The sequence below is a fragment of the Platichthys flesus genome, chromosome 9 (assembly GCF_949316205.1).
Source record: "Platichthys flesus chromosome 9, fPlaFle2.1, whole genome shotgun sequence".
NCBI classification, from domain to species: Eukaryota; Metazoa; Chordata; class Actinopteri; order Pleuronectiformes; family Pleuronectidae; genus Platichthys; species Platichthys flesus.
Genome location: NC_084953.1, coordinates 14,527,141 through 14,671,319, shown reverse-complemented (window position 1 = coordinate 14,671,319; position 144,179 = coordinate 14,527,141). Strand labels below are relative to the sequence as shown.

At 41.3% G+C, this 144,179-nt stretch overlaps 3 protein-coding genes across 5 annotated transcripts; 1 reads left to right on the top strand and 2 right to left on the bottom strand.

Moving 5' to 3' along the window:
• Nucleotides 1-30,574: 30,574 nt before the first annotated feature.
• On the bottom strand, nucleotides 30,575-71,142 carry tle5 (TLE family member 5, transcriptional modulator). Of its 2 annotated transcripts, none has more exons than XM_062395090.1 (7): nucleotides 70,277-71,142; nucleotides 53,400-53,488; nucleotides 50,766-50,829; nucleotides 46,081-46,125; nucleotides 37,498-37,560; nucleotides 36,650-36,724; nucleotides 30,575-35,162 (listed from the first exon to the last, which is right to left on the bottom strand). In XM_062395090.1, exons 1-7 carry the CDS (start codon nucleotides 70,301-70,303, stop codon nucleotides 34,935-34,937), a joined length of 591 nt encoding a protein of 196 aa, XP_062251074.1. In that variant the 5' UTR covers nucleotides 70,304-71,142; the 3' UTR covers nucleotides 30,575-34,934. The 2 variants fall into 2 exon arrangements, with proteins under 2 accessions (XP_062251074.1, XP_062251075.1); XM_062395091.1 differs by having other exon boundaries at nucleotides 30,575-35,159.
• A 1,722-nt stretch (nucleotides 71,143-72,864) lies between these two features.
• Nucleotides 72,865-104,517, bottom strand: LOC133960365 (guanine nucleotide-binding protein subunit alpha-11). Of its 2 annotated transcripts, none has more exons than XM_062394895.1 (7): nucleotides 103,277-104,517; nucleotides 85,613-85,797; nucleotides 84,837-84,991; nucleotides 84,339-84,467; nucleotides 80,463-80,592; nucleotides 78,425-78,578; nucleotides 72,865-77,406 (listed from the first exon to the last, which is right to left on the bottom strand). In XM_062394895.1, exons 1-7 carry the CDS (start codon nucleotides 103,410-103,412, stop codon nucleotides 77,216-77,218), a joined length of 1,080 nt encoding a protein of 359 aa, XP_062250879.1. In that variant the 5' UTR covers nucleotides 103,413-104,517; the 3' UTR covers nucleotides 72,865-77,215. The 2 variants fall into 2 exon arrangements, with proteins under 2 accessions (XP_062250879.1, XP_062250878.1); XM_062394894.1 differs by lacking the exon at nucleotides 84,339-84,467 and adding an exon at nucleotides 83,674-83,802.
• Nucleotides 104,518-109,950: 5,433 nt separating this feature from the next.
• Nucleotides 109,951-125,940, top strand: LOC133960914 (guanine nucleotide-binding protein subunit alpha-11-like). The gene is made up of 8 exons (XM_062395787.1): nucleotides 109,951-110,124; nucleotides 110,375-110,544; nucleotides 113,836-114,020; nucleotides 114,649-114,803; nucleotides 117,355-117,483; nucleotides 118,585-118,714; nucleotides 119,393-119,546; nucleotides 122,685-125,940. The coding sequence occupies exons 2-8, from the start codon at nucleotides 110,397-110,399 to the stop codon at nucleotides 122,888-122,890; spliced, it is 1,107 nt and encodes a 368-aa protein (XP_062251771.1). The 5' UTR covers nucleotides 109,951-110,124; nucleotides 110,375-110,396; the 3' UTR covers nucleotides 122,891-125,940.
• Nucleotides 125,941-144,179: the final 18,239 nt, after the last annotated feature.

Sequence of the window (144,179 nt, the reverse complement as noted above, 5' to 3'; positions counted from 1 at the left end):
ATACCCACACTGTGTTATCCAATGCAGTCTATTAGCGAACACTAGATCCTTTTTTGGGAAACCGTAATGCAGTCCTGTGTTAGCGTCCAGCAAAACTACTCTCTCACATGTGTGGAGGGGCAGATGAAGAATGGTTAATATTACATTTGTTCCTACACAATCTCATATACTCTGTAACTTAAAGATATCCCCCCCACACACACACACACACACAGCAAGGCTGGATTTCGAGCTAACGTGCTATGCTAGCAATCAATACAATGCTAAAGAGAAGTAGATGGGAAATAGAATCCACAACCAGATGAACTCACAACAGGTTGTCCAGCTGCTTTTGCCTCCTCTTTTGTGATTTAATTGGCTAGTTTGTACTGAACACGATTTGATTGGCTGCAACCACAATGTTGGAGTTGGAGCTGATAGATCTTGAAGAGCATTTCCTTTTTCTCAAGGAGCAGCAATGAAGATAGGAAAGACGTTGTCCGCTCTACAATCACTGCTCTTGCGATCTGCGTCGCCTCAACGCGTAGTAACATTTGTGGGGGGGTGTACGTCAGGGTGTAGGGCTCTTAGTACGTTGCACGTCTACGTGTAGGCTACGATGTTGCTTCGACGCCCAGACATGAGTTGGGCTTAAGACAAAAGCAAGATGTCAGTGGGTGTAAGTGGGTTTTTGGCCCAGGGTGAAACGGTCCCTTTAAAGAAAGCGTTGACATAAGATGTAGTCAATGAAATAAACTAAAAGATGAATAAATAAATAAATAAACAACCCACTGGCCGGTAACAGTAGCATTGGATAATGTTATTTCCATTTCACACTATGAATCCTCCGTAACTTGAGCTTTACAGCCTTTCCACTCTTAGAAATCAAGTACGGAGTCAGACGGTAACAGATGCCAAAAATTGTGCAAGAAAAAAACAGTTCCACCATCTGGCTCAAAATTTCCACTTGTAAACACTCAGCCATCCAAATCAGTCATATTCAAATCATCAGTTTACTCCAGCACAAACTGGTCGTGAGGCAGAACCAGCGCACTTTCACACCTAATATACCATGTCCATACCTGCTGATATAAGCACAAATGGACTCTCATTTTATTGTAGAACCAGATGCAGAGCAGCCCCTCATTATCCAGCTCTGACTCTCCCTGTCTCTGTCTCTGTCTCTGTCTCTGTCTCTGTCTCCTCTCTCTCTCTCTCTCTCTCTCTCTCTCTCTCTCTCTCTCTCTCTCTCTTTGCAGGCAGCAATGATGCACATGTTTATTTATATAACCTAGAGCAGGGAGGTGAGATGCATGTCGAGATTTTACTGTCAGGTGTGAACTGCTGTACTTAGCACAGTCCAGTTTTGATATGATAACATGTTACCAGGTATGACCAGGGCCTATGTTGCCGTTCCACATGCTGTGAGAAGACATCTTCACAGATGGGAAACAGAAAGGACTTCCACAGCACGACTCCTTTACTTTTTTTGACACTCATTGTTTGTCTTTCGCTCTCCTTCTCTGTCCTGCTCCTCTTCCCATCTGCCTTCACTCAGAAGCCCTCTTCCAGCCTTCTCTTTTCACACAGACACACACTGTCATTCAATGGTGCATGCCCCACCCCACCACCACCACATCCATCAGCACCATTCTCCACGTAGCCTGTTGCACTAATCAGCATTATCTAATTGTCTAGAATGGATTACACAGGTAATTATTCCCCAAACTCCTCACCCTGGATTTCAGACCGACAGATGGTCAGGCATACAAACACAGACAGGCATCAACCATAGACTGTATACAGGCACTGACATCAACACAGCACAGACATGAGGAAGGGTGACTGACAAGTTTGTGGCCCAAGGTAGAAGACAATGAGAGAGGGTTTCAGTGGAAAAGTTTTTTTATGCAGCTGTGTCAGAAAAAATGATACAAAAATGTACATTTTCCAGTATAACTTTATTTTATCTCCCAAGAGATGCTGAAAACTAGCAAACAGACTGCTAAAGTGCATTGAAAATGCAGTATTTATTTTCCAGACCTCTGGTAAAACATGAGAAGTCGGCTGAGGTGATCCACAGAGGAGCATCAGCACCTTCAGCATCTGAAACACAGAGAAACAGAATGAGCTCCCAGCACAGGTATAGCAAAGACATAATGATCCCAGCACACAAAGCTTTAAACTGCAATGTTAAACATTTTTTTTAAATAAAGTTACTGACAAAACCACAGGTGAGTGGTAGAGTCTTGTGGTGTAGTTGCATGTTGCATCGAACACTCCTCACCTCACCCTCCCCTTTCAAACCTGTGGTATCTGTGGTAGCCTTCAGTTGTGATAAAAGCTCAAAGGGTGTTTAGTTTGTCCAGTTCGGGCTAAAAATGGCGGCCTCCGTAGAGATGATTCCCTCCCCATGTTAATATAAAGTATTTAAATATAAAGGCCCCCTTCTAGGGTACAGAAATCCACAACACAGATTATTTTCTATTCCATTTCTGCCAATAGATCCCTTTCACCTAAACCTTTTCACATTAAACCTTCAACATCCTCTAGAGACCTGTCATCAGTTCAGACCGGTTCACCTCTCGTTCTGGTCTTGTGTGTTCGGTCTAACAGCAACAACGAGCTCCAACGTGGAACCAGACTCTGCCTTCATGCCTTTTCATAAACAGACTATGTTTCGTGCTCTCACGTCTCAATTTAGCCTGAACAAACACTCGACCTCAACTCGTCCGTTCCACCTTAAGAGCTCTTCCTCGTCTCGGGGCTCTCTCTGCGCGCAGATTGGACGACAGCGTTCTTCCGTCGTGCCAATCCGCATCGAGGAGCCCCACGTTGGGTCCCGATGTCACGAGGCGAGCCGACCAATCGCGAGTCGACCCGGTCGCTGAATGGGTGTGGGCGGAGGCGGGGGAGGGGGGGCGAGAGGCTGAGGAGTCTGTGGGGGATTGTGGGCATTGAAGTTCCAATTATTCTGCACACGCACATGCACACGCACGCACGCTGTCAGTCACGCTACATAAATGCTCAGTAAATTCCACCGTTAATGTCAGTCCCGCTGCGCGCGCGCTCACACTGGTGCAAACGCACACACACACACACACACCAGTAGGTAAACACTACATTTATGAGTTGACTGAAGTCCCCTTCGAAATTAAAAAACACTTTTTTGACCATGTTTCTTTATTTTATTTCAAACGCTGAAAAATAAATAGATTAAAATGCCTTTGGGTGCATGAATTAAAACAACGAGGAAGAACATAAGTCTTGACCTGGATACATGAAACCAGCTGTAACATATGTAACTTGCAGGATCTGGGTCTCGCACTTGGAAATATTGCAGCTTTCGTTCTTTTCTTTCTTTCATTTCTTCTTTCTTTCTTCCTCCATTCCTTCCTGCTGTATGGATGTCAAAATATGAATACAAATTGTACACATGTGTCGCATCAGACGACGTAAACAACCGGTTGATCTGTGTTACCAACTACCCACTCTGTCTTTTTTTCCACAGTAAATGAAAACACAAAACACACACAGAGACAGTGGATAAACACTTCTTTTATTGGTTGTGAGGAAAGACAGATTCAAAATTAGCCTCATATTATTTGACTATTTCTCTTTATTTTACTCTAAACACTGAAAATGTTAAATAAGTAAATTGGCCTTTGCATTCATAAATTTAAATAATGAAGAATATGGAACCACATTAGTCCCAATCTGAATACCTGAGCCCAGGTGTGATATATGTCTTTCAAACCATAACCTGCAGGATCTGTTCATTTGAAATACTGCAGCTTTCTTTCATTTCATTTTTACCGTTCATTCCTGTCTTCATTCATTCCTTCCTGCTATACAGCTTTAAATGTATAATTAAAACTTGTAGACTTCCAACACAACTGGTCGGTCTGATCGTGTAGTTGTACCTAATTTCCCTCTGTCTCTTGTTTTCTTTAACACACTCCATCTCGTGTGTTCTTGTTGCATGCGTCTCCTTTCAGAGTGATACTATGATATTTGCTGCGTCTGGACACACTCCTCCGTGATGGCTCCCTTCACCGAACACATTTTACAACGCGGCTGCAGCAGAGTGAAAATAAAAACCTGCTGACTCCCGGTTTGCTCACTCACTTGTCTTGTCTTCACTATAGCAGAAGGCTGACCCGAAGCTTTATGGACGGGGTACATAAATGTGTCTCTCGGAGGATACTGTCATATTTAAGAATGTTTGGCTGTGGAATGCAATACGCATTGGCTGAGAATGAAGTTGCTAACTGTATCTGCTTATTAAAGGAAACATCGTTGCTGGAGTGAGATCATTTCACGCTGTGGTGTTTCTGACCTGACATCACAAACAGGGCTGTGATACCTGCTTATGAGAGCTGCAGTTCTTGGAGAATGTGGCATCTTTGCTTCTTGTGCTGTGGAGTTTTTCTGTGATTGTTGACTCCACAACTGTGTCACTTAAATCTGACATTTACCTCCGTTGTTTTACATTATTGGAATCAATCAGGCTTTTAAACGCCTGCACACTCCGACTCTCCTGCTCCTTTGAAGACGACAGATATGACATGAACACAACAACAGGATACCTCTTCAGAAAACCTCAAACATGTGTCTGTTTGAGATATTTTATCAGGTTTGACTGTGCAAACTAACTAAAAATACATTTTATGTGAGGATTTTGTATTGTGTTTATCGTTTTTGATGTCATTGATTTGGACATCAAGATGTTCCTAGTTCAATTTATTTCTAATCTATTCCGTAATATCCAAATTTCCCCCATGGTGATCAATGAATGATTATCTTATCTTGTCTTACTGTCTGCTTATTTTCAATGGTAATATGTACAAATGACTGTACTAAAAGTGAAATTCAAATGTTAAAAATTAAATCTCTCCTTTGTCTTCAGCCTCACTCAAGTCAAATGTTTTTCCATCGCCCTAAGAAGAGATCATATGCAAAATCTAAAGCCCCTCTTCCACTGGTGTAATAACCCACTCACACCCACTGGCATGTGGTTTTTTGCCTACAATCAGCATTCACTTTCGGGTCTAATTACTTTTTTAATTTGACAATCTAGATGTTAACGCTGCACTTTTTAAAATATATTATGACGAGCAATGAACTTCAGGGTGTTGGCGCTAAATAGCCATGCATGTTTGTTTACTTGTTGTTTTTTTACATCTTGGGAACAACGATTTTTCTTGACTATCATGATGCAAAACTGGCAGCACAATGAGGTTTACGACATGTAGGTTACAGATTGCCAATGGTTCCCGGTACATGAAGGTAAAAGACAGAAAGCCTGCATATACGTGCTACATTTGGAATGAAGGAAGTATCATGGTTAAATCTACACTGACATCAGTCCTGCCTTGTTCTGTTGTGTTCTATTACAACTGCCTGTTTCAAATTTGTCTCTGATGTTGAAAATAGTTTGACAAATGAATGTATGTATCAAGGGACATCTACTGGCTTTTATTCTGGAGCTTTCAACCACAACATAGTTAAGAGAGGCACGAAGAAGAATATGAGATGTGTTGGAAAATAGTGGGAGAAGCCTTGTAAATTGTCCTTGACTGAAGACTTACTTGTCAAATATTGTATTCACGTCTGTTTCTGGCTTTTACTTTGTTCTGTTCTGTTATAAAATAATGTATACACACACACACACATACACACACTTACACTCACACACACATACACAGAACTCTAAATGATCTGCACTCAGTAATAGGAAGCGGCACAAGGAGAAACCCCATCTCCATGATGTGGGACTCTGGATAAACTCTGCGCCGGTTTGACTGGATAAATAGACGTCTATTCACACATCAGCAAACACAAGCACACACAAACGGAGAAACACAAACACACACTTTCAGGCAGGCACACTCACACACACACCAGGCCTATAAACTGCCATGTGTATGTACCTGCGGTGTGTTTCAGATCCCCAAGCGCCTGCAAACATGAGATCTCCTGACCTCGTAGTGCAAACATTTGGCTATACTGTGCATTTGTGTGTGTGTGTCTCTCTGTGTGTGTGTGCTTGTGCATGCATTGACATGACTGGGTGTGACTGTGTATGTTATTGCAGGATCAGTGTGACTTCCTGGCTGTGCGTCTAGCAGGTCCCTAAGAGTGGGACATGTGCAGTAACACTTTATTCCATAATTAGCTCCATCCAACTTATTTCCTGCTCTGGGCTTCAGGAAAGAACTGTGTCACTGTGTGTGTGTGTGTGTGTGTGTGTGTGTGTGTGTGTGTGTGTGTGTGTGTGTGTGTGAGTGTCCGTGTGTGAGTGTCCGTGTGTGTCTCTGTGTGTGTGTGTGTGTGTCTGCGTTGGCTCTCTATTCAGGCTACAGTTTGTACCTTTCTCTGACCAAACTTTATCCCACAATAACCTGAATAGGAGCTGCCATCTTGCACTCCTTCATTCGGAGCCAGAACCTGTGCTGTAGTAATCACAGAGTGGAGTGTTGGTTTCATGGTCGTGCCGACACACGTGCTTGACCAATCAATCAAAACGAGTCGTCAATCATGACAACTGAACCTGATTTCGTCCCACCAAATTACTAAAGAGAACTTGAACATACATCAGTTTGAGACGATCTTCCTAAAATGACAGAAACCATCTTTGAGAAGAACTATTTTTTTTACGTGTCCTTAAACTTATAGTTTGGTCCATGTCTCATCCGGTAACATGCTAGCCACCAGGGGGCGATCCAGAGGATTTCGGTCCACTTTTGCAGAGCTATTATTTCGCCCATCTTCACACGCTCTCTATGACTCAAACCTATTGGCAGACAGGAATGATGATGTTTGGCGCTCTTGCAAAAGATTATCTTCAACCACAGGTTCTTTTTACTCTCAGTCAGTCACGTCATGTGTAATACTTGAGGTGAGGGAGGTATTCAGGTCATGGGGGAAAACATGTGGTCAGGTTAGGCAACTCCAACTCTTTATTGGTGACAGGTTACCAATTGTCTGTCGAGGCAATGTGAGCACTTAGCAGATCTGTGATCAGACTTTGGTTTACTGCACAAAAGTCATGCTGCACACACCCATCCTCACCCTGCCCTCGCCAATTCCTATATGAAGCCTGAAAATTGAAGAAATGTCCCACATGGACATCATACTGAGGGATACAAGGCTTGTTCATGTGTCTCCCAGTGCATGTGCTCTATGAATCTATTTAGCCCAATGGCAATTCCATGTACTGTATGTATGTGTATGTACAATATATATTTGAGTTGCTTTCTATATGTGACACTTGAGCACAGACACTTCAATTCTTTCTTCAATAAAATATACATTCTTTGCCTGCAACAGTATGTTTCTTGAATAAATCTGTGTGTGAGTTTCTGTGAGTATGTGAAAGTACAAAAGATTGCATGCACAGCATCTATGTGTGTTTGCGAGTGTTTGTATTTTGATATGCATAATTTAGGTATATACTGTATGTGTGTGTGTGTGAGTATCACATAAGAGAAGGTGCCACATGAGGGGGGTCTGGACATGAATCTATTTCATTATTGGTGCGTGTATTGTGTTTTAATGTGTGTGTTCATGCAGTATATGTTTGCATAAGTCGTTTGCTGTGGGTGTGTGTGTTTTTTTTCTGTGAGTGTGTAAAAGTATGAAAGATTGCATGCACAGTATCCAAGTGTGTTTGTGAGTGAGTGTATTTTAATGTGCATCATTTAGGTGTGTGTGTGTTTGTGTGTGTGTGTGTGTGTGTGTGTGTGTGTGTACAGTCCCTGCAGGCTGTGGTAGACTGTGCAATCAGCCTGCCTGGCATAAGCCAATTGTGTGGCTAACTGGGATTGAGGCAGACTGCAGTGAATAAAATACCTCCTCCTCTTCCATCATCATCATCATCATCATCATCATCATCATCATCATCATTATCATCTCTCTGCTTGTCTCCTGGGATGCATAAAACTATATTTCCTTCTTGTCACACGCACAAGCTAAATTTTTATATTCATTATTTTTTCAACCGAACAAAGATGCACTCATTTTGGCTCAGTGATAAAAGGGTTTATCTAGGTCCCCAAAAAATGAAACAAGTATAAATAATTAAATACATAAATAAATGAAAATGAAACATTTTGTTATCAATTTTTTTTTTTCTTTATTTCTATATTTATTTCAACATTTCTTTATTTAGGTGTCAATATGTTAATTAGGTAGGCAGCCAACTGAAGACAGAAGAAGAAGATCACACCACTCTAACAGATCCGGCTTTTTTTCAACCCTAATCAACATGCGGACGGAAAAAAAATTACGTAAATAAGGAACTTTTATATATTCATTTATTTATCCATTATGTTGTTTTTGGGTCCTTTATAAGTGTTAGGGTTAGATTAGGTGTCCAAGTAAATCTGTGAGAAATCTGCCTATTTTCTTCATCCTTTCAAGTGACACTTGGCAGATAGATCCATGCAGCTCTTTACTTCTGAACTGTCATTCATCCAGCAGCAGCAGCAGCAGCAGCAGCAGCAGCAGCAGCAGCAAAGAGTCACTGGGTTGTGTCTCTCCTCTCTGCATGTTGCTCTATCCACAGAGTTTCCACTGATCTCAGGCTCTCGCTCCTCTAAGGTTTTTCTTTCAATTCAATAAACTTCACTGGACAGGAATTTTTTTTTTATTGATTTATCAATATCACTCATCAAACTGGAACATCAGTATCTCTGCCTCGGCCCCTCACTTTGTCTTCTCTCTTTTTTTCCCTTTTCCTTCCTCCTGTCTCCGCCTGTCGCTCTCTTTTTAAACACTTTGACAGTAGAATCATTATGTAAGTGTAAAACGTACTGGCAGGGGTTCCTGCGACCAGATGCAGAGTGTTCAAAAACACACAGAGAGGAAGAGAGAGAGGTGAGACGGACTGAAAGAGAGCAGATGCATTTGTGCGTGTGAGGAATGCTGGATTGGTGTGTGTGTGTGTGTGTGTGTGTGTCTGTCTGTGTTTGTGTGCGTGTGTGTGTGTGAACTGGCCAAGGTGCAGATGGCGGATGTCAGTGTTGAAATATTCATGATGCCATGTTTGGAGATTCCTGGGGGATATCTTGTGGTTCAACTGGCCTCAGAGCACAGGCAAGAACTGCAAACAGAACTCCACTGTGTGTGTCTGTGTTTGTGTGTGTGTGTGTCTGTATTCAAAGTTATGGAATCAAAGACAGAGTTAGATGTTCAAAGTTTAGAAGAAGGTTTGAAACATCTTTTTTGCTGTCTTACCTTTTGAACCGTCGTGTTTTCCTCAGCCTCTCTGAAATTTCATCTATCTAACAAAGTTACTAGATGACTGTCAAGTGGATATTTTGCATTTCTACAAGAAATAAATGGGGGTTATGTTATATAAATACTAACAACTATAAATACATACAGTACAATACAGACTTACTCAACAGGTGTCAGGATCTTCAATGGTTTTCCTCTGCCGGTAGATATCGAGTAACGACCTCTCTATGTATTGAGTTATTGAGTATTGAATGACGCGCACCTTTCAGGTCATGATGCACTGTCATGATCTGCTGCTATAAAGACTTATAACTTACTTTGTCGAAGGAGCCATTTCCTGGAGGCCTTACATACCAGTGTAAACTCGATTTGTATCAAACTCTCAAAAACACACATAGGAAAGAGACGTTTTGTGGTTATATTTCAACCAGTCCATAAAAGTGAGCGGTGATGTGTCCGAAGCCACCAGCTGTAGTGCACCACTGGAATAAAGAGAACTTCATTATATATATATATATGTATATATATAAGAATCAATAGTTTTAAGTCTTAATTATAATTTAACATGTAGTGTGCAATTGTTGCATTTTCAGAATCCTTAAGTGTGATGCACAATATCTTTTTATCAACAGCTCTTTATCTGCTCATTGGCACAGCAGTGGTTTGAGCTACATGCTAACATGCTCACAATGATGATGCTAACCCTGCCGATTGTTAGCCGGTGTAATATTAGTATGTTAACCAACATATGCTACCATGTTAACTTTATATCCAATATTGGCTAATTAGCACTCAACACCACATGCAGCTAAGCCTGATGGGAATTGTGCAGGTATTTGGTCAGAATCGCATAAGAGGACATGAATGTGCACAGCTCATTCCCTCAAAAAACAGATTTCATCCTCATATTGTTTCTCAAGCATCACCAAAGACATGGGGATTCATGGACCCCAGGAACTTCTATACAAAATCATGTAAATCCATCCAGTAGCCCAGTTGCTGAGATATTTTAGTCTAGTCAGACTGACTCTGCCATCCACAGAGTCGGGTCACTGGCATGGCTAAAAAACAGCAAAGAAACAAAGCAGAAAGGGGCACAGGAAGGGGCAGAAAAAGAAGTATGAAACAGGAAGTCAGAGATGCTTTCTTGAATTATGCAGAGGATCAGCGACCACAAGCAACTCCTCGTGACATTTCATTGTTTACAACGCAGACACCCTTTTTTCCCCTTATATATTATTTTTATATTTACATATACAGGAAAGACAGAGACACCAGTTAGAAAGAAGAGAGAAGGCGGAGGAAAAAGTGTCCATGCTTTCCATACCAAGTGATCTTAACTCAATAGTACACACATTAGTCCTCGGCTGCTCCCTCGACACAGATCTTGTTGAGAGTGGTGTACGACACATTAGCGTGCCAAGACCATTTGAGCAAGCAGAGCGCTCCAAGCCCAAGTGGAGCAGGTTCGGACTCTGCACGATGTAATGGAAACTGGCAGCGACCGGCATGACAAACGCACAGCAACACACAGAGCTGAATAAAACTGTGAGTTCTCATTACAGACCCAATTTCGACTTTATTTCTACCCTTTTCTAAATCAGCGATTGCAGCCATAGCTGTTTAGACAGAGTTGTTTGCGCCAACATGGTCAATGTCACAGTCAATGCAGTGTTATTTGCTTTGGATCTGTTTGTCTATATCTTGGTTAATCCCGGATCTCAGTGTACAGATCAAATTCAAAACACTGGCTTGAATTCTTGCTCCCTTGTTTGGTTCTGTTCAAAAATAAAGATTTTTTTTAAAGTCCAATTTTGATTGCCTTGTTTTCTTTTGTTTTCTTTGAAGTCAGATTATGAATGTAACTTAAAACAGTTCCACATAGTCCCGCATTCCCTTTCAGCTGACGTGCTGAGCATCAAATCCTTGCCAGGGTAAAGGCCAAATGTGTTCTTCATGACCATTGACTGTATATAAAGATGTATGATGCAGCTCCACTTCTATTTTATTTTTTCTATCTTTATTCAAAAGGTTGAGGGCAGGGCATTTTGATTTTTATAATGCTTTCACTCAAAACCCTTGCTCTCAAATAGCCCCTGGTTGTGCTCAAACTGTGCGCTTGCTCTCAGATATTTTGTTACTTGGACAGATTAACATGTTTCCTGCTTCAGCTCTTCTCCTAATGCTCTCATGCTTCCGAGATCTCAAGTTTATTTTGCGTTCTTGGTGTGTCCAAATTCTCCAACCAATAGATTGTCAGGTGTGTTGTTGACAAGTGAAACACACACTGACACACACACACGTCAGACTGGCACTTCGGGATATTAATCATCAAAAAATGTCCACTTTATTTCAACCTGGAGTATTTCCCATAAATGTGGACATAACCAACAGCTACTTTCAGCATCTGTTAGCTCTCATTTGTAATGACTTGTCTTAAAATCATTAACTTGGAAAAGCTGTCGGAGGGTTACACAGCTTGGCACGATATTATCCTAAAAATAATAAATAATGACTATTTCTACACTTCGATTTCCAGAGTCCCTTCAAAACAAAAATTAGATATGCATGACTAAAATAAACGTGAATATCTCCGTGGAGAGGCACGTTCATTCTCTAGCCGGTTCTGAGGCTCATGCACATGGGCGTCGTAACTTCCCTTTACATTTGCGCTACGTGCAGAAACGTTCATGGGTTCCTGCTGTGGCTCTGCTTTGAATTTGACAGGGGAAGAAAATAAAGACATCAGATATTGCTTCTCCATTGTGGCGCCTACCACTTCTCTATCCTGTCATGCATGTCTGAACACGTGCAGTAAATAATCTACACGTTTACACACAGACCTTTGCACATCTCTGCTCGTACAAATACATACAATATAGGTTTATATATATGTTGTAGAAGTAGCAGCACAAACATGTTCTCACACGCAGACAGGAACACGTACTGCATGTCTCTGTCACCGTAGGCAAATCTTCACACATATCATCACTTGTCTATGCACACCCAGATATGCACAACATTATGCTACACACATGAACACACAAACACACACAGAACTTGGCACATTGTCTGGGCCATGTCATGCCAATTAAGTTCAGAAACTAAAGGCTTTCCATCTGGGCTTTCCAGCCCGACCCTCAAGATTAACCCTTTCCTGATCTGAGACCAAACACACACACACACACACACACACACACACACACACACACACATACACACATTTGAATCCGCCCACACACACAACTCGGGCTCCAACATTTCTGTTCTCCGTGGCAACCGTATCTGTGACAGGGCAAAGTGAAAAGGAGGAAATTGTAAAATCTAGAGCTGACGGATATGAGGTGAAAAGAACATGAATGTGTGTGTGAGTGTGTGTGTGTGTGTGTGTGTGTGTGTGTGTGTGTGTGTGTGTGTGTGTGTGTGTGTGTGTGCGTGTGTGTGTGTTAGTTGAAGGTGAGGGGGAGGACAGGATGTGGAAAGGATGGAAAACTGTCTCAGAGAATAGAAAAGGGAGCACTGAATTTGGCGTTTGGACGGAGGGCGGGCCAATTCAAATCCATCAGTGGGCTGAACATTTCCTTTTTTCAGTTCCTAACTATTCGCAGTGAGCTCTGTGGATTATCCTCATCCTGTCTTAATAATAATGGTGACATTGTTTGTGCCTTTATTTTTTATTGAAATGTAGTTTTATCCAAGGTTTGCTAGCAATTGGGGTGAAGTGGCCCTTTAAATAACTTGTTATGACAGATACATTTTCAGATAAATGGAGCAGAGCAACCTTGTCTTGCTGATGACACCATCTGACAGGAAGCTGGGACATCATGGTCCGCCAAGGGTGTGGGTGGGTGCGTTTGAGCGTGCTATCTGCTCGTCTTCTTATGGGGACAAAAAGCAAGTCCCACGTGAGGTGAGGACATATTTTAAGGCTTTCGTCTCCAAAATATAAATTGTGTGGTAGAAGTGTGTGTGCCAGAGTGCATGTGAAGAGAAGAATTGTGAGTTAATGTGTTATGGTATTAATGACTTTTATGTGAAAACGGTTTTTTTTGTACGTGATATAGAAGCAGTTAAATTAGTTAAAAGGAAAATTAACATAAAGGGTGTAAACTTCCTCCTCAAAGTCCAGAAATTAAAAAATGGCCTCCTTATAATATACATTTATTGAGACAGAAACATATATTATTATATTGAAGCCATGTTCTACTACATTTAGTGCTCAGAACACTCTTTTATATGCATGAGATACTATTTGTTGCAACGTTTTCATTAATTCATGTGCATGAGATAAGTGTAAACATAGAGCAGCCTTACCCGACAAGCTGACATCCAAGGTTTAGCGACTTAATTATTTTATTCTTCTCACTTTGCAAAATCTTTATTGTACTGAAGCCCTACACATACTCGTCCATCTTTATACACAGTCTATGGTGTAATACCATTTCGAGCACTGAGGGGAGACAGCTGTGGTTTCCATATATATTTTGTTCTGGGTTCAAGGGTTCACGTTGCTGCAGGTTTTCATGTGAATACTACTTTGTAAAACTGTAAAAAGAAAAGAAAAAAATAATAAAAGAAAAAGTTTTTTTAAAACACTCTTTTTGTGACACATTGTCCTCAGTGACAGCTGCGATCCCTCAGTGAGTAATGTCAAAGTGACACTGAGTGAGGATCAAGCCAGTCCGCTGGCCTCTGTGTGCTTGTGCGTGTTGTGTACGTGTGCGTGTTGTGCGTGTGTGCGTGTGTGACCTTGCCTGAATGTCCCGTGGGACTGGAGTTGGCTGGCTTGACTCAGTCCACAAAACACTCACTATCGACACACTGAGCCACCGAGCCCCATCCGTCCATCCATCAAGTTCATAAAAACATTCAAAGAAACCTGACTAATTCATTTTGTTTACACTCCCTCAACTGAATTATAATACAAGACATTTTTCACATCTCACACTTGTTATGGACAGGACTAGATTTGTTTCAGCATATGCTCCAGCAGGAAGCATTTGGTCCTATTAAGGCCTCATTTCACTGGCAACGTTCACTGTGTGTTCAAACCACATTACTTTGTTACTGATCTCTCTGCTGCATCTGCTAAATGTTCTACTGTTGTACTTTGTCATGGAGCTGCAGAAGAAGAAGGGATATTATGCGCAACACACAACTCATATGCCTTGGCTGTTAAGCCTCTTTCAGCCTCCTGCTCTGCCTCCTGTTTTCGGGCACTAGCACTGTCAGCAGCTGCGACAGCCTCAGTGTGCTTCACATGAAATGCTGTCTGAAGGGCTCAGGGTGGCTGAAATGAACCCTTTTCTACAACGTGTCATCCAACCACGTCTGTAAGGGAAAAGGGCTCATAGCTGTTTCAAATGGCCAAACACAAAGGCAGAGATAAGAGTTGGTCGTCGTAGCCTCTTCATTGCTCCTCTTCACCCGGTCTCTGGTTATTGGGTATTTTTGATCACAACGTTTCCTTTGGTGATTCACCAGGGTCCTATCTCCAGACCTCTTCCTGAGGATAACAACAGGCAGTCGCCTCGGCTCCCAGTATAGAATGCAACATGGATAACCAATTAAAAGTGTTGCTGGCACCTGGTTTTCTGCTGAACAATTTTACAACTGCTTAAATGTGAAGGACACAAGCTATTATTCAAGCATGTGTACGTGAGCTGTCACGTCATATAAGTGTTTTCAGGCGTGTTATTTTGGATTCGTGTTTTCTTTTTAAATGACCACATAGTAGTATGGATGTATATCCTTTGGGTTCCTTCCTGCCTCGCCTTCCAATGAGGGCATTATGAACAACCACTAAACTAAACAACATGTTGTGCTTTGTTGCAGCCTTAGAGAAACCTAACACAATCCAACAACCACAGAATTAGTACCCAAACACCAAGGTCAAAGGGAACTTGTGTAAACTGTCTTTACTAAGTCGACAGGCAACAGTCACAACCAGGAGAAGAAACAGAACAAAACAAAGAGAATACCACTACAGCGGCAATCAATTTGTCAGAGACTGTGAATGTGCCCTCTTTAAATACCAGGGTGGGTTGCAGCGGAGGTGCAGCGGGGGAAGCGACTGACTGGGTCAAGTGATGAGCAGAAACATGAGGCTGTGGCAGGTAGTGGGCCGGACAGGGACAGATCAAAGCTGCTGTCACACCTCAATAGATGAGGGTACCACAGATATATATGAAAACCCTGACACAAAAATAATTTACAAAAGGGATTCAACGTAGATAAAACTTGATCTTGGATTTATACAAAAAAAAAATTAAAACAATCTGGACAGGAGCTGTAAAAGTGGGTCAATCTACAGAGTATTCTGCAACAAAGAATGACCATTGAACAAACACACATACATCTACACCATAGACTGAATATAAATACATCTCTACTTCCCCTTATTGTACTAAAATTTTGCCAAAATGTCTTAGGTGATCATGGAGTAGAGTTGCCAGATCACACAAGCTTGACCAATCATGTGTTAGTCTCATCTGTCAATCATGAAGTTTCAATAGATTCTTATGGCATCAAATAGTTGAATAAAATCAAACTTAACAGAAACATGAACACATTGGGCATACATCAATGTGAGGTCGGAAGCCCTGTTTGGAAAAAAACATATTTCATGTGTATTGGACCTTTAACATGGCCCATGTCCCATCCGCTAACATGGAGGAAGGTTTATGACCTATATGGCACCCAGCCACCAGGGGGGAATCAAGATGTTTTGGCCTCACATTTGGTTAGATATAACGTCGCCCATGCTGACTGTGAACGTTTACTACAGGTTCAGTACAGCCACCTACTGGAATGGAGTGTGGGATCGTGGGCTCGTGGGCGCATGAATGGAACGCCAGACCAACACGGATCCACATTTTACTATGAATGGAACTGTGGGCATGTAAATGTTACGAGTACACAACTTGTAACCATGGTTAACCCATTACATACGACCCACCACTTTTATGGCCCATGCAGGTGTTGTCTTTGGTATTTAAAACTCATGTGTGTTACTCTATCAGTTTGTGTGTAACTGGCCTATTAGCGTACACAAACTGCTGAGCATTGATATTTACCACTACCTCACTATATTCTTATATGTTGATAGTATCTGTTCTTCTTACTACACAGCGATTGATAAAGTGTACAGGAGGGAACAGGGGACACTTGGATTAATTTAGCGTCAGCAGCAATAGATGAACCATAAAACTAAAAAAAGGGGCTTATCACCCCCCCCCCCCCCCCCCCCCAAATAAAACAAAAAACTTTGTCTCTTCTTTATAAAAGTGTATTTTGGAATAAAATCCCAGGCCTCCCGTTCTCCTGGAGATTTGTGGCGGTGTTGTTAAAACTCGGCAGACAGCACTGTACAAATATAGCAGAGTAACTAGGCCTACTGCAAATAGAACAGAACTGAATTTAATCAAATCAACACAGCATGCTCTATGTTCCAACATTCCCCCTCCGGCAGCAGCCCTCCTCCTGCTCCCTCTTCCTCTCTGTCTGCTCTCTGTCTGACTCCTTTTCTCTCTCTCTCCTGCCTCATCAAACTCGTGAGCAAACACGCATTACTGCACTTTACCTCACCTTATACTCTCTTTCTTCCTTCCTCTCCTTTTCTTGCTGCTAACTAGCCGCTCCGCTAAGTGCAGATCTATGGTCTAATAGCTGCATGAAGCCACGAAGACCCTTTAAACACCCATGCAGAAACAGGCTGCCTGTCTGCTTCTCGCAAATACTGTAAATCACAGATACCATCGGCTGGACACACTAAGTACCATGAGTCATCGTGTTAATCACTTTCAGCTTTATCGCTGACCGGCTTTCTGCAGGTTGTAATTATGGGATGATGAATGGCGTTTTGTGGTATTGTCGGAGAATTTAGACAACAGGGAGTGTCAAGCTGGGAACAGAGCAGCACAAGACCCTGATGGCTGGTCTGTGTCTCCAGTGACACACAAGGATAGTTTATGACAGGCTTGCGTTGATGTTAGTCTGTGTGTGTATGTGTGTGTGTGTATGTGTGTGTGTGTGTGCGTGCATTTACGCAGCAGCCAGTCAGTCAAGCACTGGGCCAGACCAGCCAGGCAGACGGCCGGGTCCAGACGGGGTGAAGCAGCAGGCCTGTACACAGACTGAACCGCAGTGGCAGTGCAAACAGACCACGGCCCGACCACATCACAACCACACAGCACCCTGCCATTTACTGAGCTGCATATGGCCTGTCTGCAGCGAGGGAGAGAGGGAGGGAAGAGAAACAGAGGGGAGGCACAGATTGCAGGATGGAGGAGGAGGAGGAGGAAGACGATGGGTCAGAGGGTGGAGGAGAAGACTTGAGAGGGATGAAAAGCACAAGAGTAAATAGTCAGGGTAAAGGACAAGAGGAAGAAGGTTGGAATAGAGGGATGAAGTTCAGCTGAGGAGGTGAGAACGGACTGACGATGGAGGGAAAAAAAGACGGCACACAAGCAGAAATGCAGATTGGAAGGAAAAAGACATTTACACAGACCAGGAGCCCAAGTTAAGCATTTCCTAAATAATTTAGCTTTCCGTCTTCTCCCTGTCTGTCTGAAGCCGACTCGATTTACTAATGACATCTGAGTAATTCAGCTGGCAGCAGACTCACTGTGCAGCAACGATTCAATTCATATAGCCATCCCCATGTACTCCATGTTATACTGCTCAGGTGACCAACAATGCTACATATCCACGCACATGCTACCAGTGTAAGTCTCATGTTGAAACTACTGGGTTTGAAAAGGCTAAAAAACTACTTAATATGTGGTTTAGTTTTGGTTTATCACAGAGTTACAAATACATGGAGCTGCGTTACGTTTACACATTTTTTTCTTACTGCTCACTTCATCAAGATGTTAATAAAAAATCAAACATAATCAAAATCACTATGAGTAAAATGCAGTTTTCAGCTTTAATCTTAACTCAGCAGTGTGGTGAATAAGGTCATTGTCTCATGAATATGTTGAATTTTATCTTAAAATAAGGGATTTAAAATCATTTTGATGGTACACTAATTTGATGGTACACTAATTTGATGGTACACTAATTTTCATTGTCTTTGCCACAGTGCTTATTGAACGGCTGGAATTGCACCTTTTTTACGATCACCTTCCCACCCAGTGCATTACAGAATAAGAAAACGTTTCCTAGGTCAGTATGTTAATAATGACAGAGCCAGCGCCGACACCGAAGAGGACAGTGTAGTAAGAATCAAAGAAGACGAAAATAGAAACTGGAAAAGTGTTAACACTGACCTGATGGTGAGAGCTGCCAGTGATCTGGAGAATATCTCCATATAACTTTCAGAGCTCCTCTGTTCCAAATTTAAAGTCTAGTCAAATTTACCAATCTGGATTCTACCTAGAAAAAGTGAAGCCTGTTACTGTAAAACTTTTAGGGAGGTGCAGAGAGACACATATGGGATCCTCTGTGCTACAGGAAGTTGGTTGCTCTAGTTTGATCCCCATTTTGTCCACTTATCAACCTGGTCAGCAGATGCTCAGTGGGCGTGACACACCACTGATGGAGACACTCAACATAGGCCCCTTTGAAACCATCCGGACCTGACAGCAGCAGATGAATAAATGACCATGACCCTGCTCAGAGATCTTAAAAATACCCTCCTTTTATCTGTGGAAGTTTTGAGATATTTTTCTTTACATTTCTGAACTGCTGATGAGACATCAGGAGTCTACCAGAGTTATGAAATTCATCCTGAGGGCGACATGAACGTTGATCCTACATGTCATGGAAAAACCTAAAACGTCAGCCTTGTGTTGCTGCTAGGAGAGAACTCAGGGAATCATCAGAATCATTAGGGTTCATCCTCTGAGAACCATGAATGTTTGTAGTGAATCTCAATGAGGTATTTCAGTCTGTACAAATTGTTACATCAACCAGCCGCCCAACTGACACCTCAACGGCCTCTGTGCTAGTGTGGATAAGAACCAGCGTGGACAGACACAAATTGAAGGTTTGGGATGGCGACTGGAGAAGTTAACAGCGGGTAGCATATCGCAGATGACAGCTGAAAACACCTGTATCAACAAAGAATCAGCATTCCAGCAATTGAGCGAAGCTAACACTTTTCAGCCCGACAGCCATGTATTTATGAAGTCATACAAAAGTCTGAATCACAGAAGTGCTGCAGGAAAAAAAAGATCGTTCAAAAGACACTGAAAATTGGAGTAAAAAAAAAAGGTAAATCGCAGCAGTTCAGATTGAAAGTGTCACTTTCATTCATGAACAGGAGAAGAGTCGTATAATTAACAAAATGCAAAACAAAGAAGAAAAAAAACAATGTGCAAAGTTTCGGTTGGAAATTATTTGTGTAACCGACGATTTAACAATTAGCACGAATGTGTTTAGGAGGCTAACTACAAGAAGACCATTATCTTGTCATTGGCAACATGAGGACGGCTTTGAATGAAAGAAGTGGACAAAAGAAAGACGGAGGTAAAAGTTTAAATATGAGAGGCAGACGACTGAGATGTGGCTGAAGAGAAATCGAACAAGAGAGTCGAAGTGAGATAGGGGAGGAGGAGGTTTTTTTTTTGTAGGTATATAAGAGAAAAAGAAAATAAGCAGAGTGGATTTGATGGCGTGAGGAGGAAGCCAGGCCACTAATGTTGTAAGATAGCCCGAGGTGTTTTCATACTTGAGCTAGCGCTGATGGATGGAGGTCGCATGCCGATGAATTAGTGATGAGGATCCGGATGAAAGTGCTTTCCAGAAACAACAGTGCCAACTCGACAGAGCCGGGGCATATGGGGGATACAGGTAGGCCTGGGGAGCTGGGCTGGATTGACGAAGCAGATGGGCCCAGTCAACCAATGAACTGTTGACACATATCATACATGTCAACAATACCTTAAGCATGATCACATCTTCGCTGCACATAGAAGGTCATTCATGTGTATCTGTATCTTCCCAAACCAAAACAAACGTGAGCCCTATTTTCCAACATGCAGCGCTCTAGGTAAGGTGTTACCTGGAAGTGAACCTAAAGCGGCCCATCTGGTAAATGATAAATATGGCCAAACCATGAAAAAAAAACTAATTGTGCCACCTTTGGTTGACACACGGTTTTGCTAAGGCTTATTTAGCTCTCTTACTCTCTGGCAAATGGGACACAAATCATGTGCACATCATGTTCACAGATGAAGTCATCCAGTTTTATTCCTGTTATGCCAGAAAAGTTAATGAATAATTGTTATCCATAATGAAAAAAAAGCCATCTGTCTAACTGTCTAACTGTCTAACTGTCTAACTGGCTAACTGGTTAACTGGCTAACTGGCTGCCATTTGCCCTAGAGATCGAAGCAGAGAAGGTCAAAGCATAAAGCATGCTGTAGATATTAAATGGGAATTTTTCTGGGTTTGAACATTGTTGGAAACATTTTGAATAAGTCAACAAAAAAATATAACATAGGTCTTTCTATTTCTTTATTCATAACAGGGAAAAAAATGGAAAGTAAGACAGCAGCACTGCAAAACGCCAACAGTGAGATCTGACAGCATCAATGATTGACTTGTGGAAGTGATTAAAACATTGACATGGTTTTAGTCGACTTCAGCTCCACGATCAGGCCGTTACAAAGTCCAAATCGCACCAGTGATCCCTGGATTTTAATCTCCAGTTTGGGGCTGGGAACTGAGCTCTGCAGGGCCCCCAAGAAAATAAACACTTCCCCTTCACAGAGCCTGATCTGACCATCAATGACACAGCAGGAATACAGTTATGGCAAGAAAAACAGAGAGAGTGACAGGAAGAGGAGTGTGAAGAAAATATATAATGTAATACATACTGTATGTACTCTTTAACTATCATCTGGTACTTTATATAATATAACAATCTGCCCATGCTTTTTGGTTAAGAACTTGTCAGTTGACATTTGTTATGTTTCCAAGAATATCAACAGAAGATTAGTGTAACTTTTTCTGTTATTAAATTATATTATTGACTGATTATAAAGATGGAAGACATGACAGCTCCCCTAAAGTGAAGTCAAAGACCTCCATTACCACCTGGTGGCTGGCTGCAGTACATGTCATGTATATCAGGCCTCCTACATGTTGGTGGATGGGACATGGACAGTATCCAGTATTACAGTTTATGATAGCTAAGTATATTAGTAAGTTTATCAAGTAAGAACCTTTACTCAAAATGTACTGAATTGTGTTTGTTGTTACCAGGGCTGATGTCAGTGAAGTCCTCCTCCTCTGGGTTGGATTTTTCCTCATGTGATTATTGGATATTGGATTAGAATGATGGTCTTTTTCCGCTGAGGTCATTGATTATTAACATCTGGTAAAACAACTTGACTTGTTGTCTGTGACTTGATCAAAGCCAAGAAATATGTGAGATATCTGCAGTTTTACCCCAAAAGTCACATACATGTATTACATACCCTGCATGTCTCACCTGCATACATACATTCATATATACATGTATTACACATACATACATACTATTAAAGTTCTAATGTCAGTGGATAATAAATGTCTGTATATAATTTTTTCTATTCACTTTTCTTTACAGAGCCAAAGATGTCCATATGTCTTCAAGCTCATGTACCTGAAATCTCCACATTACCTTAAAGGGGAAAATACACCGGGTTTTTTATATATATATACAGCTCACAGGGTTGTCGCCTGTAAATAAATTTAGTGTTTAATCATAAACTGTTTCATATAATCAGAGAACGAGAGGGAGTTACAGATAAATGGGAAGGGAGGAGGAAGAAGATGAGTAGGAAAGGAAGGCAGCAGGAGACGAAGAGGAGGAGGAGGAGGAGGAGGAAGACGAGGGGAAGGCAGGCTACAAATAGAGCTGGGGAGAGGAAGAGAGACAGTGAGAGGGGGGAGAGAGAGAGAGGGAGAAAGAGAGAGAAAGAGAAGGGGGGGAGTCCTTGTTGAATGAATTTGGCTTTGAGCAATGGGAAGTCTACTCCACCGCTATGCCAGTAGTGTGTGTGTGTGTTTGTGTGTGTGTGTGTGTTTGTATGCATGTGTATACAGGCATATGTATACACGCCTGTATGTGTGCATGTATGACTGCCTGTATGTGTTCAAGTGTCACCAATAAGGTTGTGTCTTTGTACGTCTGTGTGTGTGTGTATAACTAATACACAAATGTTTTTACAAACGTGTGTGTCGGTGAAAATATTGAGTGAATGTTTGTACAAATCTGTTGGACAGGCGACTATATAATGTTCCTAATGGTGTGTAAAAGGCAATGTATGTGAGCGTATGTGAGCGTGTGTGAGCGTGTGTGTGTGTGTGTGTGTGTGTTTTAGGCGTGTTGTCACCAGGATTGGAAGTGACAGGCAGGAAGTATCAGAGGCAGCTGGGTAACAGCCCACTAACCACACAGGGGAGGGCACTACACTGAACGACATTACCAGTGTGGGACGAGAGAGACTATAGACATGCAGAGAGAGAGAGGGAGGGAGAGAAAAGAAGAGAGAGAGAGGAAAAAAAGAAACAAAAACATCACAGATGAATTGAATTGGAGGAAAAAATAGGCAATGTGGGCTGAAGAGGAAATCTGTTTAGTTGTTATTAAAGTGAGAGAAAGAACTTCTCAACATCCATCCTGAGCTGTCGGAGGTTAAAAGAGCAGTTCAACGTTTAGAGAAGTGAGATTATTTGTCTCCTTTCTCCAGGTGATGTCAAAAGTGCAAGACAGCAGCTGTAAACTACACATACCGGCTCAATTGTTGTACAACGAGAGAAAGTCGAGACATGTCGTCCATCTTAACTGCAGTCTGCCTCCTGATGGTTCTCCATCTTTGTGCCGAACTCAACAACGCTACACTCAACAAGTCCTGGTGTTAATCTGTCAAATTGTCTCAAACTCGTACTTCACATGTTTTACCCAAGGGTTCGGCAAAAGAAGGGAGAAGGTGCGAATAATTTCATCAGGTAATGTTGTCCTTGAAAGAAAGTAGGAGCGAAAGACAGGAAAATGAAAACGGTAAGGCATCTGTTGAAAGAATCAAAGTCAATGGAGGGTAGAAGGAGAGACTGGGGGACTGAACCAAGCGACGGAGGGAGACAGTGACTAATAGAGATTAGACGAGAGCGGTTATGAGTCAAACGTGAAGGCGGGATGGGAGATGAGAGACAAACCGAAAAAAAGAGGAGTGAGAGAAATGGGGTGAGCTGATGAAGAGAATAGAAAATGAGCAAAGAGAAGAGGAGAGAGGAGGAGAGAAGGGAACATAGAGAGCGTGAGAGAGTGAAATTACAAAAAGATTAAAATATCAGAGAGAGGAAAAGGGAGATGAGGAAGGTCAGTGAAGGAGGACGACAAGCAAGGGCTGTATCTCAGAAGACTCCATTAAAGCTTGAATAGGTCTCATCCCTCTCTCTGTTTACACACACACACACACACACACACACACACACACACACACAAATAAATATGTGCACACTTACACACACGCCCCGAAACGCACTGAGAATACTGTGTGTGTGTGTGTGTGTGTGTGTAACAGTACAGAGAGAAGACAAGATTAGAAAAGCGGGCAAAAAGACAGTTTCCCATGGTGCATCTCTGGGAGCATCTGTATCAGACGAAGCTGTGTCGGCTCAGACTGCTCCTCCAGCTGAGGCCTAGAGAGAGCGAGAGAGAGCGAGAGCGAGAGAGAGAGAGAGAGAGAGAGAGAGGGGGGGGGGGGTGGAGAGAGAGAGAGACAAATGGGGGGAGAGGAAGAGACTGTGACAGCCGGAATGGGAAATCAAATTTGTTTATTCACTTTTTTTCCTCATTTTTGTGCCTGACACACATGCAGGGAGCGACAGAATGCAGAGGAGGAGAAGAACAACAAGAGGGCGAATGGAGATAAATAGAGGAAGTCTTTGAAAGGAGAGATGGGCAGACATTTATATGCAAGAGTCTCAAAGTGACAGGAACGAGTGAAACTGAGAGAAAAAGAGGATGAAGGAGAGTGATGGATAAGGGATGTAGATGGATGGAGGGAGGGATGGATGAAGGGACATGCGGCGGGTGAGAGAGGATGGAGAGGCGGCAGACGGAGATTGACAGCCTCCTCTTTTCCCGGCGACGGATGAATAAACCGGCGCAGCGGGGGGCGGGGGTGGAGGAGCGGGATGGATGGAGAGAGAGAGAGAGAGGGAGAGAGAGAGAAAAGAAGAAGGAGGGATTTAGGAGGGGAGGTAATGAGAGATGGAGCACATCCCCGTAATCAAGCCATAAAGGAGAGGGGGAGCGAGGGAGCGAGGGAGAAAAGACGAGTGGGCTCTGAATGAGTCAATCATGATTAATCAAGACGCTTCTTGCTCTCTGTCGCTCGCTCCCTCTTTCTGTCTCTCTCAGACTCATCATAGTGTCTCTCTCTCACACACACACACACACACACACACACACACACACACAAACAAACACAGAAACAGAGCTGTGTACTCTGAACGTTCATCATGTGCTATTCACTCCAACACTTTCTTTAAATCTGTGGTTTCATCTTCAGTCGCCTCACGATCATCACGTTTCTTCAGAAAATGTCCAACGCTGAAAACTGAAGCTTTGAACTTCCCAGTGAGAGAGAACAGAGCTGGAGCCGGCGAGGCCACAGGAGCGATGGGGATGCTGGTGGAGGGGAAGCAGGAGCAATGGAGGAACATAGTGAGAGGTGTGGAGTGAACGGTAAATGCTGCTCTGAGAAATATATGAAATGTGAGTGTGGAGCTCCTGTTGTGACCTCATCACGGTGTTTATGGCCTTGGTGTGAAAATGAGATACGGCTTTTCTTTACCGATGTTTTTCTGTAGATTTTTAAAAAATAAAGTCTGGAATAAACCCTCTCGTTGTGTTTCTGGATTTCCTCAATAGTTAAGTGACCTGTCGGATTCTCCAGGAGAACCTCCGGAGCGTTGAGGTGAGGAGGTGCTGTCTGAGCAGAGCAGGAGGATGAACGTGAAGCTGAGATTCCAGCAGCAAGTCACGGTGTTGTTGTTTACAGCACATAAAAGCCTGGAGTGTGCCCTTATCAATAAAAAGCTCCCAAGTGGAGTCGTCTCTCCAAGCTGACATGTTCATCAGCCTCTCCTGTGTGTATGACTCCTCTCATTCCTCCCCAGTCAGTTGTGTTCTTCTAGTTTCACGTCTGAAACATCATCAACGCTCTGAAGTCTCTTGAGTTTCTCCTGGTGTGTTGTCACTTGGATATTTTGAACCAGGGTGCTGGCAGGAGAAGAAAAACGGACTCAGGCATTTGATTTCTCCCATCCAGCCCTCGGGAAGGGGTCTGGAGAGTTCAAGTACCCGATCATTACATCAGTCCATCAATCTCATTTTTGGACCACAAAGGATTCCCATGTCCCAGAATGAGCTGCGTTGTTATAATTATTATCAGTTCACCTGTTGAAAGTGAGAGACACGTAGAATCATCATCAGTGTTTTTCCTTTAAATGAAACCAGATTTGATGGTGGAACTTTATCTTCTTCCAGAGGCTCGAATGGGTTGAAAAAGAAGAAGAAGTGGATCAGAGAAAACCTACCTTTGCTGCTGCTGCTGCTGCTTGTGTGTCACTGCTCGTGAGGGGAGAGCGAATCCTCAGACAGAAAGAGAAGAAATAGGGCACTTTCATATTTATTTAAGTGTCAGATCCAGAGCTGTCTGTAGGGAGCGGGAGGAGAGGAGGAGGAGAGGAGGAGGAGAGGAGGAGGGCTGCAACCAAAGGAGCTCTGAGGTTTCGCAAGCTTTTCTCTTCTCTTTTCTATCGCCAAACACACACACACACACAAACACACGCACACACACACACACAAAGGGGAAACATGGAGAAAGCAGACAGACAGAGGAGGAAATTAAGAAGAAAAGCAAAGACCTGCTGTCACTCACACTCACACCGAAAAAAACAACTGCATAAGTGTGTGTGTGCGTGTGTGTGTGTGTGCAACAACAAACGTATGTCTCAGACCTAACACACAAATCAAGATTATAAACAGGTGCCAAACAAGCCGTGGCCAGTGTTGTGCATGAACGAACGCAAAATAACGCGTTCATTGAACACGTTCACTTTTATGAGAACGATTAACTGAACGCAACTCAATGACAAATAATGAATTTGAGCGGTGAACACGTTCATATTGTAGCGTCCTCGCGTATAGACAACAGGAAACTTCGCTCTTTGTGTTCAACTTTGTTAAAGTCCAGCGAACATGAAACACTTCTTGTTCGTAACTCTGACACTCCTATCATCCACCATTGTATTCTTTACTCCCCTTCCTCATTCACCCTTGATATGCCAACTCATCAGCCAATGAGAGCCTGCCATCCCACAAAACCCGAGAGCCATTGGCCTAGAATTGTCACGTGCCTCACTCCTACCTGTTCACTAACGCTTTGGACATCTCAATACTTTCTCCTCAGGAGAGACGCTGTCTAAATCGAATGCTTTCACCATGTCGTTGCTCAGTGCCCTTAAAATGTCCACGATGTAGCTTAACCTAAACCAACTAACTTGACTTCGCACTACATTACCCATCACTCATGGCACACATATGCAGACCAATCAAGCAACGTTTTCCAAGTGTTTTCTTCTCTGGCCAGTTCCCGGCTCCTAACCGTAGTTGGGAGCTCAGCTCACTGGTCAGGGCCAGCCCTGGTAATGTTGGCGCCCGAGGCGAGATTTAAAATTGGCGCCCCCCAACAAACACACGCAAACTGTCATGCATCCCCAAGAACTTTTGAACGGTAAACAGATGCACACACAGGCAGACAAATTTGTAAGCTATAAAAAACAATAAAAGTATACAATAAAATATATCAAAAGAGTCCTGTTCTGATAGCATATCATGTCATGTCGACACAAATAAACATTAATGATGTCCACAATCGGGGTGATTCTTACTTCTATATTGTTCTTTCTTCTCCTCCTCTACTTTGCGGTGCTTTCTGAATTGTGCACCTTGTTAATTTAATCTTTTGATTCATCTTTGACTCTAACCGCAGTCTATAATGTTCCTACTATGCTGCCAAAATGTATAGGTTTTTTATACATCTCTTTGTATGCAGCATGCTTCTATGAGGAACTGTTGTGAAATGAAACTCCTTTTTTTCTGTTCATGCTGAAAATAAAGTGGATTCACCTGTTCTGACGTTTTCGATCACATCTTTATAAAACACCTCACTAGCTTCACACTACAAATCCTATGGGGAAATGCTTTTTGAGAGATGATTCCAGATTCATTCACTAGACTGGCACTCAGTAGAGCTCAACAGAGCCGTATAGGTTCATCTCTGATCCATGCAGCTTCCTTCTAACAAGTTGTGTGGTTATTGGTCCAGTAGTTTATTACATAAACCTGTTGACTGACAAATCAGAGATGAAAACATAACCACCTTAGCAGAGGTAATAAAACCTCCACCCATTTGTCAAGGAAATGTCACCAACATTAATAATTATTAGAATCACAACAGGAAATTAAAAGTAGAATGAAATGTTTCGATAATATCTAAATAGTTGACGGGTAATTTTCTGTTGGTCGACTTATCAATTCATTTATTAAAAGCTAATTTTCCTCTGCTACTTAGTCTATAGGGTTTTTATATTGTGTTTTATTTACATTGTTTCTATTTGTTTATTTTTGTCGTGCACTGATTGGTGGTTGAATATCAAATTGCCCTTGAAGGATATTAAAGATTTTCTTTTATGGACAACTTTAGTTAATCACAAGCTGCACAAACCAAGCTAAGAGCAGCAGAGGAACCCAGCAGCCAGCAGGGGGCAGCCTCAGGACATCACAGCAGACTGTGATGTAAAAAATAAAAAAAAATAAAAATTCATAGTCAAGGTTGGAAAACGTACTGGGTTATTCTCTAACAATCATCCAGTATCTAAAAGGCAAAAATCTAAAAGTAACTTTTAAGTAAGGCTGTCAAATACATGTAGTAAAGTACAAAATATTTTCTCTGAAGTGTTTATCAAAAGCAGCATAACATGACACACCCACATGATAATATGGCCATCCACTTAAAGCGTTTAGTTCTTCATGGCAGTCATCAGGTGGTGTGGCGTAGTTGGTAGAGCGTCCATTCTCCAACAGATGGACCTGAGTTTGCATCCCACTCCTTCCTGTCTTTAAGCCAGAAATATATTGAACTTTAAAATTGGTGGGATATCACTTATTAATTGCAAAATATAAACATAGAAATAAATTTAACTAAATTAAATATAAAAAAAAAAATAAGAAAAGGGAAAAAAATGTAATTGAAAAAAATAAAAAACTGCGAATGGGCTTCTGTTGCGCAGAATGTGTGCAGTGGGCTACTGCGCAGATGTGCGCAGTAGGCTTCTGCGCAGCATGTGCGCAATGGGCTTCTGCAGCATGTGAGCAATGGGCTTCTGCGCAGATGTGCGCAGTAGACTTCTGCGCAGCATGTGCGCAATGGGCTACTGCGCAGGATGTGCGCGCAGCTTTTTTTTTTTATTTAATTTAATTTTTAATATAATTTTTTTATATATATTTTTTTTATATTTAATTTTTCATCATCATCATCATTTCTCCGCGCTGGTTCATGGGTAAATGATGCTGGTATTCACAGGAGATAATGTGTGTGTGTGCGGCCGCGGAGCCTCCCGGTTCTTCCCGGTGCGAACAGCCAAAGTATTTAACATGGGCGAGGAAAGGAAGCGGACCGCTTTTCGCAGCGCTTCTACCTCCGGTGCGTCCCCGGGGCAAGAGAATGATGGTGTGACTTCATGTATTGTTTTAAATTGCATGTTTCACGTCATGATAAATTAGTCTCCTATGTCGCCTGTACCAGGTGCCGCCCCTGTCACTGGTTATCTTAGCTCGCTGTCTGGCCGGTAACCAGCCGTCCACTCCGCTCCGTGAATAAGGAGGAGGAGATGTTTCTTTAGTTGGAATGCGGCCACACTAGTTCTCGGATATACAGCAGGAGCAACACTCGCATCACCTCTAGATGGTCCGTCACTTCTCGTTATACACACACTTTTAGCGTCTTTACCCACAATACACTGGTGCACTACGTCACACACTACAAACTTTCCTTAAAGGGGCAGGCCATACCGGCAACACAACAGCTCTCGCTCTCCTATACAGATGGCAAGATTTTTACACACTGTCTGATAAAGATTCCGACAGTAAAGGCAAGGGGTAGTGATGGATAAGGTTTTCTTTAACAAGTTAAGTCTTTCATTCTCACTTTCCACCTTAAAACTATGACATGAACTGAACTATGAACTAGTTCAGAATTTAAATGGTGAACTATGAACGTGAACTATTCATGTTTACTTGTATGAACTGAAATTTGAACTAGTTCATGAGAGGTGTAAACTTGCACAATACTGGCCGTGGCCCACAACATATGGGTGAACGTGCGTCAAACCTCCAACACACCACACCCACGCGCGCGCGCTCACGCACTGGAGCACATGTGGGGATATTTCATGGCCGTACCTGCTGTACTCACCTCACAGTGCAGGTGCTGCTAAACGTAAATCAACACTTCCTCCTGGTGGCTGAGCTGTGAACTGCAGGGGCCCTCCGGCGGCAGAAAGTCATCCTTCCTGTTGATTAATTGTCAATTAGACAAAATCATTAAACTAAAGGATCTGAAATCGTTTCTTGAGCAAACGTTTTGGTCGCCAAGTAAATCTTGTAAAAATCCGATTATCTGATGTGTGAATTCAGTTTTATCTCGAGACACCGTCTGAGAATTGTTTAATCCAGATCACGCAGGTTTCAGTCTGAATCTCTGCAGGGATGTTTGGATCTGTTATGCATTGCATGTTCTCTACAACAATTGTTGATTCCGAGATAATTGTTACAATTATTTAAAAGAATCTGCACACGTTTACCACCAAAACATACTTTGTTATAAGCAATGTGCTCTGTGAAACTTTCCATTCATTTTCATTAGGCAACAAGAAACACGTTTTGCGGTTGTGCAGCAAGTAAAAGTAGAAGTTAAAACAAAATGATTTTGTTTTCTTGCTTATGGAAGTTCAGCAGCCACAGGACGAGAGGTTTACATTAGACGAGGCAGGAAACTTTCTATGGGAACTATAACGGATAAATTGTGTTTTGATTGAATGGCTTTAAATCCTTTTACTGCACATCAGCTAGAAACAGAGAACTTATGTTATCACTTTTCAACTGTGACAGCTTAGAAAACTTACATCTAGAGTGATCCATCAATACTGTGACACCAATGATAAGAGAGAGTCAAGAATCTAAGATCTTATTTGGTCTGTTGTCAAAAAAAAAATCTGTATAAAGAGGTAAGACAAGTTAAATGCATCATAGAGTTAATATAAAATGAAATAGTGAAACGGGTAATATAATCTGATCATTCATTTACAGTACAAAATGTAACCAGAGTTCACTCAACAAAGATTTCAAACAGAGTAAAAGAAGAAGCAGAACAGGTTCTTATGATTTGATTGACTTTATTTGTAAGGCACAAGAAGTCCTTCTTTACTGCAGAACATTTCATATTATTTATAGTAAATGTTTGTTGTACTTTTTTTTTATAGTTTATTTTTGTTGTAGTTGTTGTTTATTTGTTTAAATGAAGCTATGGTTCCAGACACAAAAACATTTTTTTTTTCCGCCAAAGTACACACTTTCAGGTTTTACATTATACACAAAATAAGTATTTAAAAAAGACCTTTACAAAGCTCAAAACGCTTACAATGCTTCACGCTATGGGGCAAAAAGTTTGGGTTGGGGGGGGGGGGGTAATGTGGCGCGGGAGTAAAGGGGGATGAGGTGGGATGGGTGGGGTGGGGGGATCAGAGAGGGGGAAAGAGGTCAAAGGGCAAAAAAAGGTCAACGTACTGCAGTTGTTTCCCCCCTGGTGTCACATCAGGTTTGTAACACAATAGCACAAGAATCATCAAGGACAGACAAGAGAGGATGCAGCCATATACACATAAAGCTTTCTATGTATAACTGTATACAGAGGCCAGCGCCTCCCACTACTTAACAAATACATAGATTCTCATTTCTATGTTTATAACGTCAGCTTTGTAACTCTGGTTCTAGTTCATATCGAATATATAAAGGAAAAGAAAACTGATTTAAAAAACAAAACAAAAAAAAAAACAGAAAGAAGACACCAAGTGCATTGATCACAGAAAAACCTGGAACAAACATTCTTTTTAAAAAAAAATGTCTCCACTAGAAAGAAATCACTCAGTTCCCCCGCAGACATGCACTTATGTGTGGGTGTGTGTCACTTTGTCTACATGCGCTGCATATCACTACGACAAGTACAGTATGTAGCTGGATACATACAGCATGTGGCTAGATGGGACGACGATGTGCCGCAAGCTTAAATTCACGAGCATGTAAGCGTTTGTAAGAACAGCGATGCATTTCATTCCTGTGGTTTATCACTGACGGCCGAACCTGTACAACGGTTTAGACACACACACCTCGATCACGAGCGCACACAAAGCTGCAGGATCGTCCCACAGACACTTTCACACACACAAAGGGTTTCATTCTGAGATTCCTTTATATGGAGATGTTGGTTTTTTTGCTTCCTGAATTTCCACTGTGTCAAACTCGCACACGAATCAGCAGTTTTAAAGGTGACGTCAACAATAAAATGTGCTTCATCATTGTTTCCAGAGATTGTTTAAACATGTGTAAAGAGTTTGAGAATGAAACTCTTCATATCCATTCACTCACCCTTAAGCCATTAGAACAGAGGGGAGGCTGAGAAAGTGTATGTGTGTGTATGTGTAAAACATGTCAAATCAACAATCATACAAACACAAGTCGTCACTAAGTCCGACCACCTCTGTGGACCGAGAGTGTCACAAGATCGATACCACTAAGGATTCCTCTGCTGGAAATGTGTTGGTGAATTTCATCCTGTTTCAAACTTTTCAAACATGTGACTGCGCCATCTTGGCTCCTGGATAGCTTTTACACAGGTGCCCAAGCACACACGTGTTTCCACTCATGTTGCCTGATTAGACCTCCTCACGTGACTCTGTCTCTCAAGTCAGTGCACTCACATGTGGAACACGTATCGTTGTCCAACATGGCCGTCGTGCACTGACTGGACATGGCGATGGAAAGGTTGGTCTTTCGGCAGAGTATCACCTGTTGACTGCTTCGTGCATACGACTAAAGTATGAATGAATGCCCCGTTTCACATGATGTGGAGATTACGCTCCGTCACACCACCAGTAGTTTTGTTGCACATGTTTTGCTGCCGTCATGTTGTCAGAGTTAAAGTTTTAGACAGTGGGAAAGAGTCTTTTCCCTGAAAACTGATGTGTGTGACGTGTGTGACGTTTACCTTTAATACATCAGACTCATGCCTGAAAGCCAAATGCCTCGTGTCAACCAAAGCCCTTTTTAATTAAGCTGAAATGTAATGGAAAGAGTGGTATGTCGTCAATTCACAGTGTTTGTAACCTTCACAGAGAACACGCAACTCTTCAGTTCCTCTGTTGTTTACTGACAGCTTGACTTATAAACATGGGAATCAACAATCCGTTCCACTATCATGTGTAAATTCAACTTGCAATCATTTCAAAAGTACATAGACACTGTCTGAAATCACTCCCTCCTTCACATAGATCAGGTTGTTTTTCTAGAGTGGTTCTCAAACTGGGGAGGTGGAGTTACTACACCGTGTGTGATGATGACCAGTGGAAAATGGATTCAACCCAATTGAAAACGTTTTATTTACATGGCGACAATTACCCTCATTTCACTAAAAACTACTTTGGAACTTTTTTGTTTCGTTTACTTTTGGACGAATGTTTAAGAGCAACTTCTCTATAGTGAGCACTGAATTCTGAAGTTGTGGGATATTTATTTAGCACATTTAGGTCATTTTTGTTCTAAGTAAGACATTGAAGACACGACAGGAAGTGAGGGAAGAAGATGCTTCAAAGTTCACACGCCTTGTAAACCTACTGTACGGCCTGTGTTCGGACCACTGGGCCACTGAGGGCACTATAATGTTTACACTGGTGCAGCGGGTCCATGTAGACACGTTCAACTTCCCCCTGACGAGAGGTCTAATCAGACGGAGTAACATTATAAATGAAAACAGCAGGGTGGGTGAGCAGGGTGGTGAGACTGACGGAGCCGAAGCAGCTTTCCGGGCTGCATCTGTCTGATATGAATTGTTAGATCTTGGAGATTTCAGTGGCGTATTAAAATGTTAGATCACCTGTGCAATGTTGTGCTAGTCAAATACGTGGCAGACCTGTGTGTTCAAGTGAATCCAAACGCACTGAGTGAATCTCAATGTACAGCGGGACAATGTTTCCATCTTAATGGGAGGACACAGATGTTTCTTAAAATAGACCAAAGGCTACTCCTCAAGATCTGGTTCATGACAGAGACTGGGACGGACTGCATGCAGAGTTTCGACGTCTCCAGTCTCGTCTCTGTTTACTAAGTTTGTACACTCAGCGAGGGTCAATAAGCCGCCGCCCTCGTGACACTGCCTGCTCTCTGTCCTGTCCTTGTTTTTAGCTCAAGCCTGAGCCCGTGAAGGACGCTTCTTCAAAGACACACGCTGCCCTCTGCTGTCAAACACACAACATGCACGCTCTCTCCCTGCAAGTGTCTGCTCGAATATTAGTGCACGTTAAAGATGAAAGGGGTGGTGGGGGGGCGGTTGCATGAGTGGCATCTCGGTTATTTTTGTTGCCACCTCTGCTCTCTGTAATGTCTGATTAAAAAAAAGTTGCCTTGTATTTAAGGTGCTGGGCGGATTTATCTGACGTACCTCACAGGGTCAGGCGAGGAGGATCGTAAATAGGGGGGGGATTACTTACTACGGTGGGTTTGTTATCTGGACTGACAGGTCTCAGCACGAGGTTAGCTCTTACAAGGTGCTTTTCCTTTCTCCATATAAATTCAGGATTATACACAATCTCTATTTTTCTGGAGGGGTCTTATTAAAACAATTTAGGTCAGAATGTGACGGTAGCTGTAGGAAACAAAACAACAGGTCTATCGCTCCCTTTAGTTTGGGCATTAGGCAATTTTCAAACAATTCTCTGATCCATCAAATGTTAACTCAGGCCGATTTTATGTTTGAATAAATGCATGCAATGTGAGCTGCCACAAAAAAAAAAAATCAACACTATTAAGCTTTGTGAGACCATATCTTAGGAAAGTGAGTTTTGTAGGAATGATGGGATGTGCGCGACAGTTTTTACAACCCGCCAAAGAATCCCTCTGTTTAACATTTAGCTTGTTTTAACACCTACAGGACTGCGTGTTCATTCCCATAGATCAGTCCTGTGTGACAGTGCTGTCCAAGCCCCCTCAGAGCAGAGGCAAGAGGTGGGGGGGAGGACAGGAAGAGAAGGATGGTGAAAAAAAAAACTGAAACTAAACATGACAGAGCAACAGGACGGCAGGAAGCAACCGATATAGAAAGTCCTGATAAAAAAGAAAAAACATGGTAGTAACAAAGTTGTATTACATACAAAAAAAGAGAGAGATTAAAGAAAAGACACAGCATACAACAAAGAGACACTGATGTGATAGAGAGAAGGGAGGATAAAAAACATCCAGGTAAATGGTGAAGGGATTAAAGCCAATGATAGCTAAGGTCAGATAGAGGGAGACCAGGAGAGCGACTGTAGGCCAAGGGGGCTCAGATCTCTGGATTCAGGTCTCTGGATAGAAACAGAGCTGAACTGGAAACCATCTAATCAGACTTGTCTCCGTCCTCCTCGCGATGGCTGTCGACTCCTTCGCGTGACGCTTTCTCCTCCTTGGCCAGCTGGGCTTGGGAGGCCAGCAGGGAGGAGAGGGAGAAGAGACCGGAGGAGGTGGTGACAGCGGGGAGGGATGGCTGGCTCAGGCCCAGAGGCAGGGGGGTCATGGGTAGGGCCAGGCCCTGGAGCTGTGACAGCTGGTGAGCCTGGAGCTGCTGCTGCATGGAAGACAACCAGACACAACTTAGGCACAGCCGGGCAGACACAGCACACAAATCACCTCAAAACACTGATACTGTAGGAAATGCTAAGTCTGCAGTGCAAGGAGCTCATATACATCACAACTGGGGTTTAAATATATAATGCCTGAGGTAGAGCACTGAGAGTTCAAGCTGGGACAGATGGAATTCACGTCATAGTTAAAATACATACTCGGTAGAAAATGGAAAATCTGCAGGACTGTGCATTTATACTAAGCAAAAAAGAGTAAAATTAAAAATCTAAAAATTTAACATAGGCAATTACACAAAAGAAACTCACTCACACTCTTTTCCTTTTCATATACAGACAGCCACTGAATTTGAACCACTGTACTCACACTCTACCTGGTGACACATCAGTGGGTTGATGTTTAACACAATCCTGACTAACTGCCTGAGTCTCCTCAGTCGAAACCTACAACCTACAGATCAGCTTTACTTACAATGGAGCTCAAATGCTCTGTATGTTGCAGATATATGTGACATGTATATGGTGGTATTAGCAACTATTACAAGAAGGTAATGACAACAATTTGAAAATGGATATAACTGGATTCTCTCAGTTCTATGTGAACCTGTACCTTCTGTATCTAAAGCCACAGACGGGAACAAAATGGCGAGGCAACTGTGTGAATCATGAATCATAATGACAGAGAGGTCAGGCTAGCACACACTAGACCCATAGTGAAATGATGGAGTAGATAGCCTAGCTAAGGCTAAACCTCTAGTAAAATGATGGAGTAGCTAAGGCTAGCTAGCGTAAGGCAGATAATGGATTAAGTAAGTGTAGCTGGCTATTATTACAGCCACTATGATGAAGCATTGTAGCTATAGCTGTAGATTTGAAATGGTCTGATCCAGAATTTTGGAACTCAAAACTAAAGCTGCAACTCTTACCGGTTTAATAGATTTGTTTAGATTTGAAAATGCCAAATCATGCACAGTCCCAGTCTGTATTTTGTGAAGATGTAATGTATTTTAATCTCATGTAATGTAAATTCTGTATTTATAACATGTTTAATTGTTTTGTGATGACATTACTCTGGGCTTCATGAAATGATTGCGACGTTTTTGTTTATTTTCTGGTATTTTAGAGACAAAACTATTAAAAAATAATGGTTATAATTATTTCCACTCAGAAATAAATCCACTCAAAGTAAGATCTTATAATCAGGATCTTTCAGCCTGAGCTGTAGGCACTTTGAATCTTTGCCTTTTACTCCCATCAAAGTAAAGTTACAGTACTACGTCTTGTCAAAATTGATAACATATACATTAACCACAACATCAACGCTAACAGATTAAATTGCCCCACTCATTCAGCTAATAAACAATTATTCATTAAATGAACGTCATCAAAGCAAAAAAATGTGTTGATTCTAATCGCTAATAATTGTGCTTCTCTAGCCATCACAAGACCCTCTGGCAGGGCTGGAAAATCGTACCCTTATGATGGAGTTCATCTCTGGAGGGGTGACCTGCTTGGCCCTCTCTATGGCTGCCAGAACCTGCTGCTGGTGCTGGAGGCAGAAGAGTGGGTTGGGGGTGTTAAAGACGAGGAGGAAAGTGAGGGAGACAATAAACGTGAGGCAGAAACAAGGGGAGGAGGGTTTGTGGGGGAGAGAGGTGAAAAGGTTAGATCAATATCAATAGTTGCAACAGAGACCCGACAACCCTCGCTGGTGATGCAACCCCCCACCCCCAATGCCATTCATCTAGTCACTCACATGCACGCACACACGCACACACAAAGGCCTTGTGAGACACTGGTGAATGGATGGTCGGCTTGTGTGCTGTAATGGGTGGAGGTCAAACCCCGGTTGGGCAGATAAGAGCATGGCTTATCTGAATCACACAACCATTTATTTCACTGACACACACACGCATGTATAAAGGAAAAGAGGAGTGGGATGGAGGATCCTGCACAGGGAGGGAGGGTACTGAAGGAGAATGTCAAAAAGGAAGGGGGGAAGGGAGGACAGGGGGAAGGGAGGCAGATTGAATATGGCAAAAAGTCAAGGTGGGGGAGGGAGGAATAATAGTGAAAGCGGGGTGGAAAGGAACACAGGAAGTGCGTGATGATGAATGACGGGAGGGGAGAAGAGGAGGGGAGAGGAGGGGAAGGAGGGAAGCGGAGCGAGGGGTCACAGAGGTGGGAAGGTAATGAGGCGGGAATGAGGGTGATCTCATTCCACGATGTGAGAAATAGGGCCGAGGGTCAGGGGTCAGTGACGTCTTTGTGTGTGTGTGTGTGTGTGTGTGTGTGCGTGTGTGTCACAGTGTGTGAACTCACCTCCTGAGACAGGTAGGGGAGGACTTGTGCACAGATCCCATTCAATCTCTTCACTATCTCAGCCTGTGGAGAGAGACATAATTAGTTAAAGGATAATATTGGCACCATTCAAAATGTTTACTGTCAACATATAAAACCAATACTTTTGAAGTCTTCCTTTGGACCTAAGACCATTTATTCCTTCATTAAATATTAGTCACAAATGTGTAGTTTCTCTTCTAAGGCTACATTAATACGTTTTCATTATAAAACGATCGCTGTCCACCAAGCGTTTTAGCTCCATATCACTAACAGTATCCTGCCTATACGAACATACATCAACATACAAATCACGTGACCATTCATGTATAGACTGGGTCGAATGCCGGTGTAAACAGGAAGTGGATTGTCTATTGTGCAGATAGTTGCTTAGTTACAGAAAACAGGAAAGAAAAATGGTGAAGAATAAGAGCATGGATTTCGTTTCTTCAATCGACAACAAGGTGGAACTGTTACACATGTGACAGAAAGTGTTAACAACAGTTTGCCTTCACAGCGGGTGGTTGAGTTGTGACTTATGACAACCAATCAGGTGACTGCATCATGGTTACTAAAAGTCTCAGTTTGTGCTTGTCTGTAATACAACACAGACTTTGAGATTTTAAACTTAAAAAAGGGCAAGCAGCTTCTCAGTTTTTGGTGCTTGGAAACTCTGGAGTAGTGATATGACAGTGATGTGTTTTAAAAAACTAAAGCAAGGTAGGGTGGATCTAGCCTCAGAGGGACGTCATTTCCTAAGAAAGCTGAGCTGTAGTTTTTTGCAAGAGTTTATCAAGCATGAGTAAATCATGTGACTGTTGGTGACTATTTTAAGAAGCAAATGAATTGGACCACATTTTTTCCTATTAGTGTTTACAGCACCAGCATGGTGTATGAATTACTGAATCAAAATAAAAAAGAGTCCCCATGTTCCATGTTCCAGCCCATACAAACCTTAAATGGTGCTGTTGGACTGAAATCCACCTGGCAACATTTATAAAGTTTGGCCAACAGCAGAGGGGAGATGAAATAGTGCAGGCAGGCCTGTAAACATAAACTGCACAAGCTATCACCATCTCTCTGCAGCCAATTCACAACCAGAAGCACATGTGTCCCGCTCTGTTCTACACAGAAATTAATGGGAAGCAAATTTTTGTGTGATTGCGCCGTCCATCCACCTACACAGGACTTCTCACTTGAGTGGCCTCATTAGGTCTGGTTAAGACCGTGTGGGAAAGTACAAACTGTGACTGATTGACAGCTCCCTCGCTCTTCTTGTTCATTCGCTGCACATGTTAAGTCCAGGGGACTTGTGTCATTATTGCTGTGTATGCTTCATCTGGCTGTGTCGGGGAGCTGCTTGTGATTTGGGAGCATGAAAGGTAAAATTGCTTCAATGGAACGCAGGCGGCAAATGAGGTGCCAGATAAGAAGTGGGGAATCTTAATTTCATTTTTTTTTCAATGTATGTATTTTCAAAGACGTTTTTGGTTAATGTCATATTTTGATAGGTATAGCACAAAATTGTTGATATTCAGTATATACTGTAGGTGGCAGTTCATGTACCGAATGGAAACCACCTTTCTTGCCCTAACCAACAATGTTCCATGAGGCCTTTTATTTTTTTATTTGGCTGCTCCAGTTTCAGGGTCTTGGGTTTAGTAATTCAAGCGGAGCCTGTTGCTCATTGGTAAAAATCTGTGGATATGAGAACTGGAGTCTCCAGAAAACCACCACAACATGCACCTCTTCTTCTTGGGGTACATGCAGTCCAAGTCGACCTCCACCAAATACAGTTCCAAGGTTGTCACCTGGACTCAAACCTCAACAGGGAAACTCGTGTTGAACCGGCACTGAGGACAGCATCTAAACGTTTCCACTCTCTGAAGGTTTAAATCAGACAGAGCCTATCCTGTGAGGACTGTGTTTCCACCTTTACTGCTGTAAGGCCATTGTTGCAGTATGGCAGAGTGCAACAAAAGCCAGTAGGTGCAAAAAAGGTCCCTCAGGACATTTTCCAGTGGTCGCTCCACACCAGCACAACTCCCATCTCTCCAGAGCAGGAGTGAACATGCTGCTCCCACAGACAAGAGCAGATAATCCAAATCCACTACAACAGAGCCGCACAAATTTCACACACATCCAGTGCAGAACAAACAGGCTGAGAGCAGCAACTCTGCCTGCAGCTGTCAGACCGAACAACACAGCACTGAGAGGAACAAAAGATGGAGAGTCTGGAGTTTGTTTTTATGGCTTATATGTGTGATGAGTATAAATGTAAGGGTATGTGTTAAAGTAGACATGTATAGTTCATAACCATAAGACATTTTCAGAAACGACCTGCGGGTAAAATCCAGTGAATTGGCTACGGAGTTTACCCAGTTTGCCTTTCACACATGTGCAACACAGCAGGAGATTCTCTGCACAGACGCGTTCACAACATCTAATCCTCCGCAATATTCAGACGAGAAGATTGAGTTTTCTTTTCATTTTTGCGTCTGCCGTGTGTTAGAAGCGTCATCAACCACCCACTCGCTCGCTGTGAATCCAGCGGGGATTCCCTGCTGTGTTCACACATCGGATTCTCCTGGATTTCTCTCGACTTTATACTTGGAGGCCTCGTGAGAAAGTCAGCAGGAACTGCGGAGCGTCTCACTGGAACATTTAAGTTCACAAATGCACCTCATCCGGAGAGTATCTGCAGAGTTCAGTGCATGTCTGAAAGCAGCCATATAAAAGGTATATATTTCTTGTATGAATGTAAATTCGGTTTATATTCAGTTCATCATTTTGAGCATGAATGTTATAAACTCAACCTCCTGTCATGGGTCTGCCATCTAAGTCAAACCAAATCAATTTTGTTTGTGTAGCGCAAAATCATAATAGAAGTTACAGGACTTTTCATGTAGAACAGGTCTAAGCAGTACTCTTTATAATACTATTTACACGGACCCAACCATTCCCACCATAAGCAAGGACCTGGTGACAGAAGCAAGGAGAACGTTTTAAAAGGCCGACACTAGGAGAAGGAGAGATAAGGCAACACTGCCTGGAGGTTTATGGGCTTGAGTGAGCAAACAAACTGTTACAACCGAAGCAGATGTGGTTTTCAGAAATCTGGTCAGCAGGACAACATGGACTGTACTTTATAAACCAGCTATAAATAATTAATTGAGACTGAGGCCGACACGTTGGTGGTTTATGATAACAGCTACACAGACTGAAAAAATAAAAGAATAACGCACCAGCTGAGAGTGACGTTGGAAAGATGAGTTTTAAGTTTAAATTCAAAGGCTTCGACTGAGTGAGACAGTCCGATGTCAGCAAGCAGGTTAGTCCAGAGGAAAGGGGGGGGGGGGGATAGGAAATGGCCATGCCGCCAGCAGACTTCTTTTTAACTCTGGGCACAGACAGGAACCTTTTGTTCTCAGAAGAGCAGAGGATGAGATATAATTTCTGGTTTAAGGAGATCAGACAGGTATGAAGGGGAAAGCTCATTCAGTACTTTGTACATCATAAAAATAATCTAAAAAGGAGCCAGTGAGAGGAAGATAAGTTTTTGCAATCATAGAGTGTATCTACAGATGGACGACATAACTGTTCCCCAAAGTGATAGACATCATCTCGCTCACTGCCCCCGATGGATAGATGCAGTATAGGTCACAAACTGGAATTGAGTAGTTTATGTAGGAGGGGAACAAATCAGGCCTGCTAATGTCTTTAATGAGCTGAACAACTGCACATGACTGCTGGGACAATTGAATGCAACAGAGCCATTACTTATGTTTTAAACCTTTGTATTTTCTACTGTTACAAGTAAAATATCTGCTGTGAAAATGGCATATTGATCACACTATGTAGTTCCTACTTTGGTCGTGTGATACCCAGTGTACAGAGACAATACTTAGATGATATCACTGCTGGTTTTGGTCATTTTCATTACTTTGTTTATTACACAGGGGCACTGCTCATTGATCAACAGCAAAAAAAAAAGTTAAATGGCAACTTAAAATATAAATACAGACTTATATTCAGACGGGTACAATGCATAATATCAAGTAACAACACAACATATAAGACAAAGCTCATCAAGAAAACAGCAACCAAGACAAATTGCATTATGTCTGACTATAAATAAGCCAATTATTCAGCTGACCAGTAAAAGAACGATAAGTCTTTTCTTATTTGTTGTCAGGAAAAATATAAAGAACCTGACTTTTCCTTTAAATCCTCATTAAATGTAAATGATCGTTCAGCGATTCCAAACACAATCTCATTAGTGTGGGAAACATCTGCTATGACCTTCCCAAACTGGGGCACACATCTTGTATTATACACACAAACACACACATATCAGCCATATCAGAATCCCTTTATCACCTCATTAATTAAGTTGCTTGTACTTCATACTCTCTAAAAACTCTTGGATGCACCCCCTCACACACACAATCACGCGCACAAATTAACAATCACCCAAGGAGGCACACACATACCCTTTCCTCTTTCTCATCATGCACACTCCCCATCTTTCTCCGAGCAGGTCTATTATCACATTTGGTTGGTAATCATCCAATCCGTCTGAGATATGCAAAGCAGCAGTAATTGTGTTAGAGCCTAATTTGTGGCACGATGAGGAGAGAGGGGCCCTCCGAACAGTCATTAGGCATGCAGAGCACAGCTCCCCATCAACCGCCTCACTCCTATCCGCTCATCATTACACATACACACTCCCTGATATCTCTGAAATGTCTCACTAAAATGTCTCGGCGGGACTCGTTCCATGCTAACTATGACGCTTCGTCTTTTTTACTGCCCTTTATGCTGTCGATCTCCTCATACCGACTCTGTGTCTGTCTCCTCTTTCGCTCTTTATCACCTTCCTCTCAGTCTCTCTCTCCAAATGCTTCCCTCTCTCTTTTGTCCTCGCGTTACATTTTTCTCTGCTTCTTGTTAGCCTTCCTCAAGTGCTTCTGCTACTAACAGAATGTGAACAATTTGTGTGTGTGTTTGTGTGTGTGTGTTTGTGCGTGTGCGTGCATGTTTGAGAATCTACCCTTGACAATATAAAACTGAGGCAGAAGACTTGACATAGATCATTGGGCAGTAGCAGATTATAGTCATTGATCATGGACATGTATTTTTATCTTTTTAGGTATAGATTATAGCTGAAAATGGAGGTTTAAATAGGAAAGCATGCACTATGACAGAAATGTGTTTGAGGAGATTTAAAATGTGTTTCAGGGAAGCATGAGAAGCAGCCTAAACAAGCCTAACATTTCACAGACTTCCTTGTGTTTTTGTTCCTGTTTGAGCTTTACTGTCTAAGTGTAGTGCTATTTCTTCCTGCTATGAATACACCAGGACTCATTACTTGTTGAGGTTTTATGTCACACTTCATGAAAGCTACATTTTAATTTGGGCCATCACATCTACATGATCTGTACTGACATAACCTGATAAACCGTCGTGGAAATGAATCGAGCACATTTATTCAAGTCCTGGTCTTAAAACTGTTTTGATGCACTTGTACTTACAAGCATTTATTTTTTATAAAGGAAAGCATTCAAAGTTACATTATAATTACATATTATTTGAACTTAACTTAAATCACATTTCAGAAAGAAATACTGAACTTATAACTTTACTAAAATAGTGTGGCAGCTACAAGAATAAATATTTTACATTCAAAAGAAATGTGAGCTATCAGGTCCAAGTCAACAAAGTGCAATCTCATTGCTGCTTACATGTTCAGACATCAGTTAATATTATCACGAATATGTTAACTTTTTAATAATGTATGTAGATCTGCTATCTGCTGTTCTGTATGTACATTGATGACTCCTGGACCAGATCATTTATATTATGAAAAAACTTAGCAGTACAGTAACGGGATAATATTCAGAGATTCCATTACATTTGCAAAGACCCTCTACACTGTTACACACAGATGCTGTTCCAGCTCTGTCTATTAGTCCACTGATGTCACGAGGACAGAATAACAATAGATCCACGTTCTTTGTTTGTACAGAACAACGAGCTGGAATAAAGGTACAACATTTCCGCCTCGAACAGGCTGTGTACAAGGGGCTACAATGAAAGCCCCTTCACTCTATGCTACACCATCTAACTATAGATAAAATAGTATGTTGTCATGTAGGACACACATGTTCAGGGGGAAAACACGATGCAAGGCCGGACAATAGGGCCCAGCAGTAACACAGCTCTATTCCACATATTCCCAGTAAAAACCACAACTCAACCTTGCTTCTCCTCGCCGAGACAAAACAGAGAGTAACAGAGAGAAGCGAACACAGAGAGAGGGAGTGAGAAGACAGAGCAGAGAGGCATTTTTTGAATTGAGTAGGACAGAGTGATCAAGAGGGAGCAATTGAATGTGTGAGAGTGCGAGCGAGAAAGAAAGAGAGAGAAATAGAGACAGAGGTTGTTAAAGGAGGAGGAGGAGGAGGAGCAGAGGAGGAGGAGGAGGGGGTGGTGGTGGTGGTTGGCTCGGCACAATAGGCCTAGACATGAATGCTCCTCGACACTCGTTTCTACACATCCCCTTCAATTTCAACTCTCTAATGGAAATAGCGACTCTCCACACCCACTCACACACACACACACGATAACAGGTGCACACGTGAACATTAACACACAACCACTTATGTGTGGCATGAGTGCTTGTGTGTGCCAGTAATGAGCCACAGAAACACACACACACATACATGAGCATATACTCAAAATAAGAGATAAGCAAATTCTCAAAAACACACACATATGAAACAGCTCACACACCCAGACACACACACTTTGAATATCTTCCCTGTCAGATAAAGGAAACGGGGTGTAATGAATGGCACGCTTATGGCTTAGTGTGTGTGTGTGTGTTTGCCCTGCATGCACCACAGTGCCTGTGCGATGCCTCCTACCTAGAGTTTATGGCGGTGCATATATGTGAAGTTCTTTAAATCATGGAAGCTGCGAACTGTGTGTGTGTATGTGTTTGTTTCCATTTGTCAAAGCCCACTCGGTTCCTCCAATATGGCTGTCAGCATGCGCCGTCAATCATAAGACTGTGTGTGTGTGTGTGTGTGTGTGTGTGTGTGCGGCAGCTCCAGACGAGGTCACAGATAAGGGCTGGCCCTTCGGAGGCCCATCGCTCTCTCCCTCCTACAGGCGGAGCATAAATTACTCCCCCCGCTTCAGCCATACTAACTGATGTGTGGGCCCCCGACTGGGTGAAGTCCTTTACTCTCCTGTTTCAAATGCAGTGTATTGGGCAACTGAAAATAGATTTTTTGCAAATAAAAGAAAAATACTATTCCGTTAATGAATGTTTCTCACACTAACTACCACACTATCTAACGACTGGGCCGGCAAAACTTCAATTGACCGGAAATGGACCAACTTAAACACATTTTGAGACTCACAGGCAACAGCAAAAACAGCTAGACCCCATGGAACTTGTATTTTACACACAGCCTCAGGTGACATCATTCAAACGTCTCCGAACACAGAGATTATCTTGGTAATTCACACCTGCCAATCAGTGAGCTGCAGGTGTGCGGAGGGGGAAATGGGTTTGGGAATGCACAGCTGTGCCTGCACTGACGGAACAACACAGAGCGAGGAGCTATTTGTTATGTTCCACGTTCTGGAAGTAAAAGTTTAATCCTGCACAGATCAGGTTAAAGGATCGGCACCTCTGAGGTTTCGACGGCCAATCATCAGCACGGCCGAAAAAGTGTGGTAACAGAATGAGGCGAAGGATCGGTTGTCTTGAAACGTCATCCTTCAACAAGGTTTCTAAACGATGCTGTCCACACCGCTAATGGCGAGCTGACGTTATGAAGCTCACGGTGATTTCTGTGCAGCACATCAAAGTGAATACTGTCTAACACACACCTGGTAGACCGGTGCATAAGAAAATGAAGGCCAGGAAAAGATGGTTGTGAATTAATTCTCAGAGTTTTGTGAAAAACAATTTGAGACTCTTCTTCGGCTTCTCCAATGTCATGGGTGTACTGTAGTAAAAAAAAAACTGTAGTATTTCAGTGTTTGCCCAGTGTAAATAATATTCCTGAATATCACCCTGATGTGTAGAAAACATTCAAATCATTGTCCATTAACCTGCAGCTCTTTTTAAGTTTTTAAAAGCTTCATCTTGTGAACCAGCTTTGAGCTTGAAGACTTAACTTGCTGCAAATACACTGCAGACAGAATCTTTTATCAGGCTGCTGCAGGGAAATATTGAAATAAATATATAAACCTTTTATTTTAGGAAATATTTCACAGTCTACACTGGTACACAGTAACACAGCATAACAGCCTTTACCAACGATGGCAATATTTAACACACTGACACAAGGATTGTTAATGTTTCTGGCCAATAGCTACATCAACATGCACAAAACTTTGAATCCAGGCTTCATAAGCAAAGGAATTCTTCCTCTAGTCCCAGTATTTACAGCAAAAACAATCTGCTATTCACGAACACACAACTGTTTTATGTGTTATGCTGTGAGAATTAATGAGTTTCCCTTAAGGAATAAATGGAAGACTCACCTGTTTGTGCATCTCAATATTGAGCCCATAGGACATCTCGTAGTACTGGAAAGAAAAAGACAAAACATAAAGAGAAAAATGTTACAATAATAATACAACGAAGCTAAAATCTAGGAATTAAATGTAAATAATTCGTGAATATAAAGACGACTCTCAAAGACCACAAAGACTCTAAGATCTCAGATATTGACTCTCTAATCATAGTTTCATTCAGACCCACCTGGACCCACAAAGAGAAGCTAGAAATAGGAAAACGAACAATGTGTGTGTGTGTGTGTGTGTGTGTGTGTGTGTGTGTGTGTGTGTGTGTGTGTTCAGTGTTAATGAGAGGGCCACCCTCTAGGCGTCAACCCTGTTAATCACCCACTCTGTCTGCAGGGGGACTGGCTCTGTCACTGGAAAACAAACAGCACAAAGATCTCTCACACACAAACGTCCGTGCCTGCACAAACACACACTCTGCTTGATCTCACACTGGCACTTTCTCGTATGTGAATGCACGTGTACACACACGCACACTCATACACTCTTTTCTGTAGCGGCCCACGCGGAAGCTCCCTAAAGTAATTACAGCACTGGGAAAATGGAGGTGCTGCCGCTGGCCGGGGGAGTGGGGCAACCCGATATGCTATTAGAGAGGTGGTGGTGGTGGTGGTGGTGGTGGGGTGTCTGGGTTGTTGTGGGGATACAAGGCTGGGCCTGCTACTGATGGAGTGGAAGTGCGTTTAAAAGTGTGAAAGTGTACATGAATAGTGAGTGTGTGTGTGTGTATGAGAACGCAAGTGAAGGAGGAGCAATATTACCCTCATGGTTCAATCTCATAGCAACAATTTCAGTTTAACCAGAAGATGGTTTGAAAGTGAAAATAATCATTTTCTTCTTTTGGGGAAAAGATAAATTGCCCCTCTTTCACAGATTGAGTACAACAGGAGTAAAACCTGAATTATGCTGCTGTGACGACGCAGAACTGTCACATTCTGAACAAATAGAAAAAAAACATGTTCTCTCTAATGAATTCAAAAGCAGAGAACATATTATGTTCCCGGTAGGAAATCCATCCGTTTGTGCTGCTGCATCACTAACACGTCAGTTGTTGTTGTTACTATGCAGAGGTCAGCAAACACACTCACTTTTACCTGTGATCTTTGAATCTTTGTTTTAGCTGCAACTAACAATTGTTCTTACTGATTATTCTGCCAATTCTTACTATTTTCTGAAAAGTTCAAAATGTTAAGAAAAAAGTAAAAAAAATTGGCTACAATTTTCCAAAGCCTAGGGTGATATACAACAAAATAAAATTACTTTAATGATGAATCAGTTGCGAAAATCGATGTAGCCTACAACATAACCTTAGGTGCACACCCCCAGAAAAGTAACTTCCCATCAGTGTGTTTCCTAGCATTTCTTTTCCAAACATTAAACATTGGCCAGTTTACTGAGAAGAAGATAAGGCATGCAATGTGTAAACATGATAAAGTGAATGTTTCTTTCGTGAGCCTGTACCTCCTCTGCATCTTCTTAAAAATGTCATCACAACTACTGGACTTCGACATGCTGGTAGTGCCAGTAATGTTTGCCAGGGTAAAATAACAGAGTTGAGTTGATGAAAAAGCAATGTAATACTCTACTGCTCAGTAATTCTGGAAACATGTGCAGTTACTCATTTCTAGGAATGTGCATGATGAGGCTTATACAACACACGCATGATGAGGTGGCGCTACAACATGTCAGGGACTAATCCTACAAAGACTGACGGAGAGAACTTCTCCTTAACCTTTAAAATTCTCCCTGCAGTTTAATGCCTTCGTCTGCTTTCTTTCAGTGTTTTTTATTAGGCACACGGACCCGTTAGAACATAGGGAGAACTAGAAACAAAGCAGTGTTATTAAAAAGAGACAAGAAACACAAAGGCTTTGTTAAAAAAAAATTGCGGGGGACATTAACAAACTACCTGCCAGGCGAAGTGCACCGTACTGGGCTGTACCTGAATTCAAATAGCAAACACTAATAAAGACGCTAATGACAACCCTCAATTTTCCTTTCGTTTCTTTGAGATGATATTATCAGCCTGGCGGCTAGCAAACATCATTTGCAACTCGTCTTAAACTGGATGTTTTTACATTAAAAATAATTGAGCCATCATTTATTCTAGTACAATTTGTGTCAATATGTCGGGCTGTGACTGAAATTATCTCTGCAAGATATAAAATACATCCCTAGCATAATCTTGTAGTCCAGCTATCTTAATGGTGATGGCGTTATGAGCTCCTGGCTAGGGGCCGGCTAAAATTGATAAATAGTAGTCAGTCACTTTGCTAAAACTTTGCTAGCTTGAGCTGTCAGTCAAAAGTCAAGCTATAGACTTGATTTAGAACGCCCTCTGCTGGATCACAAGTCAAACTTGAACACGATTTAAACATAATTTGAACCACAACCATATATGAAAATGGACAACTTCGCTGCTTCCAAAAGTGATGCTGAAGCATCTCTATCACCACCTGGTGGCTGGCTACATTATAAGTCATAAATCTAGCTTCCTAATGTTAGCAGATGGGACAAAAAACTAAGAAATCTGGTATTTATTTTGATAATTTGAATTAGCTCTTACTACACTGATGTGTTCGAGTCCTAATTTCTGCTGTTAATTTGATTTTAAGTAATTTAAATCATTAATTATTAACTATTATATAACAATTTATTGCAATTTGATGTAATAAAAACAAGGTTAAACTTCATGATTGATAGCTGAGACATTCTTGGGATCGATTAGGCACGTAAATCAGCGGGACGTGATTACAGCTATTCCATCGCCTGATTTCCAGAGCACAGACTCTGGCTACAAATACCTAAGATGGCAGCGTTCGCAGAATATTTTGGCTTTACTTATGGAAGTGGGAGGAAGTGGAGAGACGCTATCCATCTTTATATAGTCGATGATTTGAACAGGTCATTACAGGTTCGATATTAAAATGTTCCCGTTTGAGCAATTATTGGATTTTTTAATAAGAAATGTCAGCCATCATGTATTTGTGCGTGTGTGAAAGGCTACAACCAGGCTAACAATGACTGAGTGAGTGTGAGAGCGTGTGCCCTCGCTCTTGTGTGAGACACACAAACACACAGAGGAAGTGTGTGCATGTGCGTTTGTGTCTGCTGGCTGGCTGATGGTGGAGAGAGCAATGCGGCGGCACAGATTAGATGAGATTAAAGCCAGTCAGAGGATCAATTAGAGGCAAAACATCAGACGGCTACACAGCCACGGCCAGCAACAATGAGATTAGCCTGGAGGTGGAGCAGAGAGCGGGCGAGCACATCTGTGCGTGCGTGTTGGTGTGTGAACACTTGTGTGTGTGTGTGGAGAGACAGGGAAAAGAGGAAATGAAGGGGGTTGGGGAAAGAGGAATCACATGTACAGTAACTATAAAAATAGAAAGGAAGTGAACAATTACTATTCATCTAAATTTATTTGACCTATTTTTAGTGGGCATATGATGATATTGGTTAAAATATCACTTTTCTAACCACATAAATTGATGGCCTCTTATAAAACAGTGATATTGGTTAGACTGGGTGTAAATGAGTTAATAGTTTAGCCACATGATTTACAGGTAAAACCAAATGTGAGCACACCCCAAGTCAACAAATGTATCTTCCTTCAAAAAACCAAGAGAGACCAAGCAACAGTTTGGGGTGGGGGTGGTAGCTATGAAAATAGTTCTCTCTATCTACTAAAATGATAATTTATTTAGGATTGGTAAGTGAAAATGACCTGAATCGTGGTGAGAATCTAAACTGAAATGTGAAATTCCCACCCCCATTGGTTAACCAATTGGATTTGTTTAAAACATATTTGACTGTTACTGCCAGTGGTTCTTGCCCAGTTTGACTTGTATCTGGCACTGAAGCTGCATCGCAAGATGTCAGCAATTATCTTATTGAGTTCAGTTTATAAGAATACATATAACAGATGCCCCAGACTACGAAAATAAGATCCGAGTTGTTATAAACCAGAATGTCCTGCTCAGAGAGAGAAACCAGACATTAGAATCTATCACATTGCAAATAGAGAGAAGTGGTGGAGGATGCCTGGAAGAAAAACAAAATTCTTTGCAAATATACATCAAGAGGATTTACTAGCGCAGCAGGAGATGTCCGAGACGCATTCACAATAAAAGGAAAATGTCTAGAACATTCAGGCGAGTGGCACCTGGGTAGAGCACCTCGAAGGCACGACAGACACGATGTATAAACTCCTTTCTGGAAATAATGACACCGGGGTTCGGCCTTTATCACCAAAATGTCTCTGTCTTTCCAAGTTGACACTTTTTTCAGCATCTTCTACATATATAAACTCCTTTTCACCCTTGTATTATTTTTGTTTCGTATCCACGACGTGTCAGAAATGTCAACATGAAAACTCACGAGCTGTGAATTTTACAGACATTTTCGTGCTATATTCTAACATGGGCCTCTGGACAATTACCATTGGACATTTGAAATGGGCGCCGGTGGTAAAAATGTCTGCAGCAACCGACTCAAACATTTTCGTTGTCAAACACACCCACTCTGGAAAATTTCAGGAAATTATTTTGACTTCGGTTGAAAGTTAAAATCAGGGAGAAGGTATAAATATCATTAGAGGAAATGTTCACCCCTGGTGCACAACACACACACTCTTCACTTACCATGATATAATGGCGCTGCATCTCTGACTTCTCACTGGCCAACTTGTCACACTCAAGCTTCAAACTGTTGAGATAGAGAGAGAGATAGAGAGAGAGAGAGAGCGAGAGAGAGAAGCACAGCGTCAGACCTTGTTAGTCAGCTTGACAGTCTCCCTCCTAAAGTGCTGACACCCGATGACTTCTCCCCCCTTCATCATCATTACCTCCACTTTCACCAACAGCACTGTCATCATCACTTCAACCCTCATCACTGCCTCCACATTCACAGTCATCAGCACCGCCTCCGTTGTCATCATCTCAGCCACTATTTCCATCTTTATCATCACCGCCTCCATCATCATCATCATCATTACCACCACCATCATCATCTTTACTAGTCAGCGCCCATGTATACACCAAGACTGGTATGGTGTCACTTAACAGGTGGAGTCAACTCAGAGGTCTAAGAGATGTTGAGCCCAAACTCTGCTTTCTAGAATAGAGGCGAGGCAGTGAAGTAAAAATTCTAAATATAGTGACAGAGCGTTTCCTGTGACCCAGTCCCAGAGACAGCTATTAGCTGTAATCATGTCAGAGCTGACGTTATGCGAGGCGACAGGACAAAGGGGGACGCGTCAACAAGTCAGCCTGATCGTCAAGTGTAAAAGACAAGACTAAAAAAAAAACGCTCCTTGATGTCTTTGATCGAAACAGCCAGTTACAACATGTCGGCCTCAGAAGGCTTCATCTGATGTGAGGACTGGATGAGGCTCAGATCAACTAAAGATATGCACACGGTGGATAGGTTTATCTTTAAGGTACGTCTGACAAACATGTCTGCTGGTGTGTGTATATTTATATTGGGATTTCTGCTAAGCTGTCTGCATGAATGACAGCCCGATTACAGTGAGCGCTGACTGAATCTTCATCGCTGTGGGTCTTAACTGGTAGACTGAACTCCATGTAAATGTCACAGTATTTTGCTTCTTCTGTAATTATCGCAGATATTATCAAATATAATAAATCAGTCGCACCAACACTGATGACACGCGTGGGCCTACTTTTGACAAGATTTTCGTCTTGCCCCTGAGTTTAGAAATAGCCGATTGAAATACATATTTTTGGGAATCAGTCATTTAATGACTCAGAATCTGTGTGGTTTCTGTTTGGCAGAAACGTCCCCTAATGTCTCTTTTCTAATGAGGCTTCCTTATACTTGACTGCCTTAAACAGAATCCCTTTCCAAAATGTAAACGTTAAAAGGTCCTCATATTGTGCTTTATGGGTTTTTACTTTCCTTGACTGTCACAAAAATCAACAAAACATCTGCAAAGTTACAAATCCTTCTCCTTAATTCTAAGAAGGAATGGAGATCGGGCGTGTCCCGAATCTAAACACATTAAGTAAAATGTGTTGGTTAGAGATGATCATGGAGATTCCCACAATGGCACGCAACAGATACCCAACCTGTTTTACTCTCAGGGGGAGGGGGTATGTTATTTTGGGTGTTTTCTTTTTTGCTGGTGAGGAGCGGTTTTATTCTTCAGCCTTCTTCGTGTGTGTGAATGAGCAGCCTCCACTTATTCAAAATGCTGCCCTTCCCTCCTACATAAAACCCTTTCTGCCATCCCTGTGTTCATGTGTAGGCTGTGTGGGGGGTTGTCATGGCGACAGGCCTCCCTGCTGCCAGCCTACCTGGGATTGGCTTTGTGCCTCCTCTGATTGGTGTTCAGCAGCCCCTGGGCCTGCACCGCTGCTCTCAAACGACACTTTGATGGAGTTTTATTGCAGAGTCTTCCGTCTCTAAATCGCTCCTGCTGTCATCTTTATTTTGATTTATGTATTCCCTGATCTATTTATGCATGTGAATGAGGGGAGGGAAGAAGAGAGGGGGGGGGAGGTGGGAGGAGGAAGACTGTGACAGCTACAATGCTTGCTACTATACCCGGGGGAAAGCCTGCGGTACATTTGCCTTTTAAAGGCTTCAGCACCAGACAAGCACAGCGCAGAAGCAGTGCGCTACAAAGCCCTGTCTGTGGTTCCCAAGCCCCCCACCCCCTCGCAGCCCTTCTCCTGAGTCAATAGGCACTGTATGCATGCTCTGTATGCTCAGACAAAAAAGGCATTCTTTCAACTGCGCCCTGCATCTCTGAGGAGGGTTAAACGGTGCTGCTCACCGTTGTGGGAATTACACAAACCAAAGGCGAGGAAGAAGACACACGGGGTGTTATTGCAGCTTCAGAATCCTCCACAAACAAGAGCGATCAGACCAGAGCAGGGATTTTGCACACAATATGCCAGGCTTTCATCTGCCTGCGCCTCACTCGGCAGAGGGAAGCCCCTGGAAGGTTCTCGGAGAGCAGGTACAGAGAAACAAACCAAACTCCTCAGGAGGGAAAGCAGCCTTCAAAGACTGACAAAGGGAGGATCTCTCGCTGAGATGCAGACCCCGTGGCGTCCTCCCCTCTTAATAAGGACTATCAAAAAGATTGGTTAAGATCAAATCGTGTGCTTTGGAGGTGCCTGAGACTTCTGGCACTGTAGCGGTATTTAAGCAGTAAACCAAGATCAATAACTAGGGGTCAACGAGATTGACCCCTTCTCTGAGTCTGTTTTGTGTGTATATGTCTGTATGCATAGTGTTTCTGTTTGCACCTGTGGTATTGTGCTTGGAGGAACTGGAACTCATCCTTGATCCTGTCACAGGAGTCGGAGGTTGTGAATTTCAGCTGCTGCGATGAAGCCTGCCAAAGAGAAATAACAAGAGAGGAAAACGTAAGAACCAAAAGGAAAGAAGAAAAAAACATATTTGAAGATGGGGGGGGGGAGGGGGGTGCAACAGAGAGAGGGAGCAGAGTGACTTAATGTCAACCTGAAATTGGTTGTCATGAATGCTTCCATACACAAAGAGTCATACACATACAATCCTGTGAGGACTCCAAGAACAAAACAGTGCATACACAAAGAAAAAAAAATGTGGACCGATTGTTACAATCCGATTGTTAAAGCTCTGAATATACAATTCTCTGTTTTATATTTCCATCACTACGAAATAATGTGGCTGCACTCAAATCTATACCCCACAGAGCTCCAATTAGCCATAAATGGATGTTGACACTCTCATATTTAACCTTCTATAGACATAACCCAGACACTCGCTGTCCTTGCTCCAGCATTGGCAGCGTCTTTACAACCTTAAGAGTTATTACCCATGACCACTATGAACAATAGCATATGTTATGAACCATAACAGCAAAGTGATTGATGACACAGGAGTGCGTCAAGTTTATAATCCACTGTGTGTTAGTGTTTCATCATTCCTTATTGTTATTCCCAGACTCAGTTTGGGTGGCATTAAGTAAACATACTTACTCAGGTTAGGATGAATCCTTCTTGTTTAAATAAGGTCGGTAACACATGATAAATATTATTACAGGGAACTTGGTTGAGACAGTGTGTACTTTGATGTGTTGAAAAGATTTAGCGGCAACTAAATTGTCAGATTGACATCATCTGCTCCTTTCCACATTAAAACATCCCAAAATCCCAAGAGTCAGTGATACTGGTAACATTTTATTCTAAAGTAGAAGTATACCTAATGTCTTTTATTAATAATATTATGGTACATTTTCTTTGAAGTAATTTATATGAAATAACCAAATCATAATTCTACAATTTAGAATATATATGACAAACTGATGAAACTGATACAAATGTGTAAAGAGTCCTCTAAATCCAATATTACCATCAGCACAGACATTATGCCTTTGTATTAAAAGGCTAAGTAGAAAAATTACCCCAGTGAACAAATCTGCTGTATTCGCTTAAATATATGTTGCTGGATAAAACTGCACCAAATACCACCCATGTAATATCAGAAGACTTCTTTTGTGCCTCGTACAGCCAGCTTCAAAATTATTCAATCACCTAGCATGAATGTTGCTATTCGCCCCTTATTGTAATTCTGTCCACACTACATTCCCCAAGCAGCGGTGGATGGCCTGGCTGTGTGTTAGAGCACAGCAAGCATCAAACCCAAATAGGGACAAAATCTCATTATTTCTCAGCAGGCTGCATAATGGGTCAGGTGGGGGGAGAAGAAGAAAAAAAAAATTCGACATTTTCCCACTATGATTGAGCAGGCATAAAAAACCATCAGAAATCTGATTGCAGCACTTACGGGAAACTAGCCTGCTGCTGTTAGGAATGACCTGTCACTTTGTACTCCGCTCCCCCCGGCATGTCGCTCAGCTTCATTTTAACTACAAACAGGCTGTTTCACATTCACAGAACCATGGCCAGAGAATATGCTAAGCAACAGGATTGCTTCAGGTTGTAGTCATAGACCTCTGGCTTCAAAGGCTGATTTCTTTTTTTTTGCTTGGAGGATCAGCAGGCCAGTGCTCCACTTGTGCATGTTTAAGGGTTGGGGATGGATTCCTACAAAACCTTCCAAAGGTACAGACAAAAATATATGGTGGTTTCCATTTGGCCATTAATTTAAATATTTCAGAATACGTACAAAAATATCTACACATGGTGAATTCTGGAACATTAGCATATGAAGAGAAAGGCTAACAGTTTTATTTTTTTTATTTTTATTTGCCTTTATTTAACCAGGTCGGTCCCGTTGAGATACAATGACCTCTTTTGCAAGGGAAGCCTGGCCAAGACAGCAGCATACAAAATGTCAAACAGTCACAAGACACACACAAATCACATAACACAGATCAAACAAGATAAGTTCCCTGTTCCCTTAAGATAAGGCAACAGGACTAAAGCTCCGGATTCCCACCAAAACAAGAACAAGTGTGGTATGAAGCCGCTCCAATTTCTCTCACACGAGTCTTCAAAGTGTCAAGGTTTATGAGCTCCTTTAACTTTAGGGTTTTTTGCAGTACATTCCAAGCAGCAGGTGCAGCGAACTTAAAACAGTGCTTACCAAATTCAGTGTGTACTTTGGGCATAATTAATAAATAAAGCTCATTTGAACGTAAGCAGTAATTGCTCTGGGATTTAAAGATGTACTTACATAAGTAGTGGGGGAGCAGACCCAAGATAGCTTTATAAATAAAAATATGCCAATGTATAAGGCGGCGTGCTGCCAGAGATGGCCACTCAACTCGAGCATATAAGATGCAGCGGTGAGTGAGGGCTTTACAACCAGTGACAAACCTTAAGGCACCATGATATACAGTGTCTAGAGAACGCAGACAGTTTGCTGGGGCATTCATATATAAGAGATCACTGTAATCAAGTACAGGGAGGAAAGTGGTAGCAATCAACTTTTTTCTGGTAAAAAAAGAAAAACAAGATTTGTGACGGAAGAAGAATCCCAGTTTCACTCTTAATATTTTTACCAGATTTTCTACATGTGGTTTAAAAGAAAGTCGATCATCAATTAAAATGCCGAGATACTTGTAACAGTTCACAAGTTCAATTTCATACCCTTGCAATGACAAAATGCTGGGTGGAGACACAGGCACTTTTCTGCCATTGGAAAATATCATCAGTTTGGTTTTGGCGGCATTCAAGACAAGTCTAAGTTCAATGAGCTGATTTTCCACAAGGTTAAAAGCAATTTGTAAGTTGCCAAGGGCTTCGGCAAGAGTGGTGCCACAACAGTATATAACTGTGTCATCAGCATAAAAATGAAAGTTGGCATTTGGGACGTTACTGCCCAATGTATTTACATAAACAGTAAGAACAGTTAGAACATTTAAAAACGTAGGGACAAACACAGTGACCTGAGCCATTACACGTTCAAATGTCATGAGAAGTGCTGACATTATCATGCTGCTTCCACACTCCCAAACTCCCAATCCACACAGAACGAGCTGCTGCTCAGAGACTGGGGCTCCGACTGTAAAGCACAGTAACCTTTTCAATTATCTCTCCAGCCAGTGTGGCATGGACCAAACTCGGCAAACAACAGCTTGGCTATATGGCTCTGTGCCACGCAGAGCCTGTGTCAACACGACACACTTAGCTACAGGCAGCCGTGCAACTTACTCCTTGCACTTGTAAAGTTTTTAATACGCGTGTATGGGTTAGTTTGCCCCCAGTGCCGCAGGTTAGAGTGACAAACCACATCAGACCGATCAAACATGCATGAAAAACACACACTGTCCACACCTGAATCTACGGTCAATGTGTTTGTTAACTGGTAATGATTTGAATTGCTGTGGACCTTATCCTAGATATTTTATTGGTCTCAACTCCCAAACAACCACTATGATTTCTACCTAGTTTTGATCTTTATAGTTATTGTTATAGTTAGTAACAGAGCTTTTATATGCAGTTGCTAAGTGGCACGTTTTACAACTGGCTACCTGACTGAAACCTGCCTGACTCCCAGCAATTGTTAAAATATTATTACAAAGTATAACTGGACTGATGATTGACCTATGTACATTGTCAAGCATATGTGACTGTTGCAGAACGCTGTCTTTCTTTGTCAAACAGTCACAGGGGCTAAGTTTAATTAGTCAAAGACAGGTAACTGTTATAAGTATGCCTGTGACAAATACAGGAACACTGAATAGGTGTTTTGATGGGCAAGATGATGCGTTTGTAGGATAAATCATCATTTGAATGAATAACTTCTGCAAGTGTAACCACCAGATCTGTGGTTTGTCAGAGCTGTGTTTGATTTTTGATCTGATGATGCTCTCAAAAGAATTTTACTTGCAAAGCAGTTTTGGTTTTTGATGAGACATTCTACTGTTTTCGCAGAAATCTGAATTGCCTTTTTATTTTCGGTGGCGTGCTGTCTTGTGTTCCTGCCGCTCATCAGCCCCGCTGTGACTCCAAACCTTTGAAGAGGTTTCTAAATGTCATGTGGTGTGGTTAAGCTTTTCTTGCAAAGTTCAGTCTTGTGGATTATTAATGCTCATCAGCTGTCTTTTGTGCTTTTTTTATACTCTGCATTTTATTTTCTATTTTAGTACTTCTGATGGGTTGAATGATCACAATGGAAAAACTCAATGAAGCAAAAGATTCTTCAATAAGGCCAAAGGATGAAGTGGGTTTAAAAAAAAAAAGGGGGAAATTCAAGAGCTTTTGGTGATAAAGAGTCTTTACCAGTGTTGACAAACAGTAAACAAACACTTGAAATTAGTGCAGTGGAGTTAATACACTATATCTTGCCTACTGCATGCTTTGCCACCTCTTGTCTAAAAACTCAAGATTTGTCTGTTGGTGTGAACGCGTCAGACCGCAAAATCCCCTGCTAAAGGAATACTCCAGAGAAATATAGGATAACATTGTCTTGACGTTTTTTGGAGTTGTAGTCTGGAAATAGGAACTGGGATAACTTAATCCATAGTTTTGTGACCAAAACCCATCAGAGAATCCTTCCTGTCAGCAGGCAGGACAGTTCGCCATAGCAGTCAAACATCACTCTTATTTGTATTTTTGTTTCGCTAATCATATTTAAAAAGGCTATTACAATGCCAGCAATTCTTGGTAAACCTCACCTAAATCCTGGATGTGATATTGAGCCAAGTACAGGAGTTTGAAGGACAATTTTCACATGGCTGCTCTCATTCTTTCACCACCACACACTCAGACTATGCGGGCCTCTCCCAGCTCCATGCAATACACACAGCTATCAATGTTTATTATCTTTCGCTCTCTGTCAGTGACCAAAACAAGGTGCTCTATGGGGGCCTGAGAGCCCACAACAGATGGATGCCCATAATGTTAATGAAATACTGCCGTAATATTGTGACACATGCCATCTGCTGTGACAAAAAAGGTGCCTGCATGCTGTGCGTGTGAAAATGTGTTTGTGCAAGAGAGAAAGGCTTGGCCAATGTGCATGTGAATGTGTATGGGCGTCTGTGTGTGTAATTTTTGGGTATTACAGTGGAACAGACAAGACAAGTGTGAATGTGACAGAGAAAGATATGGGTGTGATACAGCAAAAGAGAGACAGTGAATAGGTGTCTGTGCATCTGTGTATAGGGTGTGATAAACCTCAATGTATGATGCTTGGCTGCCAGAGGTACAAATAGTCACAGCCATGAATCATACACAAGGACACAACAGCCCACACACACACCCGAGCTCCATCACTTGCTGAATTTGCATATTACACACACATAAACCTACATGCAAGCACACACACACACGGCACCTAAATGTAGGACAATCTCTAATTTGATTCTGCCCTGCTCCTTTGAGACGTAATTAAAGCATTAAAAAGCTTTGTGTGCCGGTGAGGCAATTGAGACAGTCTTCGGCGAATAAATGGGATTCATCGTTTCAGGAAATTGCCGCCCCACCCCCATCCCCCACCCCCCAACCCAAAGCTCACTATTCGTCACCCCCCCTCTTAACGAGTACACGCACACACACAGACACACTAACTCTTCCCCTCCCTGGCCTCATCATCCGGTCCAATCCATGTGAAATGTACTGTGAACCATAATGTCTATTTTAAATAAGAATCAGGCTTAGGCCAATTCTGTTCGAAAGATCAGTCGAGGAGGTAGGTGCAGGATGCGGGGTTGGGTTTTTAACACAGACCACAACACAGCGATTAGACACACAAACAATACATGAATACAGTACACATATCCAGTGGAGTATTTAGATACAAATACCCCCCACACACACACGCACGCAAGCACGCACGCACACACACACACACACACACAAACAGCAGGATACATTGAAAAACATCCTCCTCAGTATAAATCCTGCCTGAGGGTAGTGGCAGTGTGGGGATTGTATTTCCTGGAGCCCTGCCTGGCTGTTTACATCTCAGTCTGAGTGTTTGCATGAGTGAGTGAGTGAGGGGAGAGTGTGTGTGTGTGTGTGTGTGTGTGTTGGGGGCAGGGATAGAGTCTTGGCATTGTAATCACTCACTAATGACTGGATGTTATCTCACTCCCACTTTTAAATTAATGTAGAAGATCTGCGCTGATGAACAGTTGGCCTATTTTTCTTCAACGCCAGTTTGCTCCATAGCAACAGTCCCAAGGATGCCATTTGAGCCATCCGCCTCTTCTGTCCACCACAGACTCCCGTTGCCCAGTATTAGTGCGGAGGATAGATGGAGACTCTTAATTATTCAAGGATAATGCATTTTCTAAATGACTGAAAACACAGAGGAAAATATTTGTTTTGAAGCACAAATAATCATTAGCCTTTTCAGTTGAGATCGTGCAGAGATTAAACATTGTAAGGGTAAATTTGTGTTTGGGGGGAAGCAGTAAGAGTAAGGTTTAGATAAATGCCTTGGTGGAAAGTGCTGTTTGGTTATGAAGACTTCACACAATACATTTGGAATAACTCTTCTTAACTCTGCTCTGGAACGTGACAACTCCAGTACATTTCTTTCACAAACATAAGATTATATGAGAATTCACACTATAAGAAGGAGATAATTATGTCAGTCGGTGAACACAACACGTAGAGTATTTGTTTAACATATAAGCAAACCACTTAGGAAAAAAAATCATGACATTATTCACCAAGCCAGACGTTGCAGGCTTAAGCCTTTTGCTAATACACCCGCATCAAACAAGATCACATCCTCCATCTAAGAATAGCTCCAACCAAACAATTCCATCTAAATATCCCGGATTAGTGTTTGGAATAAAGCCTATGTGCCCAGTGATCTGAGAGAGGGACAGCCTAACTGGCCTGCATCCAGGCTCACCCCGGCCAACTCAGTCTGGGCCAAGCGAACCTTGCTACGTTAGCTAATGCTCTGTGTGCGTGTGCGTGTGCATGTGTGTCTGTGAGAGAGAATGAGGAGAGGCTGAGGAATAGGATTGTGTCTTCAGCCACTCAGGACAGGGGCTTTAGAACGCGGGGAGAGCGTAATCCTGTTTGGGCCAGGAATTTGATTTTGATTATTATCTCTCACGAACCAAGCTAAGGCTTACCCCCATTTCTGCAGTGTTATCCCCACAACACACATACACACACACTTCCCCCCTGCAGCCCAACAGATTTGACCTCGTTAAGACATTTAAAGGGGATTACTCTACTTTTATCACTTCGAGTGAAGTGCCCTTGCAAACACAGGCTTGGCGTGGCGCGCCCTCTCTTCCCACTCTGCAGAACTATCTTGACCTCCTGCACAGAGTCAGCCAAGCGTACACTACAAACACACACAAACATGACACTTCAGGCCCACTACCCTGAAAACACAGATGCACAAAATGGGCCTACCTTCAAAAACACACACACAGGCATGAATACAAACACAGCAGACAAAAGGTGGGGGCAGGCATTCTATAACACAACACACACATACACAGGAAAAGAGTGCCGAGATTGCAAAGCCAAGGGAAATAGGCAATTTGTCAAGAGTGGGGAAAGTGGTGAGGCTGACATGGCTGTGGGTTTGGAGACCATGGCTGAGATTAAAGCCAGCCTCGCAGAAGGGGGGCTTCAAGATTACACCCAGTACAGTTGTTCAGATGATTGATGCCTGCTTGTAAAAACCAAGGTTATTACTTACAACACTCTGCGAAGAAGGAAAGACAGGGAGGGAGGGAAGGAAGATTAGTCCCAAAGTTCGCAACAAATAAGTGGATAATGAAAGCAGAAAGCTGTAGCGCCGGCATGCGGCCAACACCAGGGAATTTCTGTTTAATTTGCTCAACTGAGGTGAAGGTACTAAAGTTCTTGTGTGTATGCAGTTTACAAGTTTCCAAAGTTACTTCTATTTTTTCCCATGATTCCAATCCAAGTCATTTAATTTTGATTATAAGCTAATGAGTCCCAATGTAATCTTTACACCATGCTGCAGTGTAATGAAATATCAGCAGGTTTGAGGCCATGTTCAGAATGTCAGCAATAGTGATGCCCCCTCAACCTACACTATTCCTGAGTCAGAAGAAGTGTAAATAGATCTTACGTTTTCATTTGTGAAACAAGGATGTCCACTTCACATAGCGACTGATCGGGAGTGCAGGGGCGAGGACGTAGCCAGAACTTTAGTCATACAGGCTTAATGGGACTTACAGTTTGGTTGGTCCAGTTTAACCTGATGGATTTTTGGATGTTGCTGAAACATGTTCTGCTGCCGAAGAGGATATATATTAATGATGATTGAAAATGAGATGTAAATGCTCCTGGCTTTTTTAAGTGCAGAAATAAACCAGGAAGAAAATTTGAAGACAGTGAGCTGTCTACAGACGAACAACCAAAATTAAATTCATTAAGAAAGGTTAACTTGTCAAATGGCTATTAGTAGGTGAGAAATTTGCAGGTTAAAACACTTGATTATTACCAATGATAGTTTGTGTTTAGTAGAGTTATATGTTTAAGACATAGTGCTCATGGGCTTCATTCTTCACTGTGTTCCTGTGGAGAAACCTCAACCTGCTTTTCTTATTACACAATCTAACTAATCAAACTAATCATTTTCAAGCATGCCCAATATACCAATGCTGAGGACCCCAGAACAACAACACAATGTTACTCAAACCATAGCCCAAATAAATGTATATAATCCTAGTAGAAAAGTTTGTAACATTACGATCTTCTTTTAGAAACAAACCCACGTCAATGCAGCTACTAGTATTTCAAAAAAATATATACACTGGTGGTCTGAATGTCTAAAAAAGGCTGCAGAAATTAAATTAGCCTGAAAATTACAACTGTTCAAATGTGAAGCATTTTCTATATCGATGGGACTAGTTGCAGTTGGGACTAGGGGGGTGCCAATACGTGCAAGCCATGTATTCTGAAGACAACATGAGAGAAGTCGGGCTTGTCTCACAGTGGAAATATTCCCCCCTGCTGAACTAACAGGCTGAGCGAGGGAGGTTTTCATGGCCGCACTGTGAATCCTGCTGGTGTCTGAATGGGATCTTGGTGGGGATGAGGTGACGTATTGTTCCATTCGAGGCCACTCTGCTCTTGGGCACACAAACAGAACAGCTAATTCTCTTGTCTGAACTGGTGCAGTGCCGCGCGTTTTGGCAGGTCTAGGGGCCCTGGCCAAGGCGACCCAATCAGGCAGCCCCCTGTCGAGCTGCTTTGTTCCAGCCCGTCGCACCGTTCTGCTCTGGGGAAGGACTGTAACCCCCAACCCCACCGACCCGCCTTTCCACCTCCCACACACTCCTGAATACTGATGCAGCCACTCCACTACACACACACCCTGCATTCACTCTCACACAAAACTCCCACACACACACAACCACCCGATGAGCTCTCATCTGCCCGTGTCAACGTACATGTTAACACACACAAGCACAAACTCATTACCATTCTTCTTTTCACCCGCTACATCCTTCAGTTATGCGCGCAAATACACACACACACAAATCTGCACATACACTGAAAGAGAATAATGTATAAAGACAACAAAGGCCCTCCCACACATACAAAGCTGTCAATTGCTTATGAATTCATAAAAAGACAGCCTATACTACACGTCACCCCACATCGATATACACACCTCGCCTGTAAATGCTGTACACACACATCTATAGCTCTTGCAGATATTTTTTGCAGCAAAACCAAAAACCTGGTACGACTCAGTTGACATCTGTTTATATTCATGTTCTTCTTTCTGGTGAATTTGCTGCGGTACTTCATATAAGGTAAAGCAGCCAGGGAGGCGGAAATAAGAAGTGCTCATCTAATGCAGCATGTAAATCTTCATCAAAGTTTCAGGGGCAACCCTACTTCCTTTGTTATATTTACATAATAACATTATATATTTTCGGAATAATTGAAAATTATTTGGGAGAACCTTTCTGATGAATGTGTTTCATAATTTATTTCACCTGATGACAATGATAAACCTAACAATAGGCTCTTGTGTATTCCCTGGGCGTGGCCTGTAGCACAACATTAGTCCGTTCCTTGTTTATGCATTCTTATAATCTTTTAATGACATTAACTTTGTATGATTGTAAACCGTTCATAAGGGTTTCTCTTCAGTTATTTCTGTCTAACACAACATATAACCTCAAGGTGGATGTTCTCTAAGTGATTGGCCCAGCAGGAGACTGCATTATTCATATCCTGGTGGCACATTTTCCCTTCCTTTGATTCAGTATTTCCATCAGGCGAGAATCTGCCCTGGTGTAAACTCCAAACGGATGGTGCCATGTGTGGATGTCTTCATGTGTCTGTTTTGCTAAAGCTGCATCCACCAACGCACCTAAAGCCATATAACGTGGTTTACCAAATACACCTAGCTTCACGAAGATGCCTCCCAGAGGAGAAGTTTTTAAACAATCGAAAACTGACATTTGGCTGTCGGTAAATCAGAGACTGAGGCTCTTGACTTGTGGACCCGCAACACTTTTTATGTTTGGCTACAACTAACCAGACTAACCACAACTTCTCCTTCCAACAACTTTGAGATGGGAATTTCTTTTATACTTGCAAATTGTAAGCCAATATTCAGCAGTGGCCACAAATAATTTGATGCATGTGAAACACTGAGAATTGTAAGTACACTTAAGATTCATTGTGAAAGTGTGGTGGGTCAGAAGACGTCAGCTGAGTAGGCGGTGGATGCACTGGCTTTCACACAGCTGACTGAAAGTAGATGTGTGAATTCATCACAGACCACTTCCCTCAACTGCGTCCTCAATACTAGTTGTGTGCATTTATAACTGAACTCAGAACTGATCATGTGATAAGATCACTCAGGGCAGTGTTATCAGGTCAGTAAAGGGCCAACGGTAATCAAACATCCAGAAAGAAATGGAACTGACCCAAATTCAGTATTTAAGTCTGGTGATAGACAGGCCATATGATAATAGATTTAAAAAAAGGCTGACAATTTGTCTTCCCGCTGGTAGCTATCCCTTTATTATATCCGTATTGTAAAAAAGGCTCTTTCGACAATGTCGGTAATTATTATCTTTTATCAAGAAGTACCCAGTCTTGTAATTTTAATAAAAAAATAGTTTCTCATAGATTTTTCAGATAATGTAGCACACGATATAATACCCTTTTAAATACATTTCATTTTGCCATATATCACAGTTACAACCTTGTGTCTAAAGGCCAAACTTTATGGCCATGATGTCTGTAATGCCGATGTATGCAGACACTCAAAGCTGCATCACTCTGTGTCCATTATAGACTATATCCTGCTCTTCGAGTGTTGTGTACACTTATCTGGAACAACATTAAAACCTGTAACTGGTTTTAGTGATGTGGCTTATTGGTTTATGTGCTACTTTAACAAAAGAGTATGAAAAATGACCCGAAGTAAGTTTTAAACTTTTAAAGCTGGGCATGTGCTGGCCCCTCCCTGTAGTTCTGACCTTTTATCTCCCTACGAGCCAGGACGCAGCCTGAGATTCTCTGGTAAGACGCTGCTAGCCTTTCCAAAGTCCAGGCTGAAATACAAAATCTGTATCTCAAATTAAATGTTTTTGAATCTCTGACCGTCTACTACTTGTTGTAAAGCACTTTGTCACTATTATTGAAGAGTGCTATACAAACAATGTTATTATTATTAATGTGCAGATTGTGAACTAAAAACTTCATTTCAACCCATAAATTTAGCTTGGCTCTCTTTTACTCTTATTACAGCATCCTTTTCAGTGTTTTAATGACAACCGAGTTGGTTATCTCAATGATTTTCCTGTATTTTGGTTCAAATTTCCATCACTTTTTCAATAACCTATGATGGCAACATCCCCAGTTTGGCTCGAAAGCTCTGTTGTCTACTGACTCTACCTCGAAAAGGAATAAAATGAACCCCTTCTGAAAAATTGGGACACTTTACTCTGGGGTACAAAGGTCCTCAGCATAAAGGAGCTATAAGTCAGACAGCGTATTTGAATGTGTATTCACATGTATCATCTTGAGTCCAATTCAGTGCCTGTGTGTGTTCAACTAGAGAAGGGCTGCACCAGTCTACACCCCTCCTTTTCAACCAACCCCAAAGCATTTTGACAATCATGCACTGTGGCCTTCTACAAAAATCAACATCACCTGTGACCCATGGCCTCAACTCCGCCACTCAAAAGCAGGGCCTCCTGCGGAGTGGGAGTGTTTTGGTGGAGGCGCTCTGTTTGTCATGCTAATCAGTTGGCCTAACCTTAACGACCCAGACATCTGCTGGCCTGCGTGTGTCAAGACCCACATTCAATTTGTTCCCCAGCTACAAAAAAGGCAGATAAGACCCTTGAGGCTGGTAAGAATGTGTGTGTGTGTGTGTGTCTCCTTGTTGTTGATGTATGGGTGAAAGGGAAAATCCCTTCTATTTCTATGCATGTACTAGAGCAATAATTACCAGCAGAGAGCAGCACAAAGGTGTATGTTTGTGTCTTTTAATACGCACTCATGTTTTCTTCTGTATGTGTCTATGTGAATGCATTGCTGTCCAGTGCACCCATAAAACACACACACTGCCAGGACTTCCGCTTACACACAAACATGTGTGTGTGTGTGCGTTTGCAGAAGAGCCACGGAGCAGGGGTGGGGGGGGTTTGTTTAATGGGCGAGACAGGGGACCATGGGGATTAAGCTCCCCCCAGCTGGAGGCTTTAGAGGAAAGGCTGGGGGCTGTTCTGTTAATTCAAGTGGGCTTAATAATGCCTGTGCACCCTCTGCCCCTGACCCTCCCACCACTACATCAGATCTGGGAGGAAACGCATGATAAAGGGAGACAAGTAGGAGGAGGAGGAGGAGGAGGAGGGAGTGTGTCTGTGTGTGTGTGTGTGTGCGCAACCTGTGGCCATCTCAAGCACAGGCTCAGAGGACTTGGAGATTTCGCCTCCATATTACGTGTGGTGTGCTTCGGCTTTCGCATCAGGCCTTTCTGTTGCTCCACTTTCAAGCCGTAGTCAGTTTTGTTGAAGCTGCATTAGGATTAATCAACCCCATACAATATGGCAACAGCTATCAACTGGGTCCGCCACTATCAACCAAGTTTTTTCTCCTAAACCAACGAACTGTGCCCTCGACCCGTGACAGTGGATTCAAATGCAGAAAAAGACACATGAATCCCCGTTTAACCTTGGTCTATCTCAATGGGTCAATTACAGTGGGAACCAATTTTAGTGATGACCACTTATATGAATCAAAAAGCTTGGACAGAATCATTTCAAAATAAATGCCGTTTAAGTAATTTCCTGTCTGTAATCAGGAAGTCTGTATACTGTGTTCACTTTGTCAGTTCAAACGTCAATTGCCGTGGCCTAATATTACCAGCTGTCCATGTGAAGTTTCTCCTCTTCTTGTGCGTCAAAAGGGTAACTAACGTCTGTCCCTGCCTGCTCTCTCAATAGGAGCTCACAGTGTGCGAGTTCAGGTACAGCTTTGGCCGCAATTTTCTGTCTAAACCAGAGTGAGTCCTGCAAAAAACTAACAAGCATGCATCAAACCACGCAAGGATTTTGATTTTAGAGTCCAAATCCGACCCGATGTTTTGCCTGTTTACAGACATGCCGTTGAAAAATAAACAGTAGATAGCTCAGTCTACAAGACCAAAACTGAATATCGCTTCAACGTGTTGATCTGAACCTTCCACATTCTAGTGTGGGTTCCCATTTTATTCTGCCTTCTTGTTGCTGCTCTGCTTGCAATGTTAGTTTTAGTGTACCAATTGTGAAGTGGAATGAATATAAAAAGCCTGGCACGATAATAGTAATTTGTCATCTGTGTTCTTTGGATATTATAAAAACAGCATAATCCTATAGAACATAAAGCCAAATAAATATATATAAAAGTAAGCGCTAACAATGTGCACGATGACTTCAGAATAAACAATATGCACCAATATGACCAAAACAAAATGTTATACTCCAGTAATGGTACAGAGCCACACTGCGCCTCTCTGAAAAGACATCACAGCCATCCAAGTGGAATTTTTTTTATGTGTGAATCATTCTCACAGGAAAAGACTTAACAGTATTTTAATGCAATGTGACCACACATCACCACCGCCACCATTTCCCCCTGCAAGCCCTCCGCTGCTGTAAATTAGATGCATCATACATGAGAGAATCCTCGATTGTGCATATCCGCCGTGAAAATGTAATGCTCCTGTTCCCTTCATATGCTAGTCAGGACCTTAAAGACTAACGTTACTACAGGACGAACAAAGGAAAATAAAACGAAAGCAGACTCGACGGTGACGGAGTCAGTTTGCGAGATCTATCATCTGTCATTATGACGCAGTGCTGTTACCCTCTCATCCTCCACCTTCGTATCTTTTGACGCTCGTATCTATATGGGTGTCACACATTCTCCCCATCCGCAGGCCCCTGTGACAGCAGCTGCAGAAGAGAAGTGAGATTTGCAGGGGAAATGTGTATGTAGAGGGCATGTATATTTAAAGCCATGGGAGACGGCAGGCGGTGAGTACACAGGTGTATTTGTGGGGGGTTGTAAATAACTGGTTGTGGTGGATTAAGACTGAACCTGCTGCAGCAGCAGTGAAGAGATATGTTAAATTTACAATCCTCATTTTAAACCTGTGGTGGGTCTTAGTTTTAAAATGAAGCAGGATAGGGGCCTTGAATTGGATTAGAAAAATCACCTCATCAAGCAAGCAGGCGGACAGCATTGGCACGACCCATGTTCTCACCTTTGCGAGGGTGACAGAGTTCCCACTACATCAGGTGACTCACCCAGAGGAAAGGAGGGCTGGTTTGGAAGCAGATCAAACCTGGCATTAACTTCCATCTCAGGTGATCACATCCATAGTACACAGCTCCGTGAGCGGGTGTGACTGCCCAGCAAAGCACCTTTTCCACTGGTTAAAAAACCCACCAATACAGACTTACATCTGCAATGTGAATGGATTCAATTGGCTTTCACTCCCGTGTCATGACTCTGCCGTGACACAAGCTCCGATCGGCAGTGACACCCGTGGGAACGCACTAATTTGGCAAGACAGCAAGGTGAGAGAGCACCTAAGTAACCAGTGCGATTGTGACGTTGAACATGACGCACTGGGGACAGACACAGAAAGGCAAACTCCTCTACTGGCAGTGGGAAAGGTGTCAATAGGCCTATTTTTAGCAGGTTTAGCCGCATTTAAAAAAACATGCGTATACCTGCTAAATTTGGTGTAAAAAATGTAAAAGATCCATTGAGGACACAATTGAGATCCGATCACTCAGTATTATTTGAGATGATTAGTTTTGAAATAATTAAATTACACTTGTGGGATGCAGCGCAAATAAAGTATTTTACTCCTCTGACAAGCCGGGTTGTGACCAGAGGTTCCCAAATCCTCACATCCTGCTCCCACACATCAGCAGTGGCACAATCAGGCTGCCAAGCAGACTGACCGCCAAAGGGCAAACCATTCATGTCACAAAAGACTTTCAGGTTCTAGTTTCAGCAAACAACTCTTCCCCTTCCAGCAGTAAAAGAACTAGAGGTGGCGACAAGACGTTGGCGGGGGAAAAGCAGAGGGCACGGTCCCTGGCAACGTGTCAGCACTCTTGCTGTTGGGTTTACTGGCCCTCCACTTACACAAATATCTCTTTGTTATATTTGCTCTTGAAGTGTCATTTCAAGCCCAAACTGGAAGGTGTGAATACAGGTAGGATGCTAAATGAGCGGACCTCTGGGCAGGTTTCTTTTTGCACCATGCACGACAGAGTGGTCTACAATTTCCATTTTTCAGACGAAAAACTGAAATTATTTGATTTGAGTTCATAGCTGCCGGTCAATATACATAAATGTTTGACCAATGGGCTGAGAGCCCTTATCAATGATGAATGCGTGCCCTGGACTGAGTTTCTGTTACCATGGAAACTTGAGATTTAGGGGAAAAGAGGAGATGTGCGCTTTTTCACAGTCATAAAAACACCCACCTGCACAGAATACTGTACAGGGCATTGTGAGCGATGCAGCTGCCATATGATGACGGAAACCATAAGCAACCTCTGTCCAGTGTCCATGTTCTGCCAGGACTGAAGCTAATAGATATCAGGGTTGAGGCCTTTTTGGAGGATGACACAGGTTGAAACTTAACTGACCCACGGGTGACAAAAACCCGATGATAGATTTGGAGGACGCAAAAACCATTTGGGAAAACTCAGTAGCCGAAATATCTTTTTTCTCTCTGTGATCTCATGTCACGTCTTCTGCAGAATGTACCTAAACTATTACTGTGCATGAATATCCCCCAACGGGCCTGACTTCCTTACAAATGCTGCGGGAAAGAAGTTTTGGGTTTCCCTTCAGACAATTCATGTCTGGGTTCGGGTTCCTCCCTGGAGCAGGTTTAAACTAAACTGGCGCAGCTGGTTGTGACCCAGGAAACCAGCCCACACCGGAGCTGTTTTGATTTGGAGGATGCCATCAAGTTAAGAGCCGAAAAACAGATGTCCTCTGTAATCTCACATCACATCTCACCTGAAAACAACTTACCTGAAAAAGAGAAGAAAAAAAATGCAAATCCAAACCAGTATCGTGTTACTACTCTGCCAAAACCACCTCCTAATGGGCCCGTGTGAAATACAACATGCTGTCTAACGCAAAACCAAGTTCAATACGTGATAAATCAGCTGGATCCGGCTCATAATTCATAAACAGATGTCGCATTAAAGAGAAAGAAAAGCACTTACTGAGTGTCTGGATTGTGGAAACATCATGTCAGTCCCTTGTTTGTTGCTCTCCTTCCTAAACACGATCAACTGTGTGCCCTGTGTTTGTAATTTTTCACCTCGCGGTGCTCCTTTGTCCACAGCTAGCCCAGCCTTCACCAGGAGCTGTCCAGCGTTAGCCGGTAGACTAGCTTACAAGGTAGCTAGCGACCCAGCTCCCCCCGGACAAACACACCGGAATCGATAGAGATAAACTCTACGTGGAGGGCGAGTGCTGGTGGAGAAGGGCTCTGGGTCTCGTGCCGGTGATGGAGGAGCGTCGAGCGGTGCCTGTCCCCCCTGTGTTGACTGTGTTGACTCTGTAAGCGCGCAGCGAAGCACCAGCAGCCGGGCTCCTCTCTGCTTCAGCTAGTTCTTCAGACGCTGTCCGTCAAAATGATTCATCGCAGTTTTTCCGGCTCGACGCACCAGCGGCAGCGACGCGAGCTAAACGCGGGTAAATGAATAACGTTCCACAGGCGGACACGTCCGGGCTGCAGTTGGCTCGGGAACGGCTTCTTCTCCCCCCGGGTCTTGTGTCGCGGCCCTTCACACGCTCCCACTTCGCTCCGCGGCGACGAGGAGAAAGAAACGCGTCTAATTCTCAGAAATAACAAAATGTCTGCGGGTTCGTCTAAGTTGAATCCCCGCTTCGTCCGACGCCAGCCGAGGAATCAGTGCTGCCGCTGCTGCTTCCGCTAGGACGGCGGAAAGAAAACCCAACAGGAAATGGAAAGAGAACTTCAATTTGAGATTTATCCCAGACTCTGGGCGTTGATCAGTCCTGGAGGAGCAGAGCGGGGTCTGTCGCTGCTGCGGGAGCCAGAAAGTCAGTCCGATTCCCGGAGCTGGAGGTAGGTGGGCGCGACGCCGCCGAGAAGAACGCCCCACACAGAAGCGCGGCGGGTAGATGAGCGCGGATCTACACACCGCGGATCTACCAGCGGCTGATGTCCGAGCCGACAGCGCCTCCTCTGGACAGGTTCGCGCACTGCGGCTGTGGAGGACGGGAGCTGAGGTTCACTGCTGCCAGAGTTCAACCCTCAACCTTGAATCTTCTGAGGCTCAAAAGCACCGAGGCGACCCCACCAATACAAACCCCCTTTGTTACTGTCAAGAGCTATGGTCAACTCCAGAAAAGGTTATTCTGAGAAACCTGCGTAGTATTATGTAAAAGGATCTACACTAAAGTATTGCTGCAGACATTATCATTTAGTTAGCAGAAGTAGCAGTATTACAAATATGAATAATAATAAAACATATCTTTGCGCATTAAAACAGAATTTCTGTAATATTGTATAGGCAATTTAAGTAGCAGTTGCATTGTTTTTTCCCTTGTTTAGCTTGAGATTCTATTGTTTTTATTTCATATTCATATTAGTTTTTAGATTCTTAATTTATTGATTTCTCAGTACCTCGTTTTGTTCCCTCTGATGTACCTCATGTTTTGGAATGACAAATCTTCTTGAATCTTAAAAACATTTCAGGTCTTTGGGCTTATTACTTTTACCTAGGATCTATTCCTAATATCCTCTTTGCTGCTGTAACAGGTCAAATTGGGACTAATAAAGAATTATCATGTTGTCTCATAGCTTATGTTATCTCATGTTTATTCATAGTTTGACAGGCTACATATAAAACTACCTATTATTCCATTTTAGTTAATTCAAGAAACTCAATATTTGTTCAACAGTTTATCAAATGACGCAACACACGTGTAAAGAGTTGCTGTTCTGATAATTCATTTAAAAGTTTAATTTTTTTTTTTTTAAATGTTATCACTGCATAAGGTTTTTTTTAATCTTCTAGGTGCCAATAGGTTTGAAATACTATACAATACTAAATCTATTTTTATTTTAATTTACATTTTAAGATATGCAACAGTAATATTGAGTAGAATCAGGCTTTAAAAAAACGGTTATATGTATTAACATAGAATTAAACTGATCTTTGTTCTTTAATCCTCCACCAATTCATTTAAATATCACCAAGCATCTGATCGAAGTGTCTTCAGTAGCTACATTCCAGATGCATTTACAGTGCTGGTTCCTCTTCATTGATGCCATTGGTCTGTTTTTAGTATTTTGCTATGATGCTGAAGACTTTTAACAATTTAAACATCACTAGGATGATCATGGTTTCATCATCTCACTTTGAAAACATATTTCAAAGGACAGTGCTGTACAAAAAAGCTGTCAAAGCTTTTTGGACTCAATCTGGCATGATTCACCTTTATAGAAAATAAGGAAAATCATTTTAAGATTAAGTTGTTTGACATTCTTCCATTTTTTATGATACAGATACTGATGACAAATGTCCACATTCACATACAGAAAAAAAGGTTGGAAGTGCTACCGAGCTATTCGGTTACTGAGTGAAAGGTGGAAAAATATGCATTATAGTAGCCTTAGACATTACCAATGTAAATGTAAAACATTACTGCATACTGTGGAAAAAGCAGCCACTTATTTAAAATATATATGATTAGTAGTATTGTAATGTAGTTTGGAGCGTATGTGGTGCTTTAGTCCCAACATGTAAGAAAAAGGAACTGTACAGGGAAGCAATAAGAGAGTATAGGAACATATTTTATTCCAATTTAAAACATTTAAAGGAGAAGGCTATGAAAATCATTTTCATGTCTGAATGAGGTTCAGGCAACAGTGGTTGAAATGAAACATACAAAAAGAGAAATATGGCTAAAATACTGTAAATCAATAACCATTAGGACCCTTTTCATGAGGGCGTTGCATGAATACAGTATCTCACCCACCCACTCCCTCCCCAACCTGGCAAACACATGCAGTTAAAATGACATTTATCTTAAAAACAGCAGTTCATCATTAATCTTAAATATAGAATAAAATTGTCCTTTTTTTAGTTAATTAATCACATACTTAGTGTTTATTCGTTTTAAAAACTGGACCTTGAAATTCACCGGCCCTCTTGATTTTCACAACATTGGCACTTGTTAAGAGTCTGGCTTTACAAAGAAAGGGGATTGGCACACTCATTGTACATAATTTACATTTGGTATACTTAAAAAAAGAGAAAGAAAATAAAAATCAAACAAAAATACATTACTTTCAATTTGTACACCACTACACAAAGTTTAACTCTTAAAAAAGTCTCATCTTAAGTGGTCCTAAATACACGTGTTAAGGTGTGTCAACCTTACAAAAGAGAAAAAAAATATATTCAAAGATAGCTTTTAATATCACTGTATGTCCATCCCTCTAACCAGAATGGATCTCAAGCATAAGCAATAGCCATCAAACGTGTACACACAAACATACACACCTTAGAGTACCAACAAGCGCGTTTTGAAAGGACGTCTAAGTTGCATGAATGCAGGCCCATTGCAGTGGTGCAGTTTCAGTGCCTTCGACCCAGGGAAAGAATACACAGTCCAATCAAGTAAGGGAGAAACAAACAAACAGCGGAGCGGAAAATGGCAGACACGTAAACACGCGGCATATTCGCTCACTCCTAATTGTAACCACCAAAAAAATATTATAATGGCCATTTCGGTACCTTCACTTGGCAAGTGTTTCAATAAATAAATTAATACTGAGGCTTAACACACAAGCTTCATTTGGAAAAGAAATATATATAAATGCACAAGTGGATGAAGAAAAGTTTTCACCACAGATCTGGGTCAAGTTATTAGGTTTAGTTTTTGATATCTTTTCTGTTGCTGATTGATTCTGCTTTGCACAGTGTTTTGTACTAGATTGTCGTACAAATTTTTCTCCAACTTGCATTCAATGCAGATAAAGCAAATACAGTACACACAAATGCAAAAGGTTTTAGTTACATGACCCAGCTCTGCTGTGGCTCTAATCACTGGTGGTGTTTGCCATTGGACTTTTTCTGTGTTCGTCCCCGTGCCATAATAAACCAGACCAGGCATCAAGCTCACATGTTGAAAGCAAGTGAAAAAATAAAGTTGTTGCGAATGCGCCTTCATTTTATCATCCTCACAGAAACGTATTCAATCCAATTTGTTTAACATTAAATCATTTACCTAAGAATAAAGTGAAAGGATTCCCACAACAGATTTCAACGTGTTAAACTACAGTTCAGGGGAATCAAGTGTGATCTCAGAAAGCACAGCTAAGAATGTTAAATAGACATAACCCAATTAGCCTAAGTCTCACCTCAAGTATGTCAGTTTATTCATTCATACATCAAAATACATAAGCTCTAATTTTCGAACCAAAGAAATTTGTCAGCGAGTGTTTGTGATGCTTCACCCTAAAAAACCTTGAGATAAAACTTGGGCATAAATATAAAAGACAAAGGCATCAGCAACATAATGTGCACATTAACGTGAGGTGCAAAGTTTACTCAAGGACAAAAGAAAAGACACACATCTTTTCTATCGGAAAAATTACAAGAAAATTTGAAATAACATTTTGGCAAACAATTTCAGATAAGTCTTGTTTTCTAAGATGTTAAGTCCGACTCATTTATCCTGAGTCCAACACAGACGATGCCAGAGTCAAGCACGGAAACACGACCAATGAGAAGATCAAACCAATATACAAAACCACATAACAGAATTTTTTGTAAAGCCAAGACGATCAGCACACAATCTGTGACAAGAGCAAAATTAAATGTTTAGGTGCAGGACAGTTAGGATGCTCGCAATGTGCTTTTGCACCTTCGGGGGGAACCCCCCCCCCCAACCCCCCCACGTTAGCCATCGTCCTCTTCTGAAAGGCAAATGAAAAAAAGAGAGATAGCAAACAAAGAGCCAAACAGCCGCCACACTTCCCTCGGGAATGTCACGTAGGCATCTGTGGACTGCTGCATTCCTCCCTCACTGAACCTGCGGCCTTCATCCTCAGTAGGATGTCAACACCCCCTCCCCCCTTAAATTAATTTCATCTTTCGCTCTACTCCTTCCATAGAGTCCTTCTCATTTCTACCAAAGCTGCTAGTAGTAGCCCTTGTGATGAAAAAGTTATGAAAACTTACCTGAATTACATGGTGAAGACAAAAAGTAGCCATTTATCAACTTTCAGCTTAATGGAATATTTAAACAACTATCAGGCAAGAGACACGATATGGGATTGGTATCGAGTGCCAACACGTATCCCTAAAATCACAAGCATCCTTGAACAGTAAATATTCAACCACCAAGTTTTTTGTCTGTTTAGATTTTCCTATTTGCATAAAGCATAAACCCGACACGGAAACAGTGTTTTTCTTCCATTGTCAAGCATTTCAAAACAGAACTCCAACAACTAAATACATGAAGTATCATTAGAAAGACAGAACACGTCCATAAAATAGTTTTGATATTTTACAGCTGTATAAAATCTCCTCCCATCTCCAAGGTTGGACAAAAACGTTGCGCTGAAACTAAGGAGGAAGTCTCATTTACTGTCAACAATACGCAGATCTGATTGATAAATTAGACGATACAAAAAGAACCATCTACTCTCTTGCTATCGGTTACAGTTCATCAAATGTTGGCTGAATAATTTGGCAGATTGGCGTTGATTACAGAGAAGAGCTGTTTAGATGATCGAGACCCGTGACTGAAGCTAAACTGGCAGCGCAAAAGCTTTTAAATTTTTTTATCTACAACCAACTATTGCACTGGACTAATGTGTCATCATTCACACGTTGTGCACAGGAAGATTATTCTCACCATCGAGGAGGAAACAAAGAAATAGAAATCACAGTTCTAATACATGTGTGATTCAGACACCTGCCGACATAAAAGAAATGCCACACAAAGTGAGTTGTTAAGCCGTCAACAACTGAATGATCCGACATGAGAGAATTTGCACTTCATTTTGTCAAAGCCGGCTCCCAAATAGGTTTCTGTTAGCATCTGAACCTTTTAAGGGATGAACGGGATACTGGCAACGTCATCATATTTACAGCACAAATATATGTGATTTGAATTTGGCAACGCGATACAAAATAACATGGAAGTTGATACTCAGAGTGTAAATACTTGGAAGTGTTTCTCAATCTTTTGTTTCATGATGTACGTTAACACTTCACAAGCAGTGTATAAGAACATGTGACGCTTTCTGCAGGGTTGTGTTCACTTTGTGTAACCATCTTCAACTTCAACATTAGTAGCAATAATATACCCAAGAAATAGCTGAAAATATTTAAAGTCGACAGAGAGCGTGTAGTCACCCCCGTCTACCCCTCACCTTAGTGTGAGCAGCACAAAAACTTTATTTACATTCAACAGAGCTCCTGTGCTCCGGTTTAGGGCAGGGTTAACAAATAGAAAAATTCAAATACACAATTAACGACCCACGGGGAACCAAGTACCTCACTGCACCCCAGCACTGCCTGATAATATATTCCTACGGTCATAATTAGTAACCCTTGACAGGGGAGCGGAGTGCAGGGTCTGCAGCCGGACCTTCATGCCCTCATTCTGTAGTGAATAGCATGCATGGGTTAAATAAGAAGAAGAGGAGAGAGCCCTTTGTCCATGAAAGCTTGCTCTGCCCTCTACCCACGTCATACACACAAGCACTGGTGATAATGTAGTGTTAAAGAAAGAAATGTGAGCCACGCCAGGGGCCAAAAGAGGAGCAAGAGGAGCCCCGGAGTGGACCAACGACTACCCCCCCAAACAGAGGGACACATGGAGGGAGTGTTGTTTTTGAGTGTGTTTCATGTGTGTTTGTGCCGGAGGAGCAATTCATAGAATGATTAAACAGAGCTGAGGAGCTACGTGAACAGAACAAGAGTAGTGTTGGTCGAGCAAAGTATAAAGCAATACTTATCTCTTTAAGCCGCAGTGTGTTTCTAGAGGTGGACTCTGCTTAGTGTGTCTGAGTGCGATTCAGCATGTGTGTGCGCGTGTTGTTGTGTATTGGGAGGGCTGCAGGTTTCTCGCTTGCTCTAACTCCATCTCTTTCTCTTTCCATTTCTCCTTCACACCAGGTTGTACTCTTTGAGGTTGAGCTGCAGGATGGTGTCTTTGACGGCTGCGAAGACGAATCGGATGTTCTCCGTGTCAGTGGCGCACGTGAAATGGGAGTAGATGATCTTGTCACTGTCTGGGTTCAAGTCCACAAACATCTTCAAGATGAACTCGCGACCCGCCTGGGCGTCCCGTTGAGGACCTAGGAGAACAACAGAGTACATCATTTTAGCAGTTATCATATTTGCCATATGGAACCTTGATTACCTCAGAGAAGGAGGCTGTTATTTTCACCTTTGTCTGTTTCATTTGTTTGTTTATCAGCAGGATTACACAAAAACTACGGAGTGGATCCAGGAAACTTAGTGAAGGGATGAATTGTTGGCCAAGAAAGAATCCTCTGTGGCTTCACAATATTGAGGTGGATCAACACAAAAGGAGTGGATCCAGGAAGTCCTTTTTTCACCTTTTTCCCCAGGGAATAATACATACATTTTATTGGTGAAAAATTATGTATACTTATTAGACGGATATCTATGACTTATCATTTAAACACCATTTATTGTTTATTTACTTTTTCTTTGTTTGGTTTATTGGCAGGTAGCAACCATGTGGCAACAAATGTCAAGGTGCACTACAGCCATCTACTGGGTTCCTTATTGTTTATTTATTAGTGACACGTGCCAATTATAGACACAACTCTTATTGTGGGGGGGTATGAGGGTGAGTAGGAATTTTATAAGGTCATAAGCCAAAACCTCACACACTTAAAGCTGCATGCCAGGTTGTGTTGTAGTACAGCCTAGTAACCACAAGGTGTCAGCCTACAATCAAAGATAAGGGTCATAAAGTTTTAGCTCAGAGAGATTGAAATGAAAATTCAACCCTTGAGAGCAGATGTTGATACTGACAGTTGGAACGCGGCCAGTATCAGTGTTATGACAGAAACCAGAATGTTTGATGTTCATAAAAGTTGAGCTCTGTTAAAAGGCTTCGTCTGGAAACAGACATATAAAAAAAAATAAAATACTCGAGCCAGAGTTTGACCTGTTACTAAACCCATCACCTGCAAGGATAATCAATTAAATAAATTCTGGAAGTGAATTCACCACTGAGCAACATGGTCCTACAATATACATCATTTACAGGACAGGCAGCTCATATGACTTTTATAATGCCAAGAGGTAAAACAAAAAGCAAATATTGACAAAGGATAATACCGTCAAACTCTGGGAAGTAGTCAACCAGGTGAGAGTACATGATCTTCTCCTCCAGCAGGTCCTTCTTGTTGAGGAAGAGGATGACTGAGGAGTTTTGGAACCAGGGATATGTGATGATGGTCCTGAACAGAGCTTTGCTCTCCTCCATACGATTCTGACAGAGATGAGCAGAGGAAAAGAAATGACGTCAGGTTACATTCATTCAGTATCCACAACTTTTCAACATCTGCTCGAGTCCCTCTTCATTATGCAGCGATTACACAGAGGCCTCAGATTCTGCAATTTAAAATATGAACATAAGATATTTTCTAAATAAATAACTCAAACTCAATTAGCAGCCATAGCACTGACGAGTCTGTTGTGTCTTTTTAAAGCTTTTTCTTTAGCACTGTAACTGATGGAGATGGATGGACTCGTGGTGTGGCAGCTGGAAGAATTACACTGAACAGTAACAGATGAGAAACAGTTGGAAACACTCAAGTTTGTTAAAACAATGCAGAGAATGAAATGAGACTTTTCCTGTTATGTTAACTGATCCAGACGTGTCCCTAAAGTAAGACCGTCCCTCAAAATAAAACTGTCCAGCAAACATAAAAAGTGAAAAAGCTGCTCATGTAAACCACTTAGAGCTTGAGAGCTTTTGTTAAATGTGCCTCTTCCTCCTCTTTCTGATTTTAACTCATGCGGTTCAGTCCTGGTGACTCGTAACATGATCCTGGCCAGACTTGACCAGATGTTTGAAAACAATCTCATCAGGCTCTGACTGGTCAAAGTCTCTGTCTTGGGCTTGTCAGCACGTCAGGATAATCCCAGTTGACTGTGTTGCCTCAGCGGTGCAGAACCGCGTCTCAACTGTCACCAATTCAGAAATACTGTGGAATAATGGCATGAAAAAAGGTTGTAGTGTGAAGTGCAACCTGGGATCGTACACACAAGCATGTAAAGTAAAACTACTATGACTGAAAACAACTAGACATACTGCACGACTGCACTGCTCCAACAACCAGTTGACCACTGGAATCTAATCAGTTCATCTTTTTGTCCAAGTGAATGTTTGTAACACATTTGAAGACATTCGCTCAAGCTGATCTAAAGATATCACATTCGAGAAAAACATCCAAATTTAATGAGGCCGCTATGACCTTGACCTTTGGGCACTTTTTTAAATTTGTTTTGTTTATTTTGTTATTATTCTTTATATTAGATAATATAATATAGAAGAAGAACGGGTTTGTTGTTAGCAGACGCTGTTCAAGTGCAAATCTTTCCACTAGAATGTGGTGAAACGTCATGATTGACAGCTAAGGCTGAGACAGCTGAACTGTGCTCCCATGCCCAATAGGCTTGTATCAACCATCAAACTCTAACTCTGGCTTCTAGTGAATTCACAGATAATTACAGTCACTACTGACCAAAAAATTATCTGTGGAAACCAAAGAGAACTTTAATCACTGAAGCCTTCTCCTTATTCCAAAGTTACATTGATTCAGTTTCTATCTAATTTGTTTGGATTATTTATTTGTTGAGGTGGTTATGACACAGAATGTGCACATGATATATTCTTAGTCTTAAAAGTAATAACAAAGGTCCCCATGGTGGGACTAATAAAGGATTATTCTATCTTAAACTGTTATTGCTGCAATAAACTTGAATATAATGATACATTTTCACTTAAAATAATGGAACTTTAGATGCAGGGTGCATGTTGTCATTTGATCAATAATTCCGGAAACAAAACTATCAAAGATGGAAAAGGCTTTCTGATCATTGCATACCACCAAAAAACATCATATATAAAGAGACCGTGTCCAGTTTCCTTGGACAATTAACTGAACATCCAGTTTCAGCTGTACGACATTCAACAGGCAGTTCGAGAGGGTAAAGGAGTTATGTTTTAAGTTATGGAAGCTAAATCATTTTCAAACTACGGTGTAAACCTATTGTGTTGTAATACACAACTAGAGCCGATTGTATGAATGTGTTGCTTCAAAATGTTTTGTGTGTGAAATCAATTTTTTTTACTGTGTCTCTTTCTCACCTCGTTGTCAGACTCGACCAGGACCTGGTCATACTCGCTGAGCGCCACCAGGAACATGATGGAGGTGACATTCTCAAAGCAGTGGATCCACTTCCTCCTCTCTGACCTCTGACCCCCAACATCCACCATCCTGATAGGATCATGGTGGTATGAGATGGAGGGCCACCAAAAAAAAACAGCCAAGAGAATAACATGGAAGACAAGATAAAAATTAGCACAAAGGTATTTTGTATGATTTGTGTTGTCAAACTATAAGGCATGCAAAGATTTAACTTTGTCAAATCTTGGGAACAACCGTGGATAAGAAATCCAATCTGAACCACAGATTTAGGTACCCCGGAATCTAAATTAAACATGACATTGTTCACATTTAATTCAAATTTTGAACTTGGCAACAAAGCCATGAGAAAGGAAACCCTGAAGTAATTCAGCCAAGGAAAAGCCAAGAATCTGGGTCACTTCAGGACAGGAGTATGATTTTCCAGTAGAAAATCCATCAGTGCAAAGAGGCATTAATCTTGCAGATGTGGGGCCAAAATGTTCACTTGGTTACACTAAGGTTTGTATTCAGTTGTGGCCGAGTGATGCGTTTCAATTATAGTCTGACAGACAAAAGACTACTTGAACATAATATCTAATGAGTCTAGTGCAATTCAAGCCAAACACTCTTTTCGCACTGAGAATAGAAAAGAAAAGAAAGAAGAATCTGCATCAAGAACAGAGCAAACGTTCCCTTAGGTGAATCTAAATAACTACAAGGAAGTAAATGTGTGTTCAAACAATGCCATCATCTTACTTCTCTCCAGAGAAAATGCTGGAGAGTCCATGCAGGAGATGGAAAGTAAATCTGCTAAATATTACCCTGTTTAAAAGAGTGAGGGATACGAGAGGATCAATAGATAAAACGTAGGAGGCAAAAAGAAAAAAGGAACAGTTGCAGGAAAAGAAATATGAGGGGAAATGGCAAATAAAAGAATTGGGAAATCAGGGAGGACACATCGAAAGAATGTGAGAAAATGAAAAACAAGGGCTTGGAAGTCTCGATATATGGGTGTTGTTTCTGGGAAAGGAAACCTGGAACGACTCATGGACAATTCTGTTTTTAACGTTGATCTTTACATTTACACAAGCTTCATATATGAATAAAGAAATTAAGACAGTTAATAAAATGAAATCAGAATGAAGACCTAATTCTGTGGCATAAGAATTGAAGAGTGGTCAGTTTGTTTGATACTTCCCTTGAAACTAATTAAATGCTACAGTCCAGTTTAAGTCTCCGTTCTACAGACAATTCCACCAACTACTCCATGTCATTGTAGAGCTACAGAGTGAAAATGGGATCACACATCACAAAGGTGAACTCAGTCAATGAGTCGGCCAGAGGAAGGGAGGGCATTGATAAATGGAGCCCTGGAGAAGAAGAGCCGGCCTAAATTAAAACTCCTTCACATCAGACGACCTCCTTTTTTTCCTCTAGCAAGGATGAGTGACCTACTTAGTATGATAAGCTCTCCAATGTTGAATTAGCCAAGTAAAATGACATTTTCTGTGACTTCAAAAGCCAATTAAAAGAGAAGGAAGCACGCCTAATGGAGATGTTAGTCTATGAAAGGCTTCCTTGTTGTTGCTACTGCCCCGACAGCTGCAAGCACAAGCAGTTTAATCCCACATGTGCTCGTTACTATCCACATGCTGGGCTGAGCGACTGCGCTCCATGTTTGATTACATGAACATGACAACACGCACTTGTGATTTGCTAAAATAGGAAACTACAAAAATAAAGTTCTTCTCAATAAAGCCTGACACCTCACATTCATCTCCACTTCAATTTGGCATTTTTGGTCTCTCAACATAAAATTGATGTAATTGACAGCATACAGTGATTCACCATCAGCAGCACTGTCCAGCTGAGCCCACTGGCCAACTGCAACAGGGCTGCTGGGAACCTCTTCAGCACGTCACTGTTAGCAGAGTTATTTTGAGGCTTGCCAAGCGTAGGAGCGGGCCGACATGATGGCATCCTATTGATTTGCACTCTTCTGTAAACATTCTTTTTCCCTGGATCTCTATCTCTGTATGTTCTCTCTTTTTTGACAAAAGGCGGAGGAAGGGAAGCTGCTCTGCGTATTGATGGCAGGTTGTATGATAGCCTCTATTGCAAGTCCTGACGACACTGGGAAGATCATGGTAAAATACTGCCGTTTATAGTGAGTGAGGCGTGGGAGTGTTTATAAAACATCCATTGTTGGGAATGTTTTTAATCATGCAAAATACTAGAGCTGTGACAAAAGCAGTCCAAATCCCAAAGATAATTTATAACATAAGATATAAACAATTCTGCAAATGTTTGTGATTTTACAATTGCATTAATTTATAACTGTGAGTTTATTTTAGGATGGATTTATGCCTGCCTATGCATAATGGATTCATAGGACACGATTGCATGCAACAATGACCTCGCTGTTAACTCTGTTTGAAATTACTATTAATGCAAATGGATCATTATACTGCTATAGCGTCACATTAATAACATGCAACTATTTTACAATTAGGATGGCTTTACTGTGAAGAGGATCACAGGTATTTAAACACAATTCAATGGTAATTTTTCGAAGCGGCAGCCACAGTGAGCTGTGTGATGCAAAACTGCAGGCGACAGGCTGCACACCTCCATCTTCTAAGAAATGTAGCAAACGTATGGAAAACTCACTATGCTGTGCACAGCATGATCTCAGATTGTCGTCGCAATTCTTTATTAACACACCAAATTCTGCTACACCAGACGCTCTCTCTTGTATTTCTGTCCAAGCAGCTGCTCGGAGAGTGTTTAGCTGTAGAACTACACCACACAAGATGTTCCCATAGTAACCACGTGTCGCAAAATCACCCAGAACTGAAACTTTGAACATTTATGCCTTTAGGTTAATCAATCATAAGATAATTTGATTTTCAGTCAGTAAACCAAATTACTAATCAATAAACTTCAGCAGCATCTACAGTAACACATTAAACACATTATTAATAACAGAATAAATTAGAGACATATGTAGACATTGGGTTTAAATGTACTAACGGGGACATGAAACATGTTGTAGGACACACAGACATGTTGAGTCAGACTGTAGCCGGCAGTTGGGATTTTAAAATGATAAAAAAAACACGAGTAGGGTACAAAACTGGGGTTAGTAAAGTAGTGTAGTTCTTCTTCTACCTGAAAATGATGCTTTGCAAGTCGAAAGGGTATTCTATGATCCCAGTGGTTGGGATTCGAACCCTAAGCACGTCTTGTTGGGTTGGTAGATAGAATGGTTCAGCAATACGATCCAGATCACTTAGATAGCTAAAGACAGGTAGGACAACAAAAGAGGGAGGAAAGAGAAAGTGAAGCATAACAGCAGATACCGCACACCCCCTCCAAAAGCAAGTGGAACAGTCAAGAGGTAACCAAAGGGGAGAAAAAAAACCATTCCCAAGAGATATGAGGGGGATAGGTGACAATTCTTACCACCACCCCGCCAATTCTCTCTAAGAAATTTTGCTTCAGTCGTGATGGCAGCTCTCAAAGACATAGCCAATCCTCTGCTTTCTCTTATAGTGCAGGTTTGTAAGTTTAAAGGTAGCAGGAACTATAACTTGACTCCAAAATGACAATTTAGCTAAGAGGCCAACTGTGACACCCTTTCCGAACACACAAGATAAGTGTCTTTCTGGTGAGTGTGGAGGCCAGTCTTAGAGAGCGCACCATCCGGGATGTGTAACAGTGCTGAGCCCTGCTGTGCAACACAGCGTAGATGTGGATAGCGGCATCGGCGGTTTCCAACTGACTGGCAACAGGCAGCGAGCCAACCAGTGATCGGCAGCACTTGACACCAGTACCTGAAGATAACAGTCTCCAGGTCAAATGGGTACTCGATGATGCCAGTGGTGGGCACTCGGACCCGCAGCACGTCCTGCTGAGTGGGCACAAACCCCGGTGATGCTATTCGCTCTAAATCACTAAGGTAACTGTGGAGGTGGAGGGAACATATGACAGAGATGCACATACAGGCAAAACAACAGTCTCAACAATGCAAGGCCACATGCACATTCAAGTTCAGACACACAAATTCCTTTCTGTAAAAAATGTATGCATTTAGCCAGCAGCAGCTCATTAAAATACCATACTACTATGCATAAGCTTGAAGTCAGAATAGATTAATGTTGGTTGTAATTAGCTCTGATATTATTACCAGTCATTTATAAACCGACCAAGACTTCTTCCTTTACCCCGACTTCCCATCTGCCTGAACCCTCTTCACTTCCTCTGCTTGAGTGTTGCCCTTAAAAACCCTCTTAAAAAAGCCTGCTACACAGAAAGTAAATAATCCGACGTACTATTTGGTTGAGTCGGAGAGCTGGTACTCTCTCCTGCGATCATAGGCCTCCTGGATGCCAGGGTCGGCCCACAGCATCTTTATCGCACCGATGTACGGCTGATCGAATGATGACACCTTTTCCACGTCCACGTCACGCACCAGCAGGGCATTATTCTGAGAGCAAAGCAACAAAACGAAGAGGCAATCTTTCAACAGAAGCATTTGGATTCAGTACTTTCAGTGCACAAGACAGGCAATTTATTTACAATATTATAAAAAATAAAAGGCAGTATAATTTATTTAAGCCGTAAAACACATTCAATTTAAATGTACATCCCTACTTTTAAAATGTCGCTTTCATTCAAATATAGTGTAAATTATCAGTGGCCACTGTTAACTGGAGAATGACAGCTCGATTCACTTAACATGTTATTTTAATACCAGGTTTATGTTCTATTGAAATAGGGTTTGCATGAGATTAACTGAACAAACAGGCGTTGGACCGGTATTGACAACTGCAGCCAAACATTTCATAGGAGACTGACTAAGAAACCACACCAAGACATGTGCCTGTGTTTTTCGGATGAAGTTTTTAATGTCCATGACACCAAACTTTTCACCAGTGACAATTCAAGGAGAAGAGTCTGGTGAATTGGTGAAACGTAAATTAAACATGCAGGTTAGAGCTGATTGATCCAACCAACCCGGTCGATGTACCTCTGATCCAATATTACATCTCACAACAATATTACATCACACAACAATATCTTAATCCCAGCACTTGACAGTACGCACCTTATTCTGTTCATACTTGAACGGGATCTTAAGGGTCTCGGTTGCGCGGATCATGGCCTGCATGGAGGTGAAGATGTTCTGGTACACCAGTTTGGTGAAGCCCTTCTTGTCCTCGTCTGTGTAGCCTGACCCATGGATTATTCTCATCTGCTTGATGAAAGTGCTCTTGCCGCTCTCTCCAGTTCCTGAGGAGGAGGACAAGAAGAGACAGGAGGTTAGCCGGCAAATGAAAACAGGTCAGAAGTGGATATGCCACATTGCCGACAGTGTGAAAAGTTTTCTTCCCACTTTTGCACAAATTTATAGTCACTTACAATGTTATAAAAGAGCAGTAAAAATTAAAATGAGATGTGGTGAGAACTCTTGTGTGCAGATAAATTTGTAAAATATAGAATATGATATGAAACTATGAATGAGTATGATTAATGAAATGATGAAGTATGCTTAGGAAAAAAACGGCTGAAATGAATAGACCTGAGGCAGATAAACGTCTCATTTATAACCATTGGGTTTGCACAAAACTTTACACGAAAGAAGCGCACGCCACTGCGAACGTTGGGATCTGTAAAAACTAACTTGATGGGAAAATGTGCACACTTCTTCGCCAACTCTGACCAATGTGTGCAAACGTTTTGGAGATGGAAAAATGACGATGCAGCGTGAGGTGGTGAACTGAAGCCAGATTATTCATCCACTTCATTATTAATAAATCAAAACCCAGGCTTTATTTGTGCTCATGCAAAATAACTGAACCATAAGCCCCTTAACTGAAACAATATATATAAAAAAAAATCCTTCAATTGTCCAACTTCAGTTTTCATTTACAGATGGGGAAAAACAAGTTTCCTTACACTCTGACAGTGTTAAGCAATCATTTTAATTTGATATATTTGATGAACCTTTATGCGTACACCATTTTTGGCTTTTTGTGCACACATACATTTTTTGTACAAATCCTACGCACCGTTTTATAAATGAGTCCCCTGATCTGTCCACCTACTCCCTGCTCCTGACAAATTAGACTTTGAAAGAATCTGCATCATCATGACCCCAAAGAACTCAACCACAGTCTGTTTTTAACCAACAAAGGCTGCTCAGCTGAACTGGACATTCTTTACCCTCCGCCCTAGTTGAGGGGACTGTATGTATTCAAACATGAGAAACAAAATAAACAAATGTACCCTTGAGTCTTTTGATTTATTTCTTTCCCACTGGCGTACTTCCAGGCAGAATGGTCTGAACACTTATAAAGTTTTGATGATGAAGTAATGTAGAGGTTGCATAACTCTCCTGTGTAATCTATTCTAGATATAAATGTAGACTTAACTCTGGGCCTAATTTTTGTCAAGCTCTTATTCTAAAAGTCTTTTGGATCTTGTGAGGCGAGTTGTGCCACTGCAGTGTTTAGGGCAGTGGTTACCACAGAGGCCTGACTGACAGAGTAGGTGAGTGGAGCGGCTCACCTCAGCCCAACACAAAGAACGGTAAACAGATTTTACTCCTCCAATATTGTGTCGCAGTAACAAAGCATATGCACATGTGCATAAATGCAGAAAGACCAAGTCATAGGGGAGGAAAATTGCTTGCACAAGCTGCGCACACTCTTTTACTAGAGTCTGATTTTGCTTTTGATGAAACAAAACTACTTAATCACATATGAAAGCCTCTGTCTTTCAATGTTTGGTTTTTTTACACATAATTCAAGGTTGCTTTTATTCCACAAGGATGAAAATGTAAAATGTGGGCGTGTTGATGGCGTTTCAAACATGCGACAGGCTCAAACCTGAAAAAAACAAAGATACGCCGTTATGCATATAGGCTACACTGGACCTATGGTGTAAATTCAGCACAGAAGCATGAATTAGGCTCAAGGCACAGCAATGATTGTTGCTAATATCAGGAAGCAGCTGTGCTTCACTGCCTAAATAATAATGTTTCGAGCAATTAGTTTCCTCACTCAAAGCCACAACTGTCACCCTGGTGGGAGCATTAGACAAAAAGTGAGGAAGTTTAAATTCATCCTCCAAAGATAATGACTGATTGTAAAATATTTGTACATTTAATAGTTGTCAACAACTCTGGACAGAATAAGTGGAACAAGCCAGTGGCTCTACTGACTGTCATCTATAGTTGCCTCTTCAGACAACCAATGGATTTAAAAGTGAAAGTAAAATTGTTCACGTGGAAATTGGAATATCAATACAAATTAAGAAACAAAGGAAATACACAAACGAAACAACGCTCGTGACACTGATAATGTTTACAGCTGCGTTGTCTAAGCAGAAGTGTAGATAAGATTAGATAATACAATGTGCTTTATTGTATAAAGTACAGCAGGGATCCCAAAGGCAAAGTAGCTGAATTGTCTTCCAGGAATGACTAGAGTCAACTTTGACTGTCGGTGAGTAAACAGCTCAGTTTAGTGTACGCTGAAGGAGTGCCCCGAGTATTGCCTGCCCTCTAACCAGACAGGATCTTTAACTGCGGAAAGCAGGTCAAGCAACAGTGGACTTTCCCCTTCAGACAAAGTATGTCTTTGAGTGGGACATGAATAGCAGTTGTCAAGAAACAGTACTGGAGTTCACTTTCTCATTGACTAAAGAGCTAGAACCGAGGGGAGGGGTGTTACTGGGATGTGAGTTATTGAGTAAGAAAGAAAAGAAAAATACTATATATGTATATATAAAAAAAAAAATATATATATATATATAGTCAGCCAAAAAAAAGCTTATAGAATTTGTAAGTCCCATCAACCACACCTAGTGTGTATTCATGTATATCTTAATTTAGCAATCATGCTATGAAAGGAGAGTGGAAGGTCTTGCAGGCATGATCAGCTTAATTCAACAGAACCCATTGTTTTGCCTAACAGGAAAACCCAGCAGAAGCATTTCTCACGAACAAACTACTGTACATTCACTAGAGCTTCTCCTGAGGGGTAATGCTAGTTCCCATGGCAACTCCTGTTCTAGTCTCATAAATACATGGCAGAAAACACCAGCTGATAGGCTTCAGTACGTCTCCACAGAGCCCAGCCAAACATGCAACTTTAAAATCCCACAATGTCCTCAATCACTATTCTCCTCTCAGGCCCTGGGAAGTAATAAGTTATGAGGGAAAACAAAAAGAGAAAGATTTGAAACTCACAAACATCTTATTGTCCTCTGCATATTGAGAACAAATTTGAACCTGAATTTCCGAACCCTGAAAGAATAAATACTGAAAAGGGGAAATCAGACCCGATAAATGGTTTTTCAAAAGAAAATATTTCCGTGGTTGATAAATTTCAAAATTATGTTAAATTGTGCTAAATTTTCACACTTAGATACTTAGTTGATAGAAGATTCAAATCATTGTGGTTATCTTTTGCCTCCATGAATATTACCCGAAGTTAACGGCATTTTGTTCTTGTTTATCTATGTAAGCATGTATAAATATTAAATATTAAAACAGTTACATGTAGGTAACAGAAGCAGAGGAAAAAATATCCTGGTTTCTTGTTCCTTGCATGGGGTCAACTTCCAAAAAGTGCTTACCTATATCATATTTAACAGGATCAACTTTATGAATTAAAAAAACACATCGTCAGACCCGTAATGGTCATCTTCGCTTTTCAGAAAAAGCAAGAAAGAGAGGTTGCCCCCTGAAGGCCATCTGTCATTAAGAATTATATACTGCACATATGACTACAAAAAGTAGCCTAATACTAATGCAATACTAAACCCACATGTTTGTACAATCCCGAGCAGAGCTGTTAAATTAGAAGTTTTAAAATATTACAGCACTGAGAACGAACACAGGCTTAGAGACCTTCAGCCATTTACAAATCCCCAACACAGCAAAGCCTGGAGGGGGCAGAGTGAGAAGAAGCCCGATAATCACACATCTGTGACCGTTAAACGAAGCAGAACCGTGTCACTCTGCCCACATCGTGCACCGACCAGGGAATTTGTCATTCTGCTAAATAACCATTAACCCACCAAAACCAGGAGAATAGTTGAAACAGATCTGTTTCGACGAGTCGGGGCAGCTGGAGGCCACATCAGACATTTCTGCTAAGGTTTACATGAAGAGTAATGACTTGAGGCAGAGTTTGGCAAAAGTGTGACTGAGCAGAGGAGAGGGGCGCTCTGAGTAAATGATTCTTTAAAACTTCCCCAAGCACATCAAACAGGAAGCTATGTCCACTTGTACTCAGTGTTGGGAAAGGCTTATCGAAGGCCTGTATGACTGTACTGTAGTGAATGACTGAATGACTGTCTAGAGACCTGTGTCGCCTGCAGCAACTTTTCCAAGAAGTTTGTTACGAAGCTACGCTCTAACTCAACTGCCAGAGTCTAGTTCTGGGTTTAGTCTGTTTCTGCAAACTAAAGAGGGCCATGCTACCTAGGGCTGCATCTATCGATCATTTGTTATTGATCAATCAAACGATAATTTTTTCAATTAATCGATTATATTAAGTATGCTGCTTATATAATTCAAGATTAGCAGTCAATCCCCAAAGTGATCTTAGGGTTAAATCTGATCAATTTCAGTAACACTGAAACTTTACATTTAACTTTTTTTTTAACAGAAATACTTCATCTCTGAGTAGCAAACACACCCAAGTACATAATCCCTTCCCCCACCCTTCTCTTCTTCTCCCTCCCTCTTACCTCTTCCTCCCTTTCTTGCTGGTGCATAGCGGTTGTTCTACTGTGATAAGCCATTTCTGATTTGCAGAGCTTACAGAGCACCATGTTGTTCAGTCCCTGACTAAGAACTCCCACACGTTAGATCAGGGGTACTCAATTAAACTTCAAAGAAGTCCAGGTAGAGAGAATTTCCTCAAGCAATGGTCCAAAACATCATAATTTCTATTGTGTGTTATGATTCAGTGCCATATATCTGTAAGTACACTAATAGTTGTATCAGTGTCTGTATGAAGTCAAAAACTGACTGTCAAATAAAATAAAGAGGGGCAATTGAATAGTATTTCAACCAAGATTATTATAAATGTTCATATTGAACACGTTAAGCAAGTCAACGCATTTACATAATCTATGACGTCTATTACGTCTACGCGTAATACAGGTAACAGATTCTGCCAACAGGTATACTGCAATTAAGGTGGGGTTAACTTTGCCTTGAAAACTTAAAAGCTGGTTTCTTTACTACAGACATAAACACACCTTAATTGCAGTACGAAAAACAAAGCCAAAGGGAATCCATTATCTAGCTAATTTGCCTAGTCTTTGTCGTTCTTGAAATGTGGTAGAAAAACAAACGTACATAGGAAACTTTTAGATCCTGGGGCTAGTTCCTGCTTGTTCCGGACTTAGTTCCTGAAACGATTTCTTTGAAAGTCTCACTTTCATTTGCATTTGCTGACCAAAAAACCTATTTGCTAACTTTACTGTCTGAGGGCGCTGGGTGGCTGATAATAGCTTCACTGGATTAGCATGTTGTCAGATGCTATGTTGAATGGCTGCTATGGAGACAGGAACTATTGGTTGCTTAAAAATGTGTTTGTGTGATGGTGAGGAATAAAATGGCTTTCTTTTGAATTTGCATAGTCACTGCTCCCTGTCTCATCCGAGAAGAGAGAATAGACTGATAGAGTAAGTGAGTCAGAGGAAAAGTAACATTACATTGCATACTCCAAAAAGAGCAAAGTAGACATACAAAACAAACAAAAGTGAGACTTAGCTCAAATAAAGCCTTTTCATGAATATGCCAACATTTTTATAATTATTATAATTATATTAATTTATAATCCCTCCAGTTCAATATGACAACTCTTAATAAATACTTAAATAATGTTTCATTATTCTTTCTTTGATTTGAAAGTCAGTTGTTGACTACACATAGAAGTGGATACATTCAATATTTCTAAATATATTGCACTGAATCATAAAACTATTTTAACTTTGCCTTACTGAGCATAATAGACTGGTGAAAACCAAGTTACACAAATGGTAAATATTGCCCTTAATGTGTATAAAAAGTCATTATTACTGGTGGAGAACATAGAACGTATACAAAGATGGATGACTTGAGACATGACTGATCCATCAAACTGAACCAAAGCATCTTGATCACTGGCTGGCTACATGGACCAAAAAAGGCAAATTACACGTTAAATACATTTTTCCCAAAAATGGTTACTGTCTTGATAAGTAGTTCATACCGCATTGATGTTTGACCACGTCAAATTCGGTTGAACCCCGGTAGCCGAGAAGGCCAGAGTCTAGGGCTTGGCAATAAAACGACAGTGATTTTTCACCTCAAAGTAGGGCTGGGCAATTTGAAAAAAAATAAATCTTCACGCTAATGTTTTCACATCAGTCGATAGATGTATATCGCGATATAAATCAAATAACCAGAAAATAACTTACAATGTTCTCCTTATGTAAACATTTTTGTACAGTCATCCTGCGCAGGGCCATTCTCATTGGTTATCCATGTTGTGGTCAAAACTTGATTGGGTTGAGTTCTATCGACGTTATATCAACATGTCTTAAATTTCTATCGAGGAAAAGTTATAAAGCTTTAATTATCGATATCGTTTTATTGCCCAGCCCTACGTATAAAGATAGTCTATATGGCCATTATTGTTCACATACTTCTTAAGAGGGCAACTAGAGAGAATGGGTGGGAGTGATGAGGACCTGAGTCTCTTCTTTGCTTTATGTGGATGTTGAAACTGTGTCTATATGGAGCATGTGGACTGACAGGCGGTGAGGGGGGGGGGGGGTCAGCATGTGGGGTCAGCATGTATATATCTATTCGAGTTATAATAGAAAATTCTATGCATACTTTCCTTATAAAGGACTTTTAGACAATTTAATTATTTGCCTATTTTGGTTCCCATTAAATCAAAAATGCTTGTTCTACTGGAACAGCAATGTTTCCCACATGACAGAGGTTTTGCAGTTCACAATCCCTCAACTAATTGCAATCCCAGCTTCATCCTCAATTCCTTCTTCCTCGTTCTTCTAGTTGAGAAGTTGCCAAATTGACATTTGACTGTCTAAACTTAAAAAGACAATTTAAGCTCTTTGTCTTTTAGGTGTCCGGACTGGCTTGATTATCATATGCACACGTGTACATGCACACATACACACTAATAAAAAAAGTGCTAAAACTTCCAGAAAGAATCATTTATATGACTGTGTCTGTGGAGTGGGGCATCTCCGTAGGCATATGAGCCTGAGCACATTGCTGTCCTTGTAATGCTTTTGGTAGCTCAAGTTTTTTATTGAGGGTTTTGATGTCTTCTGTGAACGGGGGACTATTTGGTCCAGATGGTCTCCACCCAAAAAAACTTGAGCTTGGACACTATCCACTAATTCAACCTATGGAGTAGGGGTGGGAATCTCTAGGCACTTCATGATTTGATTCCGATTCAGGGGGCTACGATTCGATTATAAAACAATTATCGATGGATCAAATAATTTTATTTCCATACATGTTTTTTTTTTTATCACCGTGTGACTACTAGAGGTGTGCATATTTACTAGCCTCATGATTTGTTCTTTAAAAAGTATTTTAAACTGTTACTGTTATTGCAAGTGTGCTGTAATGTAAAAAATTCAATTTTTCAATTCAAAGATCAGAGTACAACAGTTAGTTTATAACAGTGGTCATTGCTCTCCACATTGATTTGACATTCAGTCAGATCTGGTTAAAAATGAGATCAAATAACAAGAATTCACTATCAGCAGGATATAAAAATATTTAAAATGAACAGCCCTAATCCTTATTTTGAATTCGCTTTACTCTATTTTACCAATATTTTAAAGTCAGTTTAATATAATGCATATTTTTAAAAAGACAAGAACTAAATGTAGCTCCACTCCCTGGCTCACTGCTGAGCTTTCTAACTTGTGTTATTCGAGAAAAAAATTATGAATGTTTTTATCAGATGTAATGAAATTCCCTTTGGACATTCCTGATGTATCGCATTCACAACCATGTGAGGCCACTGTAACCTTGACCTTTGACCTCTAGGCACCAATATCTAATCAGTTAATCTTTGAATCCAAGTCAATGGTTGTACCAAATATGAAGAAATACCAACAGGGTGTTCTTGTGATATCACCTTCAAGAAAAACTTTACTTTGCCAACATACTTTGGGAGGCCACCGTGACCTTTGGTTACAAAAATCTAACGATAAATCCTTGAGGCTTAGTCAGTATTTGTGCTTGATGTGAAATGATTCCTTCACACTGTTCCAGAGAAATCACATTCATCATTGTTGTATTAACATGTATTGATTACCCCAAAAACAACAAAAAAAAAAACTGTTAAACATAGAGATCTCATTCACAAGGTAAAAAACAGGCTTTGTGAGGCCACATGACCTAGGCCCTTTTATCTTTGAACATCAAAATCGAATCAGTACATCCTTGAGTCCGCGTGAATGTTTGTACCGCATTTAAAGAACTTCCATGGAGGCATTCCTGAGATATGGTGTTCATGAGAATGGGATGGACAGACATTCGTATATACGGAACCAACAAACTGAAAAACGTAGTGCCTCTGGCCACTGGCTGTCGCAGTAGCGGAGACATAAACATGGTCTCTGACAAGACACACCAAAGACACTTGTGCTGCTCTTGCCTGAAAAGCCAAATCTGTCTATTATCCACACTCTTTCATCAATTCCTCTTAAAACCCCAGTAAGTTCTGGAAAATCTTCAAAACTACTTCTAAGAATTCATCTGTTGTAAAAAAAAAAAAAAAGTAAGGCAATTAATGAATAGTTGAAAACACTTATCAAAGCATTCCATTCTAACTGCATTTTAGTCCAGCTTCTACACCAGAACATTAGAGCCACTGGAGGTAAAAAAAAGAAGTAAATACAATTACAGAGATAAGGGAAGGGAGTAATATTCTGAGAAAAATAAAACTCCAAGATTGAAGTTGTAAATATATGTAACAAAACTCATGTTTGTTCCCTGTGATTATAGTGGTAGATTTTAGCAAAAAACATACTCTCAGAGATGAAAACTAAAGTAGAGATTTGCAGGGGGAAAACGCTCTAAAACCTAAGTCACAGATTTATGAGATACTGAAAATGCAATAAAAATTGAGATTAACCAAAACTTGTTTATTCCTTGCTTTTTCACTTTGTTCTGTCTTCCCATGTAGGTCTCTCTGTGGGTGTGTGGAGTGGGCGTGGCAATACTTGTTCCAGCTGCCTGCTGCCAATCTGTCCAAAGACTTGCCATTGACCAACTCATCAGGCCTGCAGTATATATATATACTTTGGCTCTTTACCCACGGTGTGCGGCAGTCAGTGTGGTACCACATACTCTGCCACTTAAAAATTGTGTTGCTCTAATGTTCCCAATGCATTTTTTTCTGTGTAACTTTTATTTCCTTGTGCTTCAGGATCAGACAATATTTCCTGTTTGACCTATCCTGCTACACTCCAGACAGTGCGCCTCTCACTCAGCCTCACTCGCCCCATCAGTCTGCTCCCAAGCTCATTCTCCTGGCTGCTGGCCAGCCTTCCAACTCTGCTCAGAGCTCAGCCTTCATTCCCTATCCAGCACAGTCCTACAAAATGTCAAACACTGTGGCCCTCCTTATACTCACTTGTCAAAAGCTTCTGACACAGTTGGCCACACTCTGATCGGCTTCCTTTGACGATGCCAGCTGCATGTGGTTTCGGAATGATCTTTTCCATTTTTTGTTTTTGAAGTTCCAATGTGTCAAGACTAGTAATGGACCAATCTTATAAACAATTTCACCTCTTGGTGCAGCTGTACATTGTACCTTCACCTTTATGCAGATCACATGGGCTTTAGTGCTGGGTAGATTATACTCATGCTGACATTCAAAATCCACAGCCATCATAAAAAAAGAAGAAACGTCATACCTTCCAAGGACTAAATCAATGTTGAATTCGAATGAAGGAAAACAAATTGTCTTGTTAGTAATACCATAATACAATGTCCATGCATTTGGGTTGATGAAGAATATACTTTTTAAATCCATATTGATTCCTGGCATGTTAGTATACCCATTCAGAAGCAATGCTGGTCCTGTGCCAAACCTTTTTCAGTCACTTAACAAATTGAAACTATCCTTACAGGCAAACGGTTAGAAATAAATAGAGACAATATTAAATGTAAAGTTTTTAGTGGGACATACATGTCTGTAATAGCGAGCTAGGCAGGCAGTGACATGAGAATGACTGGGCAGTCTTTCACAGGGATGACTGCCACATAACTGCCGAAACTGGGTGTGTCAACATCAGTCTGCTCAACCAACAGAGCTGCCAGACAAACAGTGGAGAACTACAAACACCTACATGACCTCCTCTTGTACCACACTGTGAAACTCAATTTTTATCTAACAGGTACAGGAGATGAGGATTTCATATCCATACCTCTAAAAAAGAAATGTTTGGGTTGGCAGAGAGCATAGGTATACTTAGGCCACCTATGAAAATGGGACTAACACATATTTCTTATGTCAGAGAAAGGATGAATATTACTGTGCACTTGTCTTTTATGACATAACAGAAAATGTTAAATAACTTGATTTGGATGGAATCAGAAAGTGAAACGCTGAATTACTTTCACTGTTGTTTACTGTTGGTTGCCAGAGGACTGAGAAATGTCAGTAAATTGCCTGCTAGCTGATCGTGACCGAATCTGAAGGAATTCATTCCTTGATGGCAGCTAGGCACTCTGTTAATACGGTCAAGCTGCACACATTGTCTGGCCTTAAAGACAGGTAGATTTAGGTGACATTGCCAAAGCAATGATCATTTTTTAAATAGGGCTATAATTCTGTGTGATTGATCATGATTTGGCTTTTCCAGTAAAGGCTTCTGGCTTCTTAACATAATCAGGGACACATCCAGAAGAAAAAGAGCAATTCATATTTTTGAGAGGGCTAGGGCGAATAGCACCGATCACTTCTTTTAACAGTGAGGGGTGTAGAATACCAACAGGGCTGGAAGAAAAAAAAAACAGTATCGATAAACCAGAAAGAAAAACTTGGTGAAAATTACTAAAGAGAAAAGGACAGGCAGGACAATCAGCAATATTTGGAATAACCGTGGTAGTTTGCACAATATTAGTTCTGATGTCAATGATTTTTTGCTGAAAAATAGAAAGACTTTCAGTACGTATTTGAAAGGGATACTAGGGCAGAACGAGCAGGGTTTATGAGTCCATAATGCCAGAAAAGGAATCTGGCATTATGGAGATTAGTTTTAAGAAATAATTTGATCTTGCTTTTTTACTTATTTTATTGTAAGAAGTCAAAATGGCTTTCACATACAGGTAGTGAAAATGAATTTGGTCTTTTTTCCCGCTGACCCATGGAGAGGTGTGAACAGGTAACTACAATCTTGATTTGATAGGAACCATCAAGCCAATTTGACAGATTATTTAAGCAACTGAGTAAATCATAATGATGGGAGGACTAATATGGGTTATGGTAAAGAAAATGTTTAGCTTTGTTTATAAAACTGGTCAATAAGACAGGAGAGAAGTTCTTCCCAAATATTATCACAAAACACTGAGGTTTTTTTAAATTCATTGTTGCAGAAGAACATGATTATACAAGAACATGAATATTAATATGAACTCAGCAGGTATTTATAAAGATCAGCTCTAAGTGTGAGTGATTAGAAAAGATCAAAGGAGTAGAATCTATTGTTGACCAGCTGATTCACCTCAATGCAGCCAAAAGCTTTAATCAGAGTTTATGGTTTCTTAGATGCAGCAGACATGTCGGAATGGATGTCAAATCAATGTGGAGAACACTGACCGCTGTTAAAGACTGACAGTTGTAGTCAGTTTTTTCAAAATGAAAACTTTATTTTGAAAATTACAGCATAGCATTCTTGTAGTAACAGTAACAGTCTACATATGTTCTTGAAGCACAAATCATGAATCTAGGTAAGACGCACACCTCTAGTAGTCACGCACTGATAACAACAAATCAGGTACACAAATCAAATTATTTGATGCATCCATAATCGTAGCCCTCAGAATAGGTGAGCTGCTAAAAGCAACACATGTATGGAATTTTACCTAAGACATTACTTATTAATTATCAAAGATTTTATTTTATTTAATCAACTTGTCTATTAACCAACAAACAATTTCAGCAATACACTGGATGAAAACAACAATCACCTGATGCCCAACACAATAAATGTTAGACCTGCAGTGGCTGTCAATGCTTCCTGTTTACAGGAATAAAGTACCACACAAGAAGGAAAAAAATCTTCCTGCTGCTACTCAGGACTGTAAGGAAAATGAAAAGGTTTGATCAGATCAGATAGATTTTGCTGCAAAGTGGAACAGAACAGAAATTATTTCAATATAAACCATATCAACTTCAGTCAGCACAGAAACACCAGAGGGCCAGTTAGACTGTACGCGTCTAGCAATTTGAGATTTCTGGGAAATAAGCTCACATGGGTGATGATTAGCATTATCAACCTTAGCTGAGGCAGTAAGTGCTGATAGACATACAGCTGTGGTAGTGAGGATACAGGAAGGCAACTCTGCCAATTCTGCCTTCAGTGTTGCCATTGTTCTAGTGAGAATAACTGGGATACAACCGGGCAATCCTGGCCTGGGATGCTGCTCTACGTACAAACACTCTCACAAAGCTCTTATGGGCCATATTAAATCTGTGTGTGGGTTGTTCATCTGTATTGTCTGAAATATTTGTTATTTCCAGACATGCCTGCCGTTACCTTGGCAGCAGCTAACAGGGATCCGAATAAATATGGCGAACACAGGGCTTATCTGTTTGGCTTACTGTGAAGACTTACTAAGAGAAAACCACAATAGGCGTAGGTAGGGCTCCATACATGAGACATCCTTGGGTGTTGCCAAAAAGCAAACACTCATTAACCCACATACTACCGACCTGTTTGAGCGCTGTGCACATTGACAGATGAAGTGTGTGCTCAGTGTGTGTGTGTGTGTGTGAATACTGTATCCTGCCTCCCATTTCAATTGTAAGTTTAGGTAAATATCCTGTGCATAATGTGCTAGCTCAGTCAGGTTAACAGAGTGTGCTCCTGGGGTGGTGGATTTGAATCTGGCTGCTAGGGGCTCTCTTTCTCTGCTGTTCTTCACCATGGGCTTTCACATGACAAACAGTGCAATGCTCAGAGAGGCAGCGAGAACACATGAGGAAAACTGAAGGCAGGTCAAGTTGGGTGTGAAAAGGTGAATCACAAAACTTAATCGTAGCTTTCAATCTTTCTTGGGTGGTCCTCTGTACAAGGCACGGTGTTGCTGTCGAGTTGTGCATCATAGCTGTACTGAATACTTTTACATAAAAATTGACCTTATGACTTACTTGTATCTAAAAAGGTATTTTAGTACTTATACCCACAGTTAAACCTACAGTTCATCTCTCGACTTCGCAGTACTCAGGTCCTCAGATCTACAAAGCTTTCGATTCCCACTTCCCTACAGAGCTTTGTAGCATCCTTCTTCTCACTGTTAAGCTGCCTGACCCAATAGATGTTTTGGTGCACTGTCATGGCACTCATGGTGTCAAACCCCATTCTACACTGGCAGCTGAAAAGTAAAGAGCAGACTGGCAAAGTTATTGAACAATCTAGTCAAGCATTTAGCCTGAGCCCAAATTTTCCTATCTGGTTTGAGAAGAACCAAAACAGTTTTAGGAGTTTCATTCACCAAGCTACCTTGAAATGAGTGATACTCTGTTGTTGCTAGTCCTTTAACCAAACAACTTTTTGCCCAGATATTCCCCTTATCCACTCTTGAAGGTTCATCATATGTTATAGGATGTTTGCAGGTGTTCAATTATGTTTTTTAAAATCTCCAGTAGAAATATGATCATTTTGTCTGAGGTGTAAGTAAATGTTGCTAAAAAGACATGGGTTTTGCCTCTGACATGATGCTCTTTTGGTTAAATATCTTTTGACATGAGGAAAAAGTTAGTCTTTATTTAAGGGAGACGACACACCTCTCCACAATCACAAGAAACTGAATCTGTCTATTTTGCAAACACATTTTTTAAAAGCTCAGACTGAGTGTCTCATAATTCTTTACTCTCAAAGATTAATCGATTTATTTGTCAGACTGGTCCTCAAAAAATGGACATGCTGACCAGTTTTGAACTATGGCAGGAAGAGGTAGGACCTTTTCTTAAAAACTTTATGAAATGCATTAATTAAGATAATTTTGGAATCATAATGGGTATTTGTATTATTCTATACAAAGAACCAGAAATGATTCGAGCAATGTGTTTACAGGATGAGTTAAATGTCTGACTTCCTTGATCCGAGTTTTGTAACGTGAAGATGCTTTCACTTATTAAGAGAAAATATGCAGCATTAGTGCCGCGTTGCATTAGTACAGGTTTGACAGGTTTTTACATCCATATGAACGACTTACCCTTCAGTCAACAGAGGATCCACATAGAAAAGTCTCACTGTCTCGAGTCACTGTTTGCACACACAATGCGGATCACAAATTTATTTTTCCTCCAGCACCATCCTTTTTGCACATAACAAGGTACTTTCAAAGTATGGCATATCTTTACAAGTCATTAAAACAAAATACCAGTTCAATTCGTCAAAATTCCCTACATACATAAGTGTTCGTCTGATCATTTCAGTTATTGAGAAAACAATTTATAAAAAAAAACTAAGGTCTGCAATATTAACAAAGTTGCACCAGACAGCCATTCCCACATTCTAAACAAACACTTATATTTACTTAAGAAAGCTCACAAACTAGTGCTGTTACTGCAGCTCCCTGGGCTCCAGCTGTACACATTTAATTACTTGTGGCTTTAATTAGCTACAGAGCAGGAGGCAGAGCACTCCTCTGACCCAGGCTCTTCCTGAGCCGGCATTTCTACCTTGCATTAGCTAACCACACCACTGAGGAAATCCAGCCTGTTGTTGATAACAGCTGGAATAATTGCCTCTGCTTAAAACATCTGACAAAACCACCAGTCCTCCTTAGAGGTAGCAGAGAAGAATTACACCAGTGCATCATATTAAACTACAGTAACACCACTGTATTTAAATAAAACGTTTTGAACTTAATTAGGAATTGCAAGTTTAAGTTAGATCAACTCCAAGCTTTAATATTTCCATCTTAAAACAGATATATTTGGTTACAGATAGTGTTTCAGCTCAACAAGCAACTACTAAAAACAATCAAAACATTGTATTTATCCAAATTGGTAAGACAATATACTTCCATAAGTTAACATAAGAAGTCACAAGCCACTGCAGATAAAAGACAAATACATGTTCAGCCAAAAGCATCATAAAAAGCTTCACTATGTGTGAGGGTCTGTTACAGCATTAAACAGACTATAATAGTTTCCAAATGAAATGAGACAACCAGAGTGCCATAAATCTAGATAGTGTTATGATGCTTTTGTGACAGCAGACTCCTGCCACTTACTGAAACAAAAAAAAAAGCCAATTAAACATTTTACCCAAATAATTGGGTTGCGAGGAGGGTAAAGGGACGTCTCCCAAATGTCTCTTACACTGAGTCACAGTACCTGCATCTAATCTGTGAACAGGAAAAGCAGGACAATCAAATTATCTTCTCCCGCCTACAACATTTTTTATTCTAATAAATTCTTGGCAATGTGTTGGCGAACTGAACCGACAGATGCTGCTGGTCAGTATGCCAACTATGAACCCCGGCGCAAGGCCAAAAGACGTGTATCCTTTAATACGAAAAGTGGAGAAGCAGTTTAACACAACATGTTCAAAGTGCGAAAGTTATGCCTTTATTCTGGATCACCTCTCAATAACAGCCCGAGCAGGAGGGATGAAGTGATGGGAGGTGTTTACGTCTGTCGTCCAAACTACTCCAGAGTTTTCTATCACCTTAAGCAAGGAAGGTTGAATTCGTCTCTTGACCCATTGGAAAACACCAGGTCTGAGTTTAACTCTTGACAGGCAGAAATGGAGACTTTGGAAACAATGACGCAGTCGGCCATATTCGCTTCGTGATTGGGTCTCATCGGGAGCAAGCCCACTAACCGTGGTGAAGACAACGCGCTGCCAACACATACTTTCAGTAACAGTTCCACTTCATTCTCACTCTGAGAGACAAAATCCCTTTCGTCATTACCTTTTCTCACTTATAGTATAGTACTACGCAACCAAATGCAGAGTAGACTATCTGCTTCCTATTAACACCAGCACGCAGATGCCCAGTGTACAAGAGGTCACGTGACTTGCGTATTCAGCTCTGTTTGTGTGGATGGAGATTACTTCAATATGGAGACAACATCAGTATGGAAATTGTTTTTAAAAGAGTATTTTAAAATAAAAACGTCTAGCCTATGTCAGCTTGGATAACAATCAACTGAGCTGCCAAAGTGCCAACTACTGTTTATGGTGCACTAGAGTGAAACCAAAGTATTTTACATTTTAAATGCTCAGTGGCCCTGCTACTTTTCTTTAAACATGAAAATGAGTCTGCGGATGGCACAGCCTATTCTCTGGAGAGCAGTCATTTCCCAGAGCAGGCCACCTCAGTAGAGGCCAGACACCAAGAGAGCAATGTCTCCCATGTACCAGACTTAATTAAAACCAACTCCTGTTCATCATTTAAGACTGGTTTTAAAGGCAGATAAAACTATGGTTGTGTGGAAGAAGACTAAAGGAAAATAAAACTGCTGACAGCTGGTTGTTACAGCTTTTCTTAACCAAAGTCCCTCGTTGAGATGGAATTTTTATTCAATGCATCAACTTCTAGGATCTTAAAAATAAGTCTTCATGTACAGGAGAAGAATACCCATTTGTCTCTAGACAAAAGAACATTCTATTTGTGTATTAAGAGTTTTGGCAAAGGCACAACATTATTCAAATCAAGTCTAGATAACTATCATTAAACTAGTCGGAGAGGCTCTAGTGAAGTCAAATCCTCAACCATTAAACAAAACCTTGCTTGTAAATGAGTCTTTAGGTAATAAAGCCAGCCTCCTGCCATTGTGGTCTCATCTGATACGAGTGATCGTCCAACTTATTAAGAAGCTTGTAAATGAGACAGTGTCAAAGGCCTTTTACATGAAACAAACAAGCAAAGCAATAGGACACCCAGAACTGAGACTCTAGCTGCGATCTAATTATTAGCTGAAGAGCCTTCCCAACTTCCCTCAAATAAATGCACATGTAATATCGTAAGAAGTTTGCTTGAATTCCTGGCTTGATGTAACCGCTCTGCCGCTATTCGCTTGCTCTGGACTGGAAACAACCTCTGAACCACATCTTGTATTTGCGTATCACATCACAGACAAATTGTGCGGTGAACAGGGAAATAGATGTTGTACGATTGTGGGTGCAGTGTTTTGCATGAGGAGCCTGTACAATACAAATCAAAAGCAATGTGGTTTCATTGAAATATCCTCTTGGCTTTCTGCACAGAACTCTTGTGTTTTCCCATTTTATGCACATGTATGTGTTTGGTATTTAGTTTAAGTACAGTACAAGTAAAAGAAGCATCAACAGACATATAGGCTTTCTGCATAGGACTTTGTGTTTCCCATTGTATGCACATGTATGTATATATATCGTGTGTGTGTGAGAGAGAGGTAGAGGTGAAGTGTCACACTGCAGCCATGCCTGTGTGAGTGAGTGTGTGAAACTATTACAAAAACGTAGGCACCATGCAGGCTTTACTTACCCAGCAGCAGAAGCTTCAGCTCCCTTCTCGCGTCTCTCTTGTCTCGCCGGAGTTGCTTCTCGATCTCGGCGTTGATTCGTTTGGACTCCTTCGCCTCTTCACTCAGGCAACAAGCCATCATGGAGTCTAAAGTCATCACCACATGAGCTGAAAAAGCCCGTCTGACAGGGGGGGCGCCGGGCTACACCTCACACAAAGTAGCGGTCAAATGAGGAAAAAAAAAAAAAAAACACACTCGGAGGAGCAACAGTCCGTTTTCAAATTTTATAAGACACTGAAGAGCGGCGCTTGGGAGACTCGCTGCAGAATCTGGCCTTTCCTCGTTGAAGGTAAAACCGCTGTCAGGTGTCAAATATTTGACAGCTTAGTGAAAGTCCTGTGTAAATCCTCAGGCTACGGGGACTGACAACCGATCACAGACAGTGTGCAATGCAGCATGTCCACAGACGTCTCAGAAGACCGGTACAAATACCCACATCATTCCACGCACTTTCCACAAAAGCTATTATTAGTCAGTAAGCTAAACGCTGCTAATGTTACCGCCAAGCTAGCGTGTCAAGTTGATGGGTTTTTAGCGTAACAACACTTTTGAAATGTATATATACATATATATATGTGTATATAGATATTTTCTGCGTAAGAAAATGATTTGGGTTTTTAATTTGAATAAACTACCGACTTCGGTCCCAAACACAGTGGGACACAACTGGCTGCCACTGCCACATTTGTACAATCCCTCCTCCGCTGGTCGCCCGGCCGAGCACAACCCTAGCCGCCCCGAAACCAACGCCGTACGCCCGCGCAGTGACAATGAGCGCCCGTCAAACTGTCCATCCACCGAGCCCACGGACAGACGACTGACAGTCAACCCCCACGACCCGCCGAGAGGAAAGCACCGCGCACAGGGGCTGGTATCCTCCAGCAGTCTCAGGCTCCGGTGGCCAGGGTAGCTAAATGGACAGGCTAATTGTTAGCGGGCTAGGTTAGCTCAGCTAGCCATCCTTGGATTTGCAGCACTCTGGCTGAAGCGGAGAAGCACAGGGCTCGGCCTGACGGAGCAGCTCCGGCGCATTTATCGAGACGTCTCCCAAACGGGCCCCCAGGACCGGACCCTGTGAAACACGGAAAGGGCGTCTTACTGGCGGTCAAATGGAGCCATGTAGTCCGTGCATTTTACGGCTCCTGGTGTTTTTTCCTGGTGGTGGCGATCGCTCCTCGTCACCCACTCCTTCTTCAGCCCCGGTGTGGCGCTGCTGCTGACGTCGCTCGGGATGTGATTGATTGACGCGGGCAGAGCCAGTGAGAGTGGCGCTTGTGGGCGTGGGGGGCGGGACTTTCCCCCCAGCATGGTTAACCTCCCAAGTTTGCTTGAGAGGAAGTCTTCCTTCTGGAGGCGTGTCGGCGATCAGCGGCTGACATATGACTGGACGGGCAACGCCCATCTCCTGTCAAACACCCGATCTCCACAGTGGAGGTGCGAGTGGAGCGAGTAAAAACATTTAATGATAACCATTCATTCATTGATCCCATATAAAAGTTTATTTTACTAATTTGACAATGTGTTTTTCATATGTTTATTGTCGATGATTTGCATAGTTCTGTTCTTATTTTTTACTTGATTAGTGTGTTATATGCCTGATACCATGCTGTTGTAACATAACACAAGTATTTTGGGATCAATAAACCACTATCTATCTATCTATCTATCTATCTATCTATCTATCTATCTATCTATCTATCTATCTATCTATCTATCTATCTATCTATCTATCTATCTATCTATCTATCTATCTATCTAGCTATCTATCTAGCTATCTATCTAGCTAGATAGATACTAAATTTCAGTTAATATACTGTTGGGTTGTTAGGTCCATTATGTATTATCACATATTCTTACCATTAACCTGCAGGTAGGCTTTAATAATATTTGAATGAGTTAATCAAATAAAAGCTATAAGACCTCAATAGTGACTAATACGACTCTTTCACAAACTAGGATGGTATCCAGTAGAGCACATAACTCCACCAAGCCCAATAGTCCTGTCAGATTCAAAACTGCACCTAACTTCACATGCTCATAGATATCATTTCTTTAAATGTGCCTGTTTTTTCATCATGATCTATTAAAAAAAACCTTGTGTGTGTGTGTGAATGTTGTCACTGATGAAGGTGCATCTCATTTAAGCAGTCAGTATATTGTTGGGAAGTTTAGTGTGTAAGACTGCATCATATTTGGTGCATAATCTTAATCTTCATCTGCAAACAGCTGACAAATACATGTGGAGAAGTACTAGTTTGAAATAGCAGACGAATGACATAATTGAGCAGCAACACTTGTACTTCAAGTTTCAAGTTTCAAGAGTTTATTGTCATATGCATAACAATTACATTAAGCAGTCGCTTGCAACGAAATGCTTGGGTCACAGGCTCTCTTATGGCAATGCTCAGAATATTACAAGCAGACAAAAAAAAAGATAAAATAGAATAGAATACTTGTACGTGTTTACTCTCCTCCAGCAGAGTGACTATTTCTACGAGAATGAGGCAGAGCAGGTGGATGATGATGATGATGATGACTGTTAGCATCTTCATCCATGTTGAAACCACAACTCTGTCACTATGAGTAAATTCATGTCAAGTAAATGGGCCGACTTGCGATCTTGTTGAGCCAAGTGACATCTTGTGGACGTGTGGTGTAGTTGCAAGCCTGGGGTTCAATAAAACACTTCAAAGGACTACGGTCATATTTTCTATGCCTTGTGCTGAAAGCAGTGATCTCTTCTCTACAACACCTAAACAATTATATTTACGGAAAGTTGAAAAAGGTTTTTGCAGCTTTCGAGTTTGACATCCTGACGCTCAAATGCCATAGACACATAAATGTAACGGGAAGAATGTAGCGCTTCAGATTTCATTTTTGGTACGGTTGGTATGATGAGGAAAAAGCTTCAGACATGACTCATGAGATTACAGCCTGACCTGCCTGCCCACGTCTCTGGGGGCTGTGAGCTGAAACGCCTGCCACAAGACTCCACCCACAGAAGTGACTAACATCCTCATTCAGTCCCTCTGGATCTAAAAAAAATACAACATTTGCAATGGTCATATACTTCGAATGGAAAAGTCCTTAAACAACATTTACTGAGAGAAAAGTATAGGATGTTGTGTAGTTCAGTTTAGAGATCTTATTATTGCCTGTTTTTAAATCATTTTCAAATTTTACATTGTGCTTAACATTTTTATTCCATTTTCCAAACAATTATGCTGCAATGTCTTGTTTGAGCAATTGTGTTTTAAACACTACCATAGTAACACTTGCCATTATTCATGGGTGGTAATTTGTTTTGGAAGTGATGTTAACATGAGAGGAAAGTGCGTCCCAGGGTGTGATTGCTGTTGTCGGATTAATTATTGATCATCCTCTGTTTCCCATACCAGCCAGCAACAGGGGACAAAGTCTCCTCGCGGTCCTCCACTTCCTGCTGGTCTCTCGGCTGCCTGTAAGGATCCATCAAGAGGAAACTCAAATCCTACAGGCCCTGCATATTTCTACAATATATTACATCTTTCTTTAGGGATTCAGCTTCTGTATTTAAAGTCATCAAATATTTTTTTTTCTTCTGTGATCTTCCTCTGATCTTATTGTTACTCCCATATTTTTACAAATATATACATAATCTAAACAGAAAACTTTGATTAGCAAAACAACACCTAGTAATATTGACAAATGAGTAAAATGGAGTGAAATAATATGCAATAAAACAAGTGCATAAAGTGTTTATTAACTATACAGGCTGTCCTAACTCGTATATATCTGGGAGATTCCACTTCAGCTCCACAAGCAGGTGAACATATCAAACATCCCCCTGTCTGTGACTGAGAGGATATTTGTCACTGTCACAACACAGTGGGTAATGGGGATCTACATCATGTAAACTGTAACATACCTGGAAGGATGTGGTGGATAGTTTTCTGTTACAGTCAGTCCACACCCACTGGATTCCCTCCCACTCTTCATGTTTCCTTTTTCCCTTTCCTTTAATTTTATAGACACAGAAAAACGGCGCCCCATCTTTTGTGGCAACATCTGTATTATTGTTTCAACTTGACAATTACAATTTTGTTGAAAGATTTTACAGTTGCTGAACATGTTGTGTTTAGCCTCTTGATTTCTGACAAAACACCTAAAGGGAAATAATTTGATAAATCTTATTATTGTACAGGCCAAATTCTTTACATTAACGCAAGTTTAGTATTTTTCGTAACGATTTTCGTGAAGTCGTAAAATTAAGGCCATGAAAATGTAAAGAGGGCACATAATGATTTTGTAACTTTCTTTTATTACATTTCATTTTTTTATAACTATAATTTTTTTGACTTCTTTGTCTCTGCTCATTTGTCGTTGTTGTTTGAGGAATTTTGTGCGCTGCAAACTAAAAATACATAAACACATAAATTAATATGTAGAATATATGATGTATGTTGACGCTTGTGTAACTGGTTGCCCTGTTGTGAAACACACACACTCGTCTACACCACGTGTGACAAGAAGGCCTATTTGTTTGTAGGAATAACAGCTGGAACATAAATCCATCATGTGAAGTAAAATCATTACTCAGCAGCTTTGTAGTAAACCTTGATAAACTCACTGTACAGTATAACTTGCAGTAAATGTGCACACCCCTTTTCGCTCTTTCACCTCACCTGGTTCCCATGGCAATGCAGTGCTCAGTGTGTGAGACCAGGAGAATCTGGACAAACCGGTTCTACTGGCTGAGACAAAAGATTGACATCCAAACAGAATAGAGAGAGAAGGAGGGACAACAAATACCTGTTATAAGCTCAGTCAAATAACCTGCTGCCACATAAACACTGCTCTCTAACACACTTTTACCATGAGACTCGTTTATTCTAGTGTTATGATGTTTTTTATAGAAATGTTGTGTTTCCAATTTGATGAGTTGATAGAGATTTCAAATAGAGTATGAGCTAAGAATACAAAATAATTTCGTAAGAAGTTGAAATTAAGTAGAATCAGAGTGACTCACAGATTTCGAGTGTAACTTGTGTGTGAGAGTGATTACCCTGTAGCTGAAACGAGAAGCAGGGAGCTTCCGCTGAGGCCGAAACTTAACCCGCAGAGCAGCGCACTGATTCACCACATGCAAATCTCACGCAGTTAGAGAAAGCCAGCTTCCGCCATTACACTTTCACAATGAGGCTGTTCGCCAGAATAAAACCCCCCAATTTTCATCTCCAAATCGACAGACAGTTACATCAAGCAGGAGTCAGACGAAGCCACATCCTGCACATCACGCAAACACAAGCTCATATATTATTTGCTGTCAAAGGGACTAGCCTGTTGTGCACTTACAGCTCTGTGGATTCTCATCATGTAACTGCATGACTCATGAGCCACTTATTTACTTTGGAACAATGCACCTGAGGAGTGGTCAGTATCAACAATGAATCATATGGTTCAGAAAACAAGTGCAGCCCTAAACGGTTTGGAATCTTCTTGTAAAGCATATTGCATCTTTTATCACAAGATGATTATGTCACAATAACAACAGGTTTTGAAAAGATTTACTTTTTCTCGGTTTGATCCAAAAGACTCAAACACGTTTGCAAACGATTCACGAGTAGCTGAAAAAAATGGTGGTGAATCCTGATCGTGGTGGCTGTTGATCGTTGTTTTTTTTCCCCACCCTGTTCATATCTTTTTCTGTAGTTATTCCTTACTCTTGTTGAGGGTTGAGGGCAGATGATGTCACACTGCATTAACCCCGATGAGACAAATTGTGATTTGTGAATATGGGCTATAGAAATTAGATTTATTTATTGATTGATTGTGTTGATATGAGGATGCCATTTGTTGATAAAAACAACATGATAATACCGTGTAGTAAATAGCATGTATATGTCATGTACATGTCTAAATTGAAAAAGATAGTAAAAACAGCACAGTCTAAAAGTCATCCATGAAAAGGTCAATAGATTCCTAACAAAATTTCAAAGTTATATGTACATTTTGAACACACAGTATTTGTTAGATAAATGTACTGAAGTAAACAACACATTATTTCACATTGAAATAGTGTCAGTAGTAAAGTATATAATTGCATGAAGTGGCACCAACATAGTTAGGTAAAGTAGGTGACAAGTATCATGGAAGTAATATAAACGTATACATGTAAGTAAACAAAATAATAATAATATTAATAATAATAATAATATAATAGTGTGTTGTAAATGAAATAATATATGTTTACTAATGCTTTAAGGAGATAAACAAAAGTGGCACTAAGTGGTAATGAAAAAAGGAGTGAGTCATATGTGATTTGACATGATATTGAAATATTGCCCATGATTTTTAACTATTGCTAATTATTTATAAATATTGCACATTATAATACAAATATTGGACTTCCATTGTATAGGTATATGTTGTTAGTGGTCACCCCATGAGGAAATAAAAGATTTTAAACAATGCCACGTGTTTTATACAACATATTTAAACATGTTTTTAAAGTAAAATCCATCGATTTACGTCACTTCTTTGGACATGCTCTTATTTCATACGTGCGACGCCCCACTTCCGGCGCTGCTGCGGTAACTTGCCGCTCCTGCTGCCGCTCCGTTGCCCTGAGCGCATTCCAGGTACGGTGAGTCTGCCGCGCACCACCGAGGCTGCGCATTCCTCTGTAGGCGCGGCGGACTTTCCCGAGCCGACTGCCGCTGGAAACAGGACAGCTGCGCTTCAGCCACGGTGTGTGTGGACAGGGGACGCGGTGAGAAATGGAGCGCGGAGCTGCGCGTAAACGGGGAGAGTGACGGACTGACAGGAGGTAAGAAGCTGGAGGATTTCTGTCTGTAGCTCCAACACGTTCACACCGGCTCAGCAGCATGAGCGGATTTCCAAGTGAATATTGTAAAGTAACCAAAGTTCAGCTCTGACCTGTTGACAGTGAGTTTGGTCACAGCTTCAGAGAAACTCTGCTAGAATAAAAACCATTGACCGAGGACTGGATCCTACACGGCAGCTTGATTTTATTGTCAGTCCTTATCGGCTCATTACAGCTGAGTATTCATTAACAGTTTGGTGTCGGTGGCTGTGGCCATGGCCTGCTGGCAGTGGTGCCAGCGCACCTGTGTGTGCCTCATGAGCGAGGAGGAGAAGAAGTCCATGGCTGTGCACAAAGAGATCCAGAGGATCCTCAAGCAGCAGAAGAAGAAGGAGATGAAGGAAGTTAAAGTCCTCCTGCTGGGTCAGTGACTGCACTCACACAAACACAGACACAGACACATACACACAGACACACACACGCACACACACTTGTATGCAGCTATCCTCTTTATCCTACTTATTGACTTCTTTTCATTGTGGACAGCCATAACCAATTCATTCATGCCAAAGCCAAACCCTAACCCAACCACAAGTCACATTTAACCTCTAACCTTAACCATCAGAAAGGAAGTTTAGCCTCATAAGGACCAGGCTTTGGTTCCCATTAGCTCTACTGGTCCTGACAAAGTCAGCGTTTATTCTGGAAAAGGCTCAACAAATGGCACTAATTAAACAAATGAAAGAAATATAATTAACTTTGGATGTCACTGTGAGGAACACCCTGCAAACTGCTAGGCCTGTTTGATCGCCTGCAGCTGAGTGAGAAAGCATTGTAAAGCATGTGTCACCATCTGAGTATTTAAAGAATGGTCCAGACTGAGATTGGTTATACCTGAAAAACCACAGGGACTGTGGAGATGCACCGCCCTGGATCCTGAGGGCCGAGTTTCAGCCGCTTTAACTGGGTCCAGTGTGTAGGGTTTAGGTGAAAGGGATCTATTGGCAGAAACTGAAAATAAAATAATCCTAGTAACGTTTTCACTTCTCTGTTTCCTCTCAGTTGTACTAATTGTGGTTTTCTTTACTTTACACTTACAACTTATAATTTACAATTATATTTACAAATCGGGAGCGGGTCCTTACTATGGACGCATGCATTTTTTTTACTGTAGCCCAGACTGGACAAACTAAACACCTTTTGAGTTCTTATGACAACTGACGGCTGCCACAGGTTCTCTTTCGTGTTCGGAATGAGAGGCTGAGGTGAAAGGTTACCAGCTGCAACATGCAACTTCACCACTAGATTCTACGGAACCTTCATTGACTTCACACCTGACAGGAAGCAGCTGTGCAATTTAGCTTTGAGGCTTTAATGAGGTCAGGATAATAATAGCAGGTTATAAGAGCAGATTATTAGTTGAACTAAGAAAGCATTTTTGCCACTTTTATATCTAACTAGTTTACAGATTGATTGTTTTTAGGCATTTTGCATAATAACATAAGCCAAGTCCAGCATCTCAGTCGCAAAGATTTGCTGCTTTTTTATTATTGCTTTATATATATTATTTCTAATTGCATAGAAATACTGACACTTGTTTGTGCTGGGACCAGAACTATTAATAAACTTTTACAAACAATGTTTTATACAGTTTTGTGCAAGGATTAAAAGCAGTGTTAAGAAATTACTGAAAACTTTAGAAGATTTCTTCTACAGAATGATTATTCATATTCAGTCCTCTTGAACAACCAATCACAAGAGGTCATAGGTTCTGCATTCTGATGTTTCTGTGTGTAGTCTGTAATCAGAATAAGGGTTTATGTTTACCAATATGTGCTGATATGAAAGCTTTTATTTGACAGAATAAACAAAGATGTGAAGATGTGAATATACTTTTACATTTTACAAATATTAAGCCCCAATTAACCTTTCTTTGTCATAAGGGTTTGAAAACGACATTTATTTATCCTTATTTCTCCCTATTGGTCAGGCTCGGATTAGTTCAACTTATGGTTCAACAGTATTTGTCAGTCACATTGTTCCTCTAATGTTGTTTGCTGGGTTTCTTTTTCCAGTTTTGATCTTTTAGAGCTCAGCACCACTTAATTGCATGAATAGAAAGATTGCCTTGTTGAAATTCAACTTTTGGTGACTTGATTTTTATCACCACATATCTATTTTTGTTGATTAAAAACTCAATTTATTGGCAGTGGTGATATGTATTTTGAAAAAAAAAGAAATCAGTGCTAAATCTAACCCTATAGACGAGATGCAATATGTTCTCACAGCATATCCATTCATTTAACAGTCTGCTGTTTGTATGACTTTTACAGGCAGGACTAATACCACTGGTGGGGACTCTTATCAACTATCATTGATATCACAAAGCAGGCTCTCTTCATTACCTTAAATGAGAAATTCTTTGTTGCTACTGAAAAGCTGCATGATTGAATTCTTGCTCACAGTGGCAGCAGGATGTGATGTAAACACTAAAGGTCCAGTTGGCTCTATTTCAAAATTTAAAATCATGTTTCAGTAACCTTAAACTAATAGTTGTGTTTTTGTTACCTTAGAATTAGCCTTTTATATTTACGTCATGAGCAGCCATGTTCACCATCTAGCACCACCATGTTCTACAGTAGCCCGGAAAGGACAAACCACCTCTGGCTCTATGTGCAACTAAATCCCACACACTGAAGATTGAACATATTATCACTAATTGTAAACATGTTGACAACTGATTTGGAGACGTGTCTCTGGCCACCAGACTTAAAGGGAAGTTCACCCAGAAATAAGTGAATTGTCTGGGTGACTATCCCTTTGAGTCCAATATTCACTCTTCTTTTAGCTCTGTTTTTTGTCCTTTCTGTCTAATGTCTGTGAAATGCTTTGCTGTGATCACAGGGTATCACTTACTTTGTTTGTCTACTGTTTAGTCCCGGACAGTTTCAAACTGTTCACCAGAGCTTTCATGCTGAAAACAGGGTTGATGAGAACATGGGGAGAAAATATGAATGTTGCAGAACATAAAACCAAATAGTTGAAAGATGTTAAAATTGTTTGTAGAGAGTTGAGTAAGAGTTGGGTATTGTCTGTACTAGTCACTCTCAGCTACACCATTTTTGATCCATTGTTCACAGAGCAATATAGTTTAAAGCAGATTTCAAGTTTCAGGATTTTTTTCACCTTCTCAAACAATGTGCAAAAACCAGGCATGTTGAGGGGACTGCTGTCTGTGAGCTTGTGGAATTTGGTGAAGCGCGATTGAATTAATTTGTCTGTTGGGCGTTAGAGGTGATGTTTCCATTAGTTAATGATATTTCAGATACATTTTTAGAAGGAAGTTAAAGCTAGAATATTATATTATTTATACACATAAAAAGTGGAATCTGAAGTGCTGCGAACTGCCAAGTGCTCTTGCAGTCTACTACCAGACAGCCTGGAGCTTCATTGTAACTATCAGTAAATCACTGATTGAGACAGGGTCCAAGGCAGCAAGACACACACACACGCACATCGAGTTTCAGTTCACCTACTCTCCACGTCCTCAGATCGAGGGATGAAGCTGTAGAACCTGTAAAAGAAAACTTACAGACATAATACTACAATGGCCCCGATCAATGTGGACACAAACCGAGTTAGCCGTGCTGCTAACATATGTAGATTCGTAAACCTAGTTTGTGTTTTTGGTAATTTCATCTTTTGTTTGTGCAGGAACTGGCGAGAGTGGAAAGACCACCTTCATCCGACAAATGAGGATCATCCACGGGCGAGGCTTCTCAGAAGAGGAGAGGAAAACCTTTGCTAAATGTATCTTCCAGAACATCTTCTTGGCCATCAAGGCCATGACCGGCGCCATGACCACGCTCAGGATCCCCTACTCAAACCCAGAGAACGAGGTTAACTCACATCACCGGGTGTCAAAAAAGCAGACGTCCTATAAGACAAAAAATGTTTAGTGCCCGCATTAAACAAGAGACACCAAACACAGTAGCACTCACTAACTCACAAACATCTCTTTGCACACTCAGCAGGTTGTAGTTTACAAATAGAAGCATAACCATGAACATATCAAATGAACCGTTGAGCACGGCAAATGAAGAGGGACTAATTACACACAAAACGTCTGTGGCCCTGAGTTGCAAATCACAATGACGAATGGGAAAACCCAACACACAGCGAATCACAAAGCCTAGTTTAATCAAAAACACAACGAGATTAACTTCCACTGTAAAATGGCTGTCGTGAAGGATCGCTGCATTCCTTTGTTGTTTTCGTGGTACGGCACACATGTACGTCCTTGTCAGGTAGCAGGAACCTTATATTTTTTATTTCATAGTGTTTTCTTACTTGCCATTGTATTTTCTGTTGTGTTTTATTTGGTTTTGTGTTTTTGCATTTATTACTGTTGCGATCTCCTCAGGGCCAACGTAACAGGATGCACTCAGGAGTTCAGAGAGTTGAGAGTTGTGTTAAACGTGACACACAAATCAGCATGTGCTGACGTCTTCTCTCGCTGTCTTTCAGATGTTCGCCAAGTGGCTGCAGGACGTAAACACAGTGCATATCACCCAGCTGGAACGGGGCTACGTGGAGGCGATCCGCCGCCTCTGGGCCGACCCGGGCATCCGTGTCTGTTACAGGCGCCGCTGCGAGTACCAACTCCTGGACTCCACAGAGTAGTGAGTACTGTCAGTGAGCTGCTGTCGACACTGCACCACACCCTGAGCCAGGGCTGGGAATTTGAGAGTGTCACATGGTGAAGCATTGTCAGAGCAAGTTGCCAAAGATTGTATCACTATACAGGAATCTATGATGGTCAGGAGACAATATCAGCGAGACATCACAGCACAATGCCTGTGGAAATAGAAGAAAACACACCTGTAAATGGCTTAATATACTGTATCAAAAAACACAAATCATACTTTGTATTTATTTACTTCTTACTTTAGAGACAAGGACAAATAGTTGTGATAGGAGAATATGGTATACATACTGTATTTTCTTAGTTGGATCAAATTTTTCCCAAAAACAACTGGACCATTTACCATGATCCATTATTTTTTAGCTCGTTTATATAAATATAATTAACTGGATCAAAACAAAAAAAAATGATCAAAAGAGCAAACAAATAAAAAAAAATAAAAAATGAATGAATGTGTGCCAAATGCATAATGAGTGGGAACAGGTTTTGTGTTAACCAGAGTTGAACCTCTTTATTTAATGATATTCCATGAATCTTTACTGTAAAACAAAGTATGGCTAAATAGCACAAGGCATAACAACATGTGTCAATCTTCTGGAATAGAAAACTGGTATAAACCAAAAAATGACTCAGCACAACACTTAAATAGCCATGGTAAAGAAAGGAAGCAACCGTGGGAAAAAAACATTGCATTATTATTATTACACACGTATTAATAAGATCATTTTTTTCCTGCTATTGAATCTCAAGAGGACATGTAGCGACATAATGCTGCATCGTTACCACATGTGACCTTTGCACCATAACTCCCAAGTGGAAGCACAACAAAGAGACTCAGATGAGTTGTTTTATAAGCTTGTGCTCCTCACACTGCGTCTCATCCCGCATGTTTTGAATGTTTGAAAACCAACTAATATAGTGATAAATCAGTCGTTTTTAAAATCCAATAATCACAAGAAAATTATGAACGTCTTTGGATTCTTGATGGGATAAAACAAATGCTCTGAGAATGTTTTGAGGCATTTTACTGACCAAACAATAGGTAGTTAACAGACAGACAGAAGGACATGCCTGTGCTGTAGCAGCAACATAAAAGATAAAGAACACAACAAAACAGTACAAAATATAAATAACAAAAAATATAAAGTATATACACAATATATATTTATAGAATGCAATATGGTTTCAATGAAAGTATTCATTACATTACATGTCATTTAGCTGACGCCTTTATCCAAAGCGACTTACATTTTTTAGAACACTCATCATTTTACGAGGGGCCATCTAGGGGTTCAGTATCTTGCCAAGGATACTTAGGCATGCAGATGGGATAGAGTGGGATTTGAACCGGCGACCTTCATTTTGCAGAGCACCCGCTCTATCCCCTAGGCCACGCTCTCCATAAATTTGTATTTGCATTTGTGTTGTCTTTAACACCTATTAGTCTGTACTCAGACCACAAGAGGGGGCTAACTCTTCACACACGTCAAAGCAATTGATCATTTCTCTGCCGTGTTGAAACCTGCAGTTGACATATAAGAGTCTTTTTAAGGGAAATAGAAAAAAATGAACTGTGGGACAACAATATTGTCAGTAAGCACCACAGAGTCAACATCATTTGAATCGGCATGAAAAGATAAAAACACAGAGTAGGTGCGAGTGTCGGAGGTATCAGAGAACAAAGCCTGGGCTCAGCCTTCCTCTTCTGTGTTCTCTCTTTTCAACTGCAGCTCTGTGTTTACCCAGCAGCTCAATCATTGTGGTGTGAGCTTGATAAGAGACGTCCAGTCAACATGAACTAATGACAGCTTGTATCAACACGAGCCATAAAGCTGTATTCTGTACACAGGCTGATATGGACTCACCCCAGTCCCTCCTTGTGTTTTTAATCACTTGTGGAGATGGCTCAGTGAGCACCTCCAGGTGCATAGATGTATGTCTGGTTTGGTCTTTATGGTTCATCACATGTGTTCAGGAAAAAATAAATGCTGAAAAGCGAATGGTTGTCTCTGGTTGCTGTGGGGAGACCCCGGTGGTATCGACATGTGCACAGTTGCCACTCAGGAAACATAAAGTCCAGACCAAACATGAATCTCTGCACTTTCTGCTGGCGCCTTGGATTCACAGCTCTGTCCCTCAGTGTCTCTCACCATGTGTGTCCGTGTTCCTCTGCCTGTGGGTCTCTCTCTCTCTCTCTCTCTCTCTCTCTCTCTCTCTCTCTCTCTCTCTCTCTCTCGCTCTCTCTCGCGCTCTCTCTGGCAGCTCAGCTGCTGCCTTCTGAATCCAAGGAGGGTTGATTGGCAAACTAGTCTCCGGTCTGCCAGTCCCCTCTCCCTGGTTCACCTGGAGAGCTCACTGAGCCACCTCCACATCACTGATTTACTTCTATCATCATCACCGTTCTTCACCTCACTTCAGTTTGTTGCCCATGGGACAGGCTGGATGTGACATAAACACAGAAAGTTTGTTTTACTCATCTAGTGTCAGTAACACTATCTTTTTTTCTTTCCCACCTCCCTCTCTTTCAGCTACATGAGTAATCTGGATCGCATCGCCGTCCAAGACTACATCCCCACAGAACAGGACGTGCTGCGAGTTCGATTCCCCACCACAGGCATCCACGACTATTCCTTCACCATCAAGCCTGTCACGCTAAGGTGGCCAATCCTCAGATCACCAGTGTGTCACAGAAACAAACCACACTCTTGACTCTGACAGAGGCCTTGTCTGCTCGCGCCTCTTTGTAGGATCACATTACTCATCACCTCTGTACAGAGCTCGTCCCGGGAAGTGAGGTGGAGCTCTGAGTGATTTTCTTTGACCTTGTATTGATGTTGTTTCTCTCGGAGATTAGCAGGATATTTAACAGCCTAGAAGATCAAAGTTCACTTACCGCACAAGGGAAACAGTTCCCCAAGGAAATCACACCTTTTCTTTAATCATGAGACAGAGCTCAGAATAAAACAAGATAAACTGATGAAGGCATTTTGCTTGATTTCTTAACATAGGCTGTTAATAATGACAGACGATCCACATCCTCCCACTATAGAGAAATTAAGTATCCTGCAGAGGCGCTTGGGGGATGGAGCCATGGACCAAGGTCCCGTAGATATACTCACTCTGCCAATCTCTGCCATGACATTTTCCTACCTGTTTTATAACATCAAAAATTACTTGAGGAGGCAGGGTTTATGAGCTATACCACAGCAAGCCACAAGGTGGCTATTGGGAAAGTTTGACTTTACTTTTCGGGGAGCTCACATGTGGTCCATCTATATAAAAATATAAAAAATAATCTACTTTTTAAATCACAAAATAAAATTCTGAATGAGGATGTATTGGATCAGCATACCTCTTCCTGAACATGATAGTTCCCCTTGAAAAATGAAATCTCAATTTTAGTTTCAATAAAAATAAATTTCTGGTTTCACAAGTATTTTCCTTTGCTTTCACTCAAATTTAAAGAAGAACCACCATTGCAATGTTTTGTCTCCTTACATCAGAATAAAGTTTTGCTGACACATCACACAGGGACTGAAAGTTTAAAACGTCTGAAATTTAGTTTTAATTTAATTTAATTTTTTTTCAAATCTAAAGCAGTAGCAAATATGTGTCTATAAATTCGTAGTTACTGCTCCGTAAAGCTGCACTCTGGGTTAATTCAAACAGTATCAGTGTAAATATGAAGACTCGTAAAGTCTTTACATACTGCTGCATACTCTGACATCTCTTTATTCCTCTGCTGTGGTCCCTGACAGGATTGTGGACGTGGGCGGTCAGAAGTCAGAGCGTCGGAAGTGGATACACTGCTTTGAAAATGTCATCTCCCTCATCTTCCTGGCCTCCCTCAGCGAGTATGACCAGGTCCTCGAGGAGAGAGAAGACATAGTAAGTTCCTGTTTGTGTGTGGGGGGGCTTTTTGTCTGTGTACCTCTGTCAGTCCACCACTGCAGAATGTGAGCCAACTACCTACCTACCTACCTACCCACCTACATAATTATACCACACTACCTACCTACATAACTAAATCCTTTACTTATTCACCAATACCATAATTTACAAATACTCAATTAACAAAAAGTCTGTCATTCAAAATTTACTTGGTGCAGCACTGTCCATCCATCCATCCATCTGTAAATCCAACTGCAGTCATTTCATTTTTCCACCACCAGGTCTCACCCTTGTACAAGAAAACCTCTACCCCCCCCCCCCACACACACACACACACAACCCTAACCCTGTCGCCTTCTGTCCACTTCCTCCCCCCCATCCTGTCACTAAGCCCTTTATCTCTCCCAGCCACTTTTCAGTCTGCCAACACGTTCATTAACCTCCACTGTGGCCTGCATGCTCTAGACCTCACCTCTCCCTATACCCCCCCCCCCCTTTTTCTTTGAAAGGACCGCTTCCTCTCTGTGCGTCAACCTCAGTCATCTGAATCCACCCAGGCATCACAGAGAACAATTTGAACTCCATGTCAGAGTCTCAAACACTTAAAAACCCGAACAATGAGCACAATGTCAAAGTTCAGTGACACAGTGAAATATCTCCCTCTCTGTGTTTCAGAACCGAATGGAAGAGAGTCTGGCTCTTTTCTACACCACCATCCATTCCCCCTGGTTCCTCAAAACCTCCATTATCCTCTTCCTCAACAAGACTGACATCCTGGCTGACAAAATCCAGACCTCCGATCTGCAGAAATACTTCCCCAGCTTCACAGGTAAGCTTGTATCCTATATAGCGAGGTAAAGTAGTAGGACTTGTTGGATAAACTAGTTTAGCGGTTGAACTAATTGGTTGATGGCTCAGAAGTCCGACAAGTGTTTTAGATGTGAAATATGTGGATTTTTGAATTCAGACTGAACAAACACTCATGGGTGGAAATCTGCTACACGTTCATGACCTTCACAGGATGAATTCCAGTATCTTTTGTTGTCTGTTAGCTTTTCCTCCAGCACAATTTTAGACACTTTACTTTAGTTAGGGTTCCAAGACCTGAGGCGTTTTGTAACTTGGCTCAAATACAGGTGTGAGCACTGACAAGGGGATTTACACCATTGACTGTGTTTAAAGATGAGTTACATGACGGCAAAGACTCTTGATCGCCCCCTTAACCCTAACCCTAACCCTGGTTGGCTGCAGTATAGTAAATAAATCCCACATCTTCCCTTTCTTCCTTTACCAAACTATAAAAATCAAAGTACATTTCAACGTAAAATGTTCCTAATGATGTCTTATTTATTAGTTGTTATTGTGCTGGTGTTTGTTCAATTGTTCGCCTTTCGGGCAAGTTTGGTTTTTGAGGTGAAACATCATGATTGACACTTGATGCTGACTCGTGATTGGTCGAGCCTGTGCAAAAAAAATTGGTACAAAGGGACGAAATGGAGTTGCATCGTCCATCTTTACATACAGTCTATAATTTAACCGTATTGGAGGAAAAGCCCGGGTGCAGAGACAGGTCAGCAGCAGATTTCACCAACGTAAACAAGTACGACTGCAGCTCCTGTGGTTGTCTGACAAAACAAGGGTTGTGAGGATGTTTTCTCCGGCCAGATTGCTCTTAGCATGCAGCTATCTCCTCACCTCCTACTGCATCCGATGCAAAATAATGTATCATTTCAAAAAGTTAATTTGCAAAGTGAAATTTAGCATTATCTTTTTTTTTATTATTGTTTGTTTGAGTCTTTTTTTCTTTCTTTCTTTCCTCCCTATTTCCTGTGAGTCTACACACATACAGAACATGAACGCACAAATGTACACACACATGCACACAAATGAGTGACTTCCAGGTACTCAGTGTGCTTAATGATGCGGCTGCAGCCTGTAGCCTCCGTGGTGTGAAAGGCTGTTCAGCAGCACCCTGACAGTCCCCCGTCCCCCGTCCCCGCCCCCTCCACCTCCGTCCTCTCTCCTTCTGTTACCCATGGCAACTACGGACAGATACTGTGCTTCCTGCAATCCCTGCATCCCCCCCTCCCAACCCCCAGGTGCACATGTGTTAATACGTGTGTGCAAGGAGGGACTTCAAGTGAATATTAGTGTGTGTGTGTGTGTGTTTGTGTGTGTGTGTGTGTGTTTGTGTGTGTGTGTGTGGCTTAAAATAATGACTCACACAGGGTCAAGCTCCGTGATGTCAATTTAACCTTAACAACAGTTCTGAGCGGCTCCGACCACTGGCTGCTATTTGTTGCTAATGTCGCCATGTCCCTGTTTGGAGACAGTGTGGCCCGTCTCACTGCTGCTGTAGCTTCACTTGAATGCTCCTGATGTTAATTAGTAAGAGATGTGGAGATTTGGACCGGACCACTAAACTGATTTGTCAATTCAATTATTAGTCTGTTAACACAAAACTATCAGTTTTATCTGTGTTTGTTGTTTGTCTGATAGTTAGCAGCTTAACAAAAAAAACTATTACATTTTGTTGGGGATCCATATCAGGGCTGGATCCTGGAACCTTCTTTAAAACTGCAAGATTTAAGGCTGCAATTAACAATAATTTTTTAATAAGCTAAACCGCTTATTAGATTATGTTGTCATTAATTAAAACTTCCCTTGGACCATATCATCTATTTAGATTTATTTTACAACCAGTCCAATACCTGGAAACATTCTGTTTATAATCATATGTGACGCAAAAAAATATGATTACTGAATTGATAATCAAGAATTGATAATCATATAGTTACCTTCTTTTTTCTCATTCTTGTCAAATTTGTCTCTTTGGGTTTTGGACTGTTGGTTGAACTAACTTTTATCTGATTTGGCATCAGATATATTAATTAATTTATTGAAAGAATGAATTTTTTTTATCATCCAAATCAAGTGGACTGTTATTTAAGTGCTTTGCAGCTTTGGCTTTAACATCATCACAGAGGGAGTTGCCTCTCGATTGATTTGATAAGACTGTTTGTCCAGGATGTTTGTTTCATGTGACATTATTTGTAGTAGGAGATGCACACAAACTTTGAATGTTGACAGAATTTTACAAATATTAAGCCTTTGCGTCTATAGAACGTTTAATTTAGACTACATCCTTATTATGACATTTTAGTTGAAAAACAGCATTTTCAAACCTAAAATGATCTCTGTTCACATGAGCCTGTTGGCTCGGCATCACTTATCATCCCTGTCCACACCGACTTATGCCTGAAAACGCATTTAACGTGACCAATCACGTATTCTGGGAATAGCTTTAATAACACTGTGTCCTACACGTGTAAGCAGGTGTATCATTGCAAAATACAGTATTTGAATGCACCAAAACTGTTAGCAAAGACCACAGCCAGGTGTTTTCTTCTGGAAGGGGGCCACATGAAAAGAGTCAGATGAATTAGTTTAGTCTACATGGTGACCAAAAAGACCCAATTATATAACCTCTCAGTTTGTGCCTGTCCAGACTCAAATGCAGCGCTGGAGTTTTCAAACCACGATTTGACCAGTAGCTTCTCGAAACCTCTCTGTTTTAGTTGTTTGAGCATGACGCAAAGCGCATCCATAGCCGAGGGGATGCGTTTTCAGATAAAAATGTAGTATTGATGTGACTTACACACAAATTCTAATGTCCTCCTCCTTATTTTCATCTGTTACTACCAATTTATTCAAGCTGAGTTTTGGCTGAAACTAACAACTATTTTCACTATAAATCAATATGTTGGTTATTGTGTCATTTAATTGATTTGGTCTGAACTAAACAAAAATTTGGCCTTATAAAGCTTTTTGTTGATTTACTATCACATAAGACATTAAAATCCTGGAACAAGGGATCATCTCAATCAATAATAACTGACCTGAATTCTTACTTTGCCTTTTTTGTTGTCCACTTCCATTGCTCATCTCCTTCTCACCCCTGTAACAGGTAAGAGGCAAGACCCTGAGGAAGCAAAGAAGTTCATCCGTAAGATGTACGAGCAGCAGGCGAGGAAACGTGACCAGTCGGTGGAGTGGAAGACTCTTTACCCACACTTCACCTGCGCCACCGACACCAACAACATCCGCAGGGTCTTCAACGATGTCAAGGACACAGTGCTGCTCAAATCTCTTGAGGAATATGGAATCATGTGAACTTTTACTTTGTTTATAATTGTTGGCTTGTAAGAGTGGAAGCTCTGATGGACACCAACGATTCATCTAAAGTCCGGACAATCTCCTCCTCCTCTTCACACTCATCACTTCACACCTCGATGAAGAAGCAGGTGCAGAAAGGGAATGGATTGTACTCATCGTTGCCACACTCTCTCCTCTTCCTCCCAAGTAGAAAACAGGAGAAGGTTTTGGGAGGACTCTGCAGGGAGACGTAACAAGACCGGGGGGGTGTTTCATCAGGGAGAGAGGATCCTGTTCTTCCCCTTAGCCAGCAGCTTTTCTGCCCATTTTGATTTTGTCGTTCTATTGTTTGTTTTCTTTTGGTTCTTGTTTTTCTTCAGAGTTTAGAGTTTGGGTCATGCAGTGACTGAACGAATCCACAATTGAAGAAGGAGCAGAAATGCTATGAAGTGCTGTGCTGCCATTAACAGAGTAAGAAGTTGTACAAGAGAAGATGGGGCCACGCGTGGGCACACCACCAATGTCACACACATTTTAAATGCTTTATTACCGTCAAGGGTAGCTCCTGCTTGCACACACTCCAACACATACTGCAAAAACACAAATGCTTCCATCATGTCCTGTGTACGGCAATACATAAGGTCCAACTACTCCACTCTTTATCCCCACATAGTTCAATTGTTTAGGCCTGGAGTTGTCCCACACTAAACACAGTCATCAAGCGCATGTACTGCATGGGATGATGGCACGTGGGTGGTCGGCTCCTGTTTGGCAAATCTGTGCCAAAGGTATGTCATAGCATTACTGCGCTTCAACCAAAGGTGCTAAAATCTGCTTTGTGCTATTAGGGTCATATTCACCATTTACCACATGGACCCCATGTATACTCACATCCAGATTACACCTTTCCGAGAGCATTGCATGTTTGTCAAAAATCTGTTTTGGGATATTTGGGGAAATTTAAGCTCACATCCATTTTGTTCGGGCCACAGAAGGCCAGAGGTCATTGCCTGATCCACATTGGCATACTATCTGGGATCCTGAACCTTGTCTGTGATTAATGCCACCAGAGTTGATTGTCCAAATCCCCATTGATTATAGCTAAATTGCATCCACTGCCTATCTCCTTTTATTAATCTCCAGTCTTTGTTTTACAGTGTGACTGTAAAAGTCCACACATTCTTACTGTGTTAAACGGTTTACTACGTTTAGTCCTGTGTTACATGTGGGCAAAGTGCAGGCTGTGTGCTCTAAAGTGGATGGATATGTATTGCACCTGTAAATGCTTCCACAGACTACAGGCTGTGGATCACAAAGAAAAAAAAAATAAATCACAATAGGTGTGATGCGATGTGTAATAAATCCTCCAGGAAATATATACATAATAGCTTTTTTTAAAGTTTTGAGGATATAAGGGTTTTACTTTAAAAAGAATGTCACTTTTGAACTAATAAATTAGCTTATCTTAGCCAGAGTTAAAATGTGCTGTGAAGCAGATCATCACTGGTACAGGAGGCAGAAAAGATGTTACCTTTCCCTGTTTGCCTTCAGGGCGTCGCTACGATGCTAGCTCCTACCTTGTTTAGCTAGCTAATTAGCTGCAGCTCCACATGCTAACGTGTTACCTCGTTTCCCTCCCTCAGGGAATATTGGTTGTGTGCATAACCTCCAGCTTTGGTGGTTAAGAGATCCACTTGTTCATGGCTCACACCTGCTCTGGTGCTCAAGACACTGAGCTGCAGCCTGCAGTTTTTTAAATGGTAACAGAGGGAAAGGGTCCCCAAAAAGCGCCATGAAGTTGAATTGAATTTAAATGTTTTTTAAATTTGTATTGCCTGTTACTTTATTTAAAGAATGGATTGCATCGTAAGACAATTGAGTCGCTCAAAGTGACAAATCACCTTTTTTTGGTGCAATTTTCTGGCCAGCCACCAATGATTTGGTACAAGAAGCAGTTTTGAGCTCAAAAGTTCTTTCAGTCACTCTACATTGTCTATCCAGCACCAAATGTGATTCATACTCCGTTTAAGATGAGCATGTGAATTGGCCTGGACCAAAAATAGAGCTAAAAAGAGCTTTTTATCAAACTATATCTTCAACAACTCTGCAGCCAATGCTTCCTGTGTCCAGTGGGGCTTGTTTACCTTCCTGTTTACACCAGCATGTGCATGCACGTGAGGGTTCACTTGATATGTTACCTTTTCAAGGAAATTTGTGTGGACAGGGATTCAAACGGATACGAAGCCAAAGATCGTTGTAGTGGTTTGGATGTAGCCTAGTCGAGCCTCTGAGACTGAGAGGATTCTGCACCGGTTCCTTTATCTGTCTTTGGTCAATTTTTTCTGCCAGCCCTGGAGAAAAATAAGACACTTTATTAAAATCAATACCATCAATTTAAGCTCTAATCACACTTGGTGGCTGACAGGTTTTAAAAAGGTCACAAATTAAAAAAAAGCGAGGCTGAGAAAACGACGGTGGGCAAAAAAAATCTGCGTGATCTCCTTGTGTGTCCTATTTATATCAATGTGTGGAGAGGGGAATTCTATGTTGGTCCGGAGCTTGAGCTCTACCCTTGTGTGCGTCACTGGGTGTTGAGTGTGTGTTGAGTGGAAAATGACATTGAAATTTAGTAAATTAACTGACCTAGATGGGAAGCTAATATCAGTTCACAATGTGTCTGTGACGAGGTTCCGGCTGCTGTTTTGTTGATTGTACATAACATGTTTTGATCTCTCCACGGCTGCTTCATGTATGCAGATGTGGTAGCTACATAGTTGAGTCTTCATGATGCCTTCAAACACAAATGTCAGAGTTTTACTGTACATTAACCGATGACTACTACACTTTTGATTGATTTTTAACTGCTGTATTTTAAAATATTTTTTACCAACAGCACATAAACTGTGACTAGAGAAGGTGTTTGCTAGTGAACTACCTTATTTTGTGACGGGAGACCTCCTCTCATACGGTGACAGCAAATATTTTACTGTAGATTCGGGTGAAGGACGTGGGCAAATATGTATTTTTCTAGCTAACATTAAAAACAAGCGTCTGTACACGCACTCGTCTGCCTGCTTCTGTTTGTCTTCCTTGGCAGATGTGGCCAGAGAGTCTGTCCATCATGATGTGTTTTCTTTTCGTCACACGGACGAGCATGTTCTCGCAGGCTGTAATCACACACTCGCTGTGACCCACAGCTTGCAAATGATACACTGCAGGCTCTGCATCAGACTGACATTTGGGATCTTGTAACACACGGCACATGGTGCGGACCTTGAGAGCTCCCCAGCAAACAAAGTCATGGAGGAGAAAATGTCTCACCAGGTCAGGGCAGTTCGAGCTTGACACGATCTCATGAGTATTGTTTGACTTGTGATATAACTCCACAACTACTGGCAGAAGCAAAACAAAGTTTACAGTCACGGTTTTCTAAGAGCGTGACTGTGATGATCCATGTCATATATTTACATAATATTATAAAGAAACAGGTCGCTGAGGAATACCACTGTGATACGCACAAATGAACATGCACGTTCACATACACCGCAACGCACCCGATGAGTGTGAGAGTGTGATCCTTTGGCACTGTTGACTCTCAGACTCATCCAGAAGACTTGATATTCTAAAGTCTGTGTGTGTGTGTCTGTGTGTTTATGTGTGTGTATATATGTGCTATGGTATCTGTTCATCTATGAGTACTAGAGTGTATGAGTCAGTATTTTACAGCTGCATGTACATCTGTGCCTGTGTGTGTGTGCCTATGCGTGTGTGTGCGTGTAAACCTCTGTTGCCTATTTCACCAAGTTAAACAAGGATATTCTACATTATAACTCAACAGTGTTGTAGTCACATAAAATAAATGTGCTATTTTTACTGGTAGGGTGTAGCCTACATCAAGGTTTCTTTTGGCCTCTATGTCTTATTATTCTTTTTCCATCCTGCCTAATTTAACAAATAAGGAAGATTACTTTGCTTCTACTAGAGGAAAAAATGATGGCTGGTTTGACTCCTCTGCATAAACTGTCAGAATGAGGTCCAGTGTGGGGCAGACTCCCCCATTTGATTCCAGCAAAACACAGAGCACATGCCCTCGGCTCTGCTCGGAGCTGAGTGACAGGTCACAGGTCCAGCAGCTTGTGTGATCCCTGCAGCCAAGGCAGAGCTGAGATGTGTAGGGCAGGTTAGCTGGTGGGCTCTTTCAAAACCCATCTCGGCGCCTGGTGTGTTGCTATGGACTGCCTGTTGCTGATAAGAGCCGGCCACCGATGTTCCTAAAAGCAGACACACACCTGCAGGGCACTTATCAAACATAAGCCCTGTATACCCGAGATACACATACAGATTGTCGCCCAAACCACAATCACAACAATTACCTGTCAAGATTAGTATATAAAAATAGAGCACTTGGGATGTTCGGATTGATCACTACAGATTGTGAGATGCTGCTGTTATTGTGAACCCACCCTGTCCCTTTTCACTTTGGAGCTTCACTGTGGTTTGCAAATGGGGGTTTACAAAGCCACTGCAGCATTTGGTCAGAGGGAAAAAAGGGGGCTTATCAGCACATGAAAAGAATCAGTTTGCCGGCATGAATCACCGCTCGCTTTCCCAAAACAACTGCATTTGTCGCAGCGGGAGACGCGTTGTGGGCCGTCTCTACCTCACTGTGTGCTGCTCTAAACATGGCTCAACTTAGCACAGACTATATCAGAACCTATATTCTTGTTATAAAACCAGATGCATTTATTGTGGAGGTCAAATGAACAATTACAAACTATTTCAAACAAATGAAGCAGCAGAGTAAAGAAGGGGATCAGGCCGAGTGGAACCAAAACAAATATCATTGCAATCAAAACAATAAGAAAAAACCTAATTTGATGATGTCATAAAGCAGTGTGGGATCATGGGAGTTGCTGTCTTCACTATTTCTTGGTGTTTGTGTGTGGGTGTGTTAACTTTTCTCAGAGAGCTTTGGCGAAGGAATGAGCAGCACTGAATAATCATGACTAAAACAAACAGTGGTAGGAAACAGCAGACTGGCTACCAGGCTAGGAGCAAGTTTTTTGCCGCATCATGGGAAAGCCACAGTAAAGCAGATAGATGCTTATTCAAATTAAAAGGGCGACCAAAGTGAACCGACTAAGCTAAATGAAATTGTGGATTTCTCTGGGTGGAACATTGTTCCAAACATTTTGGACAAATTATAATCTCATCTAACATCTTGGCTCTGATGACCATAATGGTAAACATATGAGGATGAATCGATGATAGTGTGAAGATGAAGAGGAGGGAAAGTATCTCCTCTGTTCCTCTGAGTCCTCTGCTCAGCAACACTTAGCTTGGACCGCGTTAATGAGCTTTCGAGAAACTGCTGCAGGGCTTTGTTTTATTAATGTGAGCAACACAAAATGTTCCCAATTAAAATGAAGATGGATTGTGGCAACAGGTTCCTCCATTGTGGCTCCATGAAGAAATGCATGTCTTAAGAGAGGCTGCTTCAGTTACACAGCGTCGCAGAGAGCTCTGTGTACTGTACACCTAAGGAGGAAGAGGAGGAGCAGGAGGAAACAAAAAAAGTGGAGCAGAAGAAAAAGAGGAGGAGGAGGATGAGGAGGAATAGCAAGAGCAGAAATAAGAAGAGAAGGAGGATGGAGAGGAGGAGAAAAAATCCTGATTGCCTCATAATGAAAAACAAAAAAAAACATAGAACACACATTTTAAAAACTGGCATGATTCACGGGAGACATACGAAAGTGTATTATTCAAAACGTAAAAATAATAATAGCCTTCATTTGCATTACACTTCAAAACAGCCTTGTAAAGCTTCACAGAGACAGAAAGAGGCAACGTAAAACCAACAATTATCTGCACAATACGAAGGAAAAGCCCCTCGGTTCACATGGTAACACAGACTAATCAAATGAGTCGGACACAATAACACAATCTAACACAGAGGCAAAACAAACAGGGGAAAACAATTTTTTTAGGGAAGTGAATTTAACAAGCTGATTCAGAGTTTTTTGCATCAAAAACATTTACAAATGTCTTCTGAAGGGAGACCATGGCATGATAGACTTGTAAAACCTTGAAATCTATTCTGAAACCACTGCAGTGTACTAATTTATCTCAGGACTCCACCCTGTCTCGTCCGTCTACTGGGCAGTTAAGGTAAGTGTTAGAAAATGTTAATTTCCACAGTCTACTATTTGTGAAAGGTAGCCTCCAGAGAAAGTCTGGACCCAATTGAGCAGACGTTCTCCGGAGTTTGAGTCTGAGATCGACCATACTGATCATGACTACAGTCTGTAAATAAAGAAGGACGACAAGTATCCACTTCCCCCCACTATCCAGAACTGAAGTATTATCATAAAGGAGGTATACTGCATACCTATACTGCAGCCAGGCACCAGGTGGCATTGAGATGCAAACAAGTGCAGAAGAGTTGGTTTAACGTCTTAACTGAAATGATTCAAGAAATACAGTGAATGAGCAAGAATAAAAGTGTCTTCACTAACTTTCTCTTCACAGCTTAAATATGGCTAAAGTACTTTTGTGTGATTGACAATTTTTTTACTGCTGCTGTTTCGTCTTTTGTGAGTCGCATTGTGCTTTTTGTTTCTCAGTTTCCTTTTCTTTATCTGTTCTTTGTCACTCTGCATTTTGTCACTCTGATCACTTCATCTAATGGGAAACAAATCAAATGGACAAAAGACTCTGCTGACCATTCGCTCTTAGTTCCCTGAAGTCTGAATGCTATCTCATCTCTCTCTCTCTCTCTCTCTCTCTCTCTCTCTCTCTCTCTCTCTCTCTCTCTCTCTCTCTCTCTCTCTCTCTCTCTCTCTCTCACACACACACACACATAAACGTGCATCTATCCTAATTAGGATTTGTATTGACTTCAATTCCTTGTGGACAGCCCAACCAAAAACCTACCTCAGACCTTAACCATAACCAATTCATGACTGAACCTAACCTTACCCTAACCACACATCATATCTGACTCTAACCTCGACCAGGAGCTCAGCAATGAGCCTCATTACTAGCAGGCTTTGGTCCCCATGAGGTCCACTAGTCCTGACAAGGTCAGTGTTTATGCTGGAAAAGGTTGTACAGAGGTAACAAAAACAAACACACATACACACACACCTTCTCCTCTTATGTGAACATATATCAGCAAATTTCCCGCAAAACTTTTCTTTTCTCTCTGGGCCACACACTCAGTGAGCTATACGCTGTTTACCCCATTATCGCCCCTGACCGCTGACACCAAATCAAATGGAAAAAGTACAAACTCATACAGTATAGCCTGAGGGAGAGACACTGGCGAGATATGAGATCCACATCAGGTCGGCGGCACAGCACTTTTCTAACTGGAGAGGCTTTGTCTCTGTGGCTCATTCTTCTCCCTGAGGGAACTGATTGTCTGGTCTGGTTTAGAGCCTCATCCTCAGTCTGTGAAATGGTATAAAAGCTCATAATTGTGGAGATCTGAGGGGAGTTACCTGCTTTGTCTGAACAGAATGTGAAGGAGACTGTGTGAGAGCTGCAGAAACTAGGATTATACTTGAGAACTCTGTAAAGTGCTCTGACATGTGCTCTTAACACATGCATGATATTAAGCTGTAATTTATCTGCCAGTTTCTTTTATGTAGAACTTGAATGGCCTCAATGAATGCCTCAGCCAAGGCCAGACAATCCCCTGACAAACCACATTTAAATTCAGGATCCAGATTTTTATATGGACCATCTACTAATTCTACAACTATCGGGCTGTCTGTGTGTGGAAAAGAAATGTCACCAACCATTAATAGAATTGACTTGTTTCACCATATTGGTCTGAGACAGACACAGGTGCAGCAGTTCCTGTTTGGCAATTAGTTTTTTTAAGTGAAAGCATAATGTTTATTATGTTCTTTTAATACAGAGCTTTTATTTGGAAAAACTTGGGTTTGAAGTTTGTGTCCATTGTGAAACAGACCTGAAACAGAACAGGCAAGTTCATATTTTTTTTACAAAAAAATATGAACATGATGTTTCATAGACCAAACAACCAGTTCATTGAGAAAATAATCAGCAGATGACTCGATAATTGAAGGGCACTCTTCCTCAATGTGTTAAAGAATCATACAGAATCTGCCTGTTTACAAAAAGATCTTCACAAAACTTACTTGTGTAATCCTGCTACTAACAAATAAACATAACAATATTATGTTTCCCTCATTCGTGGAAGTAATATTCACTAATTGCAGCCTGAGAAGTAAGGCTTGGCTGATGCTCAGGTGCAGCTCACTCTAAAGCAGATTAACACTGTTAAAAATCCATTCTTTCTGCACCACTCGGACATGAGGAGAAATGCAAAGCGTGTCTCGCCAGGCCTCACTGCAGTTGCTAAGCTACAATTTGACAATCGCTGTCGGACAGGAGCAGTTTAGCCAACAGTCAAATAATTTTGGCCTGCGTTCCTCTGCAGCGAGCTCAGGTATCAGCTGCAGAAGGATAATTGTGTTACCAGTTTCAAGCTGCTAACTAATCATCGCACCTTATGCTGCCATGAAGTGAAACCAGCGGCTGCCTCGCTCGTCTGCCCTCTTTGGAACAGGATCAGCAGCATATTGACTTTAGTCTATTGTAACGCAACAGCTCAGTTTGGGATGAATAGTTAGGGAACAAATAATCGACAATGGACTGCTGTTTCTCCCACAGAATAAAAACTGAATGCATGCATGTACTCTCAACATGTGTAATTGTCTTATGAGGTGTGTGTGTGTGTGTGTGTGTGTGTGTGTGTGCCTGTTGAGAGGTGAAAGCTCTTCATGTGAGTGCTCCACAGGCTTCTGAAATGTGATAGAAGTAATTATGGCGTTCAGCGATGCATGTAGAAAACGAAGATAATGCCAGCTCTCTGAGAGAAACCCTCAAAAATGGTTTTGCCCATTTGCACATTTCTTGAGTCAACCAGTTACATATAAATAACTACGCCTGTCTCTCCACAGACGTATGTTGTACCTTCGAGCTCATACGTCATTTATCAAAAAGGTACAGATAAATATACTTAGGGGAAATCGTGCAAATGTTCTAGACATTTTGACTCTCAATGATATTTTTTACTTCAAAACCTAATTTATCCTCACACCTCTACAAGTCTGTAATAATTTTTTCTCTTGCTGTCAAACAGTGTGTAAGAACATTTGTTGTAATGAAATCAATGAGGCCAGTGCCATCAGGCCTTTAGATGTTCTTTTCCAACAACTGATGGAGGTTACATTTTTTCCTATTACCTCCCGAAATGCTCCTGCAGCTTTGATTTTTTTGAAGGCATTTTGAGTTTGGCTTAGATAAGCGTATAGATAATGGATGGATGGAATTGCATTCGGTCCAGTGGTCACACAATAGCTATTTGGAAATGTGAAAACAGCCTCCCATATACAGAGACCTCTGCAGCGGCCACAGGTTCCACTGTGACTCCACACAATAATCTGTCCTTAAGGGGAATTCTGGGTCCAACCACACCAATCCTAACCACAATTTAAGAGGCTCTTCATTGGGTCATGTCCCACTCCTCCACAAAATTTCATGGAAAACTGTAGGGTAGTTTATTTTTGCATGAATCTGCCTGTGGCCCCTAAAGGTCCCTTCAAACGCTCTTGAATAGGATTTTAATGCAAATCCTCAGGGTGTCTTGAGCTGGAAACCTAACCAATGTGCGAGTCTGACATCTGAAAACTGTGTATTTTTTACAGTGGAGTCAAAACAAAATGTCAACAAAGACTCTTTTGGACGTTGGAATAAGGCAATGACAGCAAATGACAAACCGGGTATATCAGTCAGTAGGTCACATACTCATCCACTGAGTGTTATTTCTATGAGCCTGAATGCTTATTTAGCCTTGAAGCTGCTGGATGTTTTGCAGTAGTACTGCATTTGCAAGAGAGGGAGTAATGAGAATTACAGAGAAGAGACATATGAGACACAATACCTCTAATAGTATATTTTACACCTGGGAGACAGTCGGAGCCATGGTGCCACAAACTCGGATCCCCGGGTAACAATCTTCCTGAGCATCACATTATTGCACTGTGCCAAGGCGCGATACTGGGCTCCTCGTGCAGCAGAAATGGAAGACAATGATTCAAGGCTTCTACATTTACACTGCAGGGATAATGGATGCAGAGCAGAAACTCAATTTAATGAATATTTAATGTGTACGAGTATGAGCTGTCATTTCGGCTCATTTCTGCTTTTGCTGTCTCTGTTGTCATTTCAACTATTAGAAATACAGCTGAGACAGAGTTTCTCTCTTCACTGTTAATTTAACTGAGGGTGTGTGTGTGTGTGTGTGTGTGTGTGTGTGTGTGTGTGTGTGTGTGTGTGTGTATGCTTGTTTTTGTTACGTCTGTACGACCTTTTCCAGAATACACACTAGACCTTTTGGGGACCAAACCCTGGTCCTAATGAGGCATATTGCATTTCTGAGATCCTGATTAATCCTGGTGGCTGGCTACAGTATGGGTTATCAATCCCGCCTTCTCCATTTTATTTGATAGGACATGGACCACAATGAAGTGGAGACGCGACATCCATCTTTATATACAGTCTAAGGTCAAAACTGACATACTGGTCCTACAATGATGAGAAAGATGAAGTCCTAAATTAGATTTGAGTAGAATTTTTTTAATCCTATCATGCTCTCCCCAAACCGTCAAAGTACTCTCCACTTAGAAAAAGCAAGAAAGTACTCCGACCTCCCCTACTTATTTTTATACAGTCCCTCAATAGTGCAGATCAGGATCAGACTGGATTCTTGTCTTTATGATTTGGCTGCTTCACTCTCTCTTGCAGTATTTTATATAAGTCAGATATATACAGTAGGATGGTAGTTTTTACCCTTGAGAGCAAAATTTGCAGGTCAGCCCTCCTAACTCGACATCAAGTTAAAAGCAGTTCAATGAAATGAATCAATAATATATTTTTTCAGAGAAGATCTCCCTCCATACACAGCAGCTCAGGAACCCAGAGGTGAAATTATCGGCACGGCGTCACCTGGTCTCTCCGGCCCTGAGGGTGAACTTGTATTCACAGGAGCACGTCAACCCTCAGAATTATAAGTTTCACCCACGCACCCCTTGTGTTTTTGTCCTTCTTCACAGCCGCAGGAGGAAGAGGGAACAGGCGTGAGGGAATAATGGAGCTGGGCTGGTGCAGGAGTGTAGCACGCTCAATGATGCGTCATTATGGAGATTCAATAATGGCATTGTAATTGGCCCAGACAGCACAGCAGCAGCATTTTATGTCAATCATTTCTCTTTCTGGTCCTCTCCGGCTGTCCTTCTTGGTCCTTCCTCCCTCCTTATTTTCACCTTTCACTCTTTCAGCACCTGTTTATCTCTCTCTGAGTTTTCATTTTTCCATCACTCCCTCTCTTTTCTCGGCTTTTCTGCCAAATGATGAAGAGTTGGAGAGATACAATGCAACGTTGACGTGTTTCCCAGATGAACCATTGTATGGGGTGCCGTTTGTAAAGCAGCTCACGCTGAAAATAACAGCAACATTTTGTCACATTTAGCTTCAAACCATGTTTAAAAAACTGGTGTGAATTTTTGAGAGTCACTTTTTTGCACATTTACCACAATATTTGTCAATTTAGAGATATTTTAAATATTTAAATCCAAATGTTAAATGTTACACTTAAATGTTAAATGTTAAATCTAAATGCTAAATCTAAATCTAAATCTAAATCTAAATCTAAATTTAAATCTAAATATTAACTCTAAATCTAAATGTTAAATCTGAATCTAAATCTAAATGTTAACTCTAAATATAAATGTTAAATCTAAATGTTAAATCTAAATCTAAATGTTAAATCTAAATGTTTCGGGTGAAACTAAATATTTAACTAATATGCAAATTCAAATGCCGGTAACAGGAAGTAACAAAATAAAAGCTGGAAGAGGTCAGAGTTGCCTCAGCAAGAGCCTCATTTTTCTCCAGATAAACAGGGCTGAGCAAACAAAGATAAACAGGGACAACAGAAAATTCAGCAGAAAGCCCAGAGAGAGCGAGAGAGCGAGAGAGACTTATATCAGAGGTTCATAATGTAAACAGACCAACATCTACACTGCTGTTTTATGAAGCCCAAACAATATCTTACACAAATTCTGCCTGAGTCTTTAATTTGGTGGTATCATACTGGAAACATTATAGTTCTTATTCAATTCAAGTCAGAAAAATATCCCTTTCAACAGACAGAGGCTTGTTTGCATCAGTCAATGGAAAGTCAATGGAAAGTCAGAGGTCACCGTGAAAACCCAGCAGATGTTCACTGTAATTTTGATAGACATGGTGGTTTTGCTCCTGAATGTGCCTGCTCCTCAATCAATTTGGTTTTCTTTATACAACCTCTTCTCAGTGATGATGACCTCATAATGTTAACTACCATGTTCTTCTGTTTTTACTACTTGATATACCGGCTGAAAAGACATTAAGGAGGCTCACAGTGAATGAGAACTTAACAGATCACAGCTTTAACAGGTCTGTTTATCCTACCATCACTATTGTCCTTAAAATTCACTCACAATCCCAAAACAATAAGGTAAACGAAGAGAAGTCTGTGACACCCTCGATGCGCCCTCTTGTCATTAGTGACTTTATTTCAAACTGCGCTGACACATGCTGAGGCGAGATGTAACAGGGATGTCAAGTTGGTTCGAGGAGCTGAATCTGACTGAGTGTCAGACACACGTAAGAACAATTAGAGCTGCAGCAGCAGAATAGGAATTAAGTCACAATGAGGAGAAACTTGATCCAAATATCTCTTTCTTTTCTTCTTTTAGGAATAATTGATCTAAGGATATGTTCAACAACTTTATTTGTCCCCGGAGGGAAATTCAAAGGCACACAGAGGATGTCAAAACACAAGTTAAAACAAGAAAGAAAGCAATGATGACATCAGTGCAACTCCGCGGACAGTTAAAAAACAATATAGTATACGAACATTTTAAAGAAAGATAACTGTATATGAATTTAAACGGCTGGTAAACAGGTTAACGGCTGTGAAAGCTAATTGTAATAAAATAAGATAATTATCGAATGAAATTATTGACTGATTAGAGTGATCGGTGTGCATTGAGGTAAGTAAAACAGATGTAAAGTACAGTTAAAGTGAATAAGAATATATGTACAGGACCAGGTAGCAGCAGATGAATAAATATAGGGATTCTGCCATCCTCCCTCCCCTCCAAGAGAGAGATAGAAAGAGAGAGCGAAGTTTGAGTGTGCTGGTGAACATCCTAAAGTAATTGCTGATGAAGCAAAAGGCATCAAACTCTCTCCCACACAAACACACTGAGTGTCTGACACATGCAGTGGGACAGACCATAAGCAGCACTAGGATAAATTTAGGCAGCATCAGGGGCCACAAAAACATCTGTAATGATTTTACTGTATTCAGCAGACAGGAAGGATTTAGCATAACCTTTTGCTGTTTCGATTACATGCAACAAATAAAAGCTATGTAATTCTTGTGATTCTATGCCTTTCTAGAAAATGCAATGATAATGACCTACATAACATTTTTCAAACTGGAAATATGTAAAGTTTGCCATGTCTTGAACTTCTTACCCTGTTATGCAATTCAAGAAGTACCAGCAAAGTATTTTTTATTTTTTCGTAAAAAAAGAAAGAAAAAAGAGGGAATTGAAAACATCTGATTCACTGATTCAGTGGCTCTCTGCTCAGTGGTAAAGTGCGGGGGGCATCGGCTAAGGGTATACTTTTAGAAAGACTTGAATACAAGGGTGCAATTAACTCAAGAGAAAGTTTACAGCGACTGAGCCGAAATGTGGATGAATGAAAGAGTTGTGACCTGTGTGCATCAGTTTATGTGCAGAGCTGGGTGGCTTATTTAAATTTTGTACACTGATGGGTGTTAGATTAGATGAGGTTGCAGGAGTCTGACCTTTCCTTTGTGCATGACAGCTGTGACGAGGCCACAGCCATTCTGTTTAGATGCTGAGACACACCCAGCTACACTCAGACATATATATAGAAAGTGACGCCATCACACATTAACAAAGAAAGTTATTCTAAATTTAACTTAAAGGGGACAATTTTTGCCCATTTTACAGCAAGTTGAAATGGTTCCTTGGGGTCTAAATGAAATGTTTGTAGAATTTTTTGGTCAAAATACCACAAGGGATAATTTAAAACAGCACCTTTTAACCTGTCTAAAACAACCCTCCTCAGATTGACCTGTTTTGAGTGCCCGAAATGGGATCTCTCCCCCCACCTCCTAGTCCGATGCTTCCCGTCTGGGGTGCCACATATCCCAGCAATACTGCAGGCTATGCCATGTAGACAGACTGTGACATTGACATCAATTCGGGTCGTAATCCCAGCCGACGCACTCTAGCGTATCGTTTCTGACTTAGAGGAACTACAACAAATCGCGGGAGTTGTTTTTTTCCAGAGTTTTTGGGACGTAAACATGCCAGATACCCAAATTATCACTAGAAGCACTACAAAAGTTGAATTTTCATAATATGTCCCCTTTAAAGAAAAACTTTTGGACAACTGGAGAAGATCAATACCACTCTGATATCTGTGTTTAGTGTGAAGCTTGAGCAAAGAGACCCTTAAAGCTTAGCTTAGCTTAGCAAGACTGCGAACAGCATGAAACAATGAGCCTGGCTCTGTCCAAAGTTATTTACCAGAAACACTAAAGTTCACAAACAAGCGTGTTTATCTTATTTTCATGCACAAATCATTTTAACCTTTTCCCCAACACACATCTGCTTAGTCACACATTTGACTTGACAAAAAGTAATATTATCTTTTTTATGTATCATAATTTAATTATGATTATACTAGTTTGGGAAAGTTTCAGCGTTTCAATGTCGGATTGGATTGGTGCTGAAGTCTATTGTAAAGTAATAATTCTTCAGAATGAACAATAACAGATTTTAAGTTACTAACTAACTAACTACTAGTTACCTAGTAATTGAATTGAATAATTTCGAAAACACTTCTTAGCAGAGAACCTCCCACTGAGAGTTGTACTTGTGTTAAAGGAACACTGCAGGAAAAGTCCAGACCGAAATTCTCTAGATTCCTCTGCGGATCATGTTTGCCTGTGCGCTCACTCTTTCTTACCTAGTTCTCCCTGATTACAGCAAAGCACCAGCACATCTCTGCTTGATGGACATGCTAATTTCAGCTAAAATCAGCAGAGAGAGGCATTAAGGGACACGGTTATACAAATAGACAGAGATGGAGAAAAGGGAGACTGATGTGGGGAGAAACACTGGGTTGTCAGATGAGTGTGGAGCAGACGGGGGTTTTAAATGCACTGTCGACCTTTCAAAACAAGACATTATGGAGCACTTACCTGTGCCAAACAACACTCTAATAACATTTTCCAGGCAGCTCTGGGTGAACTGCAGGGATATGCCTTTTGCTTTATTGTGTATTTGTGTGACTGAACTTGAGCACAAGGTGTAACCAACATTCATGCATTTTACTTTACTAGTGGAGTGCCTGTTCGAAAGTGCCTGTCAGTAGGGGATTAAACAACTTTGCAAAAAGCTCATACTCGATGCCCTCAGATCTCAAACTACATGGTTTAAGAGTGAAATGCACAGTGTTTGAATGCGGTGGTTGTGACCCACTAGCAATGAGCGCAGCTGTGAGCTCCAGCCATTGAGAGCTCAAGACATGAGGTGAGAGGAAACCCAGGGGAGGATTTCAACATTCATATATTTCCCTTGTTATTGATTATCAGCACTTTTATTATCAGAGTTAGGAGAAGATACCTTGCTCTCCCTTTTTCAACAAAAGCAGAGAAACTTAAAATGATAAATGATTGCTATCGTTGTAACGAGGTCATAGAATGTTCATGTTTGGTTCTGAGCTGCTGTTGTCTTTGTCTTATATTACCTCCGTCCTCAGGGGCTGATGTTTTTTTACACAGCTTCTCTGTTGATGATACTGGGGAGTTTGCAATTTCGCCAAGCACCTGATTCCATCATGATGAGATTTCTCGCCATCAAAACACTGCAATTACAGCATCTGCCTGATCGTTAGAATATGTGGATCAATGAAAACAGCAGAGAGAGACAAAAAGGGTTTCAACGTCTCTTTCATACATGTGTCCTCTTTCTCACACATTAAATAATTCAAACCAAGAGTCACTCCTGACTCCCAAAGTAAACTTTGTGTATTTTTTTTCTTGAATGATCTATAGGACATTCATTAATAAGATGCATTCAGTATTTTCTCTCAAATGCCTGTAAAGCTTCTGTACATTCGTTACATGACTTCATTAGATATACGTGAGACTTGAAGATGACAAATGTCTACACACCAAAAGCCACAACTCTAATGCACAAGCCACAACAGGAATGACAAAATGCCACAACTCTAACGCAAAAGCTGCAACACCAATGCAGACGTCACAACTCTAATGCATAAGCTGCAGCACCAATGCAAAAGCCACAACACAACTACAAAAGCCCAATACAGAAACACAACTGCAACAAAGGTGAGTGACACAGGATGTTGACAAAGAAACAAGCAGAGCTCCTCTCTGTGGTCAAGTCATGGGTGTATGAGTCAAGTGAGCCATCGACATAGACATGGTGAACACCAGTCTAACCAGGTACCATGCAAATGTGGCGCTTGTTTCTTTACGATGTTATGGTTAAAGTGCTGCTAGTACCCAAAGAGGGAAAACACACCTGTACCATAACACCTTAAAGAGACAAGCGTCACATTTGAATGGTGACTGGCTTGGCGTCCTTTTCAAAACTTCATGATCCCTCTGGAAACCGACACTTTCCTGGTCTAGTTCTCTCAGTCCTCGGCTGCTGCGGCTCCGAACCAGACTGACATAAGGCTTTTAGAGCTAAGATGGTTTTCTCTGCCCTCCTTTATCATCCGAGGTGTAATTAGACAGGCTATGGAGAGACGAGCAGCTCCAGGCCCAACCCTCTTAATGAAAAGAGTCATAATGCAAATATTGACCCTTTGTTGACTCAGATGCCCAAAATACTGATATCATTTTACATTTTTAAAGCAGGGAAGAGACACCGCGACCCAGAGTAGGGGGTTTCAGGCGAGGATATGCACTTCTTAATTCACAGGGGGAGGAAAGTTATGAGTCGCCTCGGATGAATAAAAATGAAATGGGTAATAAAATTTGAAATGAGGGAGAGAGGGAGGTCACAGTGGCCCTCCCCTCCACTTCCCCCCCGCTGCTGCCCACCTCCATCAAAGCGTGTCCACCCACTCCCTCCTTCACGAAATGACTGTCTGCCCTCGTCCGTCTATTCCCGGTGTCTTTACTTCTCTCCGACTTCCTCTTTCATTTTCTTTCACCTGCTGTCTTACACCACCACACCACCACGCCCCCCCCCCCCCCTCCCTGTCTCTGTCAGTCTTCCCCTCTCTCCCCCTCATCAGACAGCCAGTGAAGCATGGGGAAGCTGTCTGCGCTGAAAACAGCAAGGGAGGGCAGGGCCGTGAAATGCAAGGAATTGAGAATTTAGAGACCACTGAGCTAAGTGACCGAATAAAGGGCTTTGGGCTGTAATAAAAAAAGGATATTTAGACTTCAAGGTTTTAGGGTATAAAAGACTGCTAGATTACTATGAGAACTTCATGTGTCTAGGTGAAAGGACAAAAAAGAGCTGTCCGCCACACAAGCTATGTCATAACAGGCTTTTTTTATCTCATGTTTCTGGTTTCAAGCTACATTCACAATGCACTTTCTAGATCTTTGCAGCTTTAACCCTACTTTTCTGCAGTTAATAGGACTTTCTAGCCATCAGAGGTTGTGATCATATGTCGGTAGAGGATTGAGAAATCACTTGGTTTTTAGCTTTGCAATCCTAATCCAGTGATTGCAGACCTTGGCTGTCACAATACAGATTGTAGATCTGATAGAACAAACAGCAAACAATGGTTAAAAATGGCCTTAGACACCTCACTGAATCAGACATGAACTCTGGGAAATCTCCAAACAATTGGGAAGAATGGGTCAGCTGTGTTCTCAACAACAGAGAGATATCTGGAGTGTTTCAGTGATGGATGGGTAGAGAATGTAGGAGGCATTTTTTTGTGAACATCTTCGTCAGTGTAATATGACTCTTCTTTCCATCCTGAGAAATTTTTGCCAATGCCTGTATATTATATATATATATATATATATATATATATATATATTGTAACAGGTATACTGATAATTACAATAATCATGGCAATGGTTGGAGCTTTGAAACATTTCAAAGCAACTGCTTATCCACACTATTTACCCATAAGCAGAGAAAGCATTGTTCTCCTATAAATGGATTCTGCAAAGTAGTAGTTGGATGACAGCATTTTGAATAATTATAGAGCACGATACTAGAACAACAATTCAAAAGAGAGCTGAGTTGGCTAGTTTTAAGCTTAAACAGCATTACTATGGCAACTGTCAACAGTGAGCCAATGATAACATAATACAGACACCCTACAGCCATGATGGGGTGAATGGAGACAGAAGGAGACAGTATTGGTGTGTGTGTTTGCCTGCGTGTGTGTTTATGTAAGTGAACATTGGAGGTGAAATTAAAGAGGGGATTGGGAGAAGAGATGGACCAAGATAGGGCAAAAAACAGGGGGATTTGGTTGAGAAAGAACTGAGATAAAGCTCCCTGTCGGGGGAAGAGGCAGGGAGAGGATGGCAGTAAAGATCAGAGCGATGACTTGAAGAGAGTGAGGTATTAGAGACTAATAAAGAATCGTCATATCTGCTTTATCATCGCACAAGCAACAGGGGAGCACTGATGTATTAGGACATTTGTTTCTACCAAATTAGCCACCTGTTGTTACTTTAAAGCTACTGAGAACTTGGCCTAAGTATTCCTCTTTTATCAGAAAACAGAAGTACTTGTGGTACTGTTGTTTTGGACAAGAGGTTCTTGGAAAGGAGCAGATGAGCCAACTGCTCTAATATGTCAGTGGTCAATGATAATGGTTTCTGTGGATTTGCTGTATAAGTGCTTTACAGACTGTGAAGCCATCTTATTACTGACATTGAGTCCTTTTGGCACAGGTCCATAACTGCAAAGCTGTTGTGTGACTTAGTGAGTAACTTACTGCATTACTTACAAAACGTGTGTCTAATTACCACCTCTCCTTGTGTGTATGTTATCTCTATGTGCCCCCTCTCTCTTGAGACTTGTACTACAATGCAGGATTTAAATGCTGAGAACCTTTGTGAATTAATCATGGGGAGAGAAAGGACCAGGGAGGAAATGACAGGAAATGTCAGAACATGGAGACATAGCCAATGGCAAAAATCAAGGCTGTGCAGCTGTCATGACACTTTAATATTAGAAACGGACAGTATGTGTATCGGATCGGTTTGAAATGTCAAGCAACTGAAAGCCAGAGATAAATTTTTGTTCCTGAGGAAATGCACAAGTGTACGATGAAACATTTAGATAGAGATGACACCATATGAATATTTCATACCATAACCCTCTCAGGCCAACGCATCCCAGGCTTCATCGTGGACAGGTGCAACAGTGAAAGAGGGACAAATGGCAATGGTGACGCAAATAGGAAATCGGTGGTGGACAGACCGTCTCATGGTCTATGGGTCAACTCAGTCCACAGAGGCCACACCATTGTAGACTGATCAAGACCAAAGGATGCGGTCACATTATAAACAAGGAAACACGCACTGTGGTTTTGGCGGTTGACTTCTGGCTATTGTAGTTGAGTTGTCACTTGCATATACGTGTTTACCTTTAACGCACTTGTGTGAGACATCTCGGCCATAATCTCTTTTCATGATCTGCAGACAAGTTTCTCTCAACACCCATATAAAACCAAATACAAGTCAGACTTATGGCTCATTTCGGACTAAATAACACTGTATAGATACCTACTTGTTTTTTTTTTCTCCAACAACAATGTGGCTGTTTCACTCTAAACTATTGGTTACACTGCCCCAAACGATTTCTTGTAGTTCTGCTCTGTATCTTCAGTATCCAGAAGCTTTCAGAAGACTTGCACAAATACGTTCTCAATGAAAGCGGATTGCAAACAGAAGGGTAACGTATCTAGTGTTGAGCATAAATTAGCCTTACACCGATCCCTATGAGGACCCAGTGCGAACAAGAGAGCGAGCCGACATCAGATTGTTTCAGTTATTCCCATTGAAAAATTCAAAAAAACCTGCCTCATGCGTCAGTGATCAGGCTGAGTGATGAGAGGCCTGCTCTGTTTCTGTGAAAGCTTAATTGCTCCACCTCAAACAGCTTTTGGTCATTAAGGTCAGTGAATGTAAACCGTGACTAGAAGCTATAGGTGCTGGCTAGATTGTGAGATCATTCTGACAATAACTGACAGTGAATCAATACCACTCTCACTCTCAATATCACGCCTATCAAGAGTGAACAATGGCTGAACAACATGATTTAAAAAAAATCGATTAAAGCTTCATGAGATTTAAGAAGGCAGTATAAAGTGGAGGGCTTGTTGATGCGGGGGGGGGGGGCTGAGTGGGGGTTATCTGAGATCCTGAGACAATAGACTTTTCATCGAATTTTTTGACTTTAATTAGCTCTGTGATTCTGCCACCAAGTGTGACCTTGGAAGAAACGGTTATAACTCATCATGAAAAGACATTTCAAGACCTGCTTCAAAAAAAGTTACAAATGAAGAACTTAAAATCCAAAGTGTAGTGTAGCTCCTTACTATGGAGGTACAGCACCTCTTTATTTCAAATTGTGTGGGTAAATATTAAAAACGGTCCTGAACACATATTAGTTTGTACAGTGTGAATCACCTTGAAACATCAGAATCAGCTCCTGCAGTTTGTTCCGTCTGTGCCAAAGCAGAAAAGTAGCGTCAGATTAATTACGCCTGCTTGCAGAAGAAGTGAACACTCCCTTTTCTGTTTGCTCTTTAGGTGCACATAGCCCTCAGCTCTGCAGAGAAAAAACAAACCGAATCTTAAGGTTAATCCTCTCATCACTCTCCTAAATCTCCAGCCACAGACCATGTGACCAGATGAGGCTGGAGCAGACGAGGACAGAGAGAGAAAAGAAGGGGGGCGGTCTTCATAGAGAAGAGGAGACAAAGCAGAGAACCCATGTATAGGATCTATGAATCTCAAAGGTCTATATTAAATAGTTGTGGATGAGAAGATAAATACATATCCACTCTGTTTAAGCAGTAAATATTTTTTCTAGCCAGCAGATAAAAGCTGAGACATCGAACCTGGCCCTGTCCAACACTCAGCATCTCTAAGATACAGTAGCAC

What these genes read in the sequence shown, in the direction of transcription:
- LOC133960365 (XM_062394895.1), bottom strand. Translation starts at nt 103,412, where the DNA reads ATGACTTTAGACTCCATGATGGCTTGTTGCCTGAGTGAAGAGGCGAAG. An exon ending in CTCTCCGACTCAACCAAATA is followed by an intron (nt 84,468 to 84,836) that starts GTACGTCGGATT and finishes CCACCTCCACAG; the next exon opens with TTACCTTAGTGATTTAGAGC. An exon ending in CTACTTCCCAGAGTTTGACG is followed by an intron (nt 77,407 to 78,424) that starts GTATTATCCTTT and finishes TTGTTCTCCTAG; the next exon opens with GTCCTCAACGGGACGCCCAG.
- LOC133960914 (XM_062395787.1), top strand. Translation starts at nt 110,397, where the DNA reads ATGGCCTGCTGGCAGTGGTGCCAGCGCACCTGTGTGTGCCTCATGAGC. An exon ending in CTCCTGGACTCCACAGAGTA is followed by an intron (nt 114,804 to 117,354) that starts GTGAGTACTGTC and finishes CCTCTCTTTCAG; the next exon opens with CTACATGAGTAATCTGGATC. An exon ending in TCGAGGAGAGAGAAGACATA is followed by an intron (nt 118,715 to 119,392) that starts GTAAGTTCCTGT and finishes TCTGTGTTTCAG; the next exon opens with AACCGAATGGAAGAGAGTCT.
- tle5 (XM_062395090.1), bottom strand. Translation starts at nt 70,303, where the DNA reads ATGATGTTTCCACAATCCAGACACTCA. An exon ending in TGCAGCGCCATTATATCATG is followed by an intron (nt 46,126 to 50,765) that starts GTAAGTGAAGAG and finishes TTTTCTTTCCAG; the next exon opens with TACTACGAGATGTCCTATGG. An exon ending in ATATTGAGATGCACAAACAG is followed by an intron (nt 37,561 to 46,080) that starts GTGAGTCTTCCA and finishes CTCTCTCCACAG; the next exon opens with GCTGAGATAGTGAAGAGATT.